General features: G+C 36.6%; 2 protein-coding genes across 4 annotated transcripts; one reads left to right on the top strand and one right to left on the bottom strand.

The window, feature by feature from the left end:
• Positions 1-52,572: 52,572 nt before the first annotated feature.
• si:dkey-247m21.3 (5-hydroxytryptamine receptor 4) lies at positions 52,573-97,017 on the top strand. Of its 3 annotated transcripts, none has more exons than XM_046867967.1 (8): positions 52,573-52,707; positions 64,551-64,641; positions 64,735-64,878; positions 65,580-65,780; positions 68,860-69,013; positions 71,624-72,189; positions 93,593-93,673; positions 95,767-97,017. In XM_046867967.1, exons 2-8 carry the CDS (start codon positions 64,613-64,615, stop codon positions 95,858-95,860), a joined length of 1,269 nt encoding a protein of 422 aa, XP_046723923.1. In that variant the 5' UTR covers positions 52,573-52,707; positions 64,551-64,612; the 3' UTR covers positions 95,861-97,017. The 3 variants fall into 3 exon arrangements, with proteins under 3 accessions (XP_046723923.1, XP_046723925.1, XP_046723924.1); XM_046867969.1 differs by lacking the exons at positions 93,593-93,673; positions 95,767-97,017 and adding exons at positions 87,303-87,365; positions 87,468-87,570; XM_046867968.1 differs by lacking the exon at positions 93,593-93,673.
• Positions 97,018-97,898: 881 nt separating this feature from the next.
• On the bottom strand, positions 97,899-116,250 carry zgc:86764 (uncharacterized protein LOC797431 homolog). The gene is made up of 14 exons (XM_046868701.1): positions 116,094-116,250; positions 114,001-114,133; positions 113,793-113,915; positions 112,339-112,572; positions 111,008-111,178; positions 110,724-110,873; positions 104,262-104,412; positions 104,029-104,165; positions 103,824-103,919; positions 101,837-101,983; positions 101,658-101,753; positions 101,470-101,574; positions 99,591-99,689; positions 97,899-98,309 (listed from the first exon to the last, which is right to left on the bottom strand). Exons 1-14 carry the CDS (start codon positions 116,111-116,113, stop codon positions 98,244-98,246), a joined length of 1,728 nt encoding a protein of 575 aa, XP_046724657.1. The 5' UTR covers positions 116,114-116,250; the 3' UTR covers positions 97,899-98,243.
• Positions 116,251-121,780: the final 5,530 nt, after the last annotated feature.

The raw sequence follows: 121,780 nt of genomic DNA, 5'->3' as shown, positions 1-121,780 counted from the left end.
TCTAGCACTTTTAACAATGGATATCGTCCCAAAACAGCTATACAGAGCTAAAAAAGAAAAAAAAATCAAATTTATAAGTTTGCCTGTAAGTTTAACCCTTATAAGTTTATCCCTAATAAGCAAGCCAGTGGTGACAGTGGCAAGGAAAACTTACTGAAAATAAATCGATACCTTCTGACCAATCAAATTCAAGAATGTGGTACTTTTTTACACACTGCAGGAGTTCTCATCATAAGCTGAATCAGAATAACTAGTATTGTTGTCAGACTATCCAGTAAAAATGTCCCTAGAGTCATCACTTGTTCCATGGACATCTGCTTGTTGTCCACTTAGGACAAAGCGATTATGACCGGTGATATTAAGGTGGCAAAAAAAGGACATCCTTCATTTCCTTTTCAAGCTCTTCTTGGCTAACAGGAGGTGACAAAGGCCAGACACAGGAAGACTCCCATCTCTGTGAGTGAGAGGAGGAAGCAGACTTAAAAGAGAAGAGCCCTGGCACCCGGTTTGCTCTTCCCCTCACCTCCTCCTTCCCAATCGCCCTCTTTCCCTCTCTCTGTCTCTCGCTCTGTGTTATCGTCTCTCACTTTCATCAGAGGTGATGATGAGGAAGCTGAACGTTCTAGCAGGTTTATAAAGCAGATGTATTCTGCAGAATACAGAGATCCCTTCATAAGAATATTGCAATGAAAGCTGAATGCTTGGCATTTTATCTTTTCACATATCACTCTTCAGCTTATACCATTTCAGCTATAAACATTGAGAGAAAAAAAATAATAAAATGTATTAATAAAATTTATGAATAAAAGTTACGATTACCACTGAAGCTAATATTTTGCACAATAAAGTAGCGATAAAACAAATATAGGATTATTATGGCAAGATATTATGATATTTTTTATATCTATTTACACATGGTGTCTTATTCAGAAAAGCAACATTTAACCTGCAGACCAATTAAACCTAATTTTGGTGCATGTGAGAACAACAAATATGGAAGACAGAGTGCTGGTGAAAAAAAAAAAGTGACTATGAGGAGATTTATTGCTTTGACTTGTCAATTTTTGTTTGCTATCATTTCAAAACTAAGAATTACAATGTTAGTTGTGGTTGCATGTAGTTTGCACAAGCAGCCCAAATTCTCCTCAATTCTCTTCCTTCCAAAGAAAAACAGCATCATAAAAAATCCACCAGTTAAACCAGTCTATATTTAATTTGCATTACTGATAATAATAACTCTATTGCAGAGGGCTAGTTAGTTAGCTGACACAAGGTAGGACTGAAAGAGTGATGTATTTTTGTCGTGAGCTGCTTTTTTATAATTTCAGAACAGAAAGTGCTTAAACATTTCCTGTGTGTAATAGCCGCAGTAACTATAGGCTGTAATAATGGACAATGAATATACAGTGAGACCACATTGAAAATCCTGGATTTTTTTCTTTTCATTATTAAAATGAAAAAAAATAAAAACAAGGTTTTAGAATTGTGAAATATTTTAACCAAAAAAGGAAATGTTTATTAATATAAATACTTAATATTCAAAATTCTGTACTATTTATAGATATTTAAATGTACATGAATTTGTGATTTTGACAATGTTACTGCTTTGTAGAAACAGTCAGATTTTTCCACATCTAATAGTTTGTATGTAAGCATGTATTCAGAATACACTCTGATGTATTGGATGTAATATGGGGAGATATTTTATATAAACACATGGAGTACATGGCATCTCGAGTGTAAGTGGACATTAAAGCAGACAAGGGAACATAGCAAATACTAAAAAAAATGTTCAAATCATGAAAAATATTTAAAGAATTCTACTTTTTTAAAATGATGTAAATTAAATTAATTTGTAATGAAAATCGTTACTGTAATCTAGAAAAGAATGCTACATTGAAGTCACATTTGCAGTTTTATATTAATTAACAGATATATATTAATTAATGATTAATATATTTAACATGGCTATATTTAAGATGTTTCTGAAGTGGGGTTTTTTGACCAGTGATTTTTTCCTTTTCTTTTTTATAATCCAAATATTTTGTAAAAGTGGAGTTGATTGACATCTACTGCCTAATCTAATTTTGCACGTTATTAATTTGACAGGGTTAAACAGATTATGTAGAATAGAACTCCCAGGGCCATGTTGCAACCTTGTAGTTCAGGACCTGTGATTGGTTGAGGGTTTCAAGTACTGAAAGATCAAGGACTCTTTGAGAGAAGGAAAGTGAGAGAAGGACACATGATTGGGAATGAGGGGGAGGTGGATCGCAGGGAGGCAGATGTGCTGTCTGGACTGCCCAACTTCCTCTCATGAGTTTGTCACATAGGTGACGTTTGCTTGGCAAAACGTTGCTTTCATCTGAGTGCCACACAGAGCCCATATTTGTGTTGGCAATTTTTTTTTTTTTAGAAAGCCAGAAAACAAACAAAAGCAGCAATATTGCTATCTTTGCCAGCATCCCCTCTGACTTTCTGAGGATATCTGAGATAGGACAGGTTGCAGTAAATCATTTAGCCACTGAGCTGATAGGAGCATTGCCTAAGAGCTACTCTTCCTGCCAGGATGGCCTTCAGCTCACAACAGCAGTCTGACTCTCACACTGACAGGGCTTTAACCCCTTACTGTGCCTTGTACCGGTCTTACATTTGTTTATTTCAAATTAATTTACTGATTTATTATTATTAATCATTTGAAGTTTGCCTTAAACCATAAATATCATCTTAAACCATTTACACCATTACATGTAAATGTATTGCTTGCGTAATAAATGTTTATGCCCCAAATGACTCAAATGTACAAAGACCACCTCTACAACTTTACCCTCATTAAAATATCAGAATACAGAAACATGCTAATTGAAATGCCTCCAAATCGCTAAGCAGTTAGCCAACTTGTAGTAAACTTGTGAAACATATATGGCTGTGAAAGTTAAGTGTCCACAAATCGTGTCTTTTTAATATATATTTTCTTGCTTATGGTTTCTTTTTTTTATTATTTACAATAAAAGTACAGAAAGTGTTTTCTGTGTCAGTAACTTATAAAATAAACACACTATAACCATAACAGCACTCAAACACCCTGCTTATATCAACTAACTGACTAACTAACTAACAAACTAACTAACTAACTAGCCTAGCTTGTGTTTGTGTTTTCATCAACAACAACGATCAACAACAATAATGATAATAATAATTTCAACTTTCAGCTATTTAGGTTATAGTTCATGAAGCTAAGTTTGCTCACAGACATCGTATGAACTTGCCACCAAAATTATATTCTGCCATTAATTAATTTTTATGTATAGCTATATAATGTAAAGCTAGAAATAAAATGTAGAGACATCTAGCAAAATTCAATTGTCAAACAAAATTAAAATATAGAAACACAACAACAATAAACAGCAGCATTTATGCTCTGCTGCAATGAGATTCGCTTGAAACAACTGTAAGAGAACTCTAGTAAGAACGCAAATGCGTAAAAAGCAGTTTATTTTCACCCGCACTTGTTTGTGAGGGTTAATTGAGTTAGTTATTTAGGCAGGAAGACGTGTGTTATAAGAGAATTTTAGCCATGTCATCGCCTCAAAGAGTGCTTAAGCTTCATAACACAGTCAATGATGGGGGAGGGGGAAAGCGGCTAGTTGATTTGGAGTGTGTGTGTGTTGTGTGTGTGTGTTGTGTGTGTGGAGGGGAAGGCTTTCACAGTGTCCTTGATTGGCACTCATACTCAGGAAATGATAAGGAGCTAAAGTAAACACGTCTGGTCATGTTGGTAGAAGGGGACTGCTCCCAAAACATGTCATGGCCACCTGAGCAGCAAAGTAGAGGAACAGCCCATGAGCTATTTACTCCAGCACAACCCCCCACCACTACCCTCGCAAGCCTTTAATTACTCCCATTACAGCAATCCTTGTTCATTTGTAGGCCAAGCTGCACTGATTAGCCACAAAAACCTCAACAGAGCTGAATGAAATGCCTACAAAAAAAATACAGTTTGATACAAAATTTTGCTAAACCTTAGTACAAGGTTCCTTCACGGTCAGAATGAGTAATAAGATATTAATAACAAATTGGTGTTTGGTAATATTAGATAGGAAGCGAAATCAAAAATGTAGCAACAGCTCAGCTATTTGGGTTGCACAATGGAGCATAATATGAATCATGTGGGGCAAAGTATTACACACACTCACAAACACACACACAATCACACTTAAGTAAGACAGAGACAGCTGCATTTGTACACCCATTTTTACATGTGCCACTGAAAAGCTATACACTTTTAATTCTGTCATCTAACCTTTTGTTTATTTTGCACATTGTGAAGAAAACGTGCTTAGTATTTCTATTTGCACTTTATCCATTAAAGTAAACAAAAAAATGGAGATAATAATGCACCCCTTCAACAATCATTACACCAATGAATGTATTTCACACTTTTTCAGTCACTGCTAATTACGTGCTGTCCAGGGATGGGCAGTATTCATGATACATGTATGTCAAATACGTATTTTAAATATACAATAGTAATTTGAATTTGATAGGGTTGCTAAAAATAGCTTTATATTTTGAATTGAAATACTTTTTTTTAATACTGGTTTGTATTTTTGTAGTTTTAAATACTGTTAAATTCTTTGTACATGATGGCATAATAAAATATAGCCTCTGATTGGTGCCAATTCAGTAGTTTGCCCAGACTTGTTGAGATCAGAACAGAAATTGATCCATATGAAAGAATGTGGTGAAGGCAATACATTTGCAGGCTGCCAGCTGATGATCAATAAATGATTGATAAATAAATATTAAATTGCTGACTATTGTACCCTAAATGAAGTAGCTGTTTGGTAGGATCGTGATTTTGCATACTACTGCATTATTGAAGGCCTGACACATAATATATTATTGTATTTGAGAGTAACATTTGTAAATCAATCATTAAATTATTCATTAGTTAGAAACTAGTTGATATGAATGCAGGTGCCATCATATGTCTTCTTATGAATGACTTGTTTATCATTGAGTCAGTGTTTTTGATGCAAATAGCCCTTCAGACAAATGTACATATATATTTCAAACAAAAACAATAACAAAATACAAATTTCCAAATTTCTTGGTGTGGAAACACGTACAGAGTAAAGAACATAGTCAATGTTTGTAAATATTTCATGTATACATTGTAAATATAATGCATATATTAATAGGCTGCAAAAGAATTGCGCTTCACAGCGCAGCTAATCTACAGAGCATGCCATAAACCTTTAACTAAACTAAAACTACACAATTCATGAATAAATGAATTCCTTTGTAATTTAATAAATAAAACAATTATTCATTACTATTAAGAATGCTCTTGTTGCCATTCATATACACTGGCATTAGCTATTTTGCTTGGAGAACAGGCTACTGATATAATGTACACCATGTAATAGCTTGCTATCAAACATGGTCCTTGCAGTTAAAGTGACATTTTTTCATGTGTTCGGGTCCCAAGCTGATAAATCTGCAAAAGGAGGAGAATCAAGGCCACAACAACAAATGCTCTTTTGTTGAAATGCTCGCAGCCTGCACAAAAATCCGATTTGCTGCATTTCCTTGCTTTCCTGATTCAGCACAGAGGTCAGGGCAATCCTGTGAGTATATAGAAACTTCTGCTATTCCAGACAGACAGCATGCAGCTCAACTGCGTTATCACCTGACTAGAATGTGTGGCAGTCAGTATACAGAGCTCAGGATCATTCCAGAAGCATGGGCCTGCACTAGGATGAGAGGAAGACTTTTTTTGCTGGCCCTCAGAAAAAGAACAGCAGTTGAGGAGGCTGTCAGAGTGCGGTATAATAGGATTAGCGTGCAATAAGACGATAGAGTAAACCTGCACCTCATACTTAGGAGGCTTAATCCTCCTCAGGTTATGATAACATGAAAAAGAAATGAAAATGTGCAAAGCTGTAATATAAGCAGCAGAGCTCCACTTCTAACTAGTGTTACGCAGTGTAATCCAGCACTGATACAGAAGTGTGACACGCTTCTTGATGCCAACAGCACATTTACAATTTGTTATACATCATAAAAGATACAGATCTAATTCATTTGATTAGCCATTAGTTAACCCTGTGTTAACACTTGCCACAGACACACTGCTGTTCATCTTTCTTGTACGTCCATGATTAAGAGCAATAATATGAGCAACAGAAACAAACAAATGAAAAAACCTTTCAATTCAATTCAATTCATTTTTATTTGTATAGCGCTTTTAACAATGAACATTGTCTCAAAGCAGCTTTACACAGAAAATGTGGTGATTAAATGTAAATATGTTCTTTGTCCCTGATGAGCAACTGTGGCAAGGAAAAACTCCCCGAGATGGCATAAGGAAGAAACCTTGAGAGGAACCAGACTCAAGAGGGAACCCATCCTCATCTGGGTTGCACCAAATGTCCATTTGAAGCATATATACAAAGTTGCGGGGTACAGTGATGATGATCAGAAGCAAACTGCACTCCCGAGTCAGTGCAGCAGACCGCCGACACCAACTACAAAAAGCACCCGTTCTACTCCGGAATTATATGGAACCACCCAAGGTGTTGATGAGAGACCGTCCCAAGCTGCACAGAAGTGTGAAGATCCACAGAGGGGAGAGGGGCAGGAACAGTGGTCACTGGAGCCTCAGGAGCATGTTTAACTCGACCGAGAGAGAGAGAGAGAGAGAGAGAGAGAGAGAGAGAGAGAGAGAGAGAGAGAGAGAGAGAGAGAGAGAGGGTGACGGGAAGAGAAGGATATTGATTATTAAGTGTAACTATTGGTGTATGAAAGTTAAATGTCACTGTGCAGTTTGGACTCTGGCAAGACTCGCTATGGCAGCATAACTAAAAGGGAGAACCAGAAGGTAACACAGACATGAGGGATCTCTGGGATAAGAGACGACCCACCACACCACCGTCAACAAACCTGAGTGAACGTGTGAATGTGAGGGGACCACAGCATACAAATATACCAGTTCACCAAACACTCTATATCCATGCTCCATCCAGATCTGAGCCTTTACCTAAGAAAAATCTACTGATAAAAGGCTTGACTAAATAAATAAGTTTTCAACCTCGACTTGAACACTGAGACTGTGTCTGAGTCCCGAACACTGATTGGAAGGCTGTTCCATAACTGTGGGGCTTTATAAGAGAAAGATCTGCCCCCTGCTGTAGTCTTCATTATTTGAGGAACCAACAGATAGCCAGCACCTTTTGATCTAAGTAGGCGTGGAGGATCATACTGGTACAGAAGTTCACTCAGATACTGCGGTGCGAGACCGTTAAGTGCTTTATATGTCAGTAGTAATATTTTATAATCAATGCGAGATTTGATTGGGAGCCAGTGTAGACTGATTAAAACAGGGGTGATGTGGTCATATTTCCTAGATCTAGTGAGGACCCTTGCTGCTGCATTCTGGACTAACTGAAGCTTATTTATGCACTTACTCGCACACCCAGACAGTAAAGCGTTACAGTAGTCTAATCTAGAAGTAACAAAAGCATGAACTAGTTTTTCTGCATCCTGTAACGACATCATATTTCTAATTTTAGCAATATTTCTAAGGTGAAAGAAGGCGATCCTGGTGATATTATTCACGTGAGACTCAAAGGAAAGACTCGGGTCAATAATCACACCAAGGTCTTTGACAGCCGTACATGCTGAAACAGAAACACCATCCAGAGATGCTACGTAATCGGAAAGTTTATTTCTAGCTGCATGTGGTCCTAGTAAAAGTACTTCCGTCTTATCTGAGTTGAGCAGAAGAAAGTTATTAAGCATCCACTGTCTAATGTCCTTTACACACTTCTCAACATTGTTGAGCTGATCTAGCTCATCTGGCTTTGCTGAAATATACAGCTGTGTGTCATCAGCATAGCAATGGAAGCGAATCCCATGTTTATGAATGATTTCACCAAGAGGCAGCATATATAAAGAGAAAAGCAGTGGGCCCAAGACAGATCCTTGAGGAACACCAAACTTTACCTCATAGAGTGGAGAACTCACCATTTACATCCACAAACTGATAGCGATCAGTCAAATAAGACCTGAGCCAAGAGAGAGCTGTTCCCTTTATTCCTACAATGTTCTCAAGTCTAGCAAGCAGTATAGTGTGATCAATGGTGTCAAAAGCTGCACTAAGGTCGAGCAAAACAAGTAAGGAGACAAAACCCTGATCAGAGGCCAATAACAGGTCATTTACCACCTTAACTAGTGCCGTCTCTGTGCTATGATGAGGCCGAAATCCTGACTGATACATTTCAAAAACGTTATTCATAAGCAGATGTGAGCATAACTGCTGTGCTACAACCTTTTAAAATATTTTGGATATAAAGGAGAGATTTGATATCGGTCTGTAGTTGGACAACTGACATGGGTCAAGGTCAGGTTTCTTAATAAGGGGGTGGATAACTGCCAGTTTGAAGGATTTAGGTACATAACCAGTGCTAATGGAAGAGTTAATTATTTTTTAAACAGGTTTGATTACCTCTGGAGCTATCTGTTTAAAGAAACTTGTAGGCAAGGGATCAAGAAGGCAGGTTGATGATTTTGATGAGGAGATTAATGAAATTAAGTCATTCTCATGAATAGGAGTGAAGCTTTGTAGTTGATTGTCCGTTATAATTACACTGCTGTCTACAGGGTTACTTGTAAAATAATTTGGATTTATATTAACCGTCTGGATTTCTTGCCTGATGTTTTCAATTTTATTATTAAAAAAGTTCATGAAATCATTACTACCTATTGATGTTGTGCATGTTAGTGTAGTGCTTTTATTCCCTGTTAATTTTGCTACCGTGCTGAATAAAAATCTAGGATTATGCTTGTTATTTTCTATGAGGGTGGAGAAATATGCTGATCTGGCAGCACTAAGAGATTTTCTATAATTTAGGAGGCCCTCCTTCCATGCTATTTGAAATACTGTTAATTTTGTTTGATGCCATTTACGTTCTAATTTTCGAGTGTTCTGTTTTAAGGTGCGCGTATGATCATTATACCACTGTGCTAATTTTTTCTCCCTGATCATTTTGGTCTTAAGGGGAGCTACATCATCTAGAGTGTAACGTAACGTTGTTTCTAGGTGTTCAGTGGCCCAGTCGAGCTCTGCGGGGTCTGACGGAGATCTATCTAATATCGTAATTTCGGGAAGATTATTAATAAAACGCGCTGCTGTAGCTGACGTGAAAGTACGCTTAACACGGTAACGTGGTGATGTAGAAATGCAATGACTGAGGCAAATTTTAAACGAGATTAGATAATGGTCTGAAATAGCTTCAGACTGTGAGTGTGTCCACCACAATGAGTGGGTCCTATAACATTCTGATTAATTCCGACTGAATCTAGAATGGACACAACTGCTGCTCTTAAAAAGTCTTCCTGATTATCAAAATGAATATTAAAGTCACCAACAATTAATGCTTTGTCTAAAGAAGTAGCTAAATTTGTAATGAAATCTGCAAATTCTATCAGAAAATCAGAGTAGGGCCCTGGGGGTCTATAAATAATAATTAGTGGAATTAACTGACTTGACCTGCTTTCAGACACTGAATATTTTATGTTGGTGTAAAGAACTTCAAATGTTTTACATTTGTGTTTAGTCTTTTGTGTGACGTTTAGATTATTATTATAAATAGCTGCGACTCCGCCTCCTCTGCCATTTAGACGGGGTTGGTGTATGTAACTATACCCAGGAGGACTCGCCTCATTTAATGCTACATATTCATTCGATTTAATCCACGTTTCTGTCAAACACATTATATTAAACTCCTGGTCGGTAATAATTTCGTTTATAGTCAGCGCTTTTGGCGTGAGAGATCTAATATTCAACAATCCTATTTTTAGATCAGAGGTGCTGGCTGTGCGTTCAGTCCTATTTAATTTAATGTTAATCAGGTTACTTAAACAGACTTTCTGATAATTCCTATATTTTTGTTTTGCTCGGGGGACAGACACAGTCTCAATATGGTGGATCCTGAGTGACGACTCTGTGCAGCTAGCAGACGGTCGGTTTAGCCTGTCTGTCTGCTCCCTGGCCTTGGCTCTAGACAGTCACTTGTTAACTAGTGCTGTTCTGAGACTATGACCTATACTACAAGAAATGAGAGCAGCACCTTCCCGGGTGGGATGGATACCGTCTCGCCCTAACAGGCCAGCCTTGCCCTCAAAAATGCTCCAATTATTAATGAATTGATTTATGATATACTCAATTGTATATAAAAAAAAATACTATATACTGTAAGAAAAATAAAAATGGTGCATGTGGTAAGTGCATGTAGAATGTATGTGGCTTGCTTTGCGACTTTGTTCATAAAGGCACCACAAAGCCTATAACAATCTTTCTCCCATTAGGGGTCGCCACAGCAGATCATCCGCATGTTTGATTTTGCATGTTTTTACGCTGGATGCCCTTCCTAACGCAACCCTCCCCATTTATCCGGGCTTGGGACCGGCACTAAGAGTGGCTGGGGTTGGTTCCCTGACAGGGGATCAAACCCGGGCCGCAGCGGTGAGAGCGCTGCATCCTAACCACTAGACCACCAGAGACTGCAAAGCCTATAACAATATATAAATTAAATAATACATATTCACATTGATTAGTGCATTTTGTTAATAACTGTTTACATTGTTAAGATTTTTTTACCATGTTAAGATTTATAGTTACTTCTGTTTGTTACCTGAACTAAATAAATGCTGGACAGGCCAAACCCCAAAGCTACAACCATATTGCTAAAATTAATGTAGGGTTCTGATGAGATATAAACCTGTCAAATCTCATTCTCCTTCATGACAGAGATGTTTTCATGATACCACACACTAAAAGCAAGTTTAACAGGAATAAACGTATCGGGACTGATTTTAATAAATTAAAAATGTGTTTAAAAAATTTATTTCTGTAAAGTTGCTTTGGGACAATGCCCATTGTTTAAAGCACTATACAAATTAAATTGAATAGCCCTTAGTTATGCTGAAATCACATTTTGAATGAATCTGAACATGGATATACAGTCAACATTTGGCAGGTGTGTGAAGTATTACAGATCTTCCTGAAAATAAACGTTTCTTAGGTGATCTTCATTTAAAAGTGGTTGTTGATTGAGGAGACAGGATCAAGACCTGATGACTCCTGGAATGAAAAATGATCACAATTACAGAGATAGCCACTGGACACAGTGTGTAATGAGCTGGAGAGTCTAGCTGTCCCCAGAGACAATCTGTAAACAGCTTGGGGGTGGGAGAGAGAGAATGACCGAGTTATGAGTTAAATCAGAAACTGAATCGTAAATGTTATTTACTTATCTATTTATATATCTAGTAATCACACAGGTGAAAACAACATTGATATATATCAACAATGATACACTGATACATAAACTTATACTGATATTGTGAGATCTGCTTCACAATTTAGCACAAGACGTGTGTTAAATGATTGTATATAATGTTTGCCCCTTTCATTGTTGCATTAGTAATGAAAGGCAAACTTACTCTAAAATATGTCATAAATACATGCTCAAGCAGGCATAAACTCCATATACTAAAAAATACACTTTTTTGATTGACTGTCATATATTTTTACATAACTATGCAGAGAAATCAGAGACTGTAGTTCTCAAACGTTTGTGAACTCTTTGTAAATATCTATATGTCTGCATAAATATTACCCTACATCTTCACATTTTCAAGTTCTAAAATTAAACAAAGTGGATTGAGCAAGCATTTGTGGATTATATCATGGTATGCACAAAGAAGATTGTGTTGCTCATCACTGGAAAAGGTTACAAAACTATATCTAAAGAATTTGGATTTTAGAAACCCACAATCAGGCATCAAACAAAAAGCAAGATTTGTAATAGTTCATGAGGTGAGAAAGGAATCCAGGGTAATTTTTGAGCCACTAGATGCCTTTCTTGCATTGGCTAATGTTAATGTTCATGAGTACATTGAACAATGTTGGTGTGCAGGGTACATTCACATTTACTGGTTTATTTATATTCAGTGTTGTATGCCTTGATTTGACTTCTATATAAAGTAAAGAATAAAAAGCTTCACAACATACTATTAGGAAAAAAAATGAATGAAATGGGAAGTGTAATGAAGTGGAGTCACTTTTACCAACCTAAATTTGGAGCAACCCACAAAACAAGCCACTGTGAATAAGCTGTTCTTTAAGATGATTTACAACTGCACTAGTGTCAGACTTTCTATGTATAAAAACAGTAAATCAACAATTTCTGTTTTATGAGATTTGAAAACACAACAGTGTGGTGGTTTTTGTTCTGTATTAATTATGATTGTTTTTTTTAGTAATATTTACATTTTTGAAGAGACATAAAAACATTAAATAAAGTCATCATGCAATATATATATATATATATATATATATATATATATATATATATATATATATATATATATATATATATATATATATATATATATATATATATATATACTGTAACTAAAACAAAGGGGTAAGACAGATTTATTTTAATTGTTAGTTATTGAATGTGAAGCTGGAGATTAAATTTCAAACACCCAGCAGGTTTTAAGACAATTCTGTAACAACAGTGCAAATAAGATTTTAGGCTTAGGTGCTCGTTTAAGATTTTAGTACAAATAAAATAGAGTTAACACTGCATCAAGAATATTAAAAGTATTAAGTATTTAAAAACAACTCTTTAGTGCCCTTACAGTATTTACATTGTACTGAAGTACTCCTAATACACTCTTCCCTAATGAAAGGCTTTCTGCTGTTACTTTAGTGAAGAATGAGAGCAGTCTTTGCACTGAAAATTCAACTTACATTCTGGCATTTGCATGGACTTTGGTTTTTCTAAGCCCTAATGCTCCACTTTATCACCCGCCTTTGGCTCCATGTAATGGAACGTGACATTAAGACTGAAGGGGAAGGAGGAAACCAAATTAGTCTCTCGGCTCAGCACTGAGCCAGTGAAAAATGTGTTGTTTGGATCCTTAATTGATTTTATATGCATGTTGGGGGGCACTGCACAAACCATGGAGGAGGAATGAGTCAATAACAAAAGCTTGTCATAAATGCTTTTGAATAAAAAGTGTATTTTTTTTAGGAGTCAAACCTGACAAGAGGCATGTGCTGTTGTTTGTCTTTAATTTTAGCACTAAATATAATTTTTTTATCTGACCTTTGAAAAATGCAACTCAATATTTTTTAGCCCGGCTAGTGAGAGTTAGCAATTTCTTTAACATACAGTTTTTACATTATGTGTGACATTGCCGCACGCAGCTCCAGAGTCTTTGGGACAGCCCATTTCGGCTCAGGTTTCTGTCTGTGTAGAACTGCATTTCATGTCTGAGTTTCCTCTGGATTATCTGGTTTTATCCACAAAACCTGGTGGATTTGTAACGCAGCTTTACCCTTAGGCATGAATGTATATGTTCTGGGTTTCTTTCCAACCGGTTTTCAGTAAATTCAGGCTTTGAATACACAAAATTTTTAAAAACTTTAATGGGTACTTAAGATTCTCTGCAAAGTCCTTAATCCCACTTCTGGATGCTAAAAACCCTTCATTATCCAACAAAACTTAAAGCAAACAAACAACAAAAAAAACCTCATGTTTTATTTATGATGAAGAGTGTGGTTGCTAACATTTCTACACTGCTAAAATATCTTTGCAAAATGAAATTTAAAACAGATGGTGTGTTCAAAATCTTAAATCATTTTTGGGCATTTAATTTAAATAATAAGTATGGCTGACCAGGATACCGAGGTCAATGAGCATGAATAAATGAATGAACACATTTAGTGTGTGTTGTTTCACAGATGTTCCTTCCGTGTCTCTTCAAAAGGTCCTTTATTAGGGATAATTAATGGTTTTAAGCTTCCTAAAAGCTTTAAGGATTCTACATACAACCTTTTTGTATTCTTCCAGAGAGACAAACCAAATAATTAATAATAAAGGATAAGTTAATCAATGTTCTTGGTACCTTCTCTTTGATTATATCCATCCATATTCACCAATAAATAAATATGTACAAACTTTTGCACTGATGCTTGTCAGAGACTGCAGAACAATAAGGGGTGTTGTGTTAGAAGATTGTATGGTCTGGGAGCCACACAGGAATTCATTTGCGATGTTTGATAATGGAATTTACAGACCCCTGGGGCATGAAGCTCTTCCATGCTTCCTTGTTGAATGAATTCTCCACTCCTCTGAGACAGACTTCATTTACTAAGTGCTACATGTACTCACCGGAACAGGTAAATAAAGCTGACATATAATGGCAATGACCCTCTCAGACCTGCTTGTGGAAGATGAATGAATGGCACGCTCTGTATGTGGTCACTGGGATGTCTGTGAGGACAATGGACCTTATCCACCACCACTAAAGTTGCACGACACTGACTAAAGGTTAAATGATTAACTCCAATTAACATAATTGCATATAGGCTAAAAAAAAAGCACAGTGGGTTTAATTTGAGTAGCATTAAATGCTTTCTCCTGCACTCTCTGTGTGGGGATCCTTAAAGGGTCTATGTAGAATTCTAAATCTGAAAAGGTCTTACAAACGGTGCCATAGTTTCCATTGAGGGTGGCATTGATGCATTAAAGCTTCAGAGTTTGATCCTGAGCCTGGGTTTCTGCCTTTGCAGAGTTTCTCCCTGTGCATGTAAGTTTCTTCTGGGTTCACTGGTTTCCTCTCCCTGTGCGAAACCAAGCTGGTAGTTAGATTGTTTATGCTTGATTGGCAGTATGAATGAGTGTAAAAGATTACCTCTGATGGAGAAATGTTAAAAAGCTTTGAAAAGCCCTTTTCCCTAAATAAAAGGGAAAAATATAAATGATAAAATAAAAATGATAAAAAACTTTTTATTGTCAAAAAATTCATTAGCTAAAAGTAAAATTATATTTCGCTCTCTTATACTTTTTTTCTGTAAATAAATGCATGAAATAGGCAAAATTGTCTGGCAATTTCAATTTAGAACCCACTCAGGAGTAACCCTTGAATAGTCTTTGTAGAACATTAACATTTTTCCCAATTAGAAATAATTATCTGATTATCATAATTATCCAAATTAACCCTTGAAGAACCCCTGATACTATATTTACCAACAATGCAGTGAATTTCAGCACAAACTATATAAGCAAAGAAGATATCTGATTATTTAAAAACATTTCTAGCCATTTCATTTCTTACAATTGTTAATTTGTTTTTTTTTTTTTAAATGATGCAAATGAACAAAATGTACCTGATCGGTATAATTATTGTTTTTCTTTTAATATTATAATATATTTTTCAATATATTCAATATATTTGCTGTTTTCAGGATATCATCTATTTGTCATGTGGTCTGGCTGTCAGTTTACAAATGTCTAATTTGAGGACTGTCAAGTTCGTCCACAGGGAAAAGACAAAATGGCACAATTAGCAGGCTAGTTCCTGACTGGGACCATAGTGCATCCTGTCGGGTCATATTGTGTGATTAGCATGTGAATAGCATGCTTGTGTTTTTGTGTACTTCAGCACTACTGCTACCTGAGACACTCTAATTAGCGATGAATTAAAGAGGAGGTGGTTAAAGAGAGGGCTTTTGTAGGGACATCTGGTTCCTTCTTCACCTCCTGTGTCGGGGGAGGAGTGACAGTGACACACCAAACAAAACACTGCACTTCCTGTAAGGTCAGGAGAATGTGGAAAAGGTTATAAAGCCACTCACTTAATGGAGAAGTGTATCACAGTGTTTTAACTAAGGGTAAATGAACAATATAAGAATGTTTTAGAAATAGGTAACCATATAGCAGTAGATGTGATCACAAATTGTACTTACTTGAAAGTGAAAAAAAAAATTATGTTTTAAAAAATGGTTAAAATGAACAGTTTTTAATACAGTAAAATTGAAAATACAAAACCATTTCTTGTGTCTGGTCAAGCTATGTATTTTATGTGTTAAGTAACAACATATACACATTCACCAGTCACTTAAATAAATAGGAACACATATTAATGCAATTATCAAGTGGCAACACTGCATTAAATTGTCCAATACATAGTCCAGTACTGAAGTTAATGTTAACATCAAGCACCAGAAAAGTGTGATCTTAGTGATTTTGACAGGTGCTATTCTTGGTAGACAGGCTGGTTTGAGTATTTTTTCAGAAACTGCTGTCCTACTGGAATTGCCACCGAGCAGTTCCTAGACATGACACAGAATACTGTGAAAAACTAAATATATCCAGTAAACGGCTTTTTTTGCTGGCAGAAACACTTTGTTGATGAGGGAGATCAGATGAGACTGATCACACTGATTTAAGCTGACATGGAATATACAGAAACTAAAATATCTCAGAACTCAATATGTCAGACTGTAAGACAGAAGGGGTACATCAGCAGATGACCACATCAGATTCCAATTCTGTCAGCAAAGAACAGATATCTGAGTCCTCTGTGACCAGACTCACCTACACTGTAGGGTTGAATATTAAATAAACATTGCTTGATCTAATGAATCTTAATTCATTTTTTATACTTTAGTCATACTTTAGTGTCCTGCCTTGTGTGAACAGGCTAGTGGTGGTGGTGGTAAAGTGGTGTGGGGAATATTTTCTTGGCACACGTTTAGCCCCTTTTTACTAAACTTTCACCATAGTGCGAGTGTCACAGCCAATGTGGATATTATTGCTGACTATGTGCATCCTTTCGATTTACCCACTTTTTGAAGTTACTTTTAGCATATTAATCCACCATGTGGCCAAATAAAAATCTGGGGACATGCTGAGTGTCCCTCAATGAGAACCTTTATAATGCGTCATAAGAATAGATAATTTTTATTAATTGCTTTCTAATTTCATATTTGTTATATAATAATTTTTAAAATACATTTATATAATTCAAATTGATAGCTTATTTAATTTTATATTAATCACACACACACACACACACACACACACACACAAATATACAGTAAATATAATAATAATATTATATGATATAAGATCATATTTATATAAATTGTAGTTTTTGAAAGCTGGAATGCCCAAATATGTCAGATATTGAGACAAAACATTCAATGATTAAGTGCAGCTTGTTCTTTTTTCAAGAAATATATCTGTTGTTTTTTGAAGATTCAGTGTGAGCATCGCTGCTGGTGAGGGATGAGAGGTGCATGACAACAACCCAGTACACAGACGGCAGCCTTCCGCCAACCCACCACCCACCCAGCGTTGCTAAGCAGTTATAGTTGCTATGATGAGTGAGAGAAAGGGAGCAAGAGAGATAGAGGCAGAGATAGTGACTGAGTGTGTCTGTGTTGTGTGTGAGTGTGAGAGAGAGAGAGAGAGAGAGAGAGAGAGAGAGAGAGAGAGAGAGAGAGAGAGAGAGAGAGAGAGAGAGAGAAAGAGAAAGAGAGAGAGAAATTGTAAAAGCTGTGTGTATATTTGGAGAAAATCAGTGTAAATTCTTGATATCTGTATCAGTGATTCTTTTGTTTGAAAGAATTATATTAAAGATTTAGATACGTATCCTAATAGCATGCCTGAGCAGACTGGATTGACATCCTTCGGCCTGAGAATCCATCTGCAGCTCTGCTCAGACAACACAGAATCAGGATTCAGCCTCCATGTAGAACACATATACAGTGTAACAAGGCTGTTTTAGAATTAGGGTGCAGACTGTAAATAAAGGTTTATTTCAAACATTTTTCTGGACTCAGGGCTTTCCAGAGTTTAGTATGGATAATATCAATATCAATAGTGGTGTGGTGTGGTGAGGTCAGGTGAGGTGTGCTGTGGTTTTCACTTCAGCTGAACCCTAGTGGTGAACCTTGGCTCAACTTGTCACTGTACTTTCTGTTTCTATTGTCTGTTTCTATGATGCTGGGGAAAAGGTTGTTAAGGTAATCGATACGTAGAACCAGACGTTCTTAAGACCTCAGCACTGCAATTAGGTCTTTGTGTTGTGAGTCTTTTGCTGGATGGAATACAAATATTTTACAGGCTCCACATTTGCAGGAAATGAACATGCTTCAGAAAAGCACTCCTACAATTAGGTAGACACCCTTATTCACAGCCACGTATAATGCTTTGAACTCACAGAATTCACTTTTGTCATGTTAGTGTTGGTAACAATGGAAAATAATGTACAAAATAGCAAATGAAAATATCTAGTGCCTGCTATTTTGCAAACCTGTTCACACAAAAAAAGGGTAATTGTGCAATCAACCCAAAGTTCAAAAGAAATTATTCTATTTGAAGAGAACTCTTGGACCAAGTGTAAAAAATATGCAAAATATATTTAGTCTAGTCCTAATTTTCAAGCTTACATTACACATTCAGAAAACAGAGCAGGTCTAGAAATTACCCTAGGTTTTCAACCACACCCCCAACCCCTGCCTGCCAGGCATTCAGCCAGTGGTATTTACCACATCCCTTCTGCAGCTCCAGCTGCTTCCTCACACCAGGGTGCCGAGTGCCAACCACGACCTGAGCATCCGCTCCAAGCCACAACACAACAACACATCAATGCTTCAGGAGGTCTGGCCTTTAAGCCAAGCTCACCCTGACTCCGCCCATCTTGAGCTGACCTTGAGTCCACTTAATAAGCTGCTGCATCTGAAGTGTCATCTGCTGCCTCATTGTACTGATGTTTAAGACCTTAAATGCAAAACATAAATGATATATTTATTAATCTTACTATATCACTGATCCCTTATTAGCTCTTCAGCTACACTCAATATCTCTAGTAGTTAATGCAAGGTGTTTTCAAGAAATTTAAACATGTTAAAGTCTAGATCTAAGAATGACAGTGCATTAAATCATTAACTTTCTTATGTTATATTGTCCATCCATTTTGCCATGCCACTTTGTTATGACAGAATTATAAAATATAATTCAATAATATGATTTATTAGAATGCACTCATTCAAATACTTTATAATTCTATAGCAAAAGCTCATTCACAGGGCCTTTAGATTATGCTGATCTGAACCCCTCATAATAAATGGATGTTGTCCATTATATATAAATATATACAAAGATAAAACAAAGACACATATAATAATTTATATGATATTTTCTGTTAGGATAAATCTCTGTAACCTTTATTGAAGGAGTCTCCAGTTTCAGTACTTTGCAACATTGCAACAATCTCTGACTTTTCCACCATGGGAAACTCTTTAATGAGGAGTTTACAGAGGAGTTTTTGTTTCTCAGTTTCTTTGCCTTGTTTTGTTTTATTAACTTCAAGAGAGATAAAAAGAGAGGAAGGAAGGACCGTTTATAGCTGCTGTAAATTAGTGACAACAGGAACTTACTTGTCTCATGGAAGCTCCACAGCATTAAATTTAACTATAAACTGTTAATAAGCATGACATGTTTTTACCACACCATGCTGCTACAGGAAAATATTTATCTGCAATTGTTGATTTTGTATGATCATGGTATAATACTTAACTTCTAGGATCATTTATACATGACTAAGGAACATTTGGCTAAACCCCTTCTGCTAAACAAAATATAGGTTTGCATTTTACATATTGCAAAAAAGAATAAATTATAAAAATAGCAACGGTTACTCTGAAATCAGCTAAGAAGTAGTCATCATTGAATTGGTTTTTTATGTATTTTTTTTCTTATAGTAGACTGCATACTACCAGCACAATATCAGGACACTAACAGAACTGGAAACCCACATTATACTTTGCACTACGTTATCTGCATAGAAATAATAATAATTCCTGTAATAGAGTAAACTGTTGTTTTTTAAAATTATTTTTTAAAGTTTCTTTAAGAAACAGCAATAACAATGAAGAACATAGCACTTTAGCTAACAGTGAATGCTGACCGTTTTGAGATCACTGTTTCCATGGCACCTAAGAGCTCACTGATACTTATCATACAGAGTGCAGGATAATATGTAGCATGGTTCCAGCATGTGTATTTGGAATGTGCAGACATGCACACAGTTAAATGAGTTGCTCTGGAAACTCCGCAAAGTGCCTTTCATACAGGGTGTGTGGGGATGCTGTCTGCTGCATCCTTTAGTGCTGTAAAGTAGGTCACACCATCGTCATCGGATGATGTCAGCGGCTTTATATATAGAATGTAAAAGCCACCCTGGTCTATCCAGATTGGATAAAAGGGAAATCACTGATGAAAGAAATGGGGAAGTTTATTTCAAAATGTTTAGTCAAATTATTTAAATCTTTAATTTAGCCAATTTCCTATCATGGCTATGGTGAAAGATAGTCAGTGTAGCTGATTATCTATGACTATCATATAGATGTGTAATTCAGTATGCCAAAGGAATGATTAAAACCAGACATTTTTATCAGCCATTTCAGAATGTCCAGATGATGGTTCAGTCAGCTGCTCTGGTAGGCCGCTGGCTAATGCGTTGGCGTTATTCTCTCAATGCAATTACAGAACATCCTGTGTTAGCAGCACAAACAGTGCACAGCAAACATCAATACAGCTCTCTCAGATCCTTGTGTTTGGCTAATGACAGATAACAGAGCTGCCGGCCAGATGAACTGACTCCAGCAAAGAGAGAGAGAGAGAGAGAGAGAGAGAGAGAGAGAGAGAGAGAGGACGTTACGTCATTGCTTTCTGGCAGTGGGACTGAATTCTCACCCACACGCTGATTACTCTGTTATTGCTAACATACCTGGTGCAATTCTCACTTGCCGTAAAATTCTTCTTTTTTGGGGCAACATCATTTCACTCAGCTTTTGCCTTCTAAATAACTCAATGCCTATTTATCTAAATAAAACATAACTTTGTATTTTACTCTCTAAACTATAACTAATAGCATTCCCTGAAATCTTACACCACTTTCATTTCACTTTCACACAACTTTTTTTTTTGGACAAAAATACTTTGCACTGCATTTTTATAAAAAAGGTAGATCCAGAAAGTATTAAATAAATACTGCAGTGTAACAATATTGCCTGCAAAAGAAAAAAATACATCTCAGCCAAACAAGTTGGTTTAAAGAGTCAAACAGCAAACTCATTTGTGATCAATATGTCACTGTTGTCTACTCTCTTACCTCAAAGAGTTTTTGTCAATGCTAGGACATAGAAACATGTAGACACATTCCTCACCTTTTTTTAAGATGCAACAATTTTGTGCTGCACTCACTGTAGACTTTTCAGCTCACATGATGGTTATATGTGTTGAAAAAGCAGGTTTGCTTATCACCAGTATGTATAACATGATGTGCAAGCTGAGGTAATCAAACACCAATCAATATTCACTATTATCCAAGACTCCAACCGCTGATGACCATTCTTCCAATCACCAATCACTAATCTACATTCTCCCAATCACCAATCACTAATCTACATTCTCCCAATCACTAATCACTAATCTACATTCTCCCAATCACTAATCTACATTCTCCCAATCACCAATCACTAATCTACATTCTCCCAATCACTAATCTACATTCTCCCAAACACTAATCACTAATCTACATTCTCCCAATCACCAATCACTAATCTACATTCTCCCAAACACCAATCACTAATCTACAGTCTCCCAAACACCTATCACTAATCTACATTCTCCCATTCACCAATCACTAATCTACATTCTCCCAATCACTAATCTACATTCTCCCAAACACCAATCACTAATCTACATTCTTCCAATCACCAATCACTAATCTACATTCTCCCAATCACCAATCACTAATCTACATTCTCCCAAACACAACTCACTAATCAACATTCTTCCAAAACCAATCACTAATCTACATTCTCCCAATCACCAATCACTAATCTACATTCTCCCAATCATCAATCACTAATCTACATTCTCCCAAACACCAATCACTAATCTACATTCTCCCAAACACCTATCACTAATCTACATTCTCCCATTCACCAATCACTAATCTACATTCTCCCAATCACTAATCTACATTCTCCCAAACACCAATTACTAATCTACATTCTCCCAATCACCAATCACTAATCTACATTCTCCCAATCACCAATCACTAATCTACATTCTCCCAATCACCAATTACTAATCTACATTCTCCCAAACACAACTCACTAATCAACATTCTTCCAAAACCAATCACTAATCTACATTCTCCCAATCACCAATCACTAATCTACATTCTCCCAATCACCAATCACTAATCTACATTCTCCCAATCACCAATCACTAATCTACATTCTCCCAAACACCAATCACTAATCTACAGTCTCCCAAACACCTATCACTAATCTACATTCTCCCAAACACCTATAACTAATCTACATTCTCCCAATCACCAATCACTAATCTACATTCTCCCAAACACCTATCACTAATCTACATTCTCCCAAACACCTATCACTAATCTACATTCTCCCAATCACCAATCACTAATCTACATTCTCCCAATCACCAATCACTAATCTACATTCTCCCAATCACCAATCACTAATCTACATTCTCCCAATCACCGATCACTAATCTACATTCTCCCAATCACCAATCACTAATCTACATTCTCCCAATCACCAATCACTAATCTACATTCTCCCAATCACCAATCACTAATCTACATTCTCCCATTCACCAATTACTAATCTACATTCTCCCAAACACCTATCACTAATCTACATTCTCCCAATCACCAATCACTAATCTACATTCTCCCAAACACCTATCACTAATCTACATTCTCCCAATCACCAATCACTAATCTACATTCTCCCAATCACCAATCACTAATCTACATTCTCCCAATCACCAATCACTAATCTACATTCTCCCAAACACAACTCACTAATCAACATTCTTTCAAATACCAATCACAAATCACAATTCTCCCAAACACCTATCAATAATCAACATTCTTCCAAAACCAATCACTAATATACATTCTTCCAATCACCAATCACTCATCTGCTTTCTCCTAAACAAATCACTAATCTACACTTTCCCAAACCAATTAATAATCAATATTTTTCCAAACTAATCACTAATCTATACTTTTCCAAACACTAATCTACATTCTCCCAAAACCAATCATCTACATTTTCCCAAAACCAATCACTAATCTGCATTCTCCCAAACATTAATCACTAATCATTGTTCTTTCAAACACCAATCACTAACCAATTTAGGTTTTAATAGTGGTTAGACTGACTTTAAATACAAACACCTCTTTATAAACTAGAAAAAAATATTAATTATTTTTTATCCATTAATAAACATTCCCTACCTACAATCACTGCTCGATCTTGTCTACATTTACGGTTGCAAAATATTTTAATATCTAAATATTTTTTGTAGTGAGAGACTAAAAACTCATTTTTTTTTACCATAATATGTTACCATCTATAATTTTTTATTGTGATTTCTCTATTCTAATCATATTATGATTTAATCATGTAACTGATTTTCACATTAAAACGACCATGGCAATTCAGTGAAAATTCTAATTAGTCTATAATGTCATGTGGTGAGTTATAGCTACTGTTCGAGCATTCATTAGCTGCAATAACTATTTCCCCCAATAGCAGTTGCCAGTACTGGTCTTAAAATCTAAAAATGGAAAGACCACAGAGAGAAAAAAAGACACTAAACTTTGTGTGCACTTTTGTGGCTTTAAAAAAACCTGACCCATTAGTCGAGTGAGTGAGTGGCCGAGTGCAGACCGGAGGCTCAGCTATCACACATTGCATCAGAAAGATGACCTCGTGCTTTTGGCTGTAAGTAGAAAGGAAATTAAAAAATGCACAGGCAGGCAGTCTTTTAGCTGTGGTACAGTTGAGGTATGAGCAGGCTGGCACAGGGAAAGACATAAGCAGAGATGGCGGCTGAGATCGGCCTCTTTCTGCAGTACATGTAGGAGGATATTAATTATTCAAATATTTCAGGTCTCTTGTCCTCCTTCAGGATGTAGGAAGGAAGTCAGAGAGAGTTTGTGTGTGTGTGTGTGTGTGTGTGTGTGTGTGTGTGTGTGTATGAGAGAGAGAGAGAGAGAGAGAGAGAGAGAGAGAGAGAGAGAGAGAGAGAGAGAGAAGGGATTAGTTTACTTGGAGATAAAAATGTTCCGGTAACAAAGAGGATGTTGATGTACTGCAGGATCTGTCCCTAAGTCAGCAGTGCATTCTTTTTTTATTGCTGGGTTTCTGTGTTAAGATTATTCTGGTATAAAAAGTAATTGCCAAATATTTGGCTTAGAATTTATTAAGCATTGATAGATAGATAGATAGATAGATAGATAGATAGATAGATAGATAGATAGATAGATAGATAGATAGATAGATAGATAGATAGATAGATAGATAGATAGATAGAAAGATCAGGTCACATTTTGATAAACAAATGGTAAAGTAAAGAGACAAACAGTGGTTCACTTGTACCCTTAAGGGAAAAAAGTCACTGCAAATCAGTGCAAAGTTCTTAAGACTGATCAGAATGGCATGGGCTCTTCTAGGGTGGACCACTCCCAAATCCACTTGACATAAGATCTCTATGCATGGTTTATTAAGGAAAATGGCTTCAGATCAAAGCCACCATGATATTCATGATGTGCTATATAGCATTTTCTATCACCACCATCAATGCTAATTGAAGAAAAATATTTTGGAGAATATTGTTAATTTTGAGTGAGTGGAGAAGAGTGATAGCAGGAGTGATTTGTGATAGAAGGGTATCTGCAAGAGTGAAAGGGAAAGTTTATAGGACTGTGGTGAGACCTGCGATGTACGGTTTAGAGACAGTGGCATTGAGTAAAAGACAGGAGGTGGAGCTGGAGGTAGCAGAGCTGAAGAGTTTAAGATTTTTGTTGGGAGTGACGAGGATGGACAGGATTAGAAACAAGATTATTAGAGGGACAGCGCATGTAGGACATTTTGGAGACAAGGTGAGGGAGGCTCGATTGTGATGGTTTGGACATGTGCAGAGGAGGGACATGGGGTATATCGGTAGGAGAATGCTGAGGATGGAGCCACCAGGAAGGAGTAAAATAATAAGACGTTTTTTTGGCTTTTTTGTTATATTCACATTTATATTCTATATTGGCAACTTCAAATGTAACATCAACATTTATCAAGAGACAGTTTCACCAATTCAGATTACGATTCATTATGTTTTCTTGAGTAGAAGTGTGTAAAAGTCTCTAGACTGCCTTTAAATGCAAGCACTTCTCTATAAACTAGAAAAACAGGCATAGAAATTGGTGACTAAAAAAGAGAAATGTTTTTATTTTTTTCTGCAAAACAATAGACTCAAAATAAAAAATTATAAACAAGTTTGTTTTACAGATAGTTGACTATTTGCTGCATGATTAGTCATAGTTTAATGTATTGCATTAATGGATGAATGCCAGACATATTAAGAAATATCAATGTCTTGCAAAGAAAACATGCTCCGAAAAAAAAACTCCGAATGTGAATTAGAAGCTGGTATGATACTTGAATCTCAGTTCTTCCTCCTCATAAACTATGCCTTTTTCTTACAAAACACAAACAAAACAATTTTAATAGAAATTGTAAATAAAATATTGTTTAATATTAATTAACACCGTGTTGCATTTATACATTTAATATTGTCACAGTATTATATTATCATAGTAGTATAATATATATATATATATACAGTGTTGTGCTCGTTACTAAAAAATAGTAACTAGTTACAGTTACTTGTTACTTCATTCAAAAAGTAAATTGGTCACTTTGTTGATTAATTACACCAAAAAGTAACGCGTTACTGTTAAAAGTAACTATTTAGTTACTTTTTTAAAGAACCTTCTTTAATTTTTTCATTAATGCCCTTTTATGTTCTATACAAACACAAAACTGACTTAAACACAAAGTAATTTTTAAACACTATTTTATTAAAGTCAGACCAGCACAAACTGAATATATCACAAGCATTTCTGAAATAAATAACAAAACAAGCTGAATAATATATTCACAATCAAAAACTAAAATGGCTTCTGCTGATGTGTTGAGCTCTTAAACATGTTCCTTTCACAGCTGAAGTATGAAAACTATCAACAATGTAGAACCGGGTTAGCTTCTAGCTACTAGCTCCTCAGGCATGGAGGTCCTGGAGGAGCTTCGACAGATTGGAGGTGCTGCTTATCGCAGTAGATACGAGCTTCAAAACCAGAAAGACAGCTTACATTTGACTTAGAAGATTTTGTCTTTATGCACAACTAAAGTGAAATAATGAGCATATTTCCACTTTGAGAAACTCGTCTTGCTCTCGCCTTGACTCGCCATTACTGCCGCACAGACCTGAATAAACGGAGACACGCACACAGTGCATCTTCTTCGTGTATACAGTGGTTCATACACCAATCCTACAATGCGTCTCTGCTGTAAACAGGTTAGACTGTAGGCTACGCGTTACCGGTATATATATATATATATATATATATATATATATATATATATATATATACAGTGTTGTGCTCGTTACTAAAAATAGTAACTAGTTACAGTTACTTGTTACTTCATTCAAAAAGTAAATTGGTCACTTTGTTGATTAATTACACCAAAAAGTAACGTTACTGTTAAAAGTAACTTTTAGTTACTTTTTAAAGAACCTTCTTTAATTTTTTCATTAATGCCCTTTTATGTTCTATACAAACACAAAACTGACTTAAACACAAAGTAATTTTTAAACACTATTTTATTAAAGTCAGACCAGCACAAACTGAATATATCACAAGCATTTCTGAAATAAATAACAAAACAAGCTGAATAATATATTCACAATCAAAAACTAAAATGGCTTCTGCTGTTGTGTTGAGCTCTTAAACATGTTCCTTTCACAGCTGAAGTATGAAAACTATCAACAATGTAGAACCGGGTTAGCTTCTAGCTACTAGCTCCTCAGGCATGGAGGTCCTGGAGGAGCTTCGACAGATTGGAGGTGCTGCTTATCGCAGTAGATATGAGCTTCAAAACCAGAAAGACACAGCTTACATTTGACTTAGAAGTTTTTGTCTTTATGCACAACTAAAGTGAAATAATGAGCATATTTCCACTTTGAGAAACTCGTCTTGCTCTCGCCTTGACTCGCCATTACTGCCGCACAGACCTGAATAAACGGAGACACGCACAGTGCATCTTCTTCGTATACAGTGGTTCATACACCAATCCTACAATGCGTCTCTGCTGTAAACAGGTTAGACTGTAGGCTACGCGTTACCGGTATATATATATATATATATATATATATATATATATATATATATATACACATCATTCAACATATTTCAACCTAATTTATTTGTGGCTTCGCCAAGTGCCACTTCAAATAGCATATGTTGCTCGAGAAGTCCTGATTTGCACAACTGAGACACTTTTGTTTCAGACAAACTCCAACCCACACAAGCTGTGGCTCAGCTCAAAAGTGCAGAGCAGAGTTTAGGCAGCAGTGCTGGGGGAGCATGGGACACCATTGATTTATATCTGCAGCTGACAGAGATGGGACATGAAGGAACAACATGCCAGCCATCCATGGAAAGGGAAAATTCTCACCTGCCCATGCAGAGAAACCTCCAGAAGGGGTATGTGCTCTATGGGGAGTGAGAGCAGGTGTGTGCTCTGCCAGTGTGAAGCTCAATCTTCAGGAAAAATATCATAAAAAATAGGACAGAGCTTTCCAGGATAAACATGCACCATTGATTTTAGGCTAAAAAACACAACAGGGTTTTTACTGTTGATGTTTGTTACTTTTTGTGTACAAATAAATTATGCAGATCGAAAATAATTTTTTAAAAGATTTTCTAAAATGGATGAGAATGAGACAGGTTTTTTCTGCTTTTTCAGTTTTTATTTATTTCCAGAAATATCTAAATAGAAATACAGGAGCATGCATGTAAATATATTCATTCAGAAAATAAAAATTAAATGCACACAATTATCTCCCTTTAGCTCATGTTTAATGTCCATAGTTGCTAGATTTGCACTAGAGCAGCAAGGTTAATAACATGTAAGAAAAGGTTTTATCTACCTATGCATGTCTAGACATTACATGGTTAAATGTATGTGGACACACTGTTAGGACAAAACTGGAAGCACACAATTGTATAGATGTCTTTTTGTTTGTATTGTACTTTGTACTTTGTATACTTTGTATTGCAGTCAAAGGTCTCATTTTTTATTTACTTGATTTTTATCAAGTATCAAGTAAACAGAGTCCTGACCACTGAGTCTAAAAAGTCACAAATCCCCATATCCTCTCAAAAAAGTTATAGCAAATAAGGGACCATTTTTGTATTATCTTAATGTTAATGTAATTTATTGGGATGTTTAATACTGAAATACTTTGTTGCATATTTGTCTCACTTGGATAATTGAGTAATTTGTCTTTCGTTGATTATTAATAAACTGCTATAATTGGTAAATGATTGTGGTATAATAAGAATAAGACACCTAGGAACATAGAGAAATGAACAACGTAACAAATAAAGCTGTGGTTGATTATTTTCAGAATGTCAAAGAATGTTTTCTCCTGTATGTAGCACAGCCTTGCATAGCAATTTTTTTCCTCATGGGAAGCTCATAGATGCAGTTTTTAAAAAATTATTTCCTGAATGTGGTATGATATCTGGTAGTGTGTGGTACTCATAGTCCTGATGAATAACACACATTACACCACTAGCTGTGAATAGGGTTTATATTCAAAACTTACTACTGAAATCGCTGCATTAACCTGTTCATTGCAAATGGATCTTTCATGCCTTACACTCTCAGTGTGGTGAGAAATAATTATGACATTCAACATGACCTTTTCATGCTCCTTCACCAGGTTCATTGGTTTGCAGAGATAAAATTGACAGAGAGCAGAAGACTGGTATGAAAGAATCGCTTGCTGTCAGAGTATTAGTTTTTGCCTATCCGGAATCACAGAGTGCCATTTATTTTCCAAACGCGTCTACATCACAGATCATCCCAGCATGAACAATTCCTTTTTTTGCACCCAAGGTAAATGAAATCTCCAAAGGCAGGATCGAGGAAAACCTTATTACTCATCTGGAGAGTATTTTATGATACCTGTAGACCAGCTGGAAAACAACAGTGCTCCGAGACATCATCTAGAACAGAAGCATTATTGCTAGGCAAGGTGGGAGCTCATCAAACTAGACCTTGTGATCAACTCTTTAAGATGGAGGCTGACAATGATCTGAAGCAATTTCTTCGTATTCACCTGAATATGATCACATCTGCCAAGGCTCCGTTGGACATGAATGTGTTTTGAGGAAGATGAATGGCCTGTCAACTGAAGAAAACAAGGACATCAGTTTAAACGATGAGGAGATTGATTGCCGTGGTGAAGGGATGACAGTTACAGAGCAGCAGGAACTTCCTGCTTAGAAAGGTAGTGTTGCAGGAGTAAAGAGAAGAACTGCACACATGGTTACCCACACAAATGAGTGAAGTCACTGTGCATCCGCAACTGAACAAGGACAAAAAATAAACACAGCAGAAAAGACAGAAGTGCTGCATGTTTTTTTCTTTTTTAATCAAAAAAACAATTATGTAGATGAGTTATAACTTATGTTGACCTCAAAGAGTAAAAAAAGACATGAGAGCTAAGACATTGTGGAGATGCTAATTATTCAGTGATAATGTAACTCCCCATAAACTCTAATTTACTCTATTAACCCTATTAATTTTTTTTAACTTTATAACATATAACTATATCATAATAAAGTATTAAATACTATATTAAAACTGAAATCAGATTCTGAAAGAGCTTTATGGCCAAGTATATTATATATTACAAAGAAATTAGTTTTGGTGACAGAAGGAAAATGCTAAGAAAGAAAGAAAGAAAGAAAGAAAGAAAGAAAGAAGAAAGAAAGAAAGAAAGAAAGAAAGAAAGAAAGAAAGAAAGAAAGAAAGAAAGAAAGAAAGAAAGAAAGAAAGAAAGAAAGAAAGAAAGAAAGAAAGAAATTAGGAAAGCAAGAAAGAAAGCAAGAAAGAAAGAAAGAAAGAAAGAATCAAAAGTGTTATTGCATATTTCTATAAAAATAAATAAAGAATATTATTGCACATAAAAATACAGATTTAGATTAGTAAAATGTGGTATTGCACATATTTTTTTTTTATTGAACAATTGGGAGAGCATTTAAGTGTACATGAGGTAGATTGCCTGGGGGAAGTAACTGTTCTTGTGACAAAAATTCAAAAGCTTATAGCTTGAATATGAGGGATCCAGAGTGATTGTCAGAGTCTTTCTATTCACTCCGGATGCGTACAGTTCTTGAAGAGCGGGCAAGGGAGCACCAATAATCCTCTCAGCTACTAAAACCGTCCGCTGTAGTCTTCTGATGTCTGATTTTCTAGCTTACAGTTATTGTGCACAGGACAGACTCAATGATGGCTGAGTAGAACTGTTTGAGCAGCTTCTGTGGCAGGTTAAACTTCCTCAGCTGGCAAAGGAACTACATCCTCTGTTGGGCCTTTTAACAATCTAGTCGATGTGATTGTCTCAATTCAGACCCTAAAAGATGGTGGTGACTCATTCATGATGGTGAGTGGGGAGAATGCAGAGGGGGTTTCTCCTGAAATCCACGATCATCTCCACTGCTTTGAGCGTGTTAAGCTCCAGGGTGTTATGACTGCACCAGGCAGCCAGCTTTTGAACCTTGCTTCTGTATGCAGATTCGTCACCGTCATTGATGAGGCCAATGACTATAGTGTTGTCTGCAAATTTCTGCAGCTTGACAGAGGGATCTGTAGAGGTGCATTTGTTGGTGTACAGAGAGAGGAGCAGAGGGGAAGAACACAACCCTGAGGGGCACCAGGGCTGATAGTACAAATGTTTGACATGAATTTTCCTAGTCTCACCAACTATTCTATATCTGTCACAAAGCTAGTGATTCACTGAAAAATAGAGCTAGGAATAGGAAGCTGGGCTAGTTTGGTCTGGAGGAGTATTGGAATGATGGTGATGATGATTATCTGATTATTCTGATCATCATCACTGTACCCCGCAACTTTGTATATATGCTTCAAATGGACATTTGGTGCAACCCAGATGAGGATGGGTTCCCTCTTGAGTCTGGTTCCTCTCAAGGTTTCTTCCTTGTGCCATCTCGGGGAGTTTTTCCTTACACATTATCTGTGTAAAGCTGCTTTGAGACAATGTTCATTGTTAAAAGCGCTATACAAATAAAAATGAATTGAATTGAATTGATTATATTTCATAATATATTCTTTCATTTAAAGTAATACTAAAAACTAAAAGATATTTAACTTAAATGCAAGCATTTTAATGTTTATTGTATCTGATGAAATGATCTTATGCCATTGCCATGGTTGTTCACTAAATGTAATTCTTCAAAGATTAAAATGACAGTTTTTTTTCCCTAAAGTGTAATTTTTAAAATAATTGCAATTATTTTAAAGTTTCTAAATGTAGTGTCTATTGTGTTTAACAATTAATAAGTAATGTAAAAATAATATCAATGCAGAAATTCTGAGTGTCTTATTCATATTTTAATAACCTGTATGTACATTTTATAACAACTGTATAGACTGTTTAATTATATGCAGGGATATAGATGTTGTCAAAGATAATGTTTTAACAGATCTATTTGCTCTACTCCCACCTTAATATAATAAAATGCCTAGCCAATATAATCGTGGCTATCATGTTCATTGTAAATTCTTGGTAATATATGAAGAGAGAGAGACAGCAAAGAAGGAGACTACTGTCTTCCTCTCTGTGTGACTAATGCGTGAGTCATCCCCCTCTCCAGTGCGTCGTAGAAGGAGCCTCCCTACACACACACACACACACACACACACACACACACACACACACACACACACACACACACACACACACACACACACACACACACAGAGGATAAAATGTACTTTGCTGCATGGATTGGTGAACAGATGCAAATACCCTCCTGCATGCGTCTAAAAATACACGGTGAACACACTCACAATGCGTGACATGCCTGCTAAATTCACACACAAACCCTAAGTATTCTCCCTCCATAACCAGTTATGAACGGGGAATCCCTATTGGCAAAGACACGGTCAGGTGACTGGTTGCCATAGCAACAGCCGCCTTCTGCCAAGAGTGAAGATTGTGGAGATTGCATGACACTCATTCATAGAAATTGTGAATTCATAGAAATAGTGAATTGAGAAGAGACAGAGTGAGAGAGAGAGAGAGAGAGAGAGAGAGAGAGAGAATGAGAGAGAGAGAGATTGCTGTTAAAACCATGACACAATGTTGCCAGGCAACAAGGAAATCTAGGGCATGGTAGCTAGCTAGTGTTTAAAGCTAAATGTTTAGCAATACAGTGTACTGTGTTTTATTATACATACACATGAGTATATAACTGTGGCCTATGTTACCAGGAGTAATTACTCTAAGTGCATTATGGCTGCTCTCATTCCTCTAGGCTATGCTGCTGATTTGGAAATGTGTAGTTCGATGCTGCAGCTTCAACAAAAAAAGTAAAAACAAACTTTATGATTTTTGCTGTATATTCCTATGGTATAATTAGATCACATTTCCCCCTTCAAATGTTCCACTTACTTTACTGCATCATTCATTCCTACAGGGAGGTGCATCCCAAACTTATTTAAAATAGACAGAGGCAATTTTTTTTAATTCATCTCAGCAACCAGAGATAGTTTCAAATTCACATTTGACTAATTGTTCAATTAGTATATCCTATTATTCCATCTCTCTCTCTCTCTCTCTCTCTCTCTCTCTCTCTCTCTCTCTCTAATTTCAAATATGGGAAGAAAACTTTAAATAAAGGCAGGGGTTACTAACTGCAGTAACAGCAAACCACAGGCATTTAACTTCAAGACTCAGGAGCCTTTTCTCCGTTTTATTGAACGAGTGACAAATAAAATTCATTCATGGGCCTATGACTCATGAGGGTAAGTGCTGCCCAGAACTGCAGCTCAAGCAGGTAAAATTCAAGAATTGTTCTTAAATGTGTTATGTAAAATCTCTGTGTAAATTGTTGCCACAGTTTTGAGTTTCACTTCATTAAACATATCAATGTAAAACAAAATCACACACACACACACACACACACACACACACACACACACACACACACACACACACACACACACACACACACACACACACACTATCTCACAAAAGTAAGAACACACCTTACATTTCAGCAACTATTTAAGTGTATCTTCTCAAGGGACGACACTAAAAAATTCAACTTGGATATATTTTAGTCAATGTGTACAGATTTACTGTCCTCTGAAAATAACTCAACATACAGCCATTATTGTCAAAATAACTGCCAACAAAAGTGAGTACACCCTAAGTGAACATGTCAAAACCATATTCAATGTGGTAAATGTGTTCATGTGTGAGCACCATTGTTATGTAGCACTGCTTTAATCCTCCTGGGCATGGAATTCACCAGAGCTGCACAGGTTATTGCTGGGATCCTCTTCCACTCCTCCATAATGACATCACAGAGCTGCTGGATGCTGCTTCTCCTCCTTCTGCTTGAGGATGCCTCACAGGTGCTCAACAGGGTTCAGGTCTAAAGACATACTTGGCCAATCCATTACCTTCACTTTCAGCTTCCTCAACGAGGCAGTTGTCATCTTGGTGGTGCGTTCGGCACAGTTTCTGAAGGGAGGGGCATCAAGTTCTGCTTTAGAATGTCACAGTACATGTTGGAATCCATGTTGTCCTTAATGAACTGCAGCTCCCCAGTACCAACAGTTCTCATGCAGCCTCAGACCATGATGCCACCACCACCATGCTTGACTGTAGCCAAGACACAATCGTCTTGATACTCCTCAACAGGGCATCGCCATATATGCTGGACACCATCTGAGCCAAAAAAGTTTTTCTTAGTCTTATTAGACCACAGGACATGGTTCCAGTAATTCACGCTCCTGTACAGGTTGTCTTCAGACAAACGTTTGCAGGATTTCTTGCGAGCCAAATTCAATAGAGGCTGGAAAGATGGCCATGCAAAACAATTTGTTGCAGTGTGCGGCATATAGTCTGAGCACTGACGAGCAGATCTTCCATTTCTGCAACCTCTAAAGCAATGCTGCAGCACTCATGCATCTGTTTTGTGAAACCAGCTTCTGCACTTCACCCTCAACACAAGGACTCAACTTCACAACTTGGCTGAGTTATTTTTAGAGGACAGTAAATCTGTACTGCTATACAAGCTGCACATTGACTACTCTAAAATATATTGAAGTTTACTTTCCGTAGTATACTTCGAGAAGATATACTAAAATAGTTGCTGAAATGTAAGAAACTCTATATATATATATATTAGGGTGGTCAATTGATTAAAATATTTAATCACAATTAATTGCAGGATTGTCATCGCACATTTCTATCTGTTTACATGTACTTTAAATGAATACTTTTCAACTTCTTAATATTTGAATCTACATAAACAAATATGGATGCTTTATGCAAATGTATGTTTATTATTAGTAAAACCGAAGCTAAAATATTCTTGTAAATGTTCTAAAATAATTATGCTGTTTTTAATTACGTAACTAATCAGGACACAAAACGGAACTTTTGCTGTTTCCACATGGACGGTTTTAATTGTCAGATGTGTGCACCATTGAGGATTTTGGTGCATGATTTGAGACTTGGTGCATCAGTAAAACAATTTTTTAATTTTTTAATTTTAATTATTTTTAGGTTTTGTTTATTATTTTTTTTTATCTGAGTAAAGAAAGGACCAATATAACAATCTTCTATAACAACCCACGGTGTTGTGTTTTATTTCTTATTCTCACACATACATAAGCAGACGTAGTAGATGATGTCCCATAAAATGCATCCCATAAACTCTCACAAAATAATTGACTTACTAGTTATTTTCTAATACATTATTTAAAAGAAAAAGACATTTTGTTGTGTATCACTTACTGACAAGACTATAATCCGGGCATGATATTCTCTATATGTAATCCTGTTTTCTGATGATTCATTCATCCATTTTAGGTCTTAATGGTGTGTTTTAAAATTGATTGCAGTTTCTAACTCAAATAATTTGTCTCTCAGGTAGGAGAGTGAGCCAGTCTCCAGTGATGGTGAGTCACCAACTCCGGCTCACCCTCCTCCCTTTGCTCTGTTTTCGCTTTCGATGATTTAGAGGGAGACATGGAGCGGTCTTCGTTCAGGTTTCCACATGATTACTCCCTCCCCCACTGGCCTTCGCTGCCTGGTGCGATAATGGAGCAGGCATAGCGCGTGGCACGGAAATGATTGGGTGAATCATCCTGTATTTGAATTTTATTAGCAGACGGCCCAGGCGGGGATCTGCTGCTCAATTACAGGAGAAGGCTGCTGATTTCAGCCACAAAATTATACACCAGTAATATGATGCAAAAATAGCTATTATGTAAGGAATGACAGAGTGGGATGTTATATTATAAATCTTATATAAAATACATAAGAAGGAAATAATCCATAATGGCCCAGTATAATAAATTTATGAAGTGTTATTGCCACCACTCCAAAGTTTATTATTTTACTATAAAAACATGTCCCCAGGTCATTTATTCCTGTTATACCTAAAGAGACTTGCCAATGATTACAAATTCAATTTTCCATGACAGACATTTCATTCATGTTTAGTTTAACACACTGTTTTGGAATGTCCACAAAATACTCTAGTCTAATTTATTTCTTACAATATTATTATTATTATTTATTTAATTTATATTATTTCTATGAAAAGTTAATAAATAATCTACTCTAGGCTCAAACCTAGTGTTTTTAGGGTCACAATCCAGCAGAATAAAATGCTTATTAAACGTGAATAAATGAATAAATGATGTAAAAAATGGGAACCCTTGAGAAATATATGTATATATACTTACTATATACTAATATATACTAGGAATATTGTAAGAGAGTAAAGGAATGAATATATAGTAAATAGTAGTATGACATACTCCAGAAGAATATAGTAAAGGAGTATGACATTGCAAAGTTTGCAAAAATTACCTCCATTGACTTTGCTGAGTTGTTCAGACTCAAACTTATTTGCTGATATAAACATGGGTAAAATGACATTTCAAAGATAAAATTATGCTTCTTCTCTAAACCAGCACCACATAGACTAGGAAGAGCCAGCAGGGATCAGAAAGAAGTATGGTGTAACGTTTGAAGGCAGTTTTAGCTTAGCATCTTTTTATACTAAACTTGCAGTTTCTCTTACTTGGTAGCCACATTAGCCTCATATGTCTAGTAGAAAACAGACAACAAAAATATTTGTCATAAATAATCCAAAACATCTATCAGAACCCACTTTATATAGTATTTTACAGAGGCAGATAGTGCTAAACATTTATCATTAACAAAAGCCTTGATATAACCAAGTGTTGCCTTATGTACACTTGTTTCAAAGGTTTAATGTGGCTGCATCTCTCTCTCTCTCTCTCTCTCTCTCTCTCTCTCTCTCTCTCTTGCTCTAGCTGAGTGGACAGAGGACAAGGCAGTCCCGCAGGCTTTTCTGATTGGCGTCATTTAGAGTTATATTCAATGACCTCCCTTCAGTTCCTCTGAGCACAGCGATGAATTACAGCTGAGATGTGACACAGGAGGACGGATGCTGATGATGTCATCTCCGTGTCATGGATGGAACAGAGTCCAGGAGGTGAATGATGAGTCAGTTTCACCTTACACCTTGCAGGGTTTTTCACACACCTTTGACCTTATTAAAGTCTTGGAGAGTATTTGCTATACACTGGATTAACCTAGATTTAGTGTGTAATTCCAGTGGTCTTTTTAGATTATTACTTCAAAATCTCATCCTGCAGAATATGGAGTTGCATAAACACAACTTTAAAGTAAGCTTATATTTAAATCAACATGGATATTTATGTTCAATGTATATTTCCATTGGTATGTCTTACTTTTTCCCATTGTCACTGTTGTATATTCTGTATTCCTATTATGTTTTATTATGTGACATCAGGTTAACCTTTAAACAAAATTAGACCACGATTAGCAAATTACAGAATGCATTTGAAAGACCACCAAATGCAACTTCACATAATAATTAATTTAGGATATGAAACTTTTTTTTACAATGGCAAATGGGGTAGAATATAAAACAGCATAAAGCAGGATTTTGTAGGTTCATAGACAGTTTCACATAAAAAATAAAACGTTTGTACACATTTGTACTTTCACTTGAACTATCAACCTATCAATGTAACACCTACTCATTACATTATGACATACAACATACAATGAAATACAAAATTTGATGATGTAGATATAAGCAGAAAGAAAAACCCCTGATCAGGTTGTCAAAAAACTTGCCAATCTACACTGAACATAATCTTACAGAGGACATTAAACTGCAATCATCCAGAATGTGGCTCACTAAAGCAATTGCATGAACCAGCTTGAAAAGCACAATATATGTAATAGCCCATAAATGCTTCTACGTGAGTGATTTCAAATTATTTACATTGAATAAAGTTGTCCTGATTGGCCATGGGTTTGCAGAATATATTTCCTTGTAACAAACCTGACAATGGAACAAAAGAACAGCACAAAAGCAATTGCCATTCTGCTAAAACTCAAGTCTTAGTGGTTAAGGAACATAATAGTACCTTACATACATTGTTTGTACTTTAGGGAGTAAAACTACACCTGTACAACACCTTTTGTATGTCAGTGCAAAGCGCAGGTCACTGATATTTATTAAAACAGTGGTCAGAGAGAGCAAGAAAGAGAGAGAGAAAGAGATATGTCTGTTTTTAAATAATAATGTGGAAATGTGACTTAATAACAGACATTATTTTACATGAAGCAGCAGGGAGTCTGTACAGTCTCACTTCTAGACATCCATCATAAACAACCAGCAGCATAAGGCTGTGCTATCTGTGCTAACAATAGGGCCCGGTGGAGCTCTTACCTCAGTGTTTGTCAGAGCATTAACCCACTAATGCGTCATTAGGTGTCTGTGGCTTCCTGTTTACTGAGAAATTACCCGTCATACAGTCTTTTGCTTTCTGCAAGTAACAAAGTGCCACAAGCAAGAGAAATGAGGTCAGAGCTGCTGCCATTTCACGCTCTCTCTGGTATTATTAAGTATTATATGCCTGAATTTAGTTAATAAATGTCAAATTGAAGACTTTAGTTCTCTTTTAATGCCTCTTTTCCCCAGGAGTAATATTTATTCAGAATCTTCCTTAAGAAAGAAGCAGGTGTTTATGTGCATGCAGATTCAGCATACGCTGCACAAACCTGCACAAATAGAAAGTAAACCGAAAGCTGCCAACAATTTGACCGAGACACCAAGCACTTTAACAAATAAAGGTATCAAAGTGTACTTTTCATTGCTGCTGAGTTAGAACATCGTTAAAATATACTTTGTCTTTTAAAATGCAATATCCACATAAATATCATTAATATCTTTTAGAGCAAAGCTTTAAAGTTTAATAATGCATGCTATTATTAAATAAAGGTATACTATATTTACATTTTAAAATAAATGATCACATCTTGCTCTGTAAGATTTAATATAAAAGTGATTATACTTAATTTTTTTATCAAAAACTTTTTTTAATGACACAATAAAAACATGTTCATAAATATTCTTTAAGAAAAGTATTACATATAACTTGTATATATAAATATACCAACCCTTGACTACCTACCAACACACTTAACTTTCTTTTGGCTTCTCCCGTCAGGGGTCGCCACAGCAGACCCTCCGCACGTTTGATTTGGCACGTTTTACGCTGGATGCCCTTCCTAACGCAGCCCTCCCCAATTTATCCAGGCTTGGGACCAGCACTGAAAGTGGCTGGGGTTGGTTCCCTGACGGGGGATCGAACCCGGGTCACAGCGGTGAGAGCGCTGCATCTTAACCACTAGACCACCAGGGGACACCTACCAACACACTTAAATGACCTTATTTCCATTTTGTTTGATACTCTTGAGACGTATGTAGAACTGCATTCAGTCTACCTGTGGCTAATTCAATTGATTAAACATGAAGTATTAAAACACAGACCTTTGCAGAAGGCAATACAGTTTACAATGCATGTCAGACAAAAAATCTATCTGTGTTGGCCAAGGACCACTCCTAGACTCATGTGAAATGAATACAGCGTTTAACATATACATTAAGACAAACATCTGGGCAAGGGTACACACCCATTATAAGAGTACTCACCCTTATATCTGAATATATAAGTGTTGCCAGGAGCACACTGAACGTCATTATTCTTAAATGAAAGAGGTTTCAGTCCACTCTTTTTATAGCTAATCATCTTGCCAATCTCAGAAAACTGGCTAATGATGATGTAAAAGAAGAATACAGCAAAGGCAATGCTGGCAGTGGACTGCTCCCTGAATGTCTGTGATTAGCCCAGGCAAAGCAAAGAGTAGAATCCCATGAACACCTGTTAAAAGATCTAAAGATGCTCCCATTAAATCTGAATGAGCTTGAGGAGAATCTGGCAAAAGGAGTAGAAGTAACTGTCCATATCCTGGTATGCATAATATCTTTTTTATTGAGTGTTGTATATGCTGGTGAATGTGAACACTCCATGCCAACAACATAATAAAACCTTATATTTAACTATAATCTGTAGAAATGTTTCAATTTATGACAACACACTGGATGTCAAAGCTTCCTTTATAGAACATTTGGGAAAAAAATCATTTTTCTGCTTGCAGTAAACAATCAAATGCCATTTTTTATGAGGCAAAGATTAATCTTTATTCATTAGCAGCTTCTTTAGTTTTACTGATCAAAGAGCCCACAGTACAACTTTCTTGGTTTCTGTTGGCTCACATACCGGAGATTTGTAATTTTACATCAGAGTAGATCAATTTAGTACAACAAAAATTCTAAAGTTCTGTTTCAGCATAATGATTGTAGTTTTCACATAGTATATATATATATATATATATATATATATATATATATATATATATATATATATATATATATATATATATATATATATATATATATATTTTTAAATGCAACCACTGTCCTTAGTTTTTAATAATAACAAACTTCAGAATAAACAGATTTTTTCTGTTTTTCTCTCACTGCAGTTAAGCTTGTTTCATGACGGATAAATAACATTGATTATCTTATGGCACCTGTCAAGGTGTAAGACATGTTAAGCAGCAATTAAACAGACAGAGTTCAGAGTTAGAAGAAGGAAAAATGGGCAAATGTAAGCACCTGAGCAAAAATTGGCAAATTGTAATGCCATTTAACTGGGTAAAAGCATCTCCAAAGCAACAGACCTTTACGGATGCTTCCAGTAAGAGCGGTTAAATCCTACCAAAAGTGGTTCAAAGATAAGAACAAACTCAATATTATGCATAGGGAATAAAGGCTAACCTGTCAATCCTATTATTATGTAGCACATAATAATAGGATTGATATAATAATAATTATCTAAAAATAGATTATGTAGCACAAACTGCTAAAAAAGTAAATACTGTCTTGAATAGAAAGGTGAATTAACCCATAGCACATTGCAGCTTGCTGTTTATGAGACTGCATAGCCACAAACAGAGTGCCAATGCTGACCTGTGTCCACAACCAAAAACGGCACGTGAACATCAGAAGTTAACTACAAAGCACTGGAAAAAGGCTTGGTCTGATTAATCACAATTTCCATTACATCATGTAGATGGCTGGGTGTGTAAATCACTTGTGCAGGAGAGAGATATTGCACCAGGATGCACCGTGGGAAGAAGGCAAGCTTGTACAGGCAGCATGATGTTCTAGGCAAAGTTCTACTGGGAAACCTTGGTTTTTGGAATTTAACAACTAAAATGTTTTACAACAACATTGTTCCACACCAAAGTTCCCCAATTGTTCCCTAATGGCAATGGTCTCTTTTAGCAGGACAATGCTTTCTGACACAATGCAAAAATGCTCAAGAATGGTTTAAGGAGCATTACAAAGATTTCAAGGTGTAGACTCACACTGATCAAACTGAATCTGTGGGATATGCTGGATAAACAGTCTGATCCATGAAAGCCCCACCTGGCAACATAAAGAACCATAAAGGATTTGCTGTTTATGTCTATGTCCCAGATTCCACTGCACAATGGGGACTTACACAATATTTGAAGTGTTTTTTTTAATTGCTATAACACATTAGTTAAGATTTAAGCAAGTATTCTTTTAACTCCATGTTAAATCACTGAGGAAAAAAGTGATGCTAAAACTATTAACTTTCTCAGCAGTTGAATATTAACTTTGTGTGAAATGACCAGGCTGGAAGATTGATCACCTCACAGCAGTAGTTGTGGAAACTTGATTTGCTATCTGACTGAAAACAGCCTGATTTCTTCACCTGCCTCAAGTTAATGTTCTACTCAGCAGCATTGGATGTTGGATGTTTTAAAATGCCGAGGCATGCTTCCTGCTCCAGTCTTCCACCCACACAGCCAGGGAACATTAACCCCCTGTAGTGTTCACTCGCTGTCTTACTTTAACATAACATTTAGTTTAAAATCCCCAATAAATGATGTCCACTGCAGTGAGTCCTGACATAAACAATATCCATCTCTTACTACATCCTTCTGATTGTAAAAGTGCAAATAAGAGTTGGGAGAGTAATACAGTAGGGAAGGAGAGAGCCATGAACTGGCAGTGTTAGGTAGGGAATAAAACACTTTTTATCTGTTTATAGTTACAGTTAATGTTGTGGAACATCAGCAAAACCAGTTAATTCCTGTTGCCGTTCGATTTCCTGTTTCCCTTACCAGACCTGAATATATTCCAATGTCTAAAATAAAAAAAAAAATGTTATTGCTTTATTTCTGCTTTATTGATTTATTTCTAGATTAACTTCTACTCACAAATAGTATATAAATTTTTTGTTTATTAAACAACTCAGTTTTATAATTTTTTCATTAGTCTATGTGGAGCATCACCCATGCAAGCCTTTTGAATGAACAGATACTACATAATGTACACATTCATATAAAGCTTTGAGTCAGAATTCAGAAATGAAGCTATTGCATTGTTCCTCTCTGGGACAAAAATGCCATAAGATATTTTTATCAAATTTTATATTAGGGATAAACTGCTCTCTAATGTACAATAACACAGTAGTTATTGTCAGATTTCTTTAAATGACACCCATTTACAAACAGAAGTCTTTATTTACACATTGGAGCAGCAAAAGTAGCCCTCATGCTTAATTCATAAATATGTAATGTTAAACCATTTCCCTATTTTCCAGATCCTTGTTGGGGAACTACCTGACGAAAAAAAATGCTGCTCCAACTACATTAATTCCAATCCATTGTACTCCCACTCCCCTGTATCTGAGAGTGTGCTCTAATCCGTTTTTATTCTGTATAGGTCAGCAGTGCATACAAGACACTTACCACGCACGAGCTGGGAGTCAATCAATAATAACAGCCTGTGTTAGAGGAATGCAAACTATTCTCCATAGCCACATCATCCCCACAGTGGAAGATTTAGTGGAAAAACACATGATCATCAGGCATCAATTTTGCTTGCCATGCTTATTCTTAATTGCTGCCCAAATGCTGGTTTTAAAGATAATGTCTCTGAGAGGCCCTGAGAGAGACAAGGTAAGGGCTGTGCAATAAATTGTCTGTTAATCAGTATGGCAAAACAGATTCTGGGGTCATAAAATGGAGCCCTCAAGAAAACCAGTGCTCTTATAAAGTCATAGAGATTTCCTCAGGGAGCAGCCTGACATTCACATCAAGTCCCTATGTCGCATGCAAATGTCACATGGCCACTGAAGATTTTTGTTACATGTCCAACCCTTTTCAGGGGAAATGTAACTAATGTTCACGCAAAGTTGCTAGAACTGACTAGATGGCATAATAGACTTATTTGCATTTTTATTGCTTTGCATTTGAAAACAAATGATATTGAAAAAGTAGGTTTCTGAAGACACAACAATGCTGACAGAAGCAGTGGTTATGAGGAATTTGTAAACAGACACTAATGATGGTGGTGGATAGAGAAATTCACATTTATTCATGTAAATACTGGCATGTTTAGAGTTTAAAATGATTGTGATTGTTTTTTTGCAACCAAGGTCTTAGCTCAGCGGTTAAGATGTTGGACTTCTGATTAGAAAGCCGTGAGTTTAAATCTCAATATCACTGCTAGGCCCTTGAGAAAGGCTCTTAACATTCAACTGCTCAGTTGTTTAAATTAGATAAAAAAAGTCGCTTCGGATAAGAGCCTCTGCCGAATGGCACAAATGTAAATGCAAAATTGTAATGTAAATGGTGTTAGGCTGAAATTGCTTGAAAATTTTCACTGACTGTAAGACCATCACTATTGTCTAGTCAAAATGTCACTTGATTTGTTGTTAAACTCAGTTATGAGTGAGATCTGAGTTAAACAAAATGTGAGCAGCCAATTTATGATGTTACAACTTAAACTATTGTAGGTCCCTGTGTCTCTACAAGAAGATTATTAGTTGTCACTAGCAACTTTGGAAGTTAAAACTTGAAACATTTTCGTTTTCAAAATACAGCAAAATTAAAGGTTTAATTGTTTATATTGCAGTGTAATTGCATGATAATTCTTTAGGCTTATTATATTTGATGTTTTTTTTGTTGTTTGTTTGTTTGTTTGTTTTTTACAACAAATGTGCTATTTGGAGCATTTTGTCAATCACATGATACTCACTCTGTAACAATAACAAAGCCCTAGCTAGCAGCTAGCTAACTTGCAAAAATCTAGCTCTACATTAGATTTATTATTAGTAATAACGTTGGAATAAAGCCTGTTTTGTGGTTCAGAATAAAATCTTTCTAAAATGTAATTAGCATTATGATATGCTGTCTAACTGGTGTGACGTATCTTCTTATCTTCTTTCTCTAAAAATGCAAAGCTAAGTTTTGTAACTTGCCTGAGTTTGTTGCTTTTTTCCATTACAGCATAAGTAGTGAAATCAATGGCAACAAAATCGATGGCCTACATAAACTGTTATGTAAACAGCAGTTAAGCCACACAGAGATGAGAGAAATAAAAGTCTTTTTTTCATAGCCATTTTATTATAAACCACAAGGTTTGGCTTAGAACATGAGTCTCTGGAATAAGAGAGAATACTAACAATATAAGAATAGAAAAAATCGATAGCAAACACTTCTCGACTCCAAAATAAGTGATGCCTCTGTTCATCAACTGATGTCTCTGTTCATTTGTATCATTCAATAACTGAGCAAAGTAAAGCTAAAATTGTCTTTCTCAATACATATTCCATTTCAGACTCATATGATTTTCTATATGACTTTATCTGTATTTCTGCATGAACTCTGATATGTATCGTCTCTATTGTTGAACAAAAAACACCATCAATCTGAGCCTGTTCTTTAAAGCCTTGTTATGAGTTTAAGAGGAAGTGATTTGTATGATTGCCTCATCTAGTGGTGACAATTGGTAAGTATGAATTTTATATAAGTTTACTTTCTTCTTAAAACTTTACACATAAGCTCATAGTAGTTCAAATTAAATAAAAAAGCTAGCACTTTTAAATAAATACCACATTCAAAATATTTCAAATGCTTTTTTTAAACATGAGCTAGCCTAAGCTTGTTAATGAGCTTGTTAAGAAACTACCAATAAATAAAATGTTTAATAATAAACATATTTAATAACAGCAAATATGAGTGTGCAGATGTGTAAAAGTTTAAAAAACTAAAGTGCTGCAGTACCATGCTATATTTTATAACTGTTTGAACAGGCTCATTTTGGTTAAAAAACATATAATTTTACCATATGAAATGAAGGATTGTTACCTAATATAGAATTTAAAAATAGCTTTTCAACCCTAAGCATTACATTTACATTTATGGCATTTTTCAGTATCCTAAGCAACTGAAATAACTGAAGAATCCTGAGCTGATAATAATTAAAAACCCATATTAGAAAAAGATGACTACTGAAGTATAAGAAACATTCATCATGAAATATATATAGTATATATATATATATATATATATATATATATATATATATATATATATATATATATATATTTATTCTGGTGGTTGTTCCGATATTATCATTATTCCCATGATGTGTAAGTGGCAATGGTGTTACAGAAGGATGTTTTAACAAAATAAGTGATAAGCTAATGTTGGACTTAAAGCTCCAGAATTCTGATTAACTAGTAGGAAGAGATTTAATGGGACTTTGGTTAAAAGAATCATATTTAAACTTGTCCACAGTTGACTTTATATTAGCAAATGGTTATTTATAGAGAAGTTAATAACATGGAGTATCTCTGTGCTAAATCCAGCAGAAAATTGTTAGGAAAAACCTTTCACATAAGTCTCCTTGAGTTTCCATGTTAACCCAAGTTGCACTCTGAACCATTGCGAAGGTACAAACTTTTATATATATATATATATATATATATATATATATATATATATATATATATATATATATATATATATAATTTTTTTTTTTTTGCAAAATCTGCATAAAGTCTTTAATTAAGCAAATAATAAATAAAAATCCCCTGTGTTAGTTGCTCTGTTATCTTCTTCTTCTTCTTCTTTCGACTGCTCCCACAACAGATCATCCTTCTCCATACCCCCTGTCCCTTTACACCTGCCTTTTCAAACCAACTACCCACATGTCTTCCCTCAGTACACCCATTAATCTCCTCCTTGGCCTTCCTCTTTTCCTCCTGCCTGGCAGCTCCATACTCACCATTCTTCTACCAATATACAACAAAGCAGGTCTCACCACAGTCCTATATTTTTTCTGTTTCATGCTTGCAGATACTCTTCTATCACAAATCACTCATGCCACTTTTCTCCACCCACTCCACCCTGCCTGCACTCTTTTCTTCACTCCTCTAACACTCTCAATTACTTTACACTGTTGAACCCAGGTACCTGAACTCCTCCACCTTTACCTCCTCTTTTTTTCTGCAACCGCACCACTCCACTGTCCTCTCATTCATTCATAAACATGTACTCTGTCTTACTCCTACTGACTTTCATTCCCCTTCTCTCCAGCGTATGCATCCACCTCTGCAGGCTCTTCTCAACCTGCTCCCTACTCTCACCACAAATCACAATATCATTCCCAAACATCATTATCCACAGAGATTCCTGTCTGACCTCGTTCGTCAACCTGTCCATCACCACTGCAAACAGGAAAGGGCTCAGAGCCGATCCCTGATGCAGTCCTACCTCCACCTTTAACCAGTCTGTTTTACCTACTGCACACTTCACTGCTGTCACACTGTTTTCATACATGTCCTGCACCACACTTACATACTTCTCTGCCACACCTGACTTCCTTGTACAATACCACAACTCCTCCCTCTTGACCCACAAACACAGTCAACTTCGTCTGGCCTTCTCTATTCTTCCACCACATAGTAAATATTGCATCCATAGTGCTCTTCCTTGGCATGAAACCATACTGTTGCTCACAGATGGTCACCTCTTCTCTGAGACTGGCTTTGACTTTTCTTTCCTATAACTTAATGGTGTGACTTATTTAAATGTATTCCCCTGTAGTTACTGCAGGTCTGCAAATCTCCCTTATTCTTCAGAATCGGTATCAGCACACTCCTTCTCCATTCCTCAGACATCCTATCAACTTTCAAAATCATGTTGAACGATCTGGCTAAAAACTCCACTGCCATCTCTCCTAAACATCTTAATGCTTCCACTGGTATGTCATCTGGTCCAACCGACTTTCCACATTTAATCCTCTTAATAGCTGCTCTCACTTTCTCCTTACTAATAATATCCACTTCCTGCTTCACCATTTCCACATCATCCAACCTTCTCCCTCTCTCTCTCATTTTACTCATTCATCAGCTTCTCAAAATACTCCCTCCAACTTCTCAACACACTCTCCTCACTTTTCAACACATTTCCATCTCCATCCTTTATTGCTCTAACTTGCAGCACATCCTCTCCTTTCTTAGTGTTGAACTTCTCATACAGCTCCTCATATGCCTTTTCATTTGTTTTATCCACATCCCTCTTTACCTGCTGCCGCATCTCCTTGTACTCCTGCCTACTTTTCTCATCATTCGGTTGATCCAAATTCTGTTTCACCAACCTCTTTCTCCTTATGCTTTCCTGCACTTCCTCATTCCACCACCACTTCTTTGTCTTCTTTTCTCTTTCCAGATGTCACACCAAAAACATTCCTAGCTGTCTCCCTTCTCAGTTGCCCAATCATCCAGCACCACAGCACATTCACCACCACCGAGCCCTCTGCCCTAATAATCAATCTTTGCTAGGTACAGTCTTCACCACTTCCTCTAACTCTCTCCAGAATTTTTCCTTCTCCTCAATCTCACAATATGACCCCTGCACCATATCACCCCTGCACCATTTCTCTTTTCATCCACCCCATGGTAAAACAGTTTAAACTTCACCTCCTGGCCTTACTCCCTCTTCACTTGGTCTCCTGAACACACAATATATCTACCTTTATCCTCTCCATCACATCAGCTAACTCTCTCCATTTTTTTAAAGTTACAGTACCAGCATTTAAAGTGCCCACCCTAACCTCAACTCTCCTCCAAACCTCTACACTACAATCGCAACTGTGCCACCTATCATTTGGAGCAGTTCAGAATTAATATTTGTCTAATAACATGAAAAGATATTTAAAAATGTTAGTAAAATGCAACCTACTCACCAGAGATGCAGACTCATAATTTGCACCGCTCCTCAGAGGCTGTAATCCAGTGGTACGGATTGTATTCACTAGTCTGGAAGTGGCGAACAAACTCTTTCCCGGGCTGAGAGAAGCTAGCTAACTTCGGGTTTGGCTAGTTCTAGGACCCCTGCTTTTCACAATATACATGCTTCCCCTGGGAAATATTATTAGAAGGCCACTGTTATGCTGATGATACCCAGCGATATACTTTATCTCATCGAAACCAGGCGGCTTAATTGGTTTGGATAACTGAGTGTGTCAAAGAATTAAAAGATTGGATGACGCATGACTTTCCATCATTAAATTCTGATAAGGCTCATCTGCCCAAAAACCAGTACACAGAAGCTCCAGCATTTTAACCTGCATTTAGAAGGTTGTACTGTGACTACTAGTTTAACAGTAAAAGACCTGTAAGTTATTTAAGGCTTGTCTTTTTGAAAATCATATCAACCATATTACAAAAACAGCCTTCTGCCACCTTAGAAATATTGCTAAGCTAAGAGACATGTCCATATCTGTTGCAGAGAAGCTCATCCATGCATTCATGCCCTCCAGACTGGAACATTGTAATGCATTACAAGGTGGTTGTCCTGCATCATTAATTAACAAGCTACCATTAGTCCAGAATGCAGCAGCCAGAGTTCTCACAAGGTCGAGAAAATATGACCATATAACCCCAATCTTATCATCCCTACACTGGCTACCTGTTAAGTTTTGAATCGACTACAAACTACTGCTACTAACTCACAAAACACTAAATGGTTTGGCTCCCATGCCCTCTAAGATGTTACAATCCGTCATGCTTCCCGAGATCTCAAAACTCTGGACTTCTAGTAGTTCCTAGAATAGCAAAGCACACTAAAGGTGGTAGAGCATTCTAACATTTAGCTCCTAAACTTTGGAATAGTCTTCCTGACAGTGATCGGGGCTCAGACACACTTTCCCAGTTTAAGTGCAGCTTAAAAACATATCTTTTTAGCAAAGCCTACACATAACATACGTCACATATCATAACCTTGTGCTCCAGTACATACTGTACTGTACTTACTAACTAACAGTTACTAACAATACTAACTTAGACATACTGTATTGGATTGGTTAAAATTAGAATAGTCAAAAGTAATTACAATTTCCAAAGTGTCTTTTGAGGTCTCTTTATTTTTCTTAATTTTTTCCTCTTCATCTTTTTTATGATGATGATGATGATGATTAATTCAACTCAATTCAATTCAGTTGAATTTTAATAGCACCTTTAACATTGGGCATTATCCCTAAACAGCTTTTTCATAGATAAATAGGTTTTAAAATTTTAAGTTTAGTGCTTATAAGTTAATCACTTGTATGTTTATTTCTAATAGACCAGCCAGTGGCGACGGTTGTAAGCTAAAGGAGGAACCCATTCTCATCTGTCTGTTGAATGTCCATTCATTAAAGTTTCATAATATTTTGAGGTGTGCAGTTCAGTGATGAGTCCTTCAATGCATAATGTTTCATGCAAATTACAGTCCTAAGCCGTTGTCATAGGCTGTTTAAAATAGAACTTTAGGATAAAACAGCTTAGGTTAAGGCATTGAACTTTGGGTCGTGAAATCGAAAGGTCATGAATTCAAATCCCAGCCAAGCTGCCACTGCTGGGCCCCTGAGCAAGGCCCCTAACTTTACAGCTGCTCAGTTGTATGAATGAGATCAATGCAAGTCACTCTGGATAAGGACATCTGACAAATGCCATAAATGTAAATCTAAATAACAATAGCAAATCTATCCTCACAGTTCTTGGGTTGCGTAGTAACTTCATGAATTTTGTTTGTTTTTGTTATTTATAGTAGTGCAGTATTGTTCTTATTCTTTAATTTCATTAAATATAATTAATGCTCTAACATTCCACGTTTAATATTAACCCAGCCATTAGGGTTGTACAAGCCAGTGCACTCTTAGTGCTGGTCCCAAGGGCGCATAAATTGGGAGGGCTGCGTTAGGAAGGGCATCCAGCTTAAAAAAATGTGCTAAATCAAATATGCGGATCAGGAATCAGAAATTCATACTGGATCGGTTACCAATGACCGCCACAGGTATCGTTAGCCAACTGGGTACTGGTGGAAACTGGGCTACTGTTGGCCGAAGGAGGAGAAGGAGAGGAGGAGACGTCTACAGAGATGGCAGGGAAAGGAGAAGTGTAGGAGAGTGGAGGTTCGGGTTGGTACTTTAAATGGTGGTACTATGACTGGTAAAGGGAGAGAGGTAGCTGATATGATGGAGAGGAGAAAAGTAGATATGTTGTGTGTTCAGGAGACCAAGTGGAAAGGGTGTAAGGCCAGGAATATTGGAGGTGGGTTTAAACTGTTCTATCATGGTGTTGATGGAAAGAGAAATGGTGTAGGGGTGATTCTAAAGGAAGAGTACAGTAAGAGTGTAGTAGAGGTGAAGAGAGTTTCTGATTAACTTGAAGCTGGAAGTTGAAGGGGTGATGATAAATGTCATCAGTACCTATGCTCCACAGGTGGGTTGTGAGATGGAGGAGAAGGAAAAATTCTGGAGTGAGTTAGGTGGAGTGGTAGAAGGTGTACCTAGGAATGAACGATTGGTGATTGGGGCAGACTTTAATGGCATGTAGGTAGAGAGAACAGAGGTGATGGGTAGGTATGGCCTTAAGGAGAGATAGATTTTGCTAAAAGGCAAGGCCCTTAACCCTCTGTGCGCCAGGGGCGCACATCATCATGGCTGACTTTGCACTCTAAAATACGGATTTTGCTGTAATGTATATGTGACAAATAAAGGCTATTCTATTCTATAAAGGAAGACAAAGAGATGTGGTGGTGGAATGAGGAAAGGCAGGAGAGCATAAAGAGAAAGACTACTAAAAAGAAGTTGGCAAAACAAAAAAGAATTGGGATCAACACAGATGAGAAAAGTAGGCAGGAGTACAAGGAGATGCGGCAGCAGGTAAAGAGGGATGTGATGAAAGCTAAGGAAAAGGCATATGAGAAGCTGTATGTGAAGTTGGACACTAAGGAAGGAGAAAAGGATTTGTACCGATTGGCTTGGCAGAGGGACCGAGCTGGGAAGGATGTGCTGCAAGTTAGAGCAATAAAGGATGGAGATTAATATTTTGAGCAGCAACACAATCGTACTCACTTCACACATCTATGTCTTCAGCACCACTCATATTACATCACCTCATTATTACAAACTGTTTACATGCTGTTTTTGCACATTTTATTTTTTAGGATTGCTGCTATTGCTCTTTTGCACAACATTTTGTAATTTTTTTGTTAATTACAATGTTCACTTTACACTTTTACACACCGCAGTGTGCAATATACAACAGGGTTACTGGTGGCGCTATTTTTGTGTTTTTGTCTTACACTGTCTTGTGTTGTCTTTGCACTGTTTGCACCAGGTTGCACACGATGCACTTTATGTGGCGAGGACACTTACTAGTCCTTAGCCCTGTGTTTTCTGTGATTGTTGTTGTAGTATGTAGCACCAGGGTTCTGGAGGAACATTGTTCCATTTTACTGTGTACTGCGTCAGCTATATATGGTTGAAATGACAATAAAAGCTTCTTCACTTGACTTGAAATTTAAGAGAGATTGTGAAGCAGGAAGTGGATAGGATTAGTAAGGAGGAAGTGAGAGCAGCAATTAGGAGGATGAAGAGTGGAAAGGTGGAGGTTGGACTGCATTAAGGATTGGCTCTGAGCCCTTTCCTGTTTGCAGTGGTGATGGACAGGTTGACGGACGAGGTCAGACAGGAGTCTCCGTGGACCGTAATGTTTTCGGATGATATTGTTATTTGTGGTGAGAGTAGGGAGCAGGTTGAGAAGAGCCTGGAGAGGTGGAGGTACATGCTGGAGAGAAGGGGAATGAAAGTCAGTAGGAGTAAGACAGAGTACATGTGTGTGAATGAGAGGGAGGGCAGTGGAGTGGTGCGGTTGCAGGAAGAAGAGATGAAGAAGGTGGAGGAGTTCAGGTACCTGGGGTCAACAGTGCAAAGTAATGGAAAGTTTATTAGATAAGTGAAGAAAAGCGTGCAGGCAGGATGGAGTGGGTGGAGAAGAGTGGCTGGAGTGATTTGTGATAGAAGAGTATCTGCAGGAGTGAAAGGAAAAGTTTATAGAACTGTGGTGAGACCTGCGATGTTGTATGGTTTAGAGACAGTGGCATTGAGTAAAAGACAGGAGGTGGAGCTGGAGGTAGCAGAGCTGAAGATGTTAAGGTTTTCATTGGGAGTGACGAGGATGGACAGGATTAGAAGCAAGTTTATTAGAGGGACAGAGCATGTAGGACGTTTTGGAGACAATGTCAGGGGGGCTCGATTGAGATGGTTTGGACATGTGCAGAGGAGGTACATGGGGTATATTGGTAGGAGAATGCTGAAGATGGAGCTTCCAGGAAGGAGGAGAAGAGGAAGACCAAGGAGGAGTTTTATGGATGTGGTGAGAGGAGACATGCAGGTAGTTGGGTTGAAAGAGGCAGATAAAGTATAAAGTATCATGAAAATGTCATTGTTCGGTAGAAATGTAATCGTGGTCCCCCCGTTCTTTTTTTTATCCTCGGGAGCATCACCCCCACACAGGCCTTTTCAATTTGACTTGTTTTCGAAGGAAAGATAAGTTTTATTGTAGTCACAAGCCTGCACTGAGGGACATGGGGTATATCAGTAGGAGAATGCTGAGGATGGAGCCTCCAGGTGGGAGGAAAAGAGGAAGGCCAAAGAAGAGGATTATGGTTGTGGTGAGGTTTGACGTTTAATATTTTTTCTAGGCAAATTTATTGTAATTACACTGGGAGGCGCTGTTGCTCCAGAAGGCAGAATGCTTACTTTCCTGATCTCCTCAACCAAACACGCAAACGGGCAAACGTGCGTGTGCGTGCGCGTGCGTGTGCGTGCCCACCTTGCGTTACTCACTTCAACAATCGCTCCTGCACCTGACTCTTCTCCTATTACTGAGTGGACTAGGAGCTCTCCGACAAGTGAATCTAGCAGATCGAAATGCAGCGTTTATGGACTTGCATTATTGAGATCCTTCGCGCCGGGGTGAGTAAAGTTCTTAGTGCAAAAGGCACTTTTTTGTTTGAATTTCTGAACATTACAGTAGGGGATGGTGATGCGCGAGATTGCGCCTTGTGTGAATTCTAAAGCTTTTAAAAACCAGAACTGCAACAGTTAAGAAATACTTAGGTGATATTAGTTTTTTTCTGGAATGTTAATCTTATTGTTTAAAATTCATGCCACACCATATTATCCATGGCGCAAATTTGGTCATTTTAAACCATGCACTCTAATAGTATTCTCTAATCTATATAATACATGATATATTTCACAGATTCACCAATAGGATGCTTTAATTTGGTTCCTCAAATCTTTAAGTACCAAGTAGAATAAAACCGTGAACATTTTGAGAATTCCTTATCAATCCGTATGTCTTTGCATTTAGTTTTAAATCACGTCCAGTTTGTAGGGATGTACAGTAAGTTATTAAATAGAAGTGTCCACATAAGTTAAAACAGGAGCACAGTATTACACTCTGTAATTTTATATATTTGTTATAATAATATACAAATATATAATATATATTCAGATATTGTCACAATTTAAACTTTGTGTATTTGTCATTTAAGCTAATAAAAATGGTTTATTATTATTATTATTATTATTATTATTATTATTATTATTGCTTGTTTTTAAATATACAGAATAATATGAGACAACAATTTTTTCAACCCTAAACATAAACCAATAAATTTAATGTGTTCCTGTTATCAAGACTATTATAGCAGGCCCCTTGAGTAAATGTTGATCATAAACAGGCATTCACACACTTTTTTTAACCCACAATTAAAAAAATTAGGATTCAATTATGTAATTAAGTTGTTACTATAGTAACAGTAATGTATTACGATGACCACAATAATATAAACCTGTGATCTAGAAATAAGCAGCACAGTGGTATAGCTTATATAGTTATTCAGTTTAGGGAACACAACAAGCCAAAACTCTCAGCAGTGTTTTTAAACTTCATGCATTGCATTATTGTCTTGAGTGTTAATCCATGTGGCTTAGTTGTATTTTTTTAAGTTGGTCATTATTTTCACTGCACGTTTTTATAACTTGTTTTCTGAGAACTGTTGTTCTTTAACGAACCTTTACAGCTTCCAAAGTTGATCTCTTATAAATCTTTGTGAGTGAAGTAAGTGCTGAGTTCGGTTTGTGAGTGTGAATAGCGTAATGAAGCCTCCTGTATTGTGTGTAAGATGTTATTTCAGACTTTTTCGCTCATTTTGTGTTTAAATCTCTATTTATGGCCTGATAAACACATCCACTTGAAGCAATATATCACCCAAAAGTGAAGTGTACACACTGTCTCCTTTATCCCAAATGTAGTCGATCAGCCGAGACATGTTTGGTGTGTGAAGTTTACTTCTGTAGTTATGCGCTGGAGCTATGATGCTAATAAGGGAAGGTTATGACTACCACATTTATCTCTGATGTGGTATCTGTCTCTTGTATGACACAATGTTGCATATAGCCACATCCTGTGGCATAGCTAGGAATTCATTTTAGGTAAGGGGGGAATGAGAAAACATAACTGCACAATATGTGCAATTAATGTTGATAAGTTCGACATGCTCAGGTTTGTTTGCATTCCAGATCGTAGAAGTATGGCATATGGCATACATTTTATTATTTGATCAGTTTACGGTACTGTCTACTGTCTACAAATCTTGCTATATTAATAGCATTGCCATAAAATACCTTTACAACAATTCCACTACACTTTAACTTTAAACATTAATTTAACATGGAGTAAAATGCAGTCATTTTGGAAAAGGCATTGTATCTTGTAAAATCACATGCCTTCTTTCTTCTTTTTTGCTGCAGTCCATTTGTAGTATTAATATGTATATATATATAAAAAACACCTATATAAACAATAATACCAAGTTAAGTGTGTATAGTAAGATATGTATAAAATACTCAGAGCTGTATGTCTAATATGTAAACCACACAGAAGTAATTTATATCATAATTAATATTTGTAAACATTGGTCCCTGGTGGTCTAGTGGTTAGGATGCGGCGCTCTAAACGCTGCGGCCCGGGTTCCCTGACCAGGGATCGAACTCGAGCCACAGCGGTTAGAGCGCTGCATCCTTAGAGCACAAGCCTTAGTGCCGGTCCCGGTCCCAAGCCCGGATAAATGGGGAGGGTTGCATTAGGAAGGGCATCCAGCGTAAAAAAATGTGCCAAATCAAACATGCGGATGGTCCACTGTGGCGACCCCTAATGGGAGAAGCCGAAAGAAAGTTTCAATATCTGTAAACATGGACAAATGGATCACTGTTTACCCTCAAGACATAGTTCAGTAAAACACTACACACCAGCATCAGACTCAGGTAGGGGGTGTGGACTAATTGTATGTAAGAAGGAATTTTGATGATAAACAACTCTAGCCTGATATATACATAATACACTTTTGTAGTCAATTACTTAAATATGGCCGGTATCTGTTTATTGGTTCAATAATGTTTAAGTGGGCGTTGTAGTACATCAGTATTAAATTAAGTATTATTCTTCTTTTAATGAATTTAATTTGCTCTGTTTTACAAAAAATAAACATAACATAAGCCTAAATCAAATCCTGACCAGGCAATTCCCAATGATGAATAAATCACCAAACATTGCATGTTATTCTTCATGTAAATGTTAATGAACTTTATGACTGACACAGTATTTTTTTGTCACAACTATGGGATCTCAGTTCTGATGCGCACTTCTCACCAGAGCATTTATTTACACTTCAAAATGTTCAAATGGTCCTGATACTTACTGATAGTTTGCTCCTGTGGTCATGTCAGTAGTACAGCTCTAGTCAAGCTCCAAGATTCAAGTTTGACTTGATGAATTAAAAAGAGTTATCTGTTAAACCCTCATATATTGATGTCCTGCTTTGTTTCTTTAAATGTAAATTCAGCTCAAATACAGCCTTTAGTTTGTCTGGTGGAAAAAAGGAGCCGTGTGGGAAGGTGTAAAAATTAATAATCAGAGCATTTGTCACTGGGAGAATTTTTCCTCAAGTGTTTGCATCACATTAATCTGTTACGCCTTTGCTTTGGGGACTGTTACAGAAAATGCTCATGTCCGTCCATATTGAAGTCAGAAGAAAAATATGATTATCAGTAATGGAAATATTTTTTTAATTTAAATATTTATTTATTTATTTTTTCACCCTGTCCCTCTGCTTTATTGAGTTAATGCACCCTGACTTTCAACTTGATCCTTTTAATTGGTTACATGGATGAATTTTTTTTCGCAATTACTTTTTCCACACACAGCTGTTTATTTTGGAGTCAGGTTTTTGGCAGTTTGTCCATGTCCTAGAGCAAGCACTAAAATGCCAAGATCTTTAGCCTATTATTACATCTCGATCTGTCACTGATGATTAACTGAGATGACACACCTGCCCTCTTTCTAAATTATTGATATGTTTTTGCAGTTCATGGAGAGATGTGTTCATGTAGCTTGTCACCTTGCTAGATAAATAATGCAGCAGTAATTAATATATTACTGTAGGATTGTAAGGGATTTTTGTTTGGTCCCAAAAAATACACAATAACTCCACATGATAGACACAATATTCAGTTTAGAAATTGAAGCTGCTCATATGGGTGTTTATACTGATAAATAATGCGATGATAGTTAAGAAATTAAACACTGTGCATAAAATCTGTTATAGGAGCATAATTAATTGAACAGAGTTATTGTTGGGTACATACATTTAAAGTGTTTATTCCACTTATACTACAGCAAAACAACGATTAATTTGTTCCTAATAATTAAAGACTAAGAAGAACACAATCATTAATGATTGTTACAAAACAATAAGATCCTGTTATCACTTATGTTATGGCAGCTATAATGTATTGTTTCCTGGCATTCGCTTGAAATTACTGACATAAAAATGCAGTTTAAAAGCAAAGTGTAAACCTCTTATAACTTAGGAAAAAAAACATTCCACATATTTCCTAAGCTCTGAGTTTTACAAAGTAACTGTACTATTCAAGTCATAGAATAAATCACTGTATAAGTTCATGGACACAACCAAAGGAGAGTGAGTTTCTATTTTAAAATCCTTCTCCCTGTGTGAAGAAAATGTATTTCCCAGTTAGGAGAGCATGGTAAAAAGGCTACTGAGATGTGGGTTGTTTTATGCATTGCAATTTACTATTTATAGTGCACTACATCTAAAGTCCTTCTTTTCAGTCATACATCACCTAATATCACTCGAATAGGGAGATGTTTCTGAAATGGATCAAGAAGAAGAACGAAAGATTTGAAATTGTTGATAAACTCTCATAACCATGACTATATATATTGGCTCCAATAATGTTGAATATGTTTTGTGTCAAAATTTCTACCTTATAATTTATCCCTATAATAGTAAAGCATGCCATCCATGCCTTCCTATGAATTTGGTGGGACAAGACAACATTAATCATCACAATAATAATGCAAATGCAGTTTGGAGTTATTTAATATATGTATACACATGTACATTCCAAAAAAAACAACAAATTTAGCAAAGCATTTGGAACCAAACAAAGCCAAAACCAGAATAATAATACTAGTAACATCAGGCAGTAGCTGGTGATGTGCAGTAAGGTGGAGCCTGGGTGAGAAATTGGACAGACAGAGCCCAATTTAAATATATAAACCCCCTAGAGATTACAATCTTAAATTCTCAATAACTTGGATTAATTAGGCAATGTTATCAGGTCATAAATACTTGGGCTCTCATCATTGTGGCAGGGCTAATGGCTGCCTCTCATAGTACTTTTTTATTGCAGCTTAATTGAAAGCAAGAGCTCAGAGCTGTGATGTGAGGGGATATACATATCAATAATTCACATAGCCTCAAAATAAGTTAAGTTAAGTCAAGAATCTATAAATCTAAAATTCTCATAGTAATCCCGTAATAGCCAGTCAAAAACATAGTCATTCAGCATACCAGCTTGAAAAAGTTTTTCTTGTTAATCAAAGCCTTTGTGAGAAGTGTGGATCTTTTTTTTTTTACATTTTCTTCCCTAGCAACACAATCACTAACAGACAAATCTAATGAAATGTCTTAAATTATTCCTCAGACTAGCATGTGTGATTCAAAGATTCTTTAGTTCCTCAAGTGATGTTACTGATCTACTGTTACATTAGGCAAAATGGCTTGTGGACCATCATCTGCCAAGTCCAAGCATGCTCCAGTATGACAATGCCCCTGTGGTCTAGAAAGACATGGTTTGCCAAGGCTCTAGTAAACAAGTTCTCACAACCACTTTCTTCTAGTTAAATTTAGTCAAATCTAGTCTGGTCAATCTAGTCTTTCCAGAAAGTTTCAGGTTATTGTAACTGCAAGCAGGAATTAAATCTGAAATAGGTAAAAAAACTTAATAAAATACAACTTACAGTATGATTGTGGGTGGCCACAAACTTTCTGATTATATATATATATAACACAGGATCTCACAAAAGTAAATACACCACTCACACTACAGCAACCAGTATATCTACTCAAGGGACAATACTATAGAAACGAAACTTGGATATATTTTAGAGCAGTCAATGTGCAGCTTGTATAGCAATATAGATTTACTGTCCTCTAAAAATAACTCAACATACAGCCATTATTGTAAACATAGCTGGCGACAAAAGTGAGTGCAACCTAAGTGATAACAGCTGTACTTCATTTAGCCATGAAAAGCCACATGTTCATCATGTTTATGTTTTTGTCTGCTTGTCAGCTAAAATTTGGTGCTTTAAGTACAGTTCTCTCATACTGACCACTGGATGTTCAACATGGCACCTCATGGTAAAGACTCTCTGATAATTAGAGAACAGGCTTCACAAGGGTCCATCAAAGAAGTTGAGTCCTCGTGATGTGCGTCATGTGCAGAAGCTGGCTTCAAAAAAACAGATGCATGAGTGCTGCCAGCATTGCTTTAGAGCAGTGGTTCTTAACCTGGGTTCGATCGAACCCCAGGGGTTCGGTGAGTCAGTCTCAGGGGTTCGGCGGAGGTCAAGACACAAACCCGACTAATAGGATTCGTGATGACACGCCCCGCTTGGCCATCATTGGAAGGGTTTGGTGGATGCGCATATGAAACTGGTGGGGGTTAGTACCTCCAACAAGGTTAAGAACCACTGCTTTAGAGGTTGCAGAAGCAGAAGGTCTGTTAGCCAGTGCTCGATGATCAATCACTGCCAACTGCAATAAGTTGGTTTGCATGGCTGTTGTCCCAGAAGAAAGCCTCTTCTGAAATTGGCTCACAAGAAAGCCCATGAACAGTTTGCTGAAGACAACCTGTCCAAGAGCATGAATTACTGGAGCTATTGCTGTATGTTGAGTGATGTTCAGAGGACAGTAAATTTGTACTGCTATACAAGATGCACATTGACTACTGTATTTAAGGGGTGTACAGTATACATATATATGTACAGTATATATATATATATATATATATACAGTGGAACCCGGTTATGTCGCCGGCGTAGGGGTGTGCCAAAAAGCGGCAAGATAACCGATGATCGAGATAAACGAAAATCAATATGGCCGCAATATATTAACGTGCTTGAAATTTCTTTATGTACATGATGTGCGTTAATAAATGAGAATGTACATGCACATGTTTTTGGAGGGTTTTTTATACAACAGCGTTGCCACGATTTGTTTGATGAAGGCATGCTATAAAAATGTACATACATGTTTGTTAACAACAAAAGGCAAATACAAACCACCGTCGATTCTCAAAACAAACCTTTATTATATTCTCCAACATTGCAAACACAAAGATCGCTCACAAAATCACAAAAAACGTGCGGGGTGTAGTTCGTTTTTACAAAAAGCTAACCAGTGTCAACATTAAATTCTCGAGTCATTTCACTCTGACACACAGCTCTGAAAAGTATCCTACACCTGTAGCATCTGTAAGGCTTAATTTTTCCGACACTTCCGCGAGTTCTTCTGCGGCTGCACAGTGCCATCTCACTACCGTATTTTCACTTATATTAGATGCACTCTGGGTGAGGGGTATGTAAAACTTTCTATAAGACGCGTCATATATACGCAAAAATACGGTAGTGAGATGGGGACGTGGCAAAAGCCGGCGATTGGTCACGCAGATCGAGATAACCGACGTTAAGTGGCAAATTGGCCCCCCCCTTGTGCTTGAGATATTAGGGTTCGTCGACATAAAAGAATCGACATAACCGAAAAAAAAATGCTAAGACAAAGCGAGAATTTGGCAGTTCCACTTAAAAAACGTTGAGATAAGTGGGGTCGACTGTATATGCTTTTTCAGTATATATATATATATATATATATATATATATATATATATATATATATATATATATATATATATATATATATATATATATATATGCTTTTGCTAAACACACTGCTTAACATCTAATCCTACTCACAGCCCTCCTCAGTTGTTTTGTTCTTTTGTGTTTCTGCTTGTTTTTGACATCTGCACTCCTTTTCCTTCTTTCCTTTTTTTCTTTGCCAAATGAAAATAAAAGCATGGCCATGGTTTCTGTGTGCCATGATGGATGTGTGCTTGTTTGTACTGCAGCCTCATGAGAGAATGAAAAGCTCAGGAAAGAGTCTCCTTTGGAATTGGCTGTCTGTCTCCAAATGCATTTCCAGGGACTTTTAATCTAGTTCGAGCAAACCCTCTAATTTTTCTTCAAGTACGGCAGTTGTTTTCTATGCTGTTAAACCACACTTGACCCTTATAGTGTGGACATGAATAAGAGAATCGGCCACTTGGCACAGCAGGTAGCATCAGTGGACGAGAGCAACTGTTTTTTCCTGAGCCACAAAAATCTTTTTGAGAAAGAATATACCACCATTACAACAGAAGGAATAGTCAGGTTTGCTCCGCTCCAGATTACAAGGTGAATGATTTCCTGTACAGGAGCCTGGATTTGTGTTTGAGAAGTAAGATCATTTAGACATGAAAGAGTTTAGGTGGTTGTAAGCTTGTACATTTTTACAGAACACCATCTAGTGTGACCAGTAAGAAAGGACGATTGTTGAAAGCAAATCAGTTACAAAGTGACATCATTGAGCAGAAAGATTTCACCATTTTAGGTACTGTTTTGTAAATGCTATAGTACTTGTGGTTATCATGTAAATCCCTGCCAAAAACATGCATTCTTTTTTAATGATAAATATACATTTTATCTGTAAATATAAATTTTATCATACAATAGGTTTTATAGTGGACTTATTGTAAATTTTTGGCTCTTTAAATATAGAACTTGAAAATATGAGACAATGTGAGCAAGAATGATGTGGTGTGACTACATCCTTCATACTGTGGATTATCACTGGCCTCAAAGCAAGAGCTGATTATCTTGCTAGGAGAGTTTTGAAGGTTTGAAGTTAAAAAAGAAAACAATTTCCAATATGATGTTATAATTGCTCAAATTTTTTATGTTTAGCAGAAAAAGATAATTTCTTTAGCATGTTCAAAGTGGTCATATTTAAGATTTTCCAGCAACATCTATTTAAAATACTATAATGTCTGTATTCATGTAGCAAAACTGTTGTAATTAATTTTTATATGACAGTCAACAAATAGCTTTTTCCCACATATTGACTGGAGGTGAAGAAAAATGTAACAACTCGAAATAATAAAAAATGACTATGAATTTGGTTTCTTCTGATCAATTTGGTCATCATATATCATGTGCCACTGTATTCAAAATATAAATTCTGACTGAAATCCTAATCAGTAATACAATGTGCTCAAGTAGATAATGGTCTTGTGGCGTCCAATTTAAAATGTTTCATCTGCATAAAACCATTCAGTGAGCCTTCATGGTTGGGGACAGAGTCATTCTGGAAGAGGCTGCACCTATCAGGGTACAAATAGCAAGGAGATCAGGCAGAAAATCTTTTGATTGATTTTGATGGTCCAGCATAAACATACAACTAGTCCCAAAAATACACGGCCTCCCCCAAAGTTAGTTGTGTACTCTAACTCATCACTCATGTGCATACAAAGCTGGGTAAACTCTGGCCTAGATTAAAGGATGAATGTCCAGTACCTGGTAATTAGCTGGGCAAACAGTTCACATGTGTTTAATGTGTTTACTTCCGCATTCTCTGCATGGCTTAATAGTTTAATACCAAGGTGAATGTTTTCTGTACTCAGCCTTTCAGAGCCACTTTGCACATTTTTTGACATGCGTGTGTGTGTGTGTGTGTGTGTGTGTGTGTGTGTGTGCGTTTATTCGTGTGTACACGCACATTTGTGTGTGTATGCATGCATGTTATTTAAATAGAAAAAAACTTTTAGAATCAACTGATTATAAAATGTTTCCTGTATTGTATGTGTATTTTCTTCATATTTGATCATTTGACCTTTAATTTGATTTCACTTCCTGTGAAACAAAACTAAAGCTGTATGTAAACATATGTATAGAATTTTTTTATTAGCTTTTTAAGTGACTCTATTATTATTATTATTATTATTATTATTATTATTATTATTATTATTAATATTTTCTATTTTTTATTATTATTATTATTATTATTATTATTATTATTATTATTATTATTATTATTATAAAGAAGCTTCTGTTACCAAGGCTAAGTTCCTTGTTTACGTGTGTATTTGGACAATAAAACCCATTCTGATTCTGATTTTGATTACATCTGAATAGCAAGTAAACAGAAATGTTGGAACCATTCAAACCTAAATTCCTCCAAACTTACACTTTTGTCCTTTTGTGCAAGTGTACTTTGGTTAGACAATGTGTTCTTAATCTATCAACGTTTAGTGTCTACTAAATACACATTATAGAGTAAAAAAATTATAGAGTAAATAAAACATCCCATTGACGTACACTGGACGCACAGCCAAGTCCATAACTTCACTGTGTACTGTTGAATCTAAGGGGCCATGTCACTCCGTGTTTAATCTTCTGACATGAATGTTGTTGATTGGCTGCATGAATCTATAACACTGGCCTTGTTAAAGTTAGCTGACAGTATATCACTTTATTTCAATCTATGTTTTTCTTATGACCAGTGGTGGTGCTGTTGTACTCAGTTTAAAATAAAATCCAAAATAATCCCTTTGAGACCAAATAATGCAAAGTCCTCTTTTTAACAGCAAACAAGATAATGTGGATGTGGATGCCAAAACCCTATATTAGGTCTTTTTTATCCTTGAAAGGTTCAAGCTAAGCACTGTTAAAGTCTGGATTTTGATTGGTCAGAAGGCGAATACATTTAGCTAATAGCAATGCAACCAACTGTAGAGCTGCATATCACAGTATGTTTTAACAGAATATTCACAGTGACTTGTACAGTGGATAATAGCAGTGTTTATCTTAGTAGTTTTAATAAATAAAACCATATAAGCATTTTTATAAGAATTTTATGTAACATTAATAGAAGGAGTCTGAAGTGTCCTTGCTTTATTACAGTCAGTGTAAAATTAAATAAAAAAAAATAAATGAGAGACTGCTAAGGTTTCTAACTGGTAACATGAATAATAAAAGGAGCTGACCTAGACATTCCACAACACAATCGATTCTTTCTTCTTTCATTCTTTAATGAAACACTTTACTGATGTCAAGAGATGCCATTCGTTCATAAAGTGTGTAACATCATACGTTTTCATTGTTGATTGTTACCTTATTAAAGCACATTATAGTGGTTTTATCAATGGTGACTTCATATTCTCTTGGGTGATGCCCAACATGTTTTGCTAAATTATTAAACCCATTAAACATCTCAAGGTTAAAAGGTCCTCATTCCTTTTCAGCCATCATGTGATTGTTAAATAAAAACGCCTAGCACTCCAGAGCATTTAGACCCTTGTGCTGATGATGAAGAGTGATCAAGTGTGCATATGTATTTTTTAAGTAGGTCAAAACTAAAACTTGTATTCATACAGAGTGCAGACATGTCCTCCTTATTTTGATCCAAATTTTTTCCTATCCAGTATCCAGTGTCATGTCTAATGTTATTTGTTCTAATAATTAAGCCTAGAATAAACTCTTTATTATAACGGTTGAATTCTTAAATCCTATTGGCCAGAATATGTAAATTAATTGTATATAGCAGTAGCTTTGAGAACAGTGTAGCTCAAAACCGCGATTGTTTATATTGTAACAACTTGCCTATTAATAAGACTTTGCTTTTGTTATTAACTTCAGGGGAAAAAGTGAGGCTGGTGAGGGAAAGACCGGTTACACATAATTTAATGTAAGCGATGACATGAACTAACTTTTTAGTCTAACATAGATATGATTATGAACTGTAAAAATATGATGTCATCCTAAAAAAAAATTTACAATGTAAATTAAATATTTACATAAATATAGGTGTAAAAATAATACCTGCTAAATCATGCCACTCAATCTTAAATTATTTTAGTCTTACAGCATTTTATTCTTTGCATAACACAATGTTAATTTTTTAGATATAAAATACAATTTAAAAGTATCATTCATTCATTTATTTTCTGTAAATGCTTTATCCCAGTCAAGGTCACAGTGTATCCAAAACTCATCCTTTGCCAGTAATTCTATGAGATTATGGTGAATTTGTTGAACTGTAATGATTAAGAGCAACATGACAACACGATCATATAAAAACTGCAGAATTAGAAAGATCTTGCAGGAATGTAGGAGTTATAGGTGTTAAAGGAGAACAATGACATTATCTCAGCAGCCTACATTGCAAATGTTGGTATTGTGGTTAATTTTTTCAGAAGTTTGGATCTGAAAACTTAGATATGATTTGGTCCCAGGACTCTCATTTTGCTACTCATGCGAGAAATTGAGCTGTTTTTTTTTTTCGCAGAGGCACTGCAGTGTTTAGTGTCGAGGAATCCCATCGGACTGTCTCCATGCAGATGACCAGTGATGGCCACGACGGCCGACCCATTAGAAGAGTAAGAGAATGCACATTACTTTTGGATATACTTTACAAAATATATACACTTATTATATTTTGTATTGGAACATCTGCCTTTGATACCATGCAGATCAGTTGATGAAGTGGTGAATGAGCACATTTTTAACTCCTTCGAGAGGATCATTTTGACATTCTTCCTGGCATCTATTATCATCATGACTGTTCTTGGTAACCTGCTGGTGATGGTGGCTTTGTCAAGGGACAGGCAGCTGAGGTAAGGGTACTTCCAATAAGTGATTCGCCCCTAAAATGGGGAGTGAATTGATTTACACTGATTTGTGGCCTGTCAAGCCAACGTGTGATTCATCACAAACGGGATTTGCAAAACAAATCATGGTAGAGATAATGAAGCTCCACAAGTGCATAAAAAGCGTATTCTTGCAAATAAATTAAATTCAAAATCATATTATAGTTATTTATTTATGCCAAAGTCTAATTGCACACAATTTACTTATTGTTGATTTCCATGTGGCTAATTGTTTTAATTAAAATTAATTATTTAGCAATCTGGACATCTGATTTACATAATATGCACTATTAGCATGATGTTAGCACAATTGCTAGTGTATGCTTTTTTTATTACCTGGTTAATATATACTTAGTTTAAATTTACATGGCTTGTTAGCTGCTTCTGCTGGAAGACAATGTTACTATAGCATTCTGCTGTCTGAAATGATTCTTGATGCTAATGTAGCTAACATGTAAATTAATCTCATTGACACCAGTTCAGCATTATGGAGCCAGCATGACTTGATTGACTTTGCTAAGTTGTTCAGTGTCTCAGACAGACTTTCTTGGAGAGTTTCTGCCAAAAAAATGGATGTAGCTCCATATTAATCGATTTATTTGGGTCATAGGAGGCACTGATAGGACTACATTTGATTGAAGTGACTTGTCCCTTTTTACCAATATTAGGAAGAAGAAGACCAACTACTTCATTGTCTCCCTGGCATTCGCAGACCTCCTGGTGGCTCTTTTAGTGATGCCGTTTGCAGCGATAGAGCTCATCACCGGCCACTGGAGTTATGGAGAGACGTTCTGCCTTGTGCGCACCTCACTGGATGTGCTGCTTACCACAGCATCAATACTGCACCTGTGCTGCATTGCCCTAGACAGGTAGGTCCATCAGACAAGCTAATGAGGTTTTGTTAATTAGCCTGAGAGGTGAAACAAACATTTGACCATTTACTTAGAATAATTATTGTGGATTGAATTGCATAGTACTTCCTGTATTACACAGCTGCCTTGTTAGCCATCTGGGCTGCTTGGTCATAACCAAAGGCCTGTTTATCATAATAACAGAGAGCCCTTGTTAGAGCAGGTAATTGAAAATCAATGCTGATAACCCACACAATGGAACAAGCTGATGCATCTGTGTTTATTATTCACTCACATCTGATTGGTGTTTTGTGACATTAAGTATGTTTGGATGCACTTTCGATTCAGTGTCACGTTTGTTCTCTTTATTAGTGTGCTTTTTAATATAAATGTGTAGTTTGCACTGCAGCACTCTCAGACTGATTATACATTTGCATCAATTGTTAGCAACTCAATATTTTCTTCTTTAAGTAACTTGCTGCTGAAGTAGTATAAGGGTGCTGTTGTCTGTTTTTGGTTTTATTCAAAAAGAAAGAAAGAAACAATGATAGATAGATAGATAGATAGATAGATAGATAGATAGATAGATAGATAGATAGATAGATAGACAGATAGATAGATAGATAGATAGATAGATAGATAGATAGATAGATAGATAGATAGATAGAAGTTTCTTTTATGATTCTTTTATGATTGCTAATTTTTATGATCAAATTTAAGCCTAAGTAGAAAAAGTTTAGAATATTGGACAACTCATAGGTTGCAAGGGTTCAATGAGTAGTCCTCTATTAACACATATTTCATTCCTATTAAATCCTAGAAACTACTAATTCATTGTGGAGTATGTTTGTTAGACAAAGTTATTTATTAGCTAAGCAGTAATTATGTTTCAAATACTATTTATGGATTCCTACATTTCTCCTTCTCTAGCAAATTATGGATCTAATGATTATACCATCATTAAATCTCAATAAAAAGGCCTATGAAAATAGGCACTAATGCAAAGCCAACAAGCAGTATTCAAGCATTTATTATTTGATATTTGTCAAGTCAAGTCAAGTTAATTTTTATAGCGATGTGTATTTATCCCTGATGAGCAAGCCTTTAAAACAGCCTTTAAAAGTCTTCAAAACAATACAAACCACTGGAGAGTGAGAACTAACATGAACACCGACCGGAATGTAAGATTATGAGTAACGTCCTTTCTACAGTCTTATGCAGTCATTTAAGGTTATGGAACCATGAGCTACTGAGAAATTCATAAAATAGCTCAACATATGAGATCATCAAAGATCCAAAACCAGCTTCTCCATGCCAGAGCGTTTAAACACTGGAGGTCCAATGTCCAAACTCTACATGAGGTGGAATCCAGCTGGCACTGGTACATTTTGTGTTCATTTTGTGTTCTAAGATCTTTTATGTTATACTATTTGTAAAATAGTTCTGCATATGTTACATGTATATAATTATATTAAAGTATATACTGTAATTTCTGGACTATTAAGCGCACCCAAATATAAGCCACATGCACTGAATTTTACAAAGATTTTTATTTTGAACATAAATACGCCGCACCTGTCTATAAGCCGCAGGTTCCTACATTAAAACTAATTAACTTTACACAGGCTTTAACGAAAGACAGTGTCTGTTAAACGGCTTGTATATAAACAGTACCCTACCAAGAAAGTCATTGTTCACTGTCTCCTCCTTCCTTTCACAACAATTTCTCTCGGGAGTTTTTCTTTTGGCATCATCATGCGTTTAAAAATCACCATCAGTGAAGCTTTTCTCCCGATGCCGTGCAGCTCAGAACACAGGTGAAGTGCGTTTTTTCATGCCCGGTTGTTTTCAGCGTGACGAATGATTCGCATTTCCTGTTGACAGTCCGAGTGAGCGGCAGGTCAAACATCAGAGGAACCTCATCAATATTTATGATGTGGTGCGGCCCGATTCAGTGAGAGCGCATCTGATTTAATATAAAGAGTTTCATTGGTTCACCTGAACCCGTTCTGCAATTTCATTGGTCTAATGTTATGGGGCTCAGTTTTTTGGCTTGAAGCTTGTGAAACCGGGAAAAACCCATAAATTAGCCGCTTCATTGTTTAAGCCGCGGGGTTCAAAGCGTGGGAAAAAATTAGTGGCTTATAGTCCAGGAAAATACGGTAAGTCTAAAATATAGGACACATATTGTATAATTGAAGCCAATGTCATTTATACACAAATGATTAGAAATATAAGTATGTTTTGATAAGTTCATTGTTGTAACAAGGCTTTAATTAAAACCTAATGTAAAAAACTTCATTTTTTCCCAAAAAGGAATTACTGAGTTTGTGGTAGGATGAAAAAGACAAGCATATTATAATGATCTAGATTTTTGTGCTTGCACTTTCGCTCAGAGTTGCTTTAAATGCCTTCCATAATGTATGAATATTCTGGTGAAATGTTATTATACATAATATTAATACACAGCAAAATAGCACATATGGTCACAAAAGCAAAAAAAAGACTTTGCATGACTTCATTTGTATCCCTAAAAAAGATGTTTTGTATGTGCAGTGTTTAACATGCATAATATCATTGTTTATGCACTAAAATTATGCAATCCTGCATGACTTTAGAGAGAACAGCTGTGGCTCTTGTCATGCACCTGGTCCATACGGCAACAACGCTCCTTCTTTCTCCCACTATCTTTTTCCACATCTCTCTCTCTCTCTCTCTCTCTCTCTCTCTCTCTCTCTCTCTCTCTCTCTCTCTCTCTCACACACACAAACACACTCACACACACTCATGTTCACACATGCACATTTTTGCACTCTTGCCTCCGACAATTTTATTCATCCCATGGTGCCATTCATTCTTCTTCCTCCACCCTACTGAGTGATGAGTCATTTTCTTTTTTTTTGTGTCTCATGCCTGTCAAGAAAAATGCTACAGTATGAAAGTGTTGTGATTTACAAGTTTGGGTGAAATTCATATGAAAAATCGGGACAAGATTTGGTTAATAGGTGTTTTAGGGGGTTATGCAAGACACCTGTTTACTCAATGATGTCTATTAATCACACACTACACATTCACTTATCTAGTTCCCGTTTGGCAGGTACTATGCAATCTGCTGCCAACCGCTGGTCTACAGGAACAAGATGACGCCTGTGAAAGTGTCCCTGATGCTGGGGGGGTGTTGGGTTATACCCTTGTTCATCTCCTTCCTCCCCATCATGCAGAACTGGAACATCATTGGCATTGAGGAAATTGTAAGTGGATAATCGGTGTTAGCATGTGAGCTTTGCTTGTGGAATTCATTTCACAATACAATGCAATGCAATTCTACAAAAGCACCCTGCATGCTTTTACAAAGAGTTGAGCTTCTCCACTGTGACCTGAGATTTACATATGCTGTCGATGATGAAGGTTCACTGGAGAGCAACTGGATAGAGTCTAGCCAAATTAAACCAACATTCAGTTCCTATTTTGCTTGTATAACTTATCTTAAAATGAAATAAAAAAAGGCACAAGCAAATCTGTCATATTTACATATGCATACATACATACAGTTTTAGTTTATTATATCAACTCAACCGTATGCATTAATCAGTTAAAAACTGGAGATTGTATTATGAATTATCTGCCATAACTATTTAAAAAATTCACTTATATAATTTTAGAATTAGGCAATATGCAAGAAAGAAAACCTTTCAGCAAAATGATCAAAAACAGTAGAGTGTGATTAAACACAGTTACAGTTTCCAAAGTTTAATTTTCATTATTATTTAAACACCACATCCCAAGTGTTTTGTTTCTCTTTATTTCTTTTTATGACTTTTTTAATAACATTGCACAACACACATCAAAAACCCATTTATTGTTACCTTTTTTTGTTATATAATTTCTAAGAAACTATTGAACTTTCCAGCCTCTTTCTCATGTAATATTAATAGAAAAAGTAAGAATTTAAAAAACACTGTCATTTTGCTAAGAACACATTTTCTGACACACGATAAACTGTAACATTATATCAGTTGTAAGTTGCCCTTTTTATATAAATTCATTAATGTGTTGAAGAATTACTTTAAAACCTAACACATCTCTATAAGCAGTTAGACAAATGATATATATATATATATATATATATATATATATATATATATATAGTGAGGAAAATAAGTATTTGAACACCCTGCTATTTTGCAAGTTCTCCCACTTAGAAATCATGGAGGGGTCTGAAATTGTCATGTCCACTGTGAGAGACATAATCTAAAAAAAAAAAAAAACAGAAATCACAATGTATGATTTTTTAACTATATATTTGTATGATACAGCTGCAAATAAGTATTTGAACACCTGAGAAAGTCAATGTTAATATTTGGTACAGTAGCCTTTGTTTGCAATTACAGAGGTCAAACGTTTCCTGTAGTTTTCACCAGGTTTGCACACACTGCAGGAGGGATTTTGGTCCAAATTTTGGATTTTGCAGTCGCCCTGTCCCATGTGCAGAAAAACACCCCCAAAGCATGATGCTACCACCCTCATGCTTCACAGTAGGGATGGTGTTCTTGGGATGGTACTCATCATTCTTCTTCCTCCAAACACGTTTAGTGGAATTATGACCCAAAAGTTCTATTTTGGTCTCATCTGACCACATGACTTTCTCCCATGACTCCTTTGGATCATCCAAATGGTCATTGGCAAACTTCAGACGTGCCTGGACATGTGCTGGTTTAAGCAGGGGAACCTTCCGTGCCATGCATGATTTCAAACCATGATGTCTTAGTGTATTACCAACAGTAACCTTGGAAACGGTGGTCCCAGCTCTTTTCAGGTCATTGACCAGCTCCTCCTGTGTAGTTCTGGGCTGATTTCCCACCTTCCTTAGGATCATTGAGACCCCACGAGGTGAGATCTTGCATGGAGCCCCAGTCCGAGGGAGATTGACAGTCATGTTTAGCTTCTTCCATTTTCTAATGATTGCTTCAACAGTGGAACTTTTTTCACCAAGCTGCTTGGCAATTTCCCCGTAGCCCTTTCCAGCCTTGTGGAGGTGTACAATTTTATCTCTAGTGTCTTTGGACAGCTCTTTGGTCTTGGCCATGTTAGTAGTGGGATTCTTACTGATTGTATGGGGTGGACAGGTGTCTTTATGCAGCTAACGACCTCAAACAGGTGCGTCTAATTTAAGATAATAAATGTAGTGGAGGTGGACATTTTTAAGGCAGACTAACAGGTCTTTGAGGGTCAGAATTCTAGCTGATAGACAGGTGTTCAAATACTTATTTGCAGCTGTATCATAAATTAATAGTTTAAAAATCATATATTGTGATTTCTGGATTTTTGTTTTTTAGATTATGTCTCTCACAGTGGACATGCACCTACGATGACAATTTCAGACCCCTCCATGATTTCTAAGTGGGAGAACTTGCAAAATAGCAGGGTGTTCAAATACTTATTTTCCTCACTGCATATATGTATATATATATATATATATATATATATATATATATATATATATATATATATATATATATATATATATATATATATATATATATACAGGTCCTAGACAAACTAGATAGCAAAACTAACATATAGCTATGAACAGGTTACAGTCAAACGACAGTCCAGTGTTAAAATTATTACATACAGAGGATGAGACAGTGAAAGAAAAAAAACAAACAGCAGAGATCTTCTATAGCTTTTACGACCAAGTGGAGCACAATCAGTTACCCAGTTATTTTATTACTAAGTATTTAACACAAAAATAGACAAAATTATGATCAATGTGACATCCCCAAGCTCTACTTCTTTGTACCATTTTATTTTTATTTTTTTATATATATTTTATAAAAACCTGTTGTTTCACACTCCAGATTGAGGAGAGGAAGCTCAGCCACAGTTCAAACAGGACATCCTGCATATTCATGGTGAACCGGCCTTATGCCCTTGTTTGCTCTGCCGTAGCCTTCTATGTGCCTCTGGGGTTGATGATCCTCGCCTATCAGCGAATCTATGTGACGGCTATGGAGCACGCTCGGCAGATCCGGATCTTGCATCGCGCCGGATCCACTCCCATATCCTCTTACTACAGTCACGAACACCCCGGCTCTAGCCGCATGAAGATCGAGACCAAGGCAGCCAAGACTCTGGCAGTCATCATGGGCTGCTTTTGCCTGTGCTGGGCACCATTTTTCATCACTAACGTGTTGGACCCATTTATCCAGTACAGCGTACCATGGCAGATGTGGACCACATGGCTGTGGCTGGGATACATTAACTCAGGCTTAAACCCATTCCTCTATGCTTTTCTGAACCGGGCTTTTCGACGAGCTTTCCTCATGATTCTGTGCTGCGGGGACCTGCGCTATGCCCGGCAGGGGAGCTTTAGCCCAAGTAGACCTTGCTCAGCATCAGTAAACGGAACATCCATTGCACTCAGGTACAGTAATTCCTTCTTTCAGCATTCTGTTCTTCATAAAATGAAAGATTACCTAGTATATGAAAGCTTTATCTTTTATGTGTCTCTGGAGCTATCTTTGTGGGTCAAGTGCAGACAGACTCTATGTTTTTGTTATGCATAGACATTATTTTTGTACTGATGCTCATTTCAGCTTCGCCTATGGTGCTGCAGACAGAATGAATGCCCTTTGATCTCAGCCTTCTTTCACTGGATTTCAATTTCTATCCATTGTATATGTATTGTATGTGTGATTACCATGGGTGAGAATTTCAACATGGTTTCCTGCATTGTGAAATGACAGAAAACCTGTTTATTCCAAGCTTACTTGTTGCTTTTGTGTTGTTATAAAAAAAAGAGCAGCTCACGTGACATGCACCCTGGAACCATAATAACGTTCCTATCAATCCTAGCTAATATCACCTAACTTATGAAAACAATCTAATTTGACAGCAGCATCAATGCAGCATTGAACAGCATTGCAATATTAAAAAATAACAAAAATTGTTACAATGGAACAATTATAGTGTTATGATGAAAAAGATAAAAACTACAGCAGATAGAATATAAAGAAAAACTCTGGTGCATTAATTTAATCAGAATATAAATCTCATGTACAGGTTGTACGTATTTCGGTTTATTATTCACATATATGGGACGAAGGTCCCCTGGTGGTCTAGTGGTTAAGATGCAGCACTCTCACCGCTGCGACCCGGGTTCGATTCCCGGTCAGGGAACCATCCCCAGCCACTCTCAGTGCCGGTCCCAAGCCCGGATAAATTGGGGAGGGTTGCGTTAGGAAGGGCATCCAGCGTAAAACGTGCCAAATCAAAACATGCGGAGGATCCGCTGTGGCGATTCCTAACGGGAGAAGCTGAAAGAAAGTTTATTCACATATATGTGATGAATGCCACATGCTCACATTGTGACATTTCTGACGCACTTTAAATCGGTGATATCAGACACCAACGCTGGGGTGAGGGGGTCTCGTGTGCATTCATTGTTTAGGGTTGTGGGGTTGAGGTCAGGGGTGCAGGCCACTTGACTTCTACCACTCTAACCTTGGCAAAGATTAATGGAGCTTACTTTGTGGACAGAGGCATTGTCATGCTGGAACATGTTTGTGCCTCTTAGATCCAATGAAATTCAATTGTAAAGCTACAACATGCAAAAACATTCCAAATAATTGTCTGCTTTTAACTTTGTAGCAACAAAGAAACAAATATAGGTGTAATGGGCAGAAGCTACGAAACACTGACATATATTGTACCTTAATGAGTTAAGGCTTCTACAGTAATATACTGTAAAACCTGGGTTTAAATTGTAACGAAAATGCATCATAGCAACAATAAGAAATTTGTGATTTCTGTATGTGGCATTTTGTTTCAAATTGATAATCAAACTACACGATACAACATACTAAATACAATCTAAATTAAATATACTGTATATACACAGCCTTTTTCCTAACTCTATATTTTTTTCTTGTTTCATTAATTTTGACCTGTTTGGTTTAGCTAGGTAAAAAGGTTTTAGCATGTAGATTGTCAGCGATGCTTTATTTCCACTGAAATGATTATCATTTTAATTCATGCAAAGTTAATACAGAAAAAGTATGCCCAATACACAGCAGCCATTTCTCAGAGTGAGGGAAAAAAAAGAGACTATTGCCTGGAATTGTGCAGTGAGAGAGGTGGAAAGTGCATGCATTTTTTTTTTTTCGTTTGACAGTGTCGTGTTGTTTTGTAGTCGCCTCTGTAGTGGCTTTGGAGAAGAGGATTTTTGCAATGTGTGACTTGGTGGGTGTGACTGTGGCATGCCTATTGCTAGAAGACTTTATGTGCTGTGTATAAAATCATGCAGACTTTTTAAACTGCTTATTTTCTCTTTTACATGCACGTTTATTTTACTTCGGAACAAAAATTTTCCCTTTCAAACAAATTAATCTCTTGATTAACGCTGCAAACTTTCATTCTGCTGTGATTAGACAGATTACAGCAGCTGGGCCACCCTTCTGTGATTTGGGTAGCTTTATGTGTCTTCCCTCTTTATGGATTGTTTTCAGACAATTATTGGTTGTGGGTGCTTTTCTACATTTTATTGTTATTGCAGTTGTCTGCAGCGTTTGTGTTATTCTAATTTTGTTTTTATATAAATCGTTTGCTGTATTGTGGTATTTAAAACCTACAGTGCAAATATAAAAGAGCCTAATTTTAGAAGAGTTTTACATGTTTTTTTATATTTATTATATATACAATATCATATGTGTAACAAAGATGATGGGTTTTTATAATATATTTAATTACCCAGTCTACCATAGAAGCTGACTATAAGACTACTTGTGATGGATTTAGGAGGCAGAATTAATCTATGTTTGTTTCATTGTTGCTATACGAGGTGCACTTTGTAGACAGTTGTCACTGACTGTAGCCCATCTGTTGCTCTGTATTATCTGTCAACGCCCCTTTAATGGAAAGAGACCACCACTGAGAAGAAATGACTTGGGTTGTGGTTAACACTCTGTATAACAAAGCAAGGTGACCTACAGAGTGTTTAAAATCCCATCATCAATAACATAACTGATCCATCAACAATAACACATGGTGGGATTGAATCAGATTTGTTATTGCTGAAGGGATTTTAAACACCATGCACACTTATTTCACTTTATTACACACTTGTTGGCTAAATATTTCACATCAGCATTGTTTTGTATGTATAAAGGAGCATGAATTACCTGAACACCCCATGTAAATATGAAATACATATAACATTTCTTTTACCCAAAAGTAGTCACTCAGCCCTGATGTATTTATTTTTTTAATTAGCATGTTTTATAGCCTTCAGTTTAGCATTTAGCATTAAAATAAATAGCAATAGTGGGCATACTGAAACTTAATTCAGTATATCAACATATATTCCACTGTGCGAAAGACATAGGCTTACCTTTTAGAAATGATTTGACATTTATTTAATAGTTTAACACTTAGAACACTAGTGAATGTATTTAGAACTAAAATTTTATTTAAATGAAGAATGTCATGGTAATTTTGTGCACTATAAAATTTACATTAATATAATATCTAATCCAAAACATAACCATTTCGGGCAAAAAATAAAATCACACACAAATATTGCACTGAATCAGTGTGAACTACTTGTGTTGGCTCTGTAATTATAGCTTTAAGTCATAGATTAGAAGTGCTCCAGTTCTAGTACCTCCAAGTTACCATGGTTAGATCACTGAGCCAAAATTGTGAAAGTACTAGAGTATGTTTATGGTAAATGTACCAATTTATACATTACTGTATATATATTTTACTGTTAATTTTGTGGCAACCCAAATAAAGCTTAGTACTGTAAAATCATCATTTAATAGTATAAATTATTTAGTAATCAATTATTTATTACTAATAAATTATGTTTAGAAGTGGTAGACAGTGCATTTTAGAACCAAGTCCACCCCTTAATACCATCATTATAATGTCACAGCTATAGAAACCATCAATATTATACTAGACTCAGTATAACGGCGAGCTGCATTAAAGACAGGTATCTTATGCAGTGAGAATGAATGCCATTACTAAAGCAAGAAACCTAATTAACACAATTCAACAAGTCTCCTTTCACTGCAGCCACAAGTGCACAACATACATCATCTCTAGCAGAAGCATCAGTATTAACATTAGCATTTTTGTGCATGTTTTGTGTGCATTTTCCTGGGAATTTGCAAATAAGGCAAATTGTGTGTTTTTGTGCAAATTCAGCAGAAAAGCAAACGCAAAAATATAAATGGTTTTTGAACTGTTTTGAACTGCCCAGCTTTTCTCAAAACGTTCTTGTAAGTATATCCATGACCAAATCGATTTCTTCTCCTCTGGCACCTAGTGGCATGGTGCACAGTCATGTGGCAGCAGCCGAGTAAATAAATTCTTTCAGATACAATTCAAGAGCTTCAGTTAAACATTAGAATGGAAGAGAATGTGATTTTAATGATTTTAAATATGACATGAACATTTCGGAAATTGCTAATCTCCTGTGATTTTTGTGGTCAACAGTACCAGGATTTGTAATGCTTCAACACACAAAGAACTCAGAACAAAATATTCAGTGATCTTGGTGAGAGTGGGCAGAGGTTAAACTTCAGTGTTTAGATTAAGATTGGAAAACCATCACCTGGTTTTAAATTTTGTTTGACACTGTTCCATTAATATTCACACCATGTACTGTGTAACACCAGAGAGAAGCGCGCTGTGATGACTCTCTGTCTCACTGGCTTCATTATCAGTGTGGTGATTGGAGGTGCTGCAGAGGAGGTACAAAAAAAATCACATTCACATTCTGTATCCTCATTTGGCCATCAACCCCACTGCTGCCAGTCCTCCAACACCCACCTGTACTGTCAATTACTGTATTTTATATTCCTGTGGAGAAAAATCTCTATTATTTTTTCTAAAGACTACTGAAGTTTGCGTGGTGAAGCAATGCCTGGGCTTTATTCAGGTGCATGTGATTGGTGGTGCACTATTAGCCTGGCAAAGGTTTACTCCTGCAAGGGGAACTTTGGACGTGGGGGTAGTGTGAAAGCCAGATACAACCAGCATTACTGCTTAGTCTAAGCCGAAGCCTGTGCATGTTGTTACTGCCAAGAAAGATTTATGAAGGATCTGAGCCAAAAATTGTTGTTCATAATTTTTTTCCTTCAGCATGATATTGGGCAACTTAACAAGTTATTAACGCTGTAACATAAACACGATTTCCCTATAACAGCACCTGATTTTTATTCTTCTTACACCACAGCAATTTGTATAACAATTCTGTATTTATTAAAAAAAAACAACACTATATACTAATCTATATTTATCCATGTATAGCTATGGTTAATGTCAAACAAAACAACTGTGAATCAATTTAGTTTTCTTTTATCACTCAAGTTTAAATACTATAGTGCTGGTGAATTATTGACTCTAATTAGCTAAAAAGTGGCTATTCCAAAATCTTATGTTAATACATTAATTTAATAATAATATTACATTGATACAAATTTATCCAACATTTATCCCCATGTTGCTATAACAACTTCCATTCTTTTGTTTTCCACTAGGTTAAGAGTGCGTCTAGAGGGATTTGCTCATTTAGACACAAGAGCATAAGAGGTTTCTCATTAATGCTTGGGCTGTAGTCTGAATTCCTATTTATTACAAATGTTTTTGAAGTGGTTGAGTTCATGGCACTGTACAGGCCACTCGACTTCTTCCACCCCAACCGTGGCAATCCATGCTCTCATTTTGTCTGCAAGGGCATTTGCATGCTGTAATATTTTTGGGCTTTTTTCAGATCTAGAAAATAAAGAAATTATAATGCTAAAACATACAAACCTGATTCCAAAAAAGTTTGAACACTGTACAAATTAAGAATAAAAAAGGAATGCAATAATTTACAAATCTCATAAACTTATATATTCACAATAGAATATAGATTACATATTAAATGTTGAAAGTGAGACATTTTGAAATGTCATGGCAAATATTGGCTTATTTTGGATTTCATGAGAGCTATACATGCCAAACAAGTTGGGACAGGTAGCAATAAGAGGCCGGAAAAGTTAAATGTACATATAAGGAACAGCTGGAGGACCAATTTGCAACTTATTAGGTCAATTAGCAACATAATTGGGTATAAAAAGAGCCTCTCAGAGTGGCAGTGTCTTTCAGAAAGTCAAGATGAGCAGAGGATCACCAATTCCCCCGATGCTGAGGGGAAAATTAGTGGAGCAATATCAGAAAGGAGTTTCTCAGAGAAAGATTGCAAAGAGATTGAAGTTATCATAATCTACATTGCATAATATCATCCAAAGATTCAGACAATCTGGAACAATCTCTGTGCGTAAGGGTCAAGGCCGGAAAACCATACTGGATGCTCGTGATCTTCGGGGCCTTAGACGGCTCTGTATCACATACAGGAATGCTACTGTAGTAGAAAATCAAAACATGGGCTCAGGAATACTTCCAGAAAACATTGTCGTGAACACAATCCACCGTGTCATTCGCCATTGCAAGCTAAAACTCTATAGGTCAAAAAAAGAAGCCATATCTAAACATGAGCCAGAAGCACAGGCATTTTCTCTGGGCCAAGGCTCATTTAAAATGGACTGTGGCAAAGTGAAAAACTGTTCTGTGGTCAGACGAATCAAAATTTGAAGTTCTTTTTGGAAAACTGGGACGCCATGTCATCCGGACTAAAGAGAATAAGGACAACCCAAGTTGTTATCAGTGCTCAGTTCAGAAGCCTGCACCTCTGATAGTATGGGGTTGCATGAGTGTGGCATGGGCAGCTTACACATCTGGAAAGGCTCCATCAATGCTGAAAGGTATATCCAAGTTCTAGAACAACGTATGTTCCCATCCAGATGTCGTCTCTTTCAGGGAAGACCTTGCATTTTCCAACTTGACAGTGCCATGGCTGCATAGAAGAAGGATCTGGGTACAGCCTGCAGTCCAGATCTTTCACTCATAGAAAACATTTGGCGCATCATAAAGAGGAAGATGCGACAGAGAAGACTTAAGACAGTTGAGCAGCTAAAAGCCTGTATTAGACAAGAAGGGGATAACATTCCTATTCCTACACTTGAGCAACTTGTCTCCTCAGTCCCCAGACGTTTGCAGACTGTTATAAAAAGAAGAGGGGATGCCACACAGTGGTAAACATGGCCTTGTCCCAACTTTTCTGAGATGTGTTGATGCCATGAAATTTAAAATCTACTTATTTTTCCTTTAAAATGATAAATTTTTCTCAGCTTAAACATTTGATATTTTATCTATGTTGTATTCTGAATAAAATATTGAAATTCTAAACTTCCACATCATTGCATTCTGTTTTTGTTCACAGTTGGTACAGTGTCCTAATTTTTTTGAAAAAAAGTATTTTAGAAAATTGCTGTAGTATAAGAGAAATACACTTCAGGATATGCTCTTTTTTTTTTTTTTTGCTGGTTATTGTAACTCAGTTTCACTTATTATCTTCCAGGAATAGCACACGCCACTGTGTTCTCTTAACATGTGGTGTGGTGCATTTTCATACCATAACTCCTCAGCTTAGATAAATACAAGTAAATGAGTTACGCAAAGCAGGTAGGTCTGTACACGACACTCATCAACTTCATGTATGGCACCTGAAACAGGGCACAGCGCTAAAGTGTTTTATGACACTGTTTGAGATTAGGGATGTTGTTGTTACGGCTCGTCATAAAGATGTCCTCATGCGTTTCGTCTGGTTAATGGTTCACCCGTGGGAGGGTCGTGATTATCACACTGCACACTTGCTTGGCAGCTGCACAGTCTTAAACATGGATGCTGAACAGGATGTGACCTCAAGCTTTCTTTTTATATACAGCACACACACACACACACACACACACACACACATACTGTATATATATATATATATATATATATATATATATATATATATATATATATATATATATATATATACACTGGCGATCAATATCTTCACTGCTCAACAGTTGAAGGAGTTTTTGTCCTGTCTATACCATGCTACCAGAACACCTTTTCCACAAAATAACTAAGGCATTTCCAAAAAAAACATTCTTTTCCAGAAAACACACTGATCAAAATTAGAACATGACTGTAGCATGGAAAAAGATTACAATAGAATCAATATTTGTCTAATACACATAACAAAAACATATTTTTTTTTTATATAAAATACAACCTACTCACCAGAGATGCATAATTTGCATCGCTCCTCAGAGGCTGAAAGCCACTGGTACCACTCATATTCACTGGTCTGAAAGTGGTAATCAAACCCTTTCCCAGCTGAGTCAGGGTTGGCCGTCCTCTCCTTACATTGTCTAGCTTTTCTGGAAAATTTATTTTTAAGTATGTCTGAGAACGAAACAATTTCTCTTCCTTCAACGGCATAAAAAAGTCTAACTCTGATGTATTAATGTGTGCAGCGTGCTACACACGTGTTTTGCCAGTCAAACTTGTCTGTAACAGTTTCCCTCTGACCAACCAATCAGAGGACTGAAAAATACTAGCTGGCCCTGTGAGGTGAATTTGAAATCGGATTGGTTAAAGAAACAGACTCATTGATAATATTCTCTAAAGTAAAAAGGCCAGCAGTACAGACTTTGAAGGCTCTGGGCATATTAGATTGACATACCAGCACATAGAGGCTGAAATCTAATTGGACAACAAATCTAACATCCACATACACGTACTGGAAGAAGTGCAGCCAAGAGAAACGCTACGAAATAAAGAGAATAAACTGTTGGGAATAAATGAATACAATTTCATGGAACAAATATTTGAATTTATGTTGTAAATGTAGGTCAGTGCTTCTGATAGTGTTTAGACCAGCAGGGGATTTTTCCTTTAAACAAATTCACTCATGCTGGGTTGTGTCTTTCTGTAAAAAAACAACAACATTTGACTATGCGAGGTGAAGCAATTTGTATAAATCAATATTTGTATTGATTTTAATGATAATTACAGGTGGCAAGTTGACAACCATGCTTGTCAACCAAGTTGAGAACCGTTATTGTAGACAAATGTTACAAAAAGAGAATGGAATGGAGAAGCACAGCAAGCTAACACTCTTAATTAAACAGAGGGAAAAATTATATTGCTGTACAAACGCATAAACATTTGCTGAAAAATGCAACAGTGACTAAAGATTTTATCATTTACTGCTGTTGTTATTTGCTGCTTTTAGATTTAGTTTTTTTTTTGCACAGTTTTAATTTTAATCCATCACTACGTTGTGAGCAAATTGATTGCGCAATCTGATGCTTGTGTGTCACGCCAGAACAGATCTAGTGAAGTCAAGAAGCTTTTACTGTCCTTTCAACCATTTATAGCTGAAGCAGTACACAGTAAAATGAGACAATGTTTCTCCAGAACCCTGGTGCTACATAAAACAACATAGAGCAACATCACACAACATAGAGCTACATAACAGAACACAGAGATGATGACTAAAGTAAAGTAAAATAGTTGTCCTAGCTACATAAAGGGTATCATATACAACCTAGTGCAAACTGTGCAGACAAAAGACAGTGCAAACAGACAACACAAGACAGTGTAGGACAGATACACAAAACACAAAGTAGTGCCATCAGACACAAAATATTGCAGCCAGATTTAGTGTGACCTTCCTGAAGTTAGCAAACAAACACAATAGCACTTCAATAAACTATAACATTTTAATATGATGGTTTCATCCTCATACTATCTCTGGGAGTTTTTCCTTCCCACAGTCACCACCGGCAGAGACAAACTTACACATTTAAAGAACATCTTATTCATTTTTTTCACCAAATATTCTGTGTAAAGCTGCTTTGAGACAATGTTCATTGTTAAAATCACTATACAAATAAAAATGAATTGAATTGAATTGAATGATGAGCTTATACAGTTTTTGCTCACCGTGCTGATGTTTCACCTTCATCCGTGACACCAGTGTGTTTTCTTTTCATGTGCTTGTGCAACACTAAGGTACTTCTATGCAACACAAGCTCAGCTTTACATAACTTGCAGGGTAAAGTCTTCTTTGTTGCGTTTAATTAAAATTCCATTCTCAGATGATTGTGACGCACACTTTTTCCTGCTGCCAGCTGACCTGTACTTTCTGCCATACAAACACACACACACACTTCTTTGTTTTAATTTTCTGGTGTCACTGCGATTAGCCATTTATGTTACATGTTTCAGGTGTTCTTGGCCTTTTCTACTTTTTGGTTTTGTTTTGTTTTCTTGTTCTTGTTCATATTATATCCTTATATTGTTGTTTGCGAATTGCCTGACCTTAGCCTGGATTAGGATTTTAAATCTGCTTGCTGTTTTGGATTTGTTTGCCTGTATTATAATTAAGGTTTTTACCCTGCACTTGCATCTGCATTACAGTGTAATTTAATCAAAAGCTGAGCTGTTTGTTAGCGTTTATTTATTTATCTGTCAAACTTGAAGTGCTGTTTGATGTTGCTTTAATTAATTAAATAAAAAGGTCATTTTGTTTGTATGCCCAAACAGTGCATACATGTTTTCTGTGACCTTTATGATTAGGGTTTGTGCTTACATTTTTGTAACGTGCAATGTGCGATGTGTACAAAATTACAATGTGTCTAGTTTTGTACAAAACTAAAGTGATTTTTTTTATAATAAGATAAGAAATGAAATGAGATGAATTTATTTTAGTACTGTGTTTGTTGCTGGGCACTTTTACATTGAAGTGGGTTTAAACAGGAGCTCAGGGTTGATGCATCCTGTCAGTTTTATAGCACTTTTACGAGCCTTCACTGCAGCTTGATGCAGTTAGTTCTCAGATTCAGCCCAGTCTCGGCTATGTTTTAGCAACCTTTAATAGAAACATTGTTCTACACAAGTAAGAACTGTAGGCAGTGCCAGTTACTTGAAAAAACACTAAACTGCATAACACATTTCAGCATTCAGATATGAATGGCACTATAAAGATATGGTCTCTCTGTAAACTGTTTAATGCATGGCTTGTTGACTAATATATTCCGGAATGATAGATCCTCATGCAGTATCGTGCGATTTCTGGTTTCTTGTTCTCCTTAAAACATCATAAAAGTACTTTATGTCACCAGTAAATCACAAGAAGATATTTTCCAAATAAAAATCCTTTTCATGGTTGAAAAAAGGCCTGTGCGTGAGCATGGATTTATGATTTGACCAGCATTGTTTTCTTTTCTCACCATCAGTCAGCTGGTTTGAATATTCACCTTTTATGGGTTAGTGATGTTAGTGTAAATTTATTTCATGTATCCAATATGGTGATGTAAGAATTATATGCAGTACCTCGACCTGGAGTCAATACTACTCTTCTTATTTTTTGGATAAAAAAAAAAGTCTTGGTGCAATGGGTGTTATATGTGTCCTAAGCAAATAAGATTGTTGTGGGTGGAAAGTGGGTAAGAGCATTTGTGTGAAAGTAACAGCATGCTATTATGACTCTTTCTGTCTCAGATAGGCTGGAATGATAGATAATAGTTCAGACCTAATAGCTGTGATGTGAAAATAAACATGTAAGTGAGCTTTTGGTGTCCATGACATACCACTCTGGGTAGAACACCAAAATGATCCTGTGGTCATATGAGCCTGGTGTTTTCTATCACTATCAATACAGCTCTACAAAGCATGAAGATATAATTGCATAAAAACGGTATGTCGTCAAATTATCAAGCTTTATTGCTGTTCTGTTTTGTCTATGAAGCCTGACTTCAGGGAAACCAGATGAAAGCAATATCGCTAATCTCAGCTAGAAACGAATGTTTGAAAGGTATCCTTTGAAATCCATGGCTAAAGTTATTGTTTCCATTTTTGGCCAGAACTAGGACAGATCTAATCTCTGGAGCAATACATATCCTGCCTTTACCAGGTTAATGCTATGTCAAATAAATTCCACTCATAATAATAATTTATAGCGTTTCTGAGTAAAAATGTAATTTGTGGTTGTTTTGACAGCACGTGTTTAGCACCTTCAGGGGGAAAAACACTCAGTTGGCTTAAATCACACAGAAACTTTACATGTCCTATTTAATTCCTGTCCTTTTTTTGTTCTTGTTTTATTTTTTTTTAGCTTGTCTATTTATTCAAACTGGCAGTATTATGGAAACTGTCGTAAAAACACAGACGGAAACGGATTGTTCCATTCAAACATTTCAAGCCTTGTCTGCACAGTGTAATTTCAGTTATATTTAGAAATCACTTTTAACAAAAGATAATTTCACACAGCAGCTTTGAAAAAATATAGATACAAAATTTTAATCATTTTTTGGAAAGTTTCTAATAAGCAAGCCAAAGGCAATGAAAAGGCTCCTTTTGCATTTAAACTTGTTTTCTGAATGACAGCAGACGATGTAATTAATAAATATTTTCCCATTTAGAGTGAAGAAGAGACAATTTTATTAACTGGAACTTGAGTGTGAGCATCATTAAAGTTTAAAATTTAAGTCTATTATATTGTATTATGACTTAAGCGTAAACTGTTCACACAGATTATTAGGTTTGCTCCTGTAATGGTTTTAGAAGATAAGGCTGGACATAAGGTTACAAGCCACTCTACCATTAACAAACCTAAGTGAATGTGTGACCTTACCTCATAGAAAAGCATATTAGCCTTTGTAGCATTCATTCTTCAGAGTACCAACAAAGAGCCTGCACCTTTTGACACAACCACACATAAAAGACACAAAGTTTGCTGAAGCAATAATAATAATAATAATAATAATAATAATTATTATTATTATTATTATTATTATTATTATTATTATTAATATTATTAATAAAAATAATAAGGTTCCCTGGTGGTCTAGTGGTAAGGATGCGGCACTCTCACCGCTGCGGCCCGGGTTCAATTCCTGTTCAGTGCCGGTCCCAAGCCCGGATAAATTGGGGGGTGCGTTAGGAAGGGCATCCAGCAGTGTGGAGGATCCGCTGTGGCGACCCCTAACGGGAGGGTGTTTTTTATCTTTTGCAATTATTAAAGGACTCTTTATTTTGGACTAACTGATCTAATTGTTTATGCACATCTAACTTAGAGGTAAAAAAAAAAAAATTAAAGCATGTACTAGTTTATATATATATATATATATATATATATATATATATATATATATATATATATATATATATATATATATATAGACAGCTAACTTAAATGCATGTCTCTTGCCCATGGTGGTGGAGATGTTTAAATGGAAGAGGTTGATTCTGTGACAGGTGTTTTTATACACATAACAAGTTGATATTAGGAGTACTTTCCTAAAGGGACACGACTAATTTGGGTCTGTGGGATTTAGAATTTTTTCTTTTGGATTTCTTTTGGATATTCTGTCTCTCTCTGTTAAAATAAACGTACCATAAAAATTCTAGACTGTTGATTTCTTTGTAAGGGGGTAAATTTACAAACCAGCAGAGGATCAAATAATTATTTCCCCCACTGCAGCCTATATATTTATTTATTTGTTGTACATGCTGTACATATATTTACATATTTATCTGCACTAGATAGATGGATAGATTTATCTATCTATTAAATCTAAATTATGATGGCTAGATGACTGCATCTCTTGTGGGCTGTTCCCGGTCTGCAGTGGTCAGTATCTATTAAAAGTGGACCAAGGAAGGATCAGTGGTAAACTAGCGACAGGGTCATGAGGGGCCAAGGCTCACTGATGCAAGTGGGGGGTGAAGGCTGGCCGGTGTGGTCTGATCCAACAGACGAGCAACTGTAGTTCAAATTATGAAGATGTTAATGATCGACCAGTTAGGACTGTTTTGGCAGCAAAATGAGGACAACACAATATTAGGCTGGTGGTCATAATGTTATGACTAATTAGTGTAAAACCTTTTTATTCCTGAAATTTATTGAGCTAGTTAGTGAGCTAACCATATAAAACAAGTAACTAGTCAAATTTGGAAACTATTTAAATTCTAATATTTAATGGCTATAATTTCCACTTTGTACAATAAAAGAAAAAAGATAAAACATAGACACATATAATGAGTGTAAAACATTCAAATAAATGTCCTAGACAGGGGTGCTTTGTGATCTGTATCATCTATCTGTCAGTTATAACATCGCAGTCTTCATAGTGTCTGGATGCATATAGATGTAAAAGAACAACACTGCCAAAATTGTCACATATGATTACTAGAATATTTTGGCAAAGCTGAGAAACTAAAAAGCATGCCAACATTTCTATTTGCTATTTTGTCACTACACTGACAATAACTTATTTTGATGCCGTTATCTGTACAACATTTGCATAGCATGCACCACAAAATGAGCAAGAAACGTGGGAACTTCTATACGGAAATGAATCTCATATCCTCAGGGATTGGCTTTTATTTACCAAAGATGTTCGAGATGTTTTTACACGTTCAAACTATTTGGCCGAGGTCTGATTTGATCGGCATATCACAAATGAAATTTGCAAAGATTTGTTTTCGCTTGATACATGAGGCCCTGCTTGTTTTTTGACCACCCATACTGAGGTTCTTCTTCAGCTGTGGACACCCCCAAGTCTAGTCCTGGTGAAATGGCAAGTACAAGCCCTGAGGCTTATATACAGTCCATATTAAAGACCTTATATAGCCAATGACGTCATTCTGTACATAGCGACGTGTGCTTTCTTTCTTGCTATGGTGTGAAATAAATATTTGTCTAGGGGGCTGTAAACATTCTTGCAACCATTGAAAAGGAGTATGAAGTAATGCCAACATGTTCTCCTGCAACACCAAGTCACGTGAATTTGTGAAATTGTTTCATGACCATAACATTTTTGAAGAGAGAAAGTGACGTTCACTTTTGCATGCTAGTCAAATATTATTAGCTATATAAGCTAGCTAGCATTTATATCTATTCATATCAATTAGCAGCCTATAATTATTAAGTAAACCTGCTAAAGACATTAGCAACAGAATAAGATTTTCCATTAATAGACAATTCATAAGCTACTTTTTAGAGTCTCTATAATTCAGTTGCTGAATTTGTAAATTCTTTTTTTTCTGGTTGCTTGCTCAGTTTTTAGTTGCAATTGTTCTAAAGTTTCCTTTAGTTTTATCCTCGTTCTGTCTGTTTACACATCGACCCACAATGGAATACTGAGTTTTATTAATGGCTGCTTTCACATTTTGTATATTTTTTTTCCCTCATAAAAAGTGCTTGCTGGAGCACAGAAGAGCACCGTGCTAAAATTAATCGTATTTATCTTTATACTCTAGACTTACATCACTACACTGAGAAACACTTCTGTCTAGAAAATATGTAAATAAATGAGACATTGGAGATAGTGGGCTTTATTCAGTTGCTGGATCAAGGATTTCAGTGAAAACAGTGGCTTTACAATTAGCAGTATTGTGAAGCCAACATTGTATCCACACTGAATATTATCAATTCAGCTATAATTCAATTTACTGATAGCATTGATTTTTCAGAAATGAGCACCTGGGCTCTAAGAAGTCCTCTGTATAATCTGTTGTGTAATCAGTTGAATTCCCAGGAAAAAAACTCATCAGGTTTATCTGTTTTTTTGTGATCTGCAGAGTGTGTGCCCTTTACATTGTGCTATATAGAGCCATCTCATCATAGAACAGAACAATATGAAGGTCAGTGTGGAGCGTTTCAACCTGAACAGTCATTATATTCATGCATGAGTGCCTTATTAGAGGTGGTAGAGACTGGTTCTTACTGGCTGTTCCTCTTCACAGGCATATACCCTTTACAGGCAAGTTCCCTACCCTTTTAGTCTGAGTGCTGGTGTTAATGCTGGCTATGATAGAAAGGTGCCAAAACACACAATGCTTTGAAGCTTGCTGCATAAGGGGCTAATCCATGTCCACTGTCAAAAGTGTTTACAGTGGACACATGAGCAGAAATAATGGACCATGAAGCACTAAAATGAATGTACAATTTTAATTGTATTAAACCTTGTCTATTTTCCATGTGATTATTTATAATCGATAAAGTAATATTTTTATTTCCCTCACAAAGATGTTATTGGGCATTCTTTGAGCATCACCATAAATACACAGCAGCTGTGTTGAAGTGAAAAACATGTTGTTTACCATGAAAATGACCTATAGGGCAGATGAATGGTGTCGTTTGTGTCAGTTATATACAAACTAAAGCGGCCAACACACACTAACTGCGGCTCTTAAGCTTAATGGCTTTAAAAGCATGGGGATGTACTTATATTGGCAGCTGGTTAATTCTGTATCTCTGTCGTTGAGTTGTACCTGTGGGGAGGCTAATTGATCCGAGGCCACTCAGTAGTGAAGGATGTGGACTTAGTAGTGCATTGAAGTTCTGCTCTAAAGCGATTACGTGTCTCCAGCTTCTTAAGATGGGTTTTTTTTAGACGATATAGCATATGGTAGACTGTTTTAATTTCAATCGATATCCTATTTGGCTCAAGTGTAGAGATAAATATACTTTACTACATTTATTATTTAAGCCCAAACTAGATTATAGCCTTTTTGAACTTTTACCAGGTATTTATGTGCTTTTATAGTATTAATGCTATAGATTTTTCCCCATTACACAAATAACATAAAAAAAATAAAATACAACCAACATAGAAGATACTTAGACACTCGCAAAAGAGGACAAGCATAAAAGAGTAAACAGCAACACTTTCATGATTTGATATTGGTATAAAATTTAATACATTCAATTGCAGTGTTTAAGGAAAATTCACTTTTGTGATTTGAAATAGGAGAAGCTAAAAGACCCGTTTGATGTTAGCATACCTTCTGTCAGAAGGTGTTTATATAGTAATACAAACTATATAGATTTATATAGCAACTCACATGGAATAACACAGTGGATAATCTACATAATCTAAAACTAATATGTAATAAATGGAAATTCTTTTCATTTCTAAAAACTGCTGTGTATTATTATTATTATAATTAGAATTCTTTTCAAAGCGGAGTGTCCGTGTTTATATATTGCCTAGTGAGCTTAGCTAGATTCTGTCATATACAGAGCACAGTCACTAGCCTGCCCCTTTACCTGTCATCAACTAATTGTTTAGAGTTGGAACTAAAAATAATTTTTTATTGTGATTCCCTTCATATTAGGTTTGTACTGTGGTATGGTTTTTCATTGAACATATAATTAAAGCACAAATTATTTAAACCAAGCACTGTATATCATTGTGCACTGTTGTTTATATTATCTATGGATGTGTCAGTTCAAGACCTGTCTTTCGGTAAATGCATCTCAAAACACAGAGCGCCGTGAGAATCTGTTTGGACATATGGGGTGTATTACTGAACATGATGAACATAATGTACCTCATAAAAGAGCAAACAGAGCCATGCTGGATCACTGATCTTATCTGACAAAGTCTTATTATAGTAAAGGTTCATGTGAACGGCCCGAAATGCTTTCCTGAAATACTCACTGACCTGAGGGCAACTTCAACATTTTTCATTCCTACGTGACAGCTTAAGTACTAATCTATAACCTCTACAATTTCCCACTGCTCTCTGTGGTACTATTTACAATTTGTATTGATATTTAAAATATACTATTAATATAGAATGATTTCTGTGTTACAGAATGTACCTCCTGCAGTGACTGTTCAATTACGAGCCAACAGCCCTCTCGTTTGTCGTTAAAGATTTGTTCTGTTCAGAAGGATAAGCCAAGAAACAGCCAGTCAAAAGTTTTATTTGATTAATTTTAGTGATGTCTAACAGGTGTTGGGAATCCAGTGGACAAAGCTTTGCATGCTGTTTGGTCTCCAGTTATAAATTCATTCTGCTTAGAGCTTAGAGCTGTTTTATAAAAACTATAATTCATATTTGTTGGCGCTTTAGAAGTTATCATCCGGGATTGATTACAGTTTTATATAAGACAGCAAAAACATTTAAATTTGAGTTCTGAACAGTTCCGCAACCTGCAAATTTAAGTCAGGAAAAGTTTTCTTCGGAAACTATTCAAACTCTTTTTTTTTCATCATTTAATCATTTTGGAGAGGAAAAGAATGTTGACACAGACCTCACATATTTTACTTTGGCAAGAAAAGGAACTTCTAAAAGGCCTCTTGGATAGTATGCATGCTGTGAACCAAGTGAGCCTGTCATATTGCTATGTGTTCGCTCTGGGTGTTACAGTGACAGTTTGAAGCAGACGTTTGAGGCAAATGCAGATGGACAGTCCAGGAATGGGTGAGGTGTGGGATAAAGAGAGGAGCAGGAAACTTACAGATGATAAATGTTTGACATCATTTATTGGTTTCCGTAGTAGACAGGCTAAAAATCACCTCTATGATTTTCAATCCTTTCAACCTTCAATCTGAAAGAAAGCACAGAAGAAAGAAAGACCCCTGTTTTCATATACTAGAAATGTTTAGTTAATTGTTTTATGTAAAAATTAAAGGAGGGCTAAATGGGCATTTTTTCCCTAATCATACTGCTTTGTCTAATGACTTGTGATACTTTTCTGCCTATATTCTGGTCATACCTGATTGACGATGTTTGTATTATCAGGTTCTTTCTGTTATTTAGCCTATCCAACCATGTTCCAGACTAAGGAATAACATTTAAGTCCACCATAAAGCTTTTACTACACTGGAACTCCAAAGCTAAGCATCAGGTATTAACTACTGCCGGGGGAAATGAAAAATATGCAGGTCATTTCCTGTCTAAAGTAATCATACAAATCTCAGTTTTATGAAGTTTGTAAAATTTGTAACAACTCTCCATTTATAGAATTACACACGCCATCATTTACACTAGTAAGATATTTCAGTCAAAACCTTTGAGCAAGAATTGTAATCATGTGCTTTGTTAGTACATCTGTATTTTTGGAATAAAAGTTACAATCACAGTTGCATTTATTACTGATTTAGAAATCTAATTATAGATTTGCAATTAATTTGTGTATGATTACATTTGTCAAGAAAATAACTTGGGGTCAACGCAATGATGCAAAGATTGCTTTCAGATGGAGTTGGGAAATTGAGGTGCTATGTGAAAGCCAATTTCATTTTGTGAAAAAAAATACAAAGGTCTGTGTGTAATAACCTACATTATACATCGATCAACCATAGCATTAAAACTACCTGCCTAATATTGTGCAATCTGCCTTGTGCCACCCTAAAACAGATCTGACCTGTTGAGGCATGGACTTCACAAGACCTCTGAAGGTGTATTGTAATATCAGGCACCAAGAATAGCAGCAGATCCTTTTAATCCTGTAAATTGTGATGTGGGGCCTCTATGGTTGGTTTGTTCAGCATGATTGGATTAAGAATTTGGTGGCAAACTGAACTCTTTATCATGTTTCTTACAGCATTCCTGAACATTGTGGAACATAATTTAACTTTACCTTAAAATCAAACAAAAAACAATAAAAAAGGGTTTTCTTCAATTTTTGTAAAAAATGGAAGCTAGAAACTAAAAAAAAAAAATTGACCACAAACCTAGGTCCTAGGTCCATTCAGTCTGTCAATCAAGTCAGTCATTTGGATTTTTTCTTTACTGAATTCTTTACTTTGCATGAAACTAACAGAATGTTCTTGTTCCAGCTCATGCATAGGAATGAAGTGATCATCAGTTCCTTTGTTGCTGGATAGTGTAAGCAGTGGCTTATATTCCATGGTATAAAACACAAAGTATTATAGTCTCCTTTATGGCTACTTTAAAGTCAACTTCATCTGTACTTCATCCAACTTCATCTGTATTTAATTCAAGAAAAGGGAGTTTCCTCTCCAAAATAATTTCTGTCTATTTAGCTTTCCTTAACATGTTGGATAAATCTGAAGACGCCCATCTCAAAATCAAAGGTGATTCCACTTACTGGATGAAATCAGTCGTCCCATAATTCTGCTTCCTGAATGATGGAAAGAACCACCACCTTGAGAAACATTTATATGTGATTTATACTGTATATTGTAGCAGTGATGCATTTTCTACACGAATTTGTGAACCTTGATAAAATATTTGATTAAGGTTATTTTATAAAAAGGCAGGACTATGAATATGAATATGATGTTATATGGATATCATGATGCACTGTTACAATACACCTTTCAGAGATCATACTATATATTTGTATCTTTTAATTGCTATTTAATCACCTTTACACATTTTAGCAGCAGCTGACAAAGTTTTTTTATTATTTTGAAGATTCAGACTTAAAAACAGTATCATTAAAATGCAGTTTTTAAAAGATATATTTTTTTACACGAGTATTTATTTCCAGCTTGTTAGCAACCGTATATGGTGTATATAGTGATACAATCAATGATACTATATATTGTGATGATACTGTACACTGTATGAATGGCTTCATACTGTATATTGTTTTATGGCATATCATTCATATTTGCTGGAAGGAAGTGAAGTGTATATTCAGAGAACTGTTCTTTAAGCTCTCCGTCATAAAGCTTTTTTTTTCCTTCACAAGGATAAACCGTGTTTAATGCTTTTGGATCTGACTTATGTATTATCTTGGAATGATCTGTCATTTATCGTTGCAGGTTATATTACACATAAAATGCACTGTATTAAATTTCTCCTCCATAAAATATAATGAATGAGCTTGTTTAGAAGGATCCTTGCTGGTTCTGTTCTTATTTTCCTAGACTGTTCCTGCTTTCAAGTAACTAATGTCAAGTAACTGTTCCTGCTTTAAAGCAACCTTTATTTTTTCTGTCAGTCAAACTGAGGAACTGTGTAATTTGAACATTTTTACCTAAAGTAAACACTAAGAATGTACAGAATATATGAAGCATCTCAGCAGCATCACTACATTTTAGTTTTGAAGATAGAAAGCCTAAGCTTGTTTTCCTTCCTTTTCCTTTGTGCCAGAAAACTTTCAGCCAATATGAAAAATCTAAATTCATTTTAATTTAATAGTCACATTTTTAGCCCCAATGGGTCAAAAGACCCTATCTTGAGGTACCTGAGATATTAAATCATGTTGGCCCAGGAAACAGGAAATATTCTGAGGAATAAGGGAAAGTCTTTACTTTAACTTTTAAAGATTACTGGGCATGTGGACTGATAATGCTTATTCGTACACTTAACCCTAAAGGACGATTTATACCTGAAATATTTGTGATGCGTATGGCTATTTTTTATTTTTTTTATTTTTGTCATTAGTTGGAGCTATATTTTTGTTATAAGTGTGAGAAATCAGTGGTTGTGTGCCCCTGACATTTGGCATTTAATTGGAGAAAAAAAAAATCAAACGTAAAAGATGAGTCAGGTCAAAAGAACAAGCTTTTTTTTCTCACCACTTCTCATGTGATATTCAAATTTAATGAAATATCCAGTGTAGAATATTTGGCACATTGGTGCGAACAGTCCCAGAATGCAATATTCCTAATATTGCAATATTGAGAGATTCATGTTGGTTAGTAAGCAATTTACTAGATACCTTTATACAAAACTTCAATTACACAAATATTATTAGCACTTGTAAAATTTTTATAGAATATTCACATGAATTCGAACATTTATTTGTATTTTGTATGTCTTCGTTTTTGCTTTAATGACAGTTTGCACCCAAGCTGGAATGGACTCAAGACATTTGCATGTTCTTAAATGAAAAGGAAGGATGAGACGTTTTCCTCATATGTGACTAATTATTTTACATTTGAAGACGCACCAACATCTATTGCATATTTAATATTTCTAGCATTTCTATTCTTTGTTTGAATAATTTAAAAAAGAAAAAACTTTTACCAATTATACATTAAATGGAATTTGGTATCAGACTTTTGCACCCCACTATATGTAAAGCCCAGTTCTTGGTCAGAATAAACATTGATGGTAAAATAATTAAGCTTTCCGTTTATATTTCATGTACTTATCAGGAGCACTTATATCGAGGTGCCATCTCCAGTTCTGCCGGAGCTCCTGGCACACAGATTTAATGGGCAGGCCCATAATAATAGGTATTTCTCAATGATTCTGTGCATCTTGTGGCAAAATTGGTTTTCCATTTGTTTGTAATGTTTCAGGGAACCTTAAATGAAGATTTCTCAGTCACAGTGCAGTAGATTTTCATTCTTCAGCTTTGAACTTAACCATTAGTAACTGAGAAATCGCGTTGCATCAAATGTTCCCCTTTGTTTATCCGTGTGCTGTCATGCCATGTGAAGTTCGAGAATGAAAGGAGTGGACTGCACATTTTTATAAATGTAAAATTCTGTGGTGTGAATACAGTATCTATGCATGATTTAACTTTTTTTTTTGTTTGTTCATTTGCAATAGGGTCTTGTCTGCAGATTGAAGACCAATACAATTTTATTATATTAGCCAAATAGCTAGCATGACCTAGTCAGATGAAGGCTAACACATTTTACTTACATAAATAAAAAATTTTAACATCATTGTTTAACCGTAACCAGCAAGCTGAGCTGACCTAACAGACAGAATTTAATGGAGAAATTTATTTTCATTAGTTTTACTAATATTGCTAGCTATCTGACAATACTTAGATATAGTTTAATTATAATATTTAAAACGCTCGCTAGACAGCAAGCTAACATGAGCTAACCTGACAGGACACTTGAGTAGAAATACAGTGCATGTGGAAACTATTCACAGTGCTTTAATTTTTTCCACATTTTGCTTTGTTACAGCCTTATTACAAAATTGAATAAATGTATTATTTTCCTCAAAATTCTACAAACAATGACAACATGAAAGAAATGTGTTTGAAATCTTTAAAAATGTATTTAAAAAAATAATAAATCACCGACATAAGACCTGATTTTTACAGCCTTTGCTCAAAACTTTGTTGAAGCACTTTGGGCACTAATTACAGCCTTAAGACTTTTTGAGTATGATGCTACAAACTTGGTACACCTATTTTTGGGCAGTTTCTCCCATTCTTCTTTACAGAACCTCTCAAGCTCCATCAGGGTGTTCATTTTCACATCAAGTACATTCATAGCTGTCCCGTAGCCACTCCTTTATCTTAGTTATTGTGGAAGATGAACCGTCACCCCAGTGTGAGGTCCAGAGCACTCTAGACCAGGTTTTCATCAAGGACGTCTTCAAGGATGTCTGTGTACATTGCTGCATTTATCTTTCTTTCGAGGTCTCCCAGTTCCCGCCCCTGAAAAACATACCCACAGCATGATGCCACCTCCACCATGCTTCACTGTAGGGATGCTATGAATACTAAAGGCTATGTACAAGTGAAATATTTTTTTTCATTTTTGTTTTTAGCAAATTTGCAAAGATTTCAAACAAACTTCTTTCATGTTGTCATTATAGGGTATTGTTTGTAGATTTTTAGGAAAATAATGAATTTAATCCATTTTTGAATAAGGCTATAACATAAAAAGTGGAAAAAGTGAAGCGCTGTGAATATTTTCTGGATGCAGTGTATTCAATACTGCTTATGCGAGCAACCTGCCATCAATGTTGACAGGGTTGCTGTGGAAATTTTGAAGTCATCATTTGTAAAAGTCGTTTATTGCTAACAGCTGTATAACATGCGAATGTGAAAGGATTTCCGAGGAAATTTTAAAGACAAATTCTTAAATGTTCATAATACAGTATATACTCTTCATGCTAGCTCACTTATCACTATAACTTAACATTGTGGAATTTTCAAAGGAATTCTAGAGAAAAAGCTGTATTTCTAAATGTAACACTCAGTACAATCAAACACATCTGATTTGATTTTTAAAATTGTCCTATTTTTGAATATTTATATTATATGCCACTAATGTCACCACTATGAAAATAGCTTAAAACTTTTCTCAGAAAAAAAGGCTTAAAATTTCTGTTTTTAAATCCTGTGAGTTTAGCTCATGTTAGTTAACTTGCCTTTTCGAATGCATTATAAACCTATTTTTGAGGACTAAAAATGTCTCAGTTCATATTAATGGGCTGCAATCTGCAGACAGACCTTTGTCATTTGTAATCATTTCATAAGTGTCATTTGCATTATTTCTTATTCATTGTGTATGCTAATTGAAGACACAAACATGCCTGTAACACGAGTACTAACAGCAGTGTTGTTCCTCCTCAGGTTGTCATTTCTTCCGAACAGTAACTACAGTGACAACAGCAAGCGAATCCTTTCGAGTGAACAGGAATCTCTGGATTCTGCTGGTGTTTTCTAACAAAAGACAGCACAAAACTACAGATGGCAGCAACCTGTTACTACAAACCAGCATCAGCTCTTAGGTGGAAGACATGACTTCTTCAGATATGCCTGAGATTCTCCAGTGCTCAAATACACATAGATTTTTGACTTTTTGTGCCTAACCTGGCGTTGAATCACTCGTTGTTTTGCTCAGGTCATGGTAAAGGGTAAGCCAAGCACAACAGCACATAAGAAAGCAGAGATAATTAGCCGTAAATCTAATTACATGAAGAAAAAAGGACAAATGCAAAAACACACAAAAAAATAGCTGACCTCTCCTTGACCCTATGTCATTTCTAAGTGGCTGCAAGGAGCACTGACCTTTCCATTCCTTTTATGGAACTGACACTGTCAAGCTGTAATTGTTGAAAAATAATTACAAGCAAATTCCTTATGTCCCATTATCTAGGTGAGCTACATGGCTTGCTCTTAGACTATTTAAAGATAAATGTACACAATTTTCCTCATACCCCAAAAACAAACCGTTTAAGAGTGTGAAATTTTGCACCGGATCTAAAAGTATACCACACACAAAACGTCTTGATCAGTGCCTCAAGCAGACATTACATAGTTTCTGACATTGTAGGAATGCAAAACATTTATACAATGCTAACTTGACATAAATGAGCTTCCTCCAGCTACACAAAGCTGCTTTCACATTTAACATTGTTTAAAAATTGCTGCTTAAACATTGTGCACACTGTAAACATGACAACACTCTTCTATACATGCCTAGTATGAACATTTAAGAAAACACACCAAGTGTGAATGCAGATTTAATCTTATAGCTCGGGTGCAAAATGATCATTTAGACACCAAATATGTTAAATCCAAATTTGGGTAAGGGGAACATCGTGTACATTTAAATTGTTGCTGAACTGTTCTTTGAAGCTCAGATTTTCTGATCAACATGCTGAGTATCAGCTTGTGTTAGATCCACATTTTCACCTTGGATAGATTGCTCTATTTATTTTCATGTACAGTTGTGGCTTCAGGAATAAGGAGCAATGACTTGTCACCGTGTGACATTTCTTATTGTACCTTCTTGTATTGTCTAATATGTGTTTAAATATGGTTTCAAATGTGCCTGTGGGACAGAAGTGTAGAAGTTTTGTTAAAAAAAAGAAAAGAAAAAAAAAAAAAAAGGAAATTCTTGTGTGCGGTATTGTCTGTTCAAAAACATTCGAGTTTCAGCACAGTTTTTTTTTTTTTTACACAAAATGAATGCTTGATACATTACCATTTATACACCATTTACTTTCCCTTTTATGTAATCTGAACAGCTGTAAGAAAGTTCAGGAGACAGCTAAAATGACAAATGGTTAATTACTTAAAACGTTTTATGATGCCCAAATCATTATGCCATTGTGTCTGAGTCAGTTACACATTAAGAGAAAGAGCAACCAAGAAAAATTAACTACATTATAGTGGGATGAGATGACTGCACCCTTTGTAAATGTAAAATACAGTTCATCATGCCATCAGGAGCCTTAAAACATTCTGAAATATCTCAGCTTTTTGTTTCAGTCTGGACAATCTTCCCATTAACTTCAAGTCTGCTTAGAGAACAGCATATTAATGATTACAAACTTTTTTAGTTAGTGTTTACCATAAAACAATTGTAACGTGCACATTTACCTAAATAACTTTATAATTGTTGTAGCAGCAGTTAGAGAAAATTACTTGAAATCAGTGGATAGAGGAAAAAAAAACTTAACCCCCAACTTTTCCACCATGTTGTGCACTAGAGAGGAAGCGGTGTTGGTTCCGAGAATTTAGTATCTTTGGGTTGTGGAAATTAAGTTCTGCTAGATAATGATAGATATGGTAAAACTTTACATTTGGGGGAAATTAGTACTTTTTATGCACTAGCAGCAACTTTCACATCAACTTTTATTTTGCTTTTGTGTCACTTTGTGATTTATTGGTTTTAACTGTGGGCTAAATATCCTGCATTACATTTCACTAGATCCTAATATAGACATTCCTAACATTTTTGAATTAAGACAATATAGTTAAGACACAAATTTAGATATTTATTTGGCTTTGATGAGAACAAAATGCACAGTGGTAATAGATATATAGGTGTACTTTTAAGGTGCTCAGCTTAAAAGCATGTAAAATATATGTAATACGGTACATTGCAGGTCCCTATAAAAGAATATACAAACTAAATAAAGCAGATGGAAAATGATTAATTACAGAAAAAACACTGCTAAAAAAGCTAATTGCATAAAAATAAGGGTACAAAATGTAAACAAAAACATACATAAAAAAAAAAAAGATGCCTTGAATTAAGGGCAGTAGCTGCATGTGAATATTTGACCTAAAAATTGAAGTGCACGCATTTTAAAGGTGATTTACAGCACATCTTTTACAGTGGAGTTCAGAACAGCATCTTGATTGGCCTTTCTGGATAACTCATTCTGTGGGAAGAAAAATGAAGGAATTGTGTAATAACATTAAAATTGCACAGGATATTTATATTTATATATATATATATATATATATATATATATATATATATATATATATATATATATATATATATATATATATATATATATATATACATACACACACACACACACACACACACACACACACACACACACACACACACACACACACACACACACACACACACACACACAGGAACAATTCCTCAAGTAATGCGAAGAATTCGAATATAACAATTAAGACAAATTATTTGCTTCATTTAGTCCATTTAACTACACACAGAGCACTGTGTTTCCCACGGACCATTATTGCTGACACACCACCCGCTAAACTCTGGAGAGCCCTGGACAAGTAACACAGAAGACGCTGCAGAATAAAAAATAAAGGAACGGAGAGAAAACAGCAAGGGACGAGGAGAAAACTTAGGCAAAAAAATGTAATAAAAGGCATATATTTTCCAAAGTTTGGGGTCATTTCAAATTAAAACAAAGAAAGCACTGTACAGAGCGGTTAAAGTTTTAAAGGAAAATGAAATTGATTTTTATATTTTTATTTATATACAGTGCGTTCAAAAAGTCCCTCTGCAGTGGCCGTGTAGAGCAGGTAGTGGAGCACGTTTTTAAAGCTGGCGATAAAAGTGAATAATAAAAAGGGTAGGAATAATAATGATGTAATCATTTGATGTAATATGGCAGTCAAATGCACTACATTTTCTAAAAAGGAAACAAATTACTTGTTCATGTTAGGAGACCTGTTTTATTTCCTCTCCCTTATTTGGTGTTGCTCATTAATAAAGAACAATTACTTTTTATCTGATTACTCGATTAATCGCTGGAAGAGTGAGCGAGAGAGAGAGAGAGAGAGAGAGAGAGAGAGAGAGAGAGAGGGCTATATATTAACTGTGTACCACTGTGTATCTACTTGCATATTGCAGTAAATATTTTCATGAAGACACACTTAATGCTTTCACACTGTGTTTTCCATTTAGATTGAAAAACTCTTTCAAAAAATTTGTTCTCTGCCTGAATGTTTACTGTTGAATTACTTTTTAAAGGCCACTTCCTAAGATGTGACTGTTAAAAAGGGAGAAAGCCTCTGACCCCCTCAAAACATCTGGGTAGCAAACCTATATAAAGTGAAACAATCATGTGTCGCCTACCCCTACTGGCAAAACATGTGATGTCATAGCTCTTTTATGACCCTGTGCTTTCGTCTGAAGTGTAATAAAAGGGTCATTTGATACTCACTGTAAAGTCAGAGTAGGTGATTGGGTTGAACTTCTGATCACTGTTAAACTCCTGCAGCGGTGTCCGAGGGGCTGCACTTGCCTCAAAAGGTTTAACTCTCTGCCGAAGGTACAGAAAAAAAAGAAACGAATGAAAAAAATAATAAATGACCAGTGAAAAAAACAAAAATGTGGGTGCTTAAATGCAGAAAAGAATTCAAACATTTACAATAAACCTGACCAATTATAAACCTCTTTAGTTTAGGCAACTGCGCCCTCTAGTGAGAGAATATTTAAGAAAGGAAAAGTGACCCAGAATATGATTACATATTAGCATTTATAATTATATGCAGGATAGATTTTAGAACAAATTTAGTTTAGTCCAATTTAAATTTAGTTATTGGTTTTTCCTAAATTACCTACAAGGTACATCCAAATACATTCTGATAGGATGCATTGGGATTTTACTCTTTATCTCAAGACCGTGATCCTTTAGTCTACTAGTCTATCCAGCTCATTTTACCTCATCATCTGTACATTTAACCTCCAAACCAACTGCAACGCCATCAAAATAATCATGTCATCTCAAAGTTGCATAGCTTAGACGTTATACTCAAGGCTAGATTTCTCATAAATATTAAGTTTACTGCAAGGAATCATAAGTGATAGAAGAAACTTTGTTTTGTTTGTTATTTTAAAGGAAACAACATGGAAAACTTTCTGCTTGCTTGGTATCTGCTGTAAAACCATGTACACAGACACGATGAGCTTGACTATGCTGTTTGAATCGATCTACAATACCTGGCACTGGAACATACATTTCATGTTTGATCAGGTGATTTGTACTGAAAGAAGCTCGAACCAGCTAGAGACATACCAGTGCCAATTGGATTCCACTTCATTTGGAGTTTGGACACTGGACTTCCTTATTTGTTTAAAGGCTCTGCCATGGAGAAGCTGGTATTTAAACTATGATGAACGCAAATGTTGAGCGATTTTATTAGATGCTCAGTAGCTCCTAGTTTTATAACCACAAATGACTGTAAAAAACTGTAGAAAGAACATGTCCTTGCCACAGTCGCCATGACTACGGGACAAATAGACAGCATTCACCTTAACTGTTAATTTCTGGAAAGCTGCTTTGAAACTATGTCTGTTGTGAAAAGCGCTATAGAAATGAACGTGACTTGACTAAATCCAAAGGAAATGTTGTAATCTGCTTTGATTTCAATTTGTAAAATACACTACATAGCCAATGGTTTGTGTACTCCTGCCATATCACATCCATATGAGCTTGCTTAACACCCCATTCCAAAAATGGGCCCCCTTCTGCTTTTGTAATAACCTCAAATCCCCTGCGAAGGATTTCCACTAGATTAAAGCATGGCTGGGGGGTTTCAGCTACAAGTGTATTAGTGAGGTCAGACATTGATGTTAAGTGAGGAGGCCTGGGGGTCAGTCCACATTCCAGTTCATTCCAAAGGTGTTAATGGGTTTTAGGTCAGATTTCTGTGCAGACCACGCGAGTTATAGCTTGTCTTATGCACATGTTTAACTTCCAGTCAAGAGGAAAAACATCCTAAACAATTGTGATTTTACCTTTGTGGCAACAGTTAAGTCTATATGTGATAGCAATGATCCGATGTCCACACATTGTACAGGAGGCTTAAACCACATAGTATGACATGGTATTGGATGCAGGTTTCTGAGCAGCTTTTATGAGAAAACAAGAATGACATTGGCCCCTGATGTCAGAGCGACAGGCAACCCCTATCCTCTCTGAATAGTAATGAATACAGTACCAACCAACAAATTAGCACCATGAAGGCTAAACATCATGAATATTCCAATCCAACATATGGAATGCAATCTGGAAGATATGACTGAGCATGCACCATTACCCTGGCTGAGAGTGGAGGCTTGCCGGGTACACAAAGAAACGTGCTGGACACACTGCTGGCGCTGGTGCTCATTGTGGTGGTGCGCAGCGAAGGCTGATTAGGGATCTAACAGGAAGTAAAAAGTAACAGTTTAAAGAACAGCTTCAAACAAAAGCAAGTGTTATGCTCTGTCTGTGTGTCGGTAGCACCTTCCGTATCTTGCTTGGGGTCACACTGCTGTTGGCTGCTCCATGAGGTCTCTTATTCGGGGTTTTTAACAGAGTGCCATCTGCTTTCTTAGACATCTACAATTCAGAGAAGGTTCAATCACCATTTTAGTAGTTATTACATGAGTTGCCAAATCACTGTGAACTATAAAATCACTCACACGATCATTCTTCTCCTTGTCTTTCTGTGAGCGATGCTCTTCCCACTGTTTAAAGATGTACTCCATCACCCGCTGTCCTCTCATCAAAAACGGTGAGCCTTGGTTCTTTTCCCAAGCCTCCACACGACATTTTAGATCTTCCTCTATCTGTTATGTTCACAAAAAACACATCATTAAGGCAGCAAGCTTTTATTTAACTTAATATATCTTAAGCATCTTCTGGTGTACTGTTTGTCCCCGTTGTGATGCAAATCCTGTACCTGGTTCCTGGCCAGAAAAACTTTGCACAGATAAATGACTTGCAAGGTGTCAAAGCATTTGTTAATGATAGACTGCAAGGACTGTAGTAATGAATTATGATCATTTTCATCAGCACAAAAAAAATAAATATTCTGTGTTTAATTAGCACCAATCAGACATATGGAAACAGAAAGGAAGGCAAAAAGACATGGTGGTGGAATGAGGAAGTGCAGGAAAGCATAAGGAGAAAAAGGTTAGCAAAACAGGATTGGGATCGGCAGAGAGATAAGAAAAGTACGAGTACAAGCAGGAGTACAAGAATATGTGACAGCAGGTATGTGAGTTTATACACTATGGAATCAGAAAAGGATTTATACCGATTGGCGAGGCAGAGGGATCGAGCTGGGAAGGATGTGCTGCAAGTTAGAGCAATAAAGGATGGAGAAGGAAATGTGTTGATTAGTGAGGAGGGTGTATTGAAAGGATGGCTGGAATATTTTGAGCAGCTGATGAATGAGGAAAATAGAGAGAGAAGGTAGGATGAGGTGGGGATGGTGAAGCAGGAAGTGGATAGGATTAGTAAGGAGGAACTAAGAGCAGTGATTAAGAGAATGAAGAGTGGAAAGTCAGTTGGATCAGATGACACACCGGTAGACGTGTGAAGATGATTAGGAGAGACACACTGTCTGTCTCTCACAGAAGAACCTTCATAAATCCAAACTAATCTGGTTTCAAAGCGACACATTCCACAGAAACTACCCTTTTGGCTGAGAAACTGCATGCTGCTCGATCAGCCAAGCTGTCATCTGTACTTATCTTCCTGGACCTTTTAGAAGCATTCGACACAGTCAACCACAAGACTCTCGTGTCTACCCTCAGTATCCACAGAACAGCATGGGAATGGTTTGCGTCCTACCTGGAAGGTCACTCATACCAGGTAACAAAGGGGATCCACATCTGAATCGTGCAGACTCACCATTGGTGTCCCACAAGGGTCGGTTCTTGTTCCCCTTCTTTTCTCCCACTATACCCACTCCACTGGTGACGTTATATCCTCACATGGGGTTTCTTACCACTGCTATGCAGATGACACTCAACTCATCTTTTCTTTCCCTCCCTCAGATACCACAGGTTCCGATTGGATCTCGGCATGCTTGACAGACATATTTTTATGGATGAGTGCTCATCAATTAAAACTCAACCCCAGCATAACAGAACTGCTGACCTACCTCTTCCTGAAACACTTAAATTAGCACTTTGCAAGTTTGCTTTGTAGAAATCAAGAGTTATATTTATATTAAGTTTGCAATCTAGCATACAAGTGTAGATTTATTCATTGCTAGAGACTCAAAGCACTTTTGTATATCGCTCTGGACAAGGGCGTCTGCTAAATGCTGCAAATGCAAATCTGTGAGCAACAGTATGGTTTCATGCCGAGGAAAAGCACTACAGATGCAATATTTGCTTTAAGAATGTTGATGGAGAAGTATAGAGAAGGTCAGAAGGAGCTGCACTGTGTGTTTGTGGATTTAGAGAAAGTGTACGACAGGGTGCAGAGAGAGGAGTTGTGGTGGGTTATGAAGACTCCATATCCATATCCCATCCACTGAGGCGACCCCCACTGGGAGAAGCCAAAATAAAATCTAGAAATCTGTAATTGCTGTAACTGCTGCAAACAGACCAAATTTAATAGCATTAAAATATATATAGTTGTATATATGTGCATGCAGTGATGTTTCTTCTGTACCTTAGGAAGTAGCTTCTGCACTTTAGCTCGGTCCTTGCTCTCCTTCAGTAAAGCACCTCCTCTATTGGCAAAGCGATTCGGATCTGCTGCTTTTCTCTGGATAAAAACAGTACATTTGTCACAATCCTCTAACTGAGCAGCAACATTGTTTAAACATCATGCCAAGATTGAGGCATCAAACGTGGTATATTCTGAAATTGTGCACCTCAAAATCCTGGAAGAGAGCCCAGTTCCTCTCCCATTTCTCAATGTTCTCCAGCAAAGATTGTGCCTTCTCATAAAACTCCTTCAGCTTCAAGAGCTCATAGTCATGCAGGCTAAGTAGTTCCTCTGTGTAATTAGCTGCAGGACAGCAAACATGAACATAATCCATAACACAACTATTTATTCAGAATCAGGTAAAAAAAATAGTGGCGCATCAGTGACTAATATACTCACCATCACAGAAGTGGGCGTTGAAAGTTTCACGCTGTTCTGGACCAAATAAGCACTTGTCCCAGAAGACAACAAGCTCTTGTCTGACTTTTTCTATCACCTCCTCCAGCTTGGTCCTCTGGAGCACCTCGAGACGATCCACTACTGCCTGCCACTGCAAACACAAATGCAGCATTTAGGCACCCTGATTCATTTGAAGCATATAGTGTATGTTTTTAACAAACATCCTATTACACATTTAGTTCCCATTTGCTGTTATAGTAGCCACTGTTTCTATGGGGAGATGTTTTACTATCTTTTGGAGTGTGCTTGTTGAGGTATGTGCTCGGTCAACAGCGACTAGGGCATTTTTAAAGGCAGGTATTGATGTGGGGTGAGTAGGCCTTGGGTAGAGGCGTGCACTTCAACGGGACTCGATGCAAACGAGTGCAGCACGAAACAAGATTTGATGGGTGAATGCAGGTGGTAAAATACTTTGGTATTACAAATATATATTTTTTATATCAATTACTAAAACAAAAACTTATGTATCTACTGCACAAAAGCAATGAGGGCAACTAAAATAAAATAAAACAAAACGATTTACAGGCACCAGTTCGGAAGCGAACTCTCTTGTGGTTCATGCGCACACCGAGGCACAATGTCAGACGTGCAAGACGGATATCGTTTCAGGTGATGTTCTGATAAGTCGATGTTCATTATTTACACAAAAGGCCAAACTTATAAAACAAAACGTTTGTTTATTTTCCGTTTCGTTTTCATTCATATTTAAAAGGGAAGCAAGTGAAACTAAAAAGCAGAGTAGCAGAAAGAAGCAATCCGTGCATTGAAAATAAATCTACTTATACATTTTGCCTGCGAGAGAGGGTGGGAGTGGGACTGAAAAATCCGTCCCTTGCAGGTCTCTAGGCTGGGTTGCACAGTCATAGTTCCATTTCATCCTCAATGTGTTTATTAATGATGTTAAGGTCAAAGCTCCATAACAGGACACTGAAGATCTACCATGTAAACCATATAATCATGGAGCTCCCATTGGGCCCACAGGCACTGTAATGCTGGAACAGGTTTGGGTCTCCTAGTTCAAATAAACTGAATACCACCACATTTAAAGGCATTGACAATTGAATATCTCCAAATTTGTGGTAACAGTTTACAGTAACAGAACTACATATGGCTGGAAAAGTCAGGAATTCCAATACTTTTGTTCATATCATGTACATACATAATAAAACAAGGCCACACCTTGGTTTTTGACTGTTTGCCGTGAGTTCCGTGTTTGTATTTCTGCTGCCGTTTTCAAACGAAACTTTACCATTTATACATCTTTTTTTTCCCCTCTTTAAATAATCGTGAATTGTTTTTGTCTTTGACTTGTGCCTGTAGCATGTTAACTCAACCACCACTAGTGTTGAATACATTCATTGCCTCACACATTATCATAACGCTCACACTTTATCTTAACTCTATTCGCTATTATAAGCACTATGTCGGTTGTGTGTCTGCCTTTGAGCACAGGTGAGGACTCATTCGAGTTGCAAACGGTGGAGTTGGAGCTGGAGGTTTTAAAGAAACAGATTCGCGACCTACATACAAAGCATTCCCAGCTGCGAGAGCAGAAAGCGGCGCTAGAAACATCCCAGGTGGACGCTCACTCGTCCCAGGTAAATTCTCGGGTTGAACCGAACGCTTCCAGCGCCTCAACTTTGCGTGTCTCACTGCCCAGGCCCAGCGCACAAACAACACGGCCCGCCAAGGTAGGACACGAGCCAAGCTCAGGTCGAGGACGTCTCCCCCGCCGCCACCACCACCACCGGCCTTCGAGATCTCGACCGAGAACTGCGTCGCGCTTCCCCGCCAGACAGCATGCGATACCGTGATTCTTGGAGATTCCATCGTCCAGCATGTCCGCGCTACCGGAGCCAAAGGTAAGGTGCTCGTGTTCTCGATGTTGCTGCACAGGTTCTTGCGATTCTGAACGAGAAATTCAGAGCTGTTGTTCTGCATGCCGTAGCGAACGACACCAGGCTGAGGTAAACGGAGATCTTAAAGAGGGATTTCAGGATACTGGTGGAGACGGTACACAGCACATCACCCACAAGGAGGATCATAGTGTCAGGACCTCTTCCCACCAGCGAGGGATTAAGAAGTTTAGAAGACTTTTTGCACTAAATGAATGGTTACAGTCATGGTGTCGAGAGCACAAACTTCTCTTTGTTGATAATTGGAATTTTTTCTGGGAGCGTCCTAGGTTCTTCCACCCTGATGGCCTGCACCCCAGCAGAGTTGGAGCAGCAGTGCCATCAGACAGCATCTCTAGGATGATGTCTTACCAGCCAGATGGTGTGAATCATACAATTTACAACTATGACAACATTTATACAACAAACCAAATAGTTACAAGTACAGACACAGCGCAATTTATAGAAACCGTGTCTATGGTGGTGTAAAACCAAGAAATAAATACACAAGATCCAGAAATAATCTTATTGCAGTTAAAACTGGAAAATGTCATAAGCAAACACAAAAAGGTTTTAAAGTTTGGTCTTTAAAACATTAGATCACTTGTACCCAAAGCACTCATGGTAAATGAGATGATCACAGATAATAATCTCGATGCACTCTCTCACCGAGACCTGGATTAAACCAAATGATTACATGGGTCTAAACGAGTCTACACCGTCAGCATATGCTTATAAGCATGAGTCCCGTCAGACTGGTCATGGAGGTGGTGTAGCAACCATTTATAGTGCCCTTAATAATGTTAAAAATTGGGATTCATGTTTAAATCATTTGAAGTGCTTGTTCTTGAAGTTGTACTTTCAGACATACATAGCAACCCCCTACTATCTCTCGCTCTGGTCACCGTGTACAGACCCCCAGGGCCCTACGCTGATTTTCTTCAAGAGTTTACCCGTTCTCTTTCAGACCTTTAGATCAATTTTGATAAGGTGCTGCTTGTAGGAGATTTTAATATTCATGTAGATGATGCAAACGATGCCCTAGGAATATCATTTGTGGACTTATTAAACTCTTTTGGGGTTAAAACTTTACCAGACCAACTCATTGTTTTAAATCACACACTAGACTTAATAATGTCCCACGGAGCAGATGTCACTGATATATCTTACCTCAGAGTGAGAACATCGCAGACCATTACCTCATATTGTACACACTGGTAGAGCAGATTAGCTGTGTTTTAACACATTATCGACTGGGTAGGACTGTTGTTCTGACCATTAAGGACAGATTCAGAAATAACCTGCCTGATTTATCTCAATTTCTCACTAAACCCATAAATGCTAACAACCTTAATAAAATGGCTAACAACATAGACCTTATCCTCACTAACACATTAGACACTGTTGCCCCATCCGGTTAAAAAAAGGTTAGACTAAAAACACCTGCACCATGGTATGATAGTCATACACATGGCCTCAACAGAACAGCCCGTAATCTGAAAAGAGAATGGAGGAAAACTAAATTGGAGGTATTTAGAATTGCGTATAAAGACAGTATTCTCAGCTACAGACAGGCGCTAAACGCTGCTAGAGCTGAACACCTGAGCAAACTCATAGGAAACAACCAAAACAATCCCAGGTTCCTTTTCAGCACAGTAGCTAAATTAACAACAAATCAAGCATCTGAAAAATGTGTTCCATCACAGTTTAGTAGTGAGGACTTTCTTCACTGAAAAAATGTATCGTATTAGACAAACAATTGTGGAGGTCCAACTTCTGACAGCATCACCTGATCCAATCATACCTAATACTCCACAATTACACTGCTTTACATGCATAGGACAGGAAAAGCTGTATGACGTTATTACCAAAGCTAAATCAACAACATGTCAATTAGATCCCATTTCAACTAAACTACTGAAAGAAGTATTACATACTGCTGGTAAACCTCTTCTGAATATTATTAACTCTCATTAAAAAAACTAATTTGGATCCAAACACTATCAAATTACAGACTTATTTCAAATCTCCCATTTACGTCTAAGATTTTAGAAAAGATTGTGTCTGCCCAGTTATGTTTCGACTTACAAGAGAACACTATATTTGAAGAGTTTCAGTCAGGTTTTAGGCCCCATCATAGCACAGAAACTGCTCTAGTTAAAATCACTAATGACCTGTTTTAAGCTTTAGACCTAGGCTACATCCAAGGCTCTCTGTTAGTTTTACTAGATCTTAGTGCTGCATTCGAAACTATAGATCATGATCTTCTCTCAGATCGCTTACACAATTACATTGGCATTCAGGGACAGGCATTTAGCTGGTTGAAATCCTACCTGTCTGATCGTTACCATTTTGTAGACTTAAATGGAGAGCTATCTAAGATAATGCAAGTGAATTATGGGGTGCCACAAGGTTCAGTTCTAAGACCCCTGCTTTTCACAATATACATGCTTCCATTGGGAAATATTATTAAAAGTTATGGAATTAGCTTTCACTGTTATGCTGATTATACCCAATATCTTATCGAAACCAGACAATACAGCTCAATTGGCTCGGATAACCGAGTGTGTGAATTATAAGATTAGATGACTCATAACTTCTATTATTAAATTCTGCTCATAAACCAGTACACAGAAGCGCCATCATTTCAACCTGCATTTAGAAGGGTGTTCTGTAACTACTAGTTCAACAGTAAAAGACATGGGACTTATTTTAGACACCAACTTGTCTTTTAAAAATCATATTAACCATGTTACAAAAACAGCCTTCTGCCAGCTGAGAAATATTGCTAAGCTAAGAAACATGTTATCAATATATGATGCAGAGAAGCTTGTCCATGCGTTTATGACCTCCAGACTGGACTATTGTAATGCATTACTAGGTGGTTGTCCTGCATCATTAATAAACAAGCTACAGTTTGTCCAGAATGCAGCAGCCAGAGTTCTCACAAGGTCGAGAAAATATTACCGTATAACCCCAATTTATCATCCCTACACTGGCTACCTGTTAAGTTTCTCATCGACTACAAACTACTGCTACTTACTCACAAAACACTAAATGGTTTGGCTCCCATGTATCTATCCAGCCCTCTAAGACGCTACAATCCGTCACGCTTCCCGAGATCTTAAAACTCCCGACTTCTAGTAGTTCCTAGAATAGCAAAGTCCACTAAAGGTGGTAGAGCATTCTAACATTTAGCTCCTAAACTTTGGAATAGTCTTCCTGATAGTGTTCAGAGCTCAGACACATGCTCCCAGTTAAAGTGCAGATTAAAAACGTATTTGTGGACATTTAAAGATGTAGATGCCGAACTCGCAAACATCCTGAACCATCTAGAGACGTACCAGTGCCAATTTTATGCGACTAATGTGTAGTTTTGACATTGGACCTCCTTAAGTGTTTAAAGGCTCTGGCATGGAGAAGCTGGTGTTTGATCTGTGATGATCGCAAATGTTGAGCTATTTTATGAGTTGCTCAGTAGCTCCTAGTTTTAGAACCACAAATGACCAAATGACAAAGACTGTAGAAAGAACATTACTCATAATCTTACATTCCAGTGCTCATGTTAGTTCTCACTCTCTAGTGTTCTGTGTTGTTTAAAGACTATAATCACACTCTTGATGTAACCCGAATGAGGATGGGTTCCCCTTTTGAGTTTGGTTCCTCTCAAGGTTTCTTCCTCAGAACATCTAAGGGAGTTTTTCCTTGCCACAGTCGCCATGGCTGCTCGTCAGGAATAAATGCACACCATTCACCTTAACTCTTAAAATTCTGTAAAGCTGCTTTGAGACAATTTCTGTTGTGAAAAGCGCTATAGAAACAAACTTGACCTCCAAATCACACAACAGACACAAGGCCTGAATGCTGGCACAATAATATATGTGCTTTTTCTAAGCTGCCACAAGTAAACTTCATAGTAATGCAGCAAAGACATACATTCAATACACTGATTGTTCTACAGGAAAGCACCACACTTGGGGGGGTTGCATACCCCTCATCAAATGTGCAGTTGCCCCCTTATAACTAACCTATATCATTACTGCATTTCAAAATATACCCAGTAGGGGGAGATGATGCAACAACAGTGTAAAGATGACCAGTATAATACAGCTAAAAAGATAAATGAGGGGACAAGAATAAGATACACAGTCAATAATATACAAGTCTAAAGAAAAATTGAGAAAGTGTAATATATATTAATTGAGAAAGTGTAATATATATATATATTAAATAAATAAAAATAAAAGATAAACATACCGTAGATCAGTCTGCATTTGGAGGGGGAACCCAAAATCGCAATACACCAATTAGATTAGAGTAGGGAAACGAATACCAAACAAAACACTTGAGCAAATCAAATTATTCAGACCTGCCATAGACAAAGTTGTTCATTCACATGGTGGAAAATTTTCCTGTAAAAACATTGGGTGGCAAAAAAAATTCCAAAGTTTTACTGCTACCATTTTTTCCTTTTTGATGCAACAATTTCTTGGCTACAAGCTCCTACCCTTCGAATGTCATCACAGAGATTGCTCAATGGCTCCTTATTGAATTCTTCTGCCCCATCGTCTGGACAGCTCAGTCGTTTCCACAGGCTCGTAGCACGATCCTTCAGTTTGTCCCGGGATGAAATTAACGATTCCTTCTTCATTTCCAGCTGGACAGGACAAACATAAAATATATTTTATAGATATCTGTTCTGGATATATTTTATCTTGCAACAATAGTGGCAGCAATGTGGCTTATTCTGTAACATTTTTACAATAAAACACTTTTGAAACTGTACATTACCTGACTGAGCAGCAGCTTTAGAGCTTTGATGTTTTCATGTGTGAGCAGGAAAATGTCAGTGTCGGGACAGACAGACTCTCGCTCGAGACTGGTTTCTGGCTCGTGGCCCATCTCATCCATCAGATTTCTGATGTCCTCCCTGAGCCCTGAGAAAACCTTCACCCTGCTCTCCTGCATAAAACAGATGGAACACGGGGTGACCAATAATCCACATCCTGTATTGAGTGAAAATTAGCCGAAGGTCAAAAGTCAAACGTTCCAGAAGAGTAAGACAAGTGTATGATTAACAAGTCATGTGTTGGTAAACTTTTGAATGTTGTCGAGTTACAAGACAATCCCACTGGCCACAAAATGTTGAACCACGGTCTATTGGCCAATTAAATAAATGTCTTGTATTGTAAGTCCAAAACTTTTAATACATTTCTACATACGAAAGTGAGCTTTGTATGCTGACCATTGCCACAGCGAAGAGCACCAGTAGTAAATAATACTACTCGAATAAATGATTTAGAAACCAAACTAAGCATCTAATTTGAGGCTAAAATGTATGCAGTGCTTCCTGACACACAATGAGACTTGATGACAAACGAGCAATCTGTCACTTACTGGCTACCAAATTCAACAATGGAACAAGCAAACATTACCAAAGTTAAACACACAAATGAGCATTGGGTATGTCTGAATGTTAAATGAGGACACTAAGTAAAGCATCCAACAATATTTTGGAATGAAACATTGTGAATAGGAAGCCACTGGGTTTCGGTAACTAGCAGACCTCGTATGAGAAATGGAAGACCGCACAAAATAGCAATGAAGACATTCTACATGTGGGCAAATAAACTGAATTTGTTCTGAAGCATTGTTTAAAATTGTAATAACAACAACAACAACAACAACAGCAGCACCCAGAATAGGGACTTTTGAGTTGAGTGAGAACCTTTGACAGACACTTGTATATAAACAATACCACTCAGGTACATTAATAAAGGTGATTGTATTTAATAAAATCAGTGATCTGCTTAATTTTGGCTCTGTCCACATGTCCTGGGTCTGCTCACATAATACATCAGTGAGAAAAAAAATATCAGCACAGCTTTTAAAATATGGTACAGTTTGCTACTGTTGTGGAGGATTACGAGTCATTTGCTGAGGTGAGCAGTCCAATAGAAAGTTCTAAAAGACAACTGAAATGAGAATTGAAGGTTAGACTGTGATGAGTGTGTGTCTGCAGTTGCTGATGACAAAAGTTCAAAATTGTGTCTTTTTTAAAAAGAGAGTTTTGAAAGTTGTGAATATGAGTCAGGAAAGAGAATGTGGAGACAATCACTCACTTTTTCGTCGCTGAGCTGCTTGATGTGCTCGCGGAGCTCCTGCAGTTGTGTGCGAGAGGGCATGCTCCCAGTGGGAATGTAGTAAGGTGTAGAGCACAGTGTCACACAAAGCTCTTCATCCTGCTTCAACAGATCACTCAGCTCCCTCAGACGATCACTCTTTTCTTTCTGTAGAGTCTCTAGGCGGCAGCGCAGGTTCTTCTCTATCTGAAGGACAGTCAGGTCTTCCTCTAACTGGAAAAGTTCAGCAAAAAAGTAAATTATACAATAACGTCCTCCTCACTATAAGGACTTTGTGATGCTTTGGGGCAGTGTTTTATTCAAAGTCAAATTTTGGGCTTTAGCATTTATGAGAGCCTTTAAAGGATCATCATACAAGCATAGTAATTTTTCAGCATAGTTAACTAATCATTTATCTAAAAGTGGAATTGGACTAAACTAGGACATTTCTATTTTAGATCTTGTAGAGACTAGTCTATGAATAATACTTTAACTAGTCATTGCTAAAAAGATAAACTAGTTAGGCCTAAGCAGATGACAGAAATGCAGGCATATGGCTAAAATTTTAATACAAACATCAACATACATGTAATATTTCACACTAGATGGATTCTATTGTCAACTACACTGATTGCATATAAATTTAACAAACCTTTACATAAGGGTAACGACTCGTTTTTTAACTAGGACAAAAGTCCAACGTCTGTAAAGAATACAGTTTCTGTATAAAAATCGGTACTTAAAATTAAATTATACAGATGTGTATTCTGTGTTTATTGATCGAATTCAACAGCTGACTTTTAACTTCTAGCATGCATGAATTTGGAGAAAAGTTGTCCTCCATGCAGAGAAACATGTCACATACACTGCAGATTGAGAGATTAGGCTGAACTCCAGAGTCACTCATTTTAAGTATGGATTTTTTTTGCAACAGTCTGGTATAGCTGTGTGATCTCTTCAGTATACATCACATCCTTACATTTTTTACACCTTTCCTACCAAGCAATTAGCAAATAAAATTATTGGCAATATGTTTGGCAATAAAAATAATTATATTTTCTGTACGTATTCTTATATAATGAAACAACTACAACATAGTTGTGTATTGTTGAATGTTGATTTAATAAAAGTTGCTATTAGATTAAAGCAGCTAGAAATCCTATATCTGCTGCATTGTTTTCGCTCTTAAAGTTATATGAAAATATGTACATCGTATCTGACTACTCATTCTGCTTTTTAGAAGCTTACACAATTTGGAAATTTGTATACAATGTTTGTAAAATTATGACTTACTGATGCTTACTGAGAACAGCCAATCATAGATCAGGTTATTGACTTAAGTAGTAGCAGTCTCAAGAGATCGAGGGGCTGGATAATATACATGTTTTGTTTTCTTAAAAGTTGACATTTTATACCATTTGTTGAAAATATATGAAGCATCCTGCCTAACCTACTTTATACGGTTCCATAGACAACTCGAGACACAGCGTCTCCAACTGCTTCTGAGTCGTAATAATGCTGGTTCTGATGCGGTGTCTGAGTGACTCCTCTTCAGTGATCATGTCCTTCAGAAGGTCCTTTTTGGAACAAGAAGATAATTAACAAACATAACATACACAGACTAATGGCAGAGCAGAAAGCACAATAAATGCTGATGATTACCTCGATATATTTTTTAACAGTCTGCATCCTTTCAATCCTCTGCTCCTCCATGATGCCGATACTGTCCCAGATGTCGACCAGCCTCGCCATGGCATGATTGATGCCCGTTACAAGGGAAGATGCCATAGCGTCACTGTGGGGCAAAATAATTTTAGAGCAGCATTACCTTAACATTATTTCTAAATGTACTAGTTTGGTACACTAAATAAAACACACACACAAATACTAGTGGGACTATTTTGGAATGGGAAGAAACCAGAGAAAGGAAATCCACATGGGCACAACGAGAACATGTAAGCTGAGCTGAAATGGGACCCTGGATCTTTGAAGTGACTGTGTAATGATGGAGAATATCACAACATTTAAAAGGAGTATGAAGAGTGTGTGTGAATGAATAAAACAAAAAGCAAAATTAGCTTTTATTATTTTCAATATAGTTACATTTACAGCTTTTCTTTTTTAAACTTGCAGAAATGGTTTCAAATATACAAATAAATACATCAGAGAGGTACATAGGTTATTTATTTATAAGAGGTCAAATTGTCATTTAAATGTAGTTCTTTGGGGTGTATGTCTGTTTATGTCCACGGTAATTTCATGTTATCTAGCGTACATTTATGTTGCTGTATGTAGCACCTTAGTCCGAGAGGAACATGGTTTTATTTTACTGTGTAAATGTACTAACCATTTTGAAATGGCAAGGAAAACTCACTTGACCACTTGAAATAAATTCAATTCAATTCATTTTTATTTGTATAGCGCTATCAACAATGAACATTGTCTCAAAGCAGCTTTACACAGATAATGTGGTGATTGAAAGTAAATATGTTCTTTGTAAGTAAGTTTGTCCCTGATGAGCAACTGTGGCAAGGAAAAACTCCCCGAGATGGCATAAGGAAGAAACCTTGAGAGGAACCAGACTCAAAAGGGAACCCATCTTCATCTGGGTTGCACCAAATGTCCATTTGAAGCAGATATACAATGTTGCATGGTACAGTGATGATGATCAGAAGCAAACTGTATTCCTGAGTCAGTGTAGCAGACTGTTGACATTAAATACAGTCCAGTCCATCCTCAAAGCTCCCGTTCTTACTCCGGAATTTCATGGAACCACCCAAATTATGGTGTAGTGTAAAGTGTGAGTAGGATAAGAGGATGTAGGTAATTTATTGATCAACATGGCAAAAAGTGATTTGGTTTGATAGTGATTTGCACAGTTCAATCACCCATTCACACTACACAATTTCTCACTCACTGGATAACCATTTTGCTCCACATAATCACACTGGTTCCTGACCTTGTAGACAAAGAAATAAATCCACATTCTGCAGGAAAGCAGTGAATCTTATGTTAAAATGTCTTTTGACATTTAATGATTTTAAATACGTTTTTGTAGACAGTATGAAACACACTCATTATTTAATTATTTTACTATTTGTCCCTAAATGTTCATTTGCAGCTGGTCAGTCATATAACGTGTGTTGTAGAAATATTATCAAGTATCATATAGTCTTAATTAAAAAAAAATCCTCATTCATAGAATTCCTGAATTCCCAAGCATTTCAGGGAGTCAGATTATTCGGCTCAGCTCACGAGAGAGTCGACTCTTCAATTCACTTCAATTAATTTGTATTTGTATGGCGCTTTTAACAATGAATCCACTCTCTAAACGACTCAATGGCCCAGCCCCCATCTTACTTTTTTTCATTTTCTAAATAAACAAAGCAACATTTCGACCCTTTCACCAACGATACATCACCATAGGAAATTTATATCTGTAGACATGTAAGATTACTTTCATTTGTTCTGTGTCCTGTAGGCAGACTTTAGCACTCAGCTATAGCCTTAAATGTGAAGAGGATAAACACACATGACCGTGAGAAAAAACCGATCTTATGAGCCAGTGAGCTGATCTAATGTTTCTACACTATTCAGGCATAATGTTGACCGTTTAAACAGCATTAGTCTACTAAAAAACGAAGGTTTTACACGTGTTAAAACCACACCTGCAAAATACGTTCACACTTCTCACATTTTCTTGTCAAAATAGTGTATTATTTACTATAAATAAATAATTTAAATTAAAGACATACCTTCTTCGGCTCCCCATCATTATTCCGTTAAATGTAATCCACCTCTAAATAAACCCAATAAAGAAACTGTTTAAATGAGAATAATGTAAAATCCCGCCCGGACCCGAACACACACCAAATCCACCAACCGCGTTCAAATTTGAATTGAGCCGCGGGGTGTCTTCTTCATCTCTCAGTGCTTCCGGTAGCAAAGCGGCTCATTACTGTCCCCTAGCGGTGACATAACCCACAGCGTCTTTAATGTGTCCTTTCACCATCGAAAAGTTTCACGCAATACAAATTAATGCACATAACTAAACACAATAATGTGCATGTTAAAATACTAATTATACACATTATATGGTTTAATTATTAATTTCATTGTTACATATATAATCAAAATCACTGACTTGTGTTGTCTGATCATCAGTCTCCATACCCCCCCTGTCCTCTACATCTGCCTCTTTCAAACCAACTACCTGCATGTCTTCCCTCACCACATCCATATACCTCCTCCTTGGTCTTTCTCTTTTCCTCCTTCCTGGATTTTAAATCCTCAGCATTCACCTACCGATATACCCCATGTCCCTCCTCTGCACATGTCTCAATCGCGCCTCCCTCGAAGAGGGTATGTGTCTCAAGAGGATGATACACCGGCAGTTTCTGTGAACATCGTATTTTTTGACAGTAGAGGGCGCTATTGCTCAAAAAATGTAAATGAATCCGTTCATTTGGCGCATCTGATTCTCCGCAGCGCGACAAGAGTGTTCTCTAAGCGCGTTCAGGTTATCGTGCACGGCGCCAGGCGCGCTCACGCACAGACATTTTGTAAGGGCCGCCAATGTTTGAAATTTTCTGGGTTATCAATTTTAAGCTGCATTTGAGCAATAGTGACCTTTAAGATAAAAAAAAATACAATCTGATGAAACACCGGCACCCCAGTACTGCTATGGCTTTATTTTCATAATTCTATGACTTTATACTTGTAGTGCTACAACTTAATTTTTGTAATGTTTACTTTATTCCCGTATACCTACGACTTTATTCCCGTAATCTTTGATTCTTTTTGATGTAACACTAGATGCTGTAATAATTCTAGGCCCTCTTAGAGATGTCAAAGCATTTTCATGTCATTTGATCTGATGGTCAAAGAGCACACTAGTCAGAGCTCGCAACCCGTATCTGTAGCAAACTGCACAAATACATTTGTGTAGATTTACTAGCTGTTTTTAACATTCCACAATAGATGACAGAGGAGAAGAAATTGATTAGGTCACATTTACAAGGACAATCACAAGACAAACTTTTCAAGAAAAGCTGGACATTGCAAGGAAAGGTCAGCCATATTGTTCATAAATCATTTATAATTTTTTTTCACTTTCTTTTTTGTAGAATTTGCAGGCATGGAAAAAATGCAAAAAAATAAATGCATAGAAACACTTTATGAGGTTAAAATTGATGCTTCTGCTAGAGATGATGTATGCAGCTCAGCTGTGGCTCCAGTAAAAGGAGACTTGTTAATTGGATTACTTGCTTTAGTAATGGCATTCATTCTCACTGTTTAAGATACATGTCTGTGATACAATGCTCTGTTATTCCATGTTTCTGTATAATACTGATAGTTTCTATAGCCGTGGCACCATAATGATGGTATTAAGTAGTGGATTGATTCAGGTAGGCCTAAGTGTGAAATGCATGGCCAGCCACTGTGAAAATGTAAATAAACTCTCCATAAATTGAAATCAGCAGGAGCTTCATTTATCGATGCATAGAACAAAACAGTGACTGAAACTTATTGGCATAAACGGAAGTGGGCATCTTTCAAAAAGTCAATAAAATGGAAGCAAAAGAATAATGTAAATGTTGCTATCCTTTTTGTGCAGCCTGGGACCAAATAATCCATGGCCCAGTGGTCATAGACCCCTGGTGTACTCTATTGGGCTAGTATACAGTACACTCTGTACTAAGCAGCTTCCTATGCCTAGTAGTTGTACTGTGTGCAGTTTAGCATTTGATGTGTGAGAATTACTGTGACACATCCTACTTTTAGTTCCCTTATAGTTACCTTGACATAAAAATTAATGAATTAAATAAAGATAGTTTAACGTTATTGCTTACAAGGTCCAACTTAGTAGGACACTGATGAAACATATGCTTACTGTAATGTGTATTCTTAAATTGCAACGATTAATTGAACGAAACAGGCAGTCAGCGTCGCAAACAAATCCAATAAACCGCAAAACAGAAATACTTGGTCAGGCAAACAGAAACAAAGGTCGGTACACTAAAAAGACAATGAGCATGACCATGAAAAGGCTTAGCAAAAAAAAAGTAACGATTACAATACTTTGCACAGTACTTGGGGTGAGCTAGCCTATATATAGCTAAGACTCAGCAAATGAACCGTGACCTGGAAGTGTTCAATATTCAGGGAATGGCTCCCTCTCGTGGTGTTTGAGGTTGCGTTTGCGGTTGTTACAGTAATGCAATTTGATAACGTTTTGGAAAATTTCTTAACACTCCACATTATACAATAAATTGCATTTTTATAAATGAATTTGATTATTCCTGAAAATCACAGGGCTCTGAAATAAGTTTGCACACCTCAGGTTACAGGTCACAGACCCCCAGGCTACAGGTCATGGGCACCCAGGCTAAAATGCATTGTCTTTTGTGTTACTCTCATTTTTCCCTTAGAATTATAAAGGTGAAACAATATAATAGGTAATGTGGTATGGTGACATTGCTCTGTCCTCTGTAGTTCAGGAGAAATGTTGTAGACTGTAAATAACTAATAATTTTCTTAAATGTTTCAAATATTAATTTATTTATAGTCTTCTTAAATGTATTGTTTATACAATATACTTGCTCTCTTTTTCTCACTCTGCTGTGTGTGAAACGTATAGAACTTAGCATTTGAAAATAAAACGAGTTTACCAGAGGGGAACAAAAAGAATGAACAGTTGAAAATTAGGTTGAAAATAAATAAAATAAATAGAAAACTAGGATAAATACAGCAATCAAAAATATATTATGTTCACAAATGCACAGTCTAGGAAAAATAACAAAAGAAATTTAAAAGAAAAACTGATTTTTTTGTTTACAAATACTATTTGAATTGTTCATGGCAGTGGTCCCCAACCCCCGGGTAATAATAAAATGATGAAAAAGATAATTTATAATAGCCTCATGAATGAGCAGGTCTTGGGAGGGCATGCTTGTCTTGGAAGGTTGCACTGTCGACCTTAGGCAGAATCACGACATGGGACACTGCACCGTTTGTCACAGATATAAGCAGAAATTTTGGGGCTTTGGCGTTGGACTCTTGTAAGAGCTTAGCTTGGGAAGTCGCAAAGTCAGCCTCTAGCATAAGCAAGGCTTGGGATGCGATACCTCCGCCTCTGGTAGAAACATACTTCGGAGGCCTTAGGAATCAACAGGACATAGGACTACTAGCTGTTGGCCTTGTCATGTGGATAATGTGGGATGCCGCTTTGTCTACCTTTGGCTGGAGCTTGGACTTGACAGCCTCCTCATTAAGTTCAGGAAGGTCTGCAGGGGAGACCATACTGTTGGCCTCTGGCTGGAGCTTGGCTGTGAAGGCCCCCTTTTCTGCCCCAAAGTGGAGCTCACTGTGGGGTGGTGCCATGTCAGTCTCTAGCTGGAGCATTGCTTGGGACTCAACCATCAAACTCTGGATGAAACATGAATTGGATGCAATGCAGTCAGCCTCTGAAGGAACAGTGGGATTCTGTAGCATCAAGCTCTGGTTGTAACTTGGTGGTGGATGCACCTTGTTGACCTTGTTGACCTCAAGAGTACCTTTAAGAGTGAGCCATCTCATTTACCTGTGGCTGAAGCTTTATGTGCCTTATCAGCCTCAGGATTAATCTTAGCATTCAGATTACCTTGACTGAAAATTAAAACAGAAAATAATAAAGTATGACAGAAGAGCTCCAAAAAGAAACATTTTGTAATGAGGGAATTATTAAAATTAAAATGTTCTACATAGCTATCTACATAGCTTGGCAGTGGCAGCTGCCTTGTCAGCATCAAAATGAAGTGCTGCAAGAGAAGCCACCCCATTTGCCTTTAGCTGAGACTTGGATGTAAAGGCCACCCTGTCTGCCTCAGGGTCCTTCTGGGGGTTGCTATGTGGTCCCTAGCTGGGAAGGGCATGCCCTGGCCTCTGGCTGTGCAGTCCGTCTTTGGCAGGAGCATAATTTGGAAGGCTGCTGCATCAAGTTCTGGCTGCAGAGTGGTGGTAGAGCCTGCAAGAGGAAGCTCAGAAGGGAAGGCCCATTGGCCTCTGTTTGGAGCATTGCAGTGGAGACCTTGTCAAACTTATCATTTAGATGAACCTGACCAAAAAAATGAAAAAGATAAAAAAGAATAAATGACTTGCAAGAGGATCTGGATAATGCCGCTGACAGGAGCATAACTTAAGAGGCTTTATCGTCAGACTCTGGCAGGAGCATATCATAGGAGATCTTGGCATCAGGTTTAGAAAAAAGCTAAATTGTAATCTCTGCCATCTGCCTTTGGAAGGTACATGAATTGGGGTCCGTGCAGTCAGTCTCTGGCAGAAGCATAAATTGGGAGACTCAGCATCAAGCTCTGGCCGGCTTTTATGATTTTCTTATTTGATTTTATGCAAGCCTATTGTTTTTGTGTGTATACTCTTGACCTTGCAAAAAAACCTCCTTCTGTACACATATGTAGACTTCATAAACCACTGAATATAATCTTTTTCATGAAGAAGATGGTTTGGTCAAATCAAAATTTGTTTGCAAAGATTTAAAAAACATCTTCCTGATCTTTGAAGCTGTTGGCCACACACAGGCTGATAATACCATGATTGCTATTTAATCTAAGGAACCTGACGTCAGTGATCCTGAAGCAGTTTTTCTCGTGCTTCACAGAGGATAGTGTAGAGCAGGGGTCACCAACGTGGTGCCCACGGGGACCACAGGAGTCGCCCGCAGGCCTTTTTAAAAAATATAAAAATAGCTGTTTCCTACCTTGTTAAATCATTGTTGATAATTATTGTGAGAAATCATTAACATGATCAGTGTCTTCACATAGATCATGGTTGTCAAACTCAGGCCTGCGGACCAAATCCGGCCCGACGTACAATCATATCCGGCTTGCGAGATGATTTTATATAGATCTATTATTATTGTTATTAATTATTAACACAAACTACAGATCCCATAATGCAGCGCTTCAGCTGTCTTACCGAATGCTAGACTACCTGAGAACATTCCAGCATCAATCAAGTTGAGCTTCTGTTGATGTATTTAACCCTATTATAAAGTTATTGTGAAGCCCCTCACAATGGCGAAGAGTAAAGTTGATTCTGAATACAGAGCCTTTCAAAAGTGATGGGATTCTGAGTAGATGTTTACTGACACTGCCAGTAAACTCGTATTTTATTTGTGGAGCGAATGTGGCTGTAATTAAGGAATTGAATCTAAGAAGGAACTACGAGACAAAACATTAGGAGAAGCTGAAAAACCTGAATGCAGAGCAAAAGATACAGAAAGTAGAAGAGTTAAAGAGGAATCTGACATTTCAGCAGATGTTTTTTACACCAGAGCAAAATCACAAAGTGAAGCTGGTGTGAAAACAGAGGAGAAATCAGAGTCACATAAGCCGGTTATTTACTGAGGGAGAGTTTCTGAAGAGCTGCGTGATGAAGCTGTGAG

Source organism: Silurus meridionalis, chromosome 15 (genome assembly GCF_014805685.1).
Source record: "Silurus meridionalis isolate SWU-2019-XX chromosome 15, ASM1480568v1, whole genome shotgun sequence".
NCBI classification, from domain to species: domain Eukaryota; kingdom Metazoa; phylum Chordata; class Actinopteri; order Siluriformes; family Siluridae; genus Silurus; species Silurus meridionalis.
Note: the sequence above shows the minus strand (reverse complement) of the source record. Positions and strands in the feature narration are given on the sequence as shown.

Coding starts and splice junctions, on each gene's coding strand:
- si:dkey-247m21.3 (XM_046867967.1), top strand. CDS start 64,613: ATGGCCACGACGGCCGACCCATTAGAAGA. Junction 72,190..93,592: donor GGAACATCCATTGCACTCAG/GTACAGTAATTC, acceptor TGTACTTATCAG/GAGCACTTATATCGAGGTGC. Junction 93,674..95,766: donor GGGCAGGCCCATAATAATAG/GTATTTCTCAAT, acceptor GTTCCTCCTCAG/GTTGTCATTTCTTCCGAACA.
- zgc:86764 (XM_046868701.1), bottom strand. CDS start 116,113: ATGATGGGGAGCCGAAGAAG. Junction 101,754..101,836: donor ACAAGGAGAAGAATGATCGT/GTGAGTGATTTT, acceptor TCTGAATTGTAG/ATGTCTAAGAAAGCAGATGG. Junction 101,575..101,657: donor CCCCAAGCAAGATACGGAAG/GTGCTACCGACA, acceptor ACTTCCTGTTAG/ATCCCTAATCAGCCTTCGCT.